The sequence below is a fragment of the Pavona decussata genome, unplaced genomic scaffold, assembly GCF_977016875.1.
Source record: "Pavona decussata unplaced genomic scaffold, jaPavDecu1.1 SCAFFOLD_28, whole genome shotgun sequence".
NCBI classification, from domain to species: Eukaryota; Metazoa; Cnidaria; class Anthozoa; order Scleractinia; family Agariciidae; genus Pavona; species Pavona decussata.
In genome coordinates, this window is record NW_028145451.1 from 3,257,854 (window position 1) to 3,402,032 (window position 144,179).

The window sequence follows — 144,179 nt, forward strand, 5'->3', positions numbered from 1 at the left end:
ATTCGCTTTCACTCAGTCCTGACCAACGCAGCATCACCTGGGGTATTCCCTAAAAGGGACTAATGCCCCTGGGGAGGGGGGGGGGGGAGGGAGCAGTATCACAGTTTCTTTATCAACTTTTAGCCTGTCGTAGCAAAGCGTTTGCGCGCTTTTTCGCTGTTTGAACGCACGAAACCGCGCGGTCAAAAACGGAAACGTTTGCTTTGTAGGCTTTTAGCAACTATCCCCGCCGGTGCGCAGAACAAAAGTTCAAAACACAAAAACTGAGATTTCATGGAAGTATAAAATGACATTATGCCTGATTAATCGTAGAAAGAGGCGCTGGATCGAGACAGAGAAAGAAGTAAAGTTTGTGAATTTGTCAGTGGTAGAGACTCCATAATAGACCTCAAGATCAAATGTTAGAAAAGCTTCTTCACCAGTAAATATCATGAACAAAACCACTCGCATTTGGAATGTCACTGGCCAAAAAATAATAAGAACAACAAAAACAACAACAGTAATCATCATGGTCATCATCATCGTCATCATCGTCGTCGTCGTTGTCGTCATGGACATTCATTCTGGCAGCCTGGGGACTTCTCTCTTTGAAGGCTGCCGGATTTTTAGACAAGGTAGCAAGCAATCAATGGTCTAAACTGTCATTTCACTCAATTTGGATCACAGCGCCATTATGTGTATTTGCAGACAGCCGTAAGGCTTGGTCAACCACCATATGAATAAACGTTTCTGGTAATATATTATGCCAAAGTTCAGAGCAATCAGTGGCCGCTTCAATATCGGCTGCCGCTTATCATTAAACGTCAGGTTCAACTGGTAATGTAAGGTGAAGTGTGTTGAGCTATAAAGTGAGATCAAAACAAAAAACAATCTGAATAGTACTCGGCCAAGTTTACTGAAGATTCACTGTATTGGACTTGTTTCAGTGAGTATAATCTGATTTCCCGAGGAAAAGTTTCAGTTGTCAGATGTGAATATTGGCCATCATTTGAGAACTTCAAAACAACGGAGCTACAACGATGCACAAACATAATGCAAAGACAACACAAGTGTTCGCTATGTAAGGTACGGAACTACAATATTCTGAAAAAAAAAAAAAAAAAAACGACATATCTCTACCAAGGCATCTCGACTGTTTTCCTCCTCAATGCTAGTTGTGGTTGGTATTCCGCGGACTCTTTGCCCCACAGTTGTCACGTAGTAAGTATTTTCAGCGATGATGGATTACTGTGCTTGTCGGAATTTTGAAAGAAACTCATAAAAGGAACTGAGGGGCCCGTTTCTCGAAAGTCCCGGTAACTTACCGGGCCCGATAAGTGTCCTTGGTAATAACTGTTTCATAACAGAAGTCAATTGTTGTTAGCTTTGAAAACTAAATTTTAAAATCTTATAATTCTATAAAAACATTGGCCAAGTGCCATGTCTGTAATCACTGTGTAATTGGCGAAACAAAAAAACATTTCAAAATATACTTATCGGGCCCGATAAGTTCGAGAAACGGGCCCCTGCTGGCAACGACCCGCAACTCGATATGGTTTTACAGGTGTGCTTTCAAGTTATTATTTTCACCTGCCAAGGCTATCTGAAGTAGTTACGTTTTTCCTGCGTATTCACCCAGTTCTTTCGATTTTCAACTCCCATAGCCTACACCGGAACACTTCAAGTGATGGTGGGTGGTCATTTGGGATTTTTCAGTGCCAAACCACAATTGAAATGGTACAAGAAGTACTCAATCAACGGAAGTCAACAAGAAGCTCTTAAAAACCGGATGACAACAACGCTGAACAACAACCCGTTATTTGCATTCCCAAATGCAAATTGCAAAGGAGTCACCCACAGCGGAATTCGAAGTACAGAGGGCAAGATAAAAAAATTCCGACCACACGAATTACACTCCTACACTCGATCCACTAATTCGTTTCTCAATTTAAAAATCTCACAAATAAAGTAGCTTAACTTTTTGCAGACAAGAGGATCAACGCTGGTATAATTCAGTAAATTGATGTTGGTTAGGGGAACACAACAGTTCGATTCATTTCGGTTGAATGAATTATGCTCGTAAAATATTGAGGTGTTCGGAATGCATTGTTCACATAAAAAAATTCTGATCTTAAAAAGTTCTTTTCGGCAAAAATTTCGTAACACTTGAAAGCCAATTCGTTTTGTTTTGGGACGGGCAAATTTAAATACGTCATTAAAATCAGGTAGCATTTTCGCACACGCCCGTAAAGCCAACAACACTAGTTCGTAAAATTCCGTTTCCTTACTTTAATTATTAATTTGGCAATCTAAATTTTCAGCTAAAAAATCCGAAAAGATCAAATTGTGTTTATAGCTCACACAAATTCGCTTTTTTCAGCAAGGTCATATTTGGAGCACAGGAGACACAATTTTAAGTATTTTGCTTAAATGTTTTCGTTGGGTACCGCTTCTATGTTTCCAATATGAATAACTGATCAAAAACGTTCATTAACTTCAAGTCGTATCAGTAAGAAGCCCAGTAGCACGTTCTACCAGAGCCTTCGGTTTATATTTGTAAAGTTCTGATTCCTAAAGCGTACCCTGGAGAACTCCAGAAAAGACACGATTTCACGCTTGGCGTTCGGGTTAAGACGTGTTGTTGTCGTAGTTACGGCATGTCACGTTGGAATTTCGACTTCCGATCGGATTCTACATTTCGCAAATTGGAAGAAACCGAATTCAGTGTCGAAATATGGTTTAAAGTGACCATGAATATGACGTCACTAGTAATGACTTAGTAATTGCGCACAAAATATTTTTCTTATGACGTGATTATCACGTTATCGTGACGTAATTTAGGGATAATTTCACAAAACCAGAAAAAAGAATAATTGACGAATTAAAACTCTGCAGAACAATTCCGAACATTTGTCGAGAATTTGAAATAATTGACAAATACATCTGTTTTAGAGTTTATTCAGTTTCAAGTTCCTTCTATGGTCAAACTCAACAAAATTTTTAATCCAAAATTAGCTCTAATAACAATCCTCCACCTCTCCTAAAATGCCCGAACCGGTATAATATCCATCAACAGAAAAGAACAATAATCGATTCCCAAGCTAAGTGCTCGCGAACAGGTTTCGTACAGGAATACATCCGTAAAGGACTTTCGATGCATGGTGTCACGAAAACAGAACGCTTTGTGTGGCACGAAACCTGTCGACGTCCGGTACAAAGCTAATCTCGTACCCCGATCTCAGTAGTCGGTTCGGGATAATCTCGTTCCCAGATCTCCTACGGTCAGGCGGAGGGGAGATCTGGTAAAGTTCGATTTGAGGCCCGGAATACGGGCCTGCCCATCATCCTTTGTCCACCGTGCTGCTCGTAACTGTGATCATTCCTGGTGAGGTTTTCGCTTTCGAGGGTGCTCTTCGGAACGTTCTTCGGTCGAGAGGACAACAAAACTTGAAACTTAAACCTGACCGTAGGAGATCTGGGAACGAGATTAGTACAAAGCCGGCGAGTTCCGCCGTTAAAAGTCGACCGTCGTTACAGCGCTCCAGCGGAAAAATCGTGCCAAAATGCGCGTTTTGATCGTGACGAAAGGCAACTTCGGCATGGTTGTCGTGCCTTTCAATGAATAAGCCCAGAGTTTTTGTTTGGACTAGTTTTATGGCATCCAAAGATTAAAAGAGATTTTATTGTTGCTGGAGTTTTCAGCTTGTTGTTCGCTTTTGGACCTTTTATCAGTCGTAAAACTAATTACTTTATTCATTCATTCATGTGAATTCTATAGTCCACCCTATAAGTTGCTCAAGGAAATTCCGCTCGATTTCCCTAAAACCGGAATTTGTACGCACTTTTAGCAACATATTCATAACGTTGTTGTTTGAACATTTCTGTAATCACGTGATTGTCGATAGCGTTCCGAGGTGGGACGCAATGATCTCACTGCAAATGTATCCGAGATACGCGGATGATTTTGACTTGAGTTGTATTGGTAGAACTGAACAAGGTCGGTATGGCAAAAATCTTAATGAAATTTGCAGGAGAATGCCGAAAAAATTCCGCATATAAACTTACCCCTCCCCCTTAACCTCAGACGTAAACATCCTTCTTAAGGGCCTCTTCATATGAGCGCGGTAGACCGGGCTGGCTCGGTTTCCGAGATCTCGCCTCGCCACTCTTTTCTCTACAGAAATTTCGATGTGTTCATATGAGAAGGCGGGCTGGTCCGGTTACCGAGATCTCGGTAACCGAGCTGGAAATTTTTCCCATATGAACACTCCAGCCCGGATACCGGGACTGTCCGGGACGAAATATTTTCAACTGCGCATGGCTTGTAAAGTCGCCAACAAGTGTGAACACGGTTCCACGGGTATTTTGGGAGTCATTTGGACATTTTTCATCTCGGTAACCCTAACCCTAACCTCGTCCCGCTTACCGGGCTCATATGAAGAGGCCCTAACATAAGCATTGTACAGCCTCGTGAGGTTGGTCTGAGGCTTGGGCGTCATCCCGATAAAAATGGAAGGAAAAAAGACTCTACCTTTATTTTCCATACCTTTTCCAGGTGTGTAAAACTAGTTTCATGAATTCCAGACTTTGTAAGAATCCTGTATTTATGAGGTGGGGTTGAAAGATTGAATATAGGTAATAGGGGGTTTGTGTTGCTGCCATGTTGGTCTACAAAACAAAAGAAATTTCTTCACGTAGTTTGCATAAAAATGGAAGTTAACTCCCACAGAAGAAAAATCTTGTTCCTGTTCACCAACATGGCCGCCATGATGTCAAGCACAAACCTTCAAAATACATTAATAATTCATAAGCCCATTGACCTATCAAGTGGTCGATAAACATCACGTGCAGTGGTTTTGAAACCCGATAAACCTCCTCCTTATTAGTATGCGGTGTTTAATGTTTTTCTTGTATGCTAACTCCAATGTTCACAAAAGCATCATTGTTATCAACTCACTTGACACAGGCTTTTCCAGGAATGTTTTTGAGGCCGTTCAAAAACTCGCAGCACGTGTTTTATCGGGTCTAAGATCACTCGGCTGCGCCTCGTGGTTTTAAATCCCGATAAAACGCTGTTGCTTGTGTTTTAAACATTACATCAATAGATTTCTTATAACAACAATCTATAAAAATACAAAGGACAAAACAAAGTTCCTCAATCTACCTCTTTATTGCAGGCAATTACCACTTAACTATCAAGTTTTACCGCAATTTAGGAAATTGTTATCTAAAGTGTCAAAACTGTTCAAATTAGCTAAATAGACCATTTCCGAGTTGCTGTGAACCTCACTATGAAAGCGAGGCTAAGTGCAAAACTTTTCATATGAAAATTAGTTTTGTTTGCATTTGAATGAAACTAATTTTCATAACAAAAACTTTGCACTTAGCCTCGCTTTCATAATGAGGTTCAAAGCAACTCGGAAATGGTCTATTATATTGCTAGTCAGAAATCCCATTCAAGCAACCATTGTATTATTTGTTAATTTGGATACCGATCCAAATTAACTATTAATTTGGATATTTGAAATAATATATTCTTGACAAAAACAGCATCATTTTTCACCCTTAAATAATACACAATATAATTAATAGGTAATACGACTACATGCTTGTCCAATTTGGAAATAATTGGATTCAAAAAATTCCTCGGACTGCCAAATCGGACTCGGCCTACGGCCTCGTCCAATTTGGCAGTCCTCGGAATTTTTCTCATCCAATTATTTCCAAATTGGACAGCATGTAGTCCTATTACATATGCAAATTTCGATTTCAAATGTACAATGTATACGCATATTTCACATAATAACTGTACGTCTCGACTCTCGGTTCACTATTTATATATTTGTCATTAATTCATTTATATAAAATATTTATAGCAGGCCAGAGACCTCTGCAGTTAGTGGCCAGTACCTATGATTTAGGCGCTGTACATATAAAAGGACTATGATTACTATAATTTTAAGTAACTTGTTTTAACTATTCTTGTGAAATTTAAAATAGATAAATTCCTACCATACCACGTACCTATCACCGTGCCAACCCGAGGCCTATTGGCTATTAAAACTTTCAATTTAAAAAATATACACCGTATATAAGTTTTATACATTAAATAAGAATGTCGTCGGACACCAAGTATGATGGCTCTGCGGACATTACTATGTGATTAGTAATCAATAAAACTGATTCTCTAATAAAATACCCAAAAAGGCATTTCTTCATCCACTCCCTCTATTGTAACAAATTATATAGTAACATTTTGTAACTTTTCAACTACTCTTTTTTTTTTTTTAAAGCATATATGATAGATGTAGTTTTTTTCAGTCAATGACACAGGCGTACTCGGAAAAAGAAAAAAATCGGAGTTCTACCAACAGGAGTCGAACCTATAACCTTCCAATTACTAGTTCGGATGCTCTACCTCTGAACTACAGGAGACTCGTGGGAGATAAGGCCCCTAATCTAGGTTCATATGACAAACATCATACTGCTAGGATTTGAATATCGATGCCTGGTCTTCGCCATTAACCCCCCGGTTTATTCTAGAAAATTGGGCCCCCATCCGAGGTTTGGCAAGACCTATTTTCCCGAAAAGGAGACCAAGATGTTTCAAGAGAAATAAAGAAAAATAAGAATGAATGACAAATTAGTGGTGTATAATCAATATTTCGAGACATGTCAAGAACTTTTGGTAAGTTGCTCTGAGAGCGGATTTCAGCATGATATAACCATGTTGAAAAAAGGTATTCATCTGCCAAATATCTTTGTAACGAAAACACAGACTTCGCTGGTGCCAGTTGCGCGGTACGTTTGACGCAATCGTGCTTCGAGTTCTGATTGGTTCACTGGGCTACTAAAGTCTGTTGTGATTGGTCAGAGTAATTACTTTAGCTTTGGTTTCAAATGAAAACTACTCTAACCTACAAACCACAACAATCTGAACAGTTCTTTTCCTTAATAGTTAATGCGCAATCAAAACAATCAGAGGGTGGACGGCACAGATTCCTCTCGAAGGAATATCTGTTGTGAAGCCACATCGTTTCTCCTTTTCCTGTCAGAACAAATTAACATGAAAGTCCTGAGTCAGCATGTTGTTGTCACAACAAAACAAAACAACAACAACAAAATGCTAAAAAGCAACTAATGTGCCGATTAATTAAAACCAGAAACTTTGTGTGAGGTGGGGGGTTATGGAAGACACCATCTATCTCATGAATATGACCAACAAAATTATTTCTTTATTGGCTTTGAAATTTGAGTTGACACAGAAATATTCAGTTAGCAAGAGTAAGCATTGCTAGATAAACAACAGAAAAGTGAGGTTTGAATCGCATTGTCATTCCCTACTGCTAGATAGAGGGTTGAGGTTTGACGTAAGGGGGGGGGGGAGGGGGGGGGGGAGAATTGCAGGCATAGACTACCATCTGTTATGGTTTGGTGGGTCCTGCTCAAGCATAGTAGTAACTTACCCACATTTGAGGTAAAGACAAGCAAGTACAACAACCATGACCAAAAAGATGAACGTTAGGGCCGAAGTACCTATGGCAACATACTTCCACATTTTTAATTCTGTATGAAAAAGAAAAAAGAAATTAGGGCCTCAATTTTAACTCCCTACAGGTGTAAACTTTCGATCCTGTCCTCAGCACATGTATGTCTAAATAAAATGTAAAAACTTTTCAGTCACAATGAAAACAAGTCTTGAGTGATAACTAGGGCAGTTCAAAAATCGAGTACCGTAAACCAAAATCACTAGTAATAGACCACACACATTTTCCCGCGCTTGATGGACCGCTTGATGTTGGTTACCGGTTACATGTATTTGTTTTGAATTCTGATTGGTTCATTGGGCAGTTTACGCAATGTACGTCTGTTGTGATTGGCCAGAGCAATAGACACAAACTGCCCAATGAACCAATCAGAATTCTAAAGAAATACATGTAACCGATAACCAACATCAAGCGCGGGAAAATGCCTGTGGGGTAATGCACAGTTGGTTTTAGGTTTACTTCTCATTGGTTGGGAAGTGGCGTGAATAACAGAGCGTAATAAAGCAAAACCAAAGCAAACGCAATTTTTTTTCGGTACTCCATTGAAAAGTGCTTTAATCAGGTCTTGAAAATCTAAGGCATGACCACCGTATTGAAAGAGATCTACAAAATATCATAATTTGCCGTGCTGCTCGGTGTTTGCTACACAGTTTGAATCAGTCAATGAAACCCTAACTTTTGAATGAAATCTATTAGTGTCCCCACTAACGACTGTGCTCACTTGTGAAGTATGTTTCACAAATGCATAACTGAGTGTAAAAGACGGTTCTAACATTTATTTTGTTTCAAGTCTATGGATGCAATCTTAGCTATACCGTACAAAATCATTATTTTAAAAGAAAGCAACTTATAAGTTAGAGTAAATGATTACACTTCTCACAGACAAACTGAGGTAAACAAAAACTTACCTACTGGGCTGCGAACGATTTCAACAATTTGGACCGTGACTTTCATGATATTACATCACTATTAACATTTACAAACAAACTAGGAGTTCTAACTGACTGTAACTTTTTTCACCAATAGCTTAAAAATTTTATAGTTTTTCCTGTTGAGTACACTGGTATGTTTTAGAGCTTCAGTTTCTTTCTTTATTGGTATTATTTCGTTTATTTATTATTTTTTAGCAGGGCCATTCTGTAATCTGTAAAACACAGCTTGTGATGAATTCATTCCGGTAAAATGTTTGCCTACGAAGGAGCTCTCTAATGAGATAGGTAGAAGGGAAAGGGTGAGGAAAGAGTCCCCCACTGGCTTCACCTTAACCGCGGTCAAAGGTGGAAATAATAAAAAAAAAAATAAAAAAAAAAAAGAAGGAAAGAAAATTCCGCTAAACAAAGGTTTGTTTTACTTTGAAAGCTCAAAGCTCATAGGTTTTTTGCAAGCGTGTAAGCCTACTAAATCATTCTACGATCTACTGAAAAAGTTTGAACTGTCTTTCAAAGTGACATATGTGGAGATCGATTGGCACTACACTGTAGCTAATTGACTCTGTGTTTACTCTTTGAATAAGAGACATCCGGAAAAACCTTTTCACTTGATGGTCCCTGAAACTTTTTTAAGTAAATCACAAAATTAATGACTCAGTTAAGTCACAGAATCACAAAAGAACTTATCAGCTATGAGCTGTCAAGTGTAAAAGGCCTAACTTTAACGCACATTTCGTATCATTTTGCTTTACGTTTGGCCGTTGTTAAAGCTTCATCTCACTTCGTTTGCAGCCTTTTCTTTAGCCTTATCAATCTCGTTTCCAGTGTCCTCTCTTTTCCTCCCTCGGGGGAAGAGAGAGGACCCTGGGAACGAGGTTGTTGCCCTACGCCCCGACCGAACAGGTCACTAGTACAGGTCACTGTTGTACTGGTTTATAACCAAGAGGGTTAGTGTGCCGTAGGCCTGAATTAGCTTTTTAGTATGGAGTTACGGCTAAGAGACCCAGTTTAGCTTGTTTATATACAATTATCACAGTGACCTGTAGCTGTGACCTGTGACCTGTAAAAGAAACCTAGTAAAACATTTGCCAATAGCAAAATGTTGGCATATTTGTACAGCTTTATCCAATCATACCCTCATCATTGTTCCCTGTTCGAGCCTGCTTTTCTGGCTGTGATGTGTTGCGGTTGCTACCAACATTTCCACCAGTAATTACTGTTGATGTGGATGTGGGTTGTGCGCAGTCGTCTCCATCAGGACAGTTGGATGGAGGACATGACAGCATGCCAACGTCATCTGACATGCACTTGGGATCTGCAAACGAGACAAAATTGAGGTATTATGAATAAATAATAATAATAATAATAATAATAATAATAATAATAATAATAATAATAATAATAATAATAATAATAATAATAATAATAATAAAAGAAGTTTAATTCCATCATCATCGCAGTTAATCTGATGATCTGGTCTTGTTTTGGAGGGATCTTATCATTACCTTTAGTTACCAGAAAATGGAAGACGCAGAGGGAGAAGGGCCTGGTGGTTAGCTAGGCCGCCCGTCAAGGAGCAGCGAGAATGGGACAACTTGGGTTTTTCCCTCCCTCATCCCAATTCTTCTAGTGGCTCGTTTTCGCCATAGGCCACCAAATCCCAATGAAACCACCAGCTATACAGGCTAGTGGTTAGAGTGCTGGACTTGTACTCCAGTGAGGCTGGGTTCAAGTCCTTCTTTCTGATGATGTGGATTTCATCTACAGCTACCGTCAGTAGTGTTGTGTGGAAATCCGACATTTGTAAAAATGCCACCTCCGGTTTCATTTGTTATGTTTACTTACTTTCTCCCATTTAAAGCGTCCCCAATGCTTACTGATGCAAATTGACGTCGGAATAAAATGATCTATTCTTTGAACATTTAGTATTTATTAGAATGGGGACTCTTTCTAAATGGAAAAAACGAAATCATGAAAAACCTCTAAAAGAAGAACTTCTGGGCCCGCTTGTTCAAAAGCCGATTAACGCTAATCCCCGATTAAAAGTTAACCGAGGTTTCCATTTCGCTTGTTTATAATGCCTTACGAAGTTAATTTTAAGCTTATAATAGGAAAGAAAAGTCTAAGTCAAAACTGTAGGACAAAAGCTTTTTGAAAAATCTTTATTGTCTAGTAATGGAACTAAATCAAAGTTCATGTTAACCCAGGATTAGCTTAATCGGGCTTCGAACAACTGGGCCCTGAAGTATGAAAGTTTCATGGTGTACATGTAATTGACCACTATACAATGCAGCATATTTGTTGCTGCTCATTTCCTTACCTGTACTCTGGCAAACATAGACTTCAAGTTTCATGTATATATTATTGACTGTATCATCGCAGTGACCACCACGAGTACTATTGAGGTTTGATTCTGTCCCATCAGATGTGGCTGTTAAGAAAATGAAAAATGAAAAATAAATATAATAAATAAAAATTAACCCAATAATATTGCTGACATTTTTGCATGTAGTGTAGATTCCATTTGTGATGTGTTTTGGGGGTTGGGGGAAGGGGAGGGGGGGGGAGGGGAGGTGGCTCCCATAGCTGGAATAGTTGATGCTCATTTGAAATTTAAAAGGAGCCCGAGGTCTCCGCATGAATCCCATTGTGCATTTCCAGAAAATATCCATACTCCCCCCACAGAAGGTTTTCTGTTTTGCATCCTCCCTCCCCTCAGGAAATTCTAGTTTAGCTTCATACTTTGCTTCTAAAATTTAGACTCCTAAGACCCCCCTCCCCCTAGGAATTTCCAATGACCTTCCATGGGGTGATGTGGGTATGGATCTTTTCTTAAACTGCACATTGGTGGGCATAGCATGAATCCACTCTCACCAAAACGAGCTACTGATTCTGACAACTATAGTCGCATGCATGGTTTCCTGTGACTTCAATCTGGTTTACATGTACCTTAAAGCGCATATTAAATGAAAAATAATTTATGCCTATTTGACAGGCCTTTCAAAGAGAAGAATGGCATTTTCTTTTTTGAATAGATCTTCTCTCGTTTCAGAGATATTCAAGTTTTAATTTGTTACAAGAAAATGATGTTACAAATCATCTCACAATGAAGATAAATCACAAAACAAGAATATCTCTGTATATATTGGAGTGATCCAATTCAAACTTATAGGCACCAATAATGTACGCTAGGTAATTAAGACACAAAATGACACCCATCTTGATGTTGCCATGGCATTACTCTCAGCCCCAGTCCCTTTCTGCTATTAACCAAATATCTCCATTTTCCACAAGAAAAGGAGAGGCAGACATACAGTCCTACTTGAAATGCACAAAGGGCCCATATTTCCCTACATCTCCTCACCAGCTCATTAGACAAAAAATGAGAACATCAATCGAGCATGAACTAGACCCAAAAGCAAAATTATTGCCATGGCAACAGCATAGTAGGTATCATTTTGTGTTTTACTTGATGTGCATTACTGGTGCCAAGTTTGGGCAGCATCACTCCAATATTTTCTGAGATATTCTTCAGTGTGGAAGAAACCATCTGAATACGCAATTTAAATAAAGATGTCAAATGGGTGTGCAATGCACGTAAAACTGGCTGCATGCAAGTGTAATGACTGTAGGGTACAGAGGAAAAAGGGCGCAACTGATGATTTTGTTTGAAACAAAAAGTGCTCATTAACCTCACCAATTTTTCGCATATCGACTCATTTTTTAATGATTAACCTTGATCCGTTTTACTTTTCAGATAATATAGAAGGAAATTTTTTTTGAGATATTGAAGTCGGCTTATTTTGACAAAAAGATCACAAAAGAGGTGAATCAAATGGCCTTTGTGAAAAACGCAAAGGAAATTTATTCAGCGATGCATTCAATTCATAAACAGCTAGATAAGATTAAAATCAACAGTGTCGCATTCTGAATATAATAATATTATAACAGCAGGGTTCCACTGCATATGCATTATTTTACATGTGATTAACCTCCTCTGCAGGAAAACACAAAATATGCAAAAGATGGGACTTTGAGATTTATATAAATTAGGTGAGGGTGGGAAAAGCCTGAACAGCTAGGAGATAGAATGGGGAGAAAGGGAAACACGAGAGGGACGTGACATACAGATCACTACAAGTCTCTCTGACTTTTTTCAGTCTCAGCCTCTTTTTGACATGCTTGCTGAGAAGGCTAAATTAGTACGTAAATCTAGTTTATTGAGTTCAATTTTCAGCAGTAATATACAACTTTCCTTTGATCAAAAATCAGCCCATTTGGTTGAACTTTTACCCATAGTGTCAGCTCAATTTTTTGACCCCCCAAACACATCACAATGAGCTATGATCGACTTAGCCTCTCTCAAGAGACTATGAGTCTCTTGCCTCTCTATAATCAAAGATCCTGTTTGGCCTACATGTAGGCCCACTTAAACTCCTCATTTACAAAGCTTATTTAAAAGGAAATAAATAAGGTGGACAGGTATAATTTATTTTCTTTTAAATCAACGTTGCATATGTTTCCCCTTCTACCAAATCATGAAAGTACAACTGTAACTCAGATACAACTTTCAAACATAATATTATACTAACTTGTAACTACATGTAGTTGAATAGGAAGCTCAGAATCAAACTTTTTATAACAAAACTGTTTGTAACAAGAAGTAAATGTTGAATTGCATGTAAATGGTTGCTGTAAAATAAAGTTGATTATTATTAAAAAAAACCCTTTTTCTTGTAATTACTTACCAATAAGATAATATGACTGTCCCCCTTTAAACTTCAGCCCATCGGGGTCTGCTGTATGCAGTGCAAACTGGACACTAATGTAGTTTAACAACCCTGGAGTATTGCAGGCTAACAAACGTTTTCTGTTTGGATCCCGTAATGCATCACACTCGTCAAAGGCTGTCTTGTCATACAACAACCAAAGGTTTTCATACATGTCCGCTGGTTGAATCCCTACTGAGCTTTTCTGTAGCACAGTAACAGTGTTTGGACAGATAAAGAAGGCTGTAGATTGCAGTTGGACTTTAAGATGCCTGGGTCCTGTACTGTTACACATTTTCCCATCAGCAGTAAATCTACAAAAATTCAAATTGAAAATAAATAAATAAAGACATTATAGTAATTTTGTTTTTAACTTTAATGAACACTCAGGAGTGTTAAATATACAATGTTCATATGCATGTTTGTAACAACAGTCCAATGCATGTTCATGTTAAGTTTCTCACCTGACTGCGCACAACATGACTGTTGCTTGTTGACTATGTGATGCATTTAAACATTGTAAAAAATGATTGACAGCTTTATGCTGGACTTTTCATGGACTTTAGATATAAAGCATGTGTTGTTATCTTGTCATGGATTGTAGCAAAGTGTTGTGTAATTTACATCTCTTTGTTGAAAGTTAAATCCCTTTAATGTTTTTCTTCCCAACAGTATTAAAACCTGTTAAGCCCAAGTAGTGATCAGAGTCAAATTTCTCCTTGCAATATCAATGCTTACTGGCATTAATACATGAAGGTCATGATAAATGAGGGAATGATCAAAAGAGGAACTGGTTTGCTTGGCTGCGCATACGTTCTATGAAAAAAAGAAGAACTTAGCAACTGCTCTTGGTATTTAAAAAGAAAACTGGGGGACTAACCAATAATATTGCATTTTTCAATAATAAAACTTCAATCTGAGAAAAAATGCTATATACATTTAATGCTTTGTATTTTAGCACTTTTTAGAATTATTGTTCCTTAATTATCTTTCATGGGCAGTAAAAAATGCATGGTTACCCCCAATTTTCTCTTTGGTTTCCAATAGCTCTTAATTGCTAAGATCTGCTTTTCCTGCATAGTCATGAACTGTGTAAAAATACATTCTGTATTAGAAGGCACTGTCCTTAAGCAAGAATAATTCTAGAAGCTAATTATTTAAAATACAAAACAATGTATGGATTTTCTTTTCCAAATAATTGGAAGCAGCTCTTAATTATCTCTGAAAAATGTGTGGTTTCCCCCAATTTTCATTTTGGGTTTCAATACTCCTTGCTATAGTTAAACTAAAGATCCTCTTTCCTTGCATCAAGTAATATTGACCTACTTATGTCCAGAAATGGACCTAACCCTTGTAACGAGTATGGTTACATGAAGTACAAGTCTAGTTCCCGCCTTGCGTGTCACGTGACCGAGCTTGTAGGAAGCCATCTTGAAGTTTTGTTGTCGCTGTGCAACCGGAATAAATAAGTTGTGTTTTGCGGACTCTGTGTCTTTCCGCCTGTCGTTACATGGTGTCAGAAGTTTCCCGGATCCACACGTCACGAAAAGGAATGATTTGTGGCAGAAGCTACCGAATTTATGCCTGAAACCAGTGTTCAAAATAGCGAAAGTCCGGCTTCAAGTTTGATAACCATGGCGAATTTCCAAATACCTCCTCCTGACATACTCGAGCTAAACGAAGGTTCGACAGCGTCCAATTGGCGAACTTGGGTTTCTGCTTGGAATAATTACAGGCTGGCTACGAAGCTAGATAAAGAGGAAGAAGCACGCCAAGTAGCAACACTTTTGGCCGTAATTGGAAAAGAAGCGAACAAGGTGTTTCGTACTTTCACGTGGGCCTCGCCAGACGACGCGAAGAAAATCGCTGCGGTTGTAAGCAAGTTCGAAGAGTATTGCATTCCCAGGGAAAACACTATTTACGAACGTTTTCTTTTCTTTACGCAGGATCAGCGGGAATCTGAAACTGTTGATCAATATTTGACGGAGCTTCGCCAAATTGCAGCAAATTGTGATTTCGAGTCAATCACACCCGATCAGCTTCTCCGGGATCGACTGGTGACAGGTACCAAAACTGCCAAGGTACGTGAAAATTTGCTCAAAGAGAAGAAATTGACTCTTGAGAAAGCTATAGATATCGCTCGTGCCGCCGAGAGTACGGCTGTCCAAATGAAAGTTATGTCTGCTGAGTCTGGATTGAGTGCTGTGAAAGAGAAAGAGAAAGAGCAGTCAGAAAATGTCCCATCTGTCAGCAGTGGCTGGATCAAGGACTGCAGATTCTGTGGTAGGAACCACGATAGACGTAGCTGCCCTGCCTTTGGCCAGATTTGTGCATATTGTAAAAAAAGGAATCATTTTGTTGTCAAGTGCCCAGCAAAAAGCAAGGTGTCTTCTGTCCAAGAGCGATTTTATTTAAGTGCCACAGGTGTTGGAAACGGAGGTCGTGAGATGGTTACCCTCACTGTATCAAAAGAGTCTAACCCCCTTTCAGGTCACGATGTAAGCTTCTTGATGGACACGGGGGCTGAATGCAATCTTTTGCCCTTGGATGTGTACAAGAAGGTGACTGGCGATCTGCACTTGAATTTCCGACACAGAGCCACTGCTGGAAGAGTATGACGATGTATTTGAAGGCCTTGGAAAGTTGGACGGACAGTACCAAATTGTAACAGACGAGTCCATCAGACCTGTAGTGCATCCTCCGAGGCGTTTACCTGTTGCGATGACTGAGCGAGTTCAGCGGAAACTCGAAGAAATGGTAGCTGCTAACATAATCGAACAAGTCGACCATCCCACTGACTGGGTATCCAGTATGCTAGTGGTGACCAAGCCATCCACCGAAGCTGAGGGGGAAACCAAGTTACGCATCTGTTTGGATCCCAGGGATCTGAATCTTGCCATAAAGCGTGAACACTTCCCGATGCCGACAATTGAAGAGATTGCAACTAGGCTGAATGGGGCAAAATTGTTCCGTGTTTTTGATGCCAGTAATGGTTTCTGGCAAGTGGAACTTGACGATGAGTCTAGTAGTTTAACAACGTTTAACCCCCCGTTCGGGTGCTACCGTTGGAAGCGAATGCCATTCGGCATCAATAGTGCACCGGAAGTTTGGCAGCGCAAAATGCGAGAGCACATTGAGGGGCTTAAAGGAGTAGAAGTAATTGCAGATGATTTTGTGATTGTTGGATTTGGCAACACACCTGCTGAGTGGCAGACAGACCATGACCGGAATGTGCGTGCCTTCCTAGACCGTTGCCGTGAGAGAAACCTGAAGTTGAACAAGAAGAAAGCCCGACTGAGACAGCAAGAAGTTCCCTTCATCGGACACATTCTAACCCGTGAGGGACTGAAACCAGATCCACACAAGGTTGAGGCAATTGTGGGGATGCCAGACCCGACTGATGTCCAGTCCTTACGTAGGTTCCTGGGCATGGTGAACTACTTGGCAAAGTTCCTCCCACGTCTATCTGAAGAAACAGAAGTCTTGAGAAAACTCACTGAAAAGGATGCTGAGTGGTGTTGGCTGCAAAGTCATACTGATGCTGTGGCCCATGTCAAGGAAATGATTGTATCTGCACCTGTACTTGCCTACTATGGCGTGAATAAGCCAGTGGTCATTCAATGCGATGCTTCCCAAAGTGGACTTGGTGCAGCTCTGCTACAGGAGGAGCGCCCAGTGGCTTACAGCTCTCGTGTGATGACTCAAACGGAACAAAACTATGCGCAGATTGAAAAAGAGCTACTCGCCATAGTTTATGCTTGTGAGAAATTTGATCAGTACATTTTTGGAAGGAGCAATGTAATTGTGCAGTCAGACCACAAGCCGTTGGAAACCATATTCAAGAAGCCAATCCACAGTTCGCCAAAACGCCTCCAACGCATGCGTCTCCGCTTACAGAACTATGACATCCAAGTGGTATACAAGAAAGGAGAGACCATGTTCTTGGCTGACACATTAAGTCGCGCTTACTTGGAAAAGGAACCATGCAGTGAGTCAGACCCAGGACAGTGACGTCCGTTCTGTCAGAGAACGACTGTTCGCTTTTGAGTTAGAGCAGATTAAAAATGGTGAAGATCTAAGTGTCTCCCCCACTCGCCTGGAAGAGCTGCGCAAGGAGACTGCTCAGGATGAAGAATTACAGACCCTGTCTGATGTTATTCATGAGGGTTGGCCAGAGACCCTGTCAGAAGCTCACAAATATGACCGGCGTCAGAGGCATGTAATTGAGCTGTATTGGAACAGCCGTGATGAGCTGACCATAGAAGATGAATTGGTATACAAGGGTCATCGCCTTGTGATACCATTTAAAGAGCGTTCTGGCGTTGTAAAGAGCCTGCATGAATCACATATTGGAATAGAAGGAACATTGCGTCGTGCCCGCGACATTGTTTACTGGCCTGGAATCACAGCCCAGCTCAAAGATCACTTGTCAAGGTGTGGAATCTGTAACCGTTATCAGCCCGAACAATGTAAAGAGCCTTTAAAGCCTCATGATGTGCCTAATTTGCCATGGCAGAAAGTTGGTGTTGATCTTTTCGTGCTGGACGGGCAATCATTTTTGATAGCCGTTGATTACTACTCTGGCTATTTTGAAGTGCAAGATATGAGTAGCACCACCAGCAACCGTGTTATCACCATTCTAAAGGCGTGGTTTTCCAGGCATGGTATTCCTGTGACTCTCATCAGTGACAATGGGCCCCCCTTCAACAGTGAAGATTTCCAGACCTTCAGTAAGGAATGGGATTTTCACCACGTCACATCAAGCCCTTATCACGCACAAAGTAATGGTCGTGTGGAAAATGCAGTTAAGACTTGCAAGTCATTGCTGACCAAAGCCCGAGCTGATAAGTGTGATCCTCTGCTGGCGTTACTTGAGTGGCGCAACACACCAGCTGAGGGTATGAATGCTTCTCCTGTTCAGCTACTATATGGTAGGCGAACACGCACCCGTCTCCCAGTAGCCAAGCAATTGTTAACTCCACAGGTGATAACTGATGTCCCCGAAAAGATCAAGATTAGAAAGCAGAAGCAGAAATACTACTATGATCGTCACTCACATGAACTGCCAAAATTGCGTGACGGTGATGCCATTAGAATGCGATTGCCACGCGGGAAGGAATGGTCACTGGGGCGCGTCATTGGAGAGGAGGGGACCCGTTCCTACTTGGTTGAAGTGAACGGAAAGCATTATCGTCGGAACCGCAAATGGCTCAGAGCAACACCCGAGGAGTTACCGGAGTCAGTGGAGACAAACCTCGACATGACCGATCCAATGGAACTGGTAGAGTCAAGTCCTGCTGAGCCGCCACAGGCAATGATACCATCATCACCAGTGGTTTCTGGGCCTCATACTGAAGGTCGTCCAGTGCGGGACCGCCGCCCCCCAGTGTGGTTAAAAGATTATGAGTGCTGAAATAAGACACTAATAAGACACTGACTCTGCCTTGTTGCCCCTTTTTTCAATTTGGCTTTATTATGTACTTTTGCAGGGGCGTTTTAATATAGGAGACTTTCTAAGGCAGATTTGAACATAATTATGTTATTGCTTTTTTATTATCATTAACGTTCTGTATGCATAAACTAAACTATTAGACTTAGGAAGGGAGATGTAACGAGTATGGTTACATGAAGTACAAGTCTAGTTCCCGCCTTGCGTGTCACGTGACCGAGCTTGTAGGAAGCCATCTTGAAGTTTTGTTGTCGCTGTGCAACCGGAATAAATAAGTTGTGTTTTGCGGACTCTGTGTCTTTCCGCCTGTCGTTACAACCCTGAATTTGGTTACTTCATATAAGACAGTCAGATCTAATCTTTTCGTCATTTTCATATAACTTCATGCTTGACAGAATTACTTGACCTGTTTTTATAGTAAGAATTAGGTTAGCTATAGGGGACACCTTGTGATGTCTATCGTACTGTTCATGCATTTCATTAGCATGCATTTCTAAGCATATCTCAAGAAATCAGAGATTTTCGGACCATCCTGAGAAACGCAAAACGTATGCTCAGCAACAAAAAGTTGATACCCATCCATAACAATTACTGTCTGACAGTGTACACTGTTCATAAGCTTGTATAAAAAGCATCAAAAACCAAAACCTGACTAAAATCACATTACGTTCTGAGTGATCAGGTACCCATCTTGTCTTGAAAAGGTAAAAACAAAGCATTTTGCACATTGTAAATTCTAATGACTGCAGAGCTGTAGCAGAAGGGCAGTACATGGTCTGCTTGTTTTGGTGACTGCAGAACTACAGCTGTATGGGGCTTGAAGCAGTTCGCTCTGCTGGACATCTGAGTTCTGGAATTTTGATTACTGTGGAACGGACATGTGAGCCAATGTCGCAGTTGAATAAATTGTAATATTTACATAAATTATACTGTGTTAAATACAAATATATTGCAAAATGGCATATTTTGTAAAAGCAGATATCAAACTATAAGTCTTGACTCTTCATTCAAAATTATAGTCTGAGCATTGCTGTGCCTAAGTTCCATCAAATGTTTTCATGCATATTTTGATCAGGCTGCCACTACAATAATTATTTCCTGCTCAAGACTTAAAATAAGCTTTGCACATCCTGTGGGAAAACCCCTCCCTTAACCAACAACTTCAACATACGTTAGAGCTTATCTTTGCTATCAGTTATCCGCACATTTTATTTGAAAAGTACTTATTAGTATTTGCTGGTTACTGTATTGATATTCAAATATGCATCTTCTGTGACATTTGTACTGAAGGGCCGGGGGCAGAAGTTCCTGCCGAAACATGTCTGTTAAATTTATATCTAAAACCTACAGGCATAAGCTTATATATTAATGGTTGTTCTACGTTAACTCCTGTGATTAATGTAATAAACTATTAAAAAGCTGGAGACGAAAATTGGAAAGCTTTCCGAACAGCCCAGGCTGCATTAACTATGTATATATTTTACCACTCGACTCTGTTTACACTCGCTGGTTAGTATCAATGACAATCGTAGGCTGTGTGAAGAACTGAGAGCAACGCATGTGTTAATGTTATCTGTTAGATCCTCACAAGATACGAACTTAAGTCTACTTACAAAGGATTATGAGGACTCCAGTTGATCGACTCATAAATGTAGGTACCAGGTACGCAGCCCAAGTTAACGAAGAAGACAAGAATAAATAAAGTAGTTTTCATGATGATGTATGGAGGAGTTGAATCCTATAGCTAAGCTGGGTGTATTCGTCGCATACCCTCTGGGTTCGTTGCCAACGTACGATTTTTTTCCGCTCAAAATATCAACAGTACCACATCTTTCGATTCAAAAGCTTTCGTGATGATATCAGGTGACCGACTCGTATGAATTCAGAAATAACCAATTTAACTTGCAATAAGACAGTACAGAGGACAGTGCCTGACTCGTTCTGGTGTACCTCAGGAAAAAGAGTGGATTGGACCTGGAATCAGTCGCACGTCACGGAATGACGTCGTTTACACTGCTGGGACCTTGTTTTGCGATTTTTTTTTTTAACTCCTACAGTGTTTCTTATTTCAATATATAATTTCTACCTTTCTACTTGTGGCACCTGACTTTACAAGTGGTTCTGGTTACAGAAGGCATAACGTTGCTATATCAATCGTAAGCTAACTAAGGCACTTGAAAATAAATTTGTTGATATTCAAATCAAATTGAAACAAAAAAATGACTTTTCAAAACTTTGATCTCATACGTACTACGGGGAAGATAACGCTCAAATTCGTAGGGTTGATAAAATTGCTTTTTTCTGCGGTGAAGATAGCTTTTTCAGCGATACAAAACTTACAACGTTTGTAATCTCTAAAGGAGCTTTCATAAAAAAAAAAAAATTAAACGATCTGTACACTGTCCGAGAGCGAGATATACAAAAGTGCCACAAAAGTGTAACTCCCTATAATGCAGTGCATTCTGGGTAATTTATAGAGGATATTACATGGCCACGCGGAGATACGAAATTTCTCTTCGAGTGTTGCAAAATATTTCACGAGTGAGCGCAGCGAATGAGTGAAATATTTTTCAACATGAGAAGAGAAATTTCGTATCTCCAAGTGACCATGTAATTTTCTTTTTATTATATAAAATCCTCACAATACAGCAAAATATGCTCTGTTCTTTATTTCAAAAACTAAGGTTTGAAATTGAGTTCATAAGCTTACAGTCAGTTGTTTATTTGTATGAATCGTAAACCAGGCCGAGTTATGTCAATTCAAAGTAAGACTAAGCGAAAAGGCCACAAATAAAATCTATATAAATAGAAAACCGATAAACAGGTAGGTTCCTGGTATAAACTAATGGCATATTAAATATGCTTAGAAATTTGGCTTACAGTAACAAGTAAATCTGAACATACCGTCCTAGCTTTCATCGCTGCTTTCAACTACCCTCACACAACTCGACGTCATACGCAGTTTTTCTCCTTGTATTCGGATTTTCTTGTTCTTCTACGAATTCGATCAGTTTCTTATCTGTGATCTCGGCAAATCTGCTTGAACTTGTCTCCATTTTAGAATAAATTTAACTTCGACTCGCAAAAAGACCAACTCAGAAAAACTTCCAAAAGACCAAACGACAGCTAAACGGCGGAAACCCTTCGGAAAACATCAAGTGCTTGACAGCGCGCGAAAATACTGCGAGCTGATTGGTCAAAAATGATATCACACATGTGTGGATAAAAATGATGTCGCCACTGGCGGGATAGCGTTTTCATTGATTTGCTACCACTCAGTCTAATAATAATAACCCGCTCTTTCACGTCCAGATTTGCAATAATCATGAAAGTCATTTGACAATGGCCGTGATACCGGTGTATTTTGAGCGGTGCCAGCGATCGTTCGATTGATTCACTCATTTTCTTTCGTCGATCAAATTAACATCCTTTATTAAACATACAACGTTAATTAATATTTAACTAAATCAAAGTCCGGGAGGGCTTGATAAAGCAACAGGGAAGAGCGGGACCGATGAGGTTCCTATACAATATAAACCCCATTGTTCAGGGCTTTGCATATACAAAACCCAGAAACGAAGGATTTATATAAATAAAAACTTTGCGTTTATATATACTGAGCACTTTAAACAATTCATGGCTCTTGAAAGCGTTCTTCCTATCTGTTGTTTGTAGGTATTGCGAGTAACTATAAAAATATGCCCCTTCTATACAAAAATTAAACAGTACTGCTTTGGAATAGCAGCAAAGACCGTGGCACCAGTGCTGATTGGTATTAGTTTTTTGAGTTTTTAAATCCATGTCGAAAAGTCAACCTCGATTTTAAGGAAAAAGCCCTGGTAACGAGGTTGGTCGAAAATACAAGACAAGGATAAAATCCAATCAAAACCGCGGTTCTTTCGATGAATATGACAAAATTAAGTTTATCACTGCTTGATACAATCTTGATTGTTTCTGTTTACAGCCTAAACTTTTTTGGAATAGACAACGCGTTTGTACGGTCTGAAGACCTGATATTAGTAGTAAGACTTCAGATGGAATTCTCTTCCGCCGAGCAATGACGTCGTTGCTGTCTTTCTTTTCCCTCTTCCCAAAATTGTCTTGCAATGTACTTTCGTCAGGTAGGCTATTAGATTAAGTATGGCATTGTACTGAACAGTTTGGCACTGTTGACAACATTGATTGTGCTGAAAAGTCAACAGATAAACCATTCGATTCATAGCCAACAGCACACTTCTCGGCACATAGACTATTCCGCCTACAAAAAGAAATGTTCAAAACAATTTTGTGCTATTCAATAAGAATCGGCAAGCATCCGTGAACATCAATATATCACTGTTTGTTCCGGTTAGAGTCCAAAAACCTGTGATAGTGATACTCGTGTTATTAGGCAGCTTTTGCCATGTTCTAGAAAACGGCTTTATATATGAGGAGTAAACCCATGAAATCAGCCAGATAAATTCCTCGAACGTCAGTGTTAATTTATATACATACCTCGGGCCGCCGTGTATAGGTCTGTATATGGATTTATTTTTAAAATAACTCCGTCCTCGGTATTTATCTATTACTTAATCTTGTGTATTTTTTTGTATAATCGTTTTGACTATTCGTACACTGCCGTCTTTGAATTCTTAATACTTTATACTTTCTCTATGTTCGTCTATTTATTAAGACGCATGCTGTATATGTTTCATTTGATTTATTTAGAATTATGTAAGACAAACATATTGCAATTTACTCTCACTTTCTGTGAGGTTGTCCCAGTTCTTAAAAACTAAAACAAAAAATTGAAAGTTAGGTAATATTTCCTGTTCGTAAAAGTCGGCCAGCTAACGGCGCCACAGAGAACTGTTATACTCTGTTATACTTGAATAATGGCATCCTCGAGTTAAAGATCTTCATCTACATATCTAACAACATATTCTACAATTATTTATCACGTTCTTTGTGACCCGGCCTTTGAGTGGAAGCGAGGCTGGAGTTTGATACTTGCCTCAGTGATTTTCACCGGAAAATGAAAACGAGTTAGCGTATAAGAAAAACATTTTCATTATGAAAAGCAGCGAGTTTTCTATCAAACTAAACCAACTCCAGTCTCGCTTCAGTATCCAAAGGCCAGGTTACTGAGCAAATAACTGTGAAATAGGTAACCAGGCATTGACTTTCAGTCGGAGTGAAAAGATATAACGGGTTTTTCAAGCCAGTTGGAAACCGATTCACTCTAAATTTTGAAAACTAGTTGTTGTCGAGGCCTAAGGCAAGCCAGATCACTCCTCGTTCATTTTTATTTGACAACAACGATTTGGTTTGAGTTAACGATTTCGTATTAAACTGACCGTATCTTTCGTATCATCTAATGAATCGTTAAGAAGCTAAATGTGTGCTGCCGCTAGTCACAAGAAAGACCACATTGGAGAAAATAGGACAGTCACTGCGTCCAGTCTCCAATCGATATGTTGTACAAAATTAAAAAGATAATAAACGTTTTGGGTTTATTTCTTGTGACAGTAAATTGCAATATCAGCTATTTCTGCTATGTTGTAGAGAACTCTGTCTGCGTGGTAGTTGGCGCGACCAAGGGTGATATCCTTCATGAAGATTTGGTCGAAAGCCTGCAAAAAGAGAGAAAAAACGTTACATTTAAGCCTGGGTTTCACTAGGAAATAAGCATAAGCATAATCACAAAGGTCGCTTAAGCAAGTGAGAACACCTGCGACATGGGCATAAACATAAACACAAGAAGAACGAGCACGTTCGTTCGCTCTTCTTGAGCACATGCTTATGCTTATGTCGCAGTTTTCACAGTTTTCACTAATGAGAACGAGCGCGACATAAACTCAAGCGCAAACATTAGGCAGTCATTAACATCGATGGGAGCTGGTATCGAGATTCCGTCAATAAATGTTTTTGTGCTCGTGCGTCTGTCCTTATGATTATTGAGCTAGTGTTTTCACTTGCTTATCTTCATGTCATGGTTGTGTCCTAGTGAAAACAAGGCCTTTATTAATTTACCGGAGTCTCCCAAAGGTATTTTGATTGCCTTTCGACAAACTTATCACGCATATTTCAGACGATCTTAGCCTTAGCCTCAGCCTCAACTTAACTCAACTTTATTCAACATGATGAGTACGCTTAGCTAAAGGTAGTATGGATGCATGTCACGCCTTCGAGCTCCTTTCAGTGGAGTTTTGATAGTTATTTCGAGTTTGCTTTCCTTTGTCTAACTACGCACCGTGATTGTTTAAAAACTCGCGCAACTTTCTCAAACACTCATGTAAAAACCAACAACAATAGCCCACTTTTCAATTGACTACTTATTGACCTGTCCTTTGAGTTAAAGCGAGGCTGAAATTGCCTCTGTTATAATACCTCTCTGATTGTTTCATCAAATCATGCCGTCTTATACTAGCTGGTTTTGATTTACGTATCAAAAACACTGAGGTTTTTATTAAAAACAGAGTCAACTCCACGCTTATTTCCACTCAAAAGGCTAGGTTACTCAGAACACAACTGTAAAAAATTTGTGACTTGTTCCCACAAGGTTGCTGCCGTTGCCGTGACGCCTGTTACACAAAATTTTGTTCGATTCCTGATTGGTTCATTTTGTTGGTGGTGATTCGGTACAAAAATTACTTTTTTTTTAATTTGGATCACGCACACTCTGGAAAATAAATCATTGTATACGTATCAAATAAAAACCGAGGAATAGGAACTTACCGCTTTGATTTGCCTCACTCCTTGCATTACCGTCACGGCTTTCCCAGCTGCCTTTGCGGGGAGTGACGAACTTTCAAACAACCCGTCAAATGCTCTGAAGAGATTTCCCAGGAATCTTTGTACACCTTCTCCGCCCAGAGATGTTATTCTGCTGTCCATTGCTTTGACCCAGGCTTTCACGCTGATTGATTCTTGATGTTTCAATTCATCCTCGCATTTCTTGCTCCACTTCTTTACACCTTTCACGAGAAAACAAGGTTTGAAAGAAGTTGTGGTGGTGTTGCTTTTACTGAATAGACCATATTCGCTTCGTTTTTTTTTTTTTTTGTTCCCCTATTACAGATCACGTGACGTACTCTGGGGTGTTGTCTCTTTTAGAATTGGTCATATTCACGCTGGCATGCATTCTTTACTTCCATTAAGACAAAGGATCGATTTTCCTGAGAATATCATGTGGTTTGTAATGGGCAACTAGCATATAGAGCGAATAAGGTCTATTATAGCCTTCGGTAGATAAACAAATGATTGATTTAAAAATCGATTGATGGATTGGTTAATTGATTGATTGATAGATAGATAGATAGTTAGATAGATTGATTGATTGATTGATTGATTGATTGATTGATTGATTGATTGATTGATTGATTGATTGATTGTAAGTTTCAGGGGAGATATGACAATAGCGCAAAACATTTGGACATGTATGTAGTCTAAGCTATAAGTGGTGCGTATACCTTTTGGATGAGTTTAGTTTGAGATAGTTAAAGGTTTGACTGGGCTGAGAAGAGAAACGTGTTTTTCTTCTGAAAAAGGGGACAGGCTTCCTCGATGTCGGATCTAAAACTACGGGACATGAAAATCATATATCATACTCTGAAATTAGGATTTCGAGTAAGGGCATTCACCCAGATAAAATGTGCCCATAATTTTACGTACCATCACTAACAAAGTTGAGACTTCTCTCGATCCTCTCCATTTGGTCTTCTGTGCCAGATACTTGTTTAGCTATTGGAGAGAAAATCGAACTTGTCTGTTAGGTTGCATAGGAGCATTTTCGCAAATTCTCTATAACTAACATTAGCTCCATCCTATAAGAGGTGGTCTCGTTGTGTCGTATCGAGGCAAATTAGCGTTTTTATTGCTTTTGTATTTACTCTATATTCTGGTAAGGTCATTACACCATCTGTGTTTTTGAACTCCATAATTCTTTTTTAATTGACAGTAGTAAGCAAAAAATCACCTTAGTAATCACGACAGACGTAATTAACCCAACGAACCAATCAGAGCTGGTCAGGAGCTAAATGTGATACATGAAACACAAGCTAAGCGCGCGGGAAAACGCTTATGTCTTATTGGCTGAGAAAGAGGGGAGATTCTTTTAGTCAATCGATAAGCCTAGCAAACTAAAAGAAATTCAACTGAAGTTAAATTTCGACAATCCTTTGAAAATTATCTGAAACTTTGTGTTGCCAGTTTGGGCTTTCATTCGAAAACCAACCCGTACCGCTAATGTTTCTTATTCAAGAATATTGATTACCTGACAATTCCAACTGTTTAGTGACTCGCTTAAGTTTTCTTGTAAAGCGATCCTTCTCCTTCGCAAACAAGTATCTCTCGTACATGTATGTGCCGTACATTTTCTTCACCGTCTTCATCATATCTCTGCAGATATCCAGGAGCTGGTGATAAATCTTGCATCTTCCTGACTTGGAAGCTGTGGAGTTCAGGTTCATTCAATTTTTATGTACCAAAGCTGTGTAATTGATAACACCTCTCTTGCGAACCCTACTGAACCTTTTCATTCATTTCCGAAACGTGAAACGCAAATCTCTGGTATACGATGATTATTTGTCAACAACAACCTGGTACTTACGGTATTAAAGGGGACTTATCACGGGGATTTTGACCTTTTGATCGTGAAAATGGTGTAACAAAAACTTCACTTAGTTACAAAATAAATTTAGAACACCAAGAAAGAGAAATCAACTGAATGCTTTAAAGGAACAACTGATTATCTGATTTTGTACATTTTGGAAACAAAAATGCGAGAACTTGAAAACAGTTAGCCTAACTTTTTTCAAGTCGTAGTCCATTCTAGCCCAGTCCATCTGCGGCCAGAGACACTCATCGATAGTCTTAGTCCACTGGGGTGATAGCTTGCAACAAATTTAAGTAATAGTTTTTACAATGATCATCGCAATGACCAATGACCAAGACAACAAACCTGGTATTCTCCATTTTCTCTTCAAGTTACCCATGGTAGGATGACTCGGCGGCGCCACCTTTTTTACTTCCTTCAGAGGATCATGCTGTTGAATAAGATCCCAGAACGGCTCAATATTCTCTCGTTCATCCGCTGACTCAGCATCTCTCGCCCTCCGTAGCAATCCACGATCTCGCAGAAAAGTCGTTAGCCTTCCATCGGTTGCGTGTCCTTCCGGGAGATAGATCTTTTCCTCGTTGATTAGACTCCTTCTTTGCTTAGGGGTTCCTATATCCGGGAACAAATAGTTGGCAAGGAAACGTGCCATGCGAGGTACCAGCTCTTTGTTGAGACATGCGTGGAACGGAAGCATTTTAACGTCATCCGAACCCATGACGCTGGCATTGACGGTCATGTTGATGCAGCTGGTGGCCAAAGAGTCCACAGGGGCTTGGAAACAGATGCTTTGAATTTTGAGCACATTTTCAAGGCCAATGTGTTTAATGGATTTTGATGCTTCGATTCCTATGGTTGAGTCTCTGTCGATTAGTGAGAGCGCTTTGCCAGCAGCATCCAACACTGCTTTCGTTTTGCCTTTGGAAAATTCGGAGTCGAAAACAGCTTGGGTTACGTTGTCCACTCGTTGTTTCTGGTCTAAGTAGATATCCTGAGAAAGTGAAAAAAGGAATATGGTTAAAGGAACGTGGTCACAGTCCTTCGATTGATAGTGATTGACCGTCTCCTTCAAACATGAATGACGAGTTAACTATGATGTTAATTACTCAGTATAACATCGTAAATCTCCAAAAAATTTACCCCATTTGTTATCACCAAATTATAAGCTCCGTTAATCAGAACAAAATCGCCAGACAGATACAGTAAAGTTATGATCTAGGAGGGTGGCCCAGTTTATCGAGATTTAATGTTTTGGCAAGAGGCTCTAGTAAGTATCCCTACATTGTAAAATAGTAATTAATAACATGATTTTAAAAAAACAGAAAGCTACGTACTCTCGCGTCCTCGAGATTTCCACTGGCCACTTTCCTAATATGTTCACAGCCATGATTCCTAGCAACACATACGGGATCTCCTGACTTATAGCAGCACTTATTCCAAGATGGACACTCCACGCAACTGCCAAAGACATCACGTGAGCAGCATCTGTTCCAATCTGCACATCCAATGCAACCTTAATATTTGAAGGAAAGCACAAACTATTAAGCGAGATTGATGTCTAGTAAACACGAAGACAGAGGATGAAGGAGGAAAGCATAAATGAACAATAAAACAGAATATAAAGAAATTAAAGAAGGAAATGTATGCCAAAGAAAGATTCCCATACGGTGGGGTAATAGTCTGGTATATTTTCCTGGAAAAACAGAAGAAACAGAAAAGATATTGGACTTGTTGAAACCAACTTTTGGTTAATACATGATTTAGATCCTCTACAATACGTTGGCTACTTTAGTATAATACACAGTCACCGCACAGAGAAAACTTAAGCTTAATAAATAAGACTTTGAAGAGCCTGCGAGTCTTCTGAGTTTAGTGCAGTTAAGGCAAATTACACGAGTTAAATTGGAATGCGATTTAGTCTATACGGCTTAACAACCGACACGCACGCCGAAGGGAATGAGTCAAGCGTCCGCATCATGGATAGAGGTGTGCATCCCCCAACTGATACAAGTGAATTTGTATGGACTGAGTTCGGCAACTCTGATCTGTATCTCTGAGTAAACTTTCCGTTAGTTGTTGGTATACATGCACTCCAGCTTCTTTTCTATAAAAACGTTGAGCATTGGCCTAAACGAGTTAATAACATGCCTAGGTCAATTAAGATTTAGTGTGAAGGTCTTTAATTTATTTCGCTGACTAGTTTGGGTGGGACACAGTTTGGTTTGAGTACTTATCAGTGACCAAACGCTAGAATACAAATAGTAACGGGATAGCTGAGTGGTTCAAGTTTAAAACAAGTATCTAAAAATTCTCCATTTAGGTTTCCTTAGTTTCCAATAGCTGCGTTCAGTCTCATATCTTTAAAAAATTAAGCTAGAACGTTCAGTGTCGGCTTATCCTCAGTTTAAAATTAGACTATCGTATGAAAGTATCAAACAGAAGGTTTGATAATCTGTTACCTTTAAAATTGGCCATTACGTAGAGTCACAGAACCGTCCAGCCGTGAACATATTTAATTCTATACGTTTTTGAATTCATATAAATGTATCTAGTAAACAACCTACTTTTTGAGCACTCATCAAGTTGACAGCTGCTATTGTATCGCTGCTCTGCTAACCAAACTTCGCTCTTCCGTTTGTCCAGAATTTCCTCTTCGTCGGCAAGTTTCTGTCGATAGTACTCTTCATTCTTGGTGGCCTTTCGGTAATAGTTCTTGGCTTCCTTAAGGTTCTCTGTCGCTTGGTGAATGAAATTGTCTGCCTCAGTTGCCGCTGCCTTCAGCAGAGTGTCCACTGCTTTGAGGACTTGATCGTGAATTCCAGGAAGGCATCCGTAAGCCTAAGAGGAAGACATTCTTACAATTATTAATACAAACATGCAGGGATTAATTCTTCTCGTAACACCATAAAGCAAATCACACATGTACATGACACACACGTTTTCTCTTGCCGTGCATCATATGCCAATCAAGATGTTAAAAGTCCAACAAGTTGGGATGCTAGTTTTGACATTCAACATGACGTAATTTACTGTTGGATGACCGCAGTTATAACAATTTTGTTATCAAAAAATGTTGATTGAACCCTGTATATTTCTCGTTAAGGCAGTTGAGCATTTTCCCCCGGAAAGGACAATATTGATCTGTTTGACTTTGCCCACCGTGGTGTCAGTGATCGATGATAATTACTTGATTGCTCATTTGTCTGATTGATTGAATACGTGACATTGGGATTGTGTTTTCTTCTTTTTTTTTAACGGGCGCAGGAATAAGATTTTCAACAAATATTTCCGAAGCTTACCACGAAGTTTTTAGCCACGATAGCAGCCTATTGGCGTTGCTATGATAATAATTTTATGTTATGTTATATTGTGATGTTTTGTCCTGTTATACAACATATTTAGGAAGGAATTCGAGTAGATACTGATGTCTACTGACAAATGTTAATTTATCTTTTTTGCGTCAAAAGCAGTTTAGAATATATTTTAACAATAGTCGTACCTGATATGAGGACGCGTCAGATGCTCCCATCATCTCAGGCGATGAAATGTAAAGTCCAGTTGACGTAATATCAAAGAGGTTTCCATGCACTGGAAATTCTGTGCCACCGTCAGAAATCCTGATTTCTGTTGGAGATCCTACACCAAGGACCCTAGCAAAGCCAATGATTTTGACACGAACATCGAAAGGTGCAATTGCCACATCGAGCTTTGGACCACTTTTAGAAATGTCCTCACTCTCTTGTACCACAATGAAGCCGTTGGATAATACAAATGGGGATTTTGTGTTGGAGGAGGTCAGGTGGACGTGATGGGAATCGTTCATCTTAATGGAGCAGTCAAAATGCCGATCAAAGATGTGAAGTTTTCCTCGCAGAGAGAAATTCGTTTTAGCATTTAGAATTGGGTGATATAGAACTTCCATACCGCCAGTGAATGGAGCGTAAGCTAATGGATACGGAAGTGTCGCGTTTGGTATTTCCATTGCTTGCACAATTTTAGTCATGGTCATATCAGGTAGCTTGGATTCAATGCGGCTGAAATCAGGGTCCATTGCATGGTAAAGTATCGAGCAAGGAGCCATTATCTCATTCCCGCTGCCTATTTTCCCCATTGTCAACCTGCCTGTTAGGGAAAGTTTCTGTAATGGAATGGAATTCATGATTTCAGTGTTGAGGGTAAGCTGGTCAAATGTGAGATATCCTCCTTTGTAGGAACGATAAAAGGCATCTTCGCTCCTCATAGCTAGTTCCACACTTCCGTTGTCGAAGTCTATACTTCCAGAAAACGATAGAGGTTCTTTGGGAAATTTCAACTTAGATCCTATAGTCAAAGAAGCCTCGTCGTTAACTATGTTTAATTTGAGGATGTTATCTCTTAGAACCAGACCGTTCCCCAAGACATAGTTTCGGTTGACCATTCCGGCCATAGTAAACCCGTCGCGTTTCACGAGGCCCTGGACTCGATACCACTGTTCACTCTCAAGCATGGTTTTAGCTGATACACACGTTCCGTCGTTTCGACATTCTTCTGGCATTCGAAACAGGCCGACCATAGAGATACCTCTCTCAAATGAAAGCCCGGAGAGAGTCGGGTTTTCGAACAAGGAATCATCGTCGTCCAAGGAAAGAACCAGAGACGTGTTGAAACTGTTCCGCAGTAATTTCTTCAGTTTACCAACGTCTATTCCAGTCAGTGCCTCGATAATGTACGGCATGGGAATCTTCGGAAATATGAAACCAACAGATGTTTTCAGTTGTCCTTTGGATTCATACACCACGGCCTCGGCTTCAGTTGTTTTGTCAACGCCAGGAAAGTTTCCGAGACCCGAGATGTGGATGTATCGATTTTTCTGCTTTTCTGAAGTAGCCGTTTTGATCTTGGGTTGAATGAAATAGAAATCGCTCATTTGACTATTCTGGACAATTGCTTGGCTTTCAGCATCAGGTATGAAGGAAAGGCCATATTGTTGAGCAAGCAATTTAACTGACATCTTCTCCGCAGTTCCCGTTATGAAAACCACTTTTGTCTCATCTTCTGTTTTCAAAGAGATATTTGCTTTTGCCCCTCCTAGCTCAGACACGCCATTTCCTTCAAATGACCAAGTGTTGAAATCATCCCCAACGCGGTGTCGAAAGGTTACGTCGACATCCGACACATTAAGGAGACCAGGAATTACGGAGAATGTTTCAGGCACTTTTGCATGAACAGTGAATGCCTCTTGGTCAATATTATAGCTAAAGTGATTTATGTTTACAGAGGACAGTTTGGGAAACCCATGGGGTATAACTCTTATCCTGGAACTTGGTGACAAAGCTTTTAATGTCTGCGCAACGCTGACTTGCTCGTGGCGAGAGGTTATGAACTTGACCAGGGGAGGATTGACCACCACTGCAACCTTCACTGGTTTTTTGTCCTCGTTTCCCAAGCGAAATGGCAGTAGTAGAGTTAATCCTTTGGAAATATGCGATTGCAGTTCATCTGCCAGAATCCCTTCGCCGAAGGAGCTAAGCGGGAGCTTGTCGACGTCTCCCGTTGAGGCAACAAAGCCAAAATTTGTCCTGGTCTTCCGAAAGACACGGGTTTTGGCGATGAGGTGGTTTATAAATGGAATCTTAAAGAGGTCGTCGCTGACAAGCTTCAAAAGAGCTCGCGAAGGCAGATCGTGCTCGAATTCCAACAAGACCGAGAAGACACTTTTCTTTTTGGGCATTTTGCGTATAAACACTTTGCAATCCGACGAGTGCGTATCGACAAGCAGCGGATCTCCAGAAATCATGAAAACATAGTCATCAAATCCCTTGAACACTGAGTACATCTCGACATTTTCGAGGGTGAGATTTTTCAAAGTATTGACATTCATTCCAGCGTGTTCAACGCTTTTCTTCTCTGAAAGTTCAGATGCCACTTCGTACACATTGAGTCTGTCAGCCGTTGCCACCATTGTGTGGTGATCGCCGATTTTGGATTCTTCGATTTTCACTGTTGCTGTCATATTACCTTGATTCCACTTTCCTTTGAAAAATAAAAAGACAAATACAAGTCAACGAAATAAATCAACAAAATAAATCAGTGTAATTTTTACAATGAGAAAGCGATTTTCTATGAAGTTGAGTGTGATGAGCTTGCAACTTGTTCGTAAAATAATTAAACGATAACTGACAATCATTAAATGTCCGCCGCGGAAACAAAACCAAATTGACTGAAAAACATTTTATTTAAAGAAATTGTTTTAGTCGACCATCAGTAAATCGGGAAGATTTATTTGAATTCAATGCAAATGATTTGCACTGAAGCTGTGTTACGCCTTGTTAAACTATGCTCCTACTTCTCCAATTAAAAAAATGCATACCCTTGTCGTCATATTTATGGTCATGACATGCAAAAATGAGTCTCATGAGTCTGAACATGAGACAGTGTCTAGGGTCATCCAAGGAGAATATGTAAGCAAATATTAAAATGTTGTTTTCTGTATTTTTAGACCGTTTTGTGCTCTAAGACATATTTGTGTATACAAACACATTTTTATCTACTCGGTTGCTTTGGTAGAAAATTGAAGTGAAAGAAAGTTTTAGGGAACAGAATCTCATTCCCCGAATTACCAACTGTTATAGGCTCTACGAAAATACTAGGAGACATTTTTTCACACTCTTAACGACATATTGGCCCTTCGAAAACGAAAGGAATTTGTTTTTTCCCAGTGTTACAAGATTTGAACAGACATTTTACCACTAAATCTGAATTTGTGAGGCCATTAAGGCCTTCACTGAACAGATATCAATCGAAACGATCAACCCGATGAGTACCCCTGACAAACATGAAATTTGATATGACAGAATTAACCCCCGAATTATTACGCGCCCAGTACAGCTCATTGATCGTTTTGATCTCCACAAGTTTGAATTCTCTCTGCAAACAGGAATTAATCCATCTGCGGATCTTTCATCTTACCCTCAGCATCGAACTTCCACTTTCTGCCTGGCTTGTTCTTGTCATACTTGAAGGTCATTTTGACGTCATTTATTGTCATGCCTTGCCCCAGGAGCTGGACTGGATTCTCCAGGTCGGCGATCACTGTCACCTTCCCCTTGTTGATGTTGTAATCAAAATTATCGGTTTTCAGCTCTGATAAGGAAGGGAAGCCATCCGGAATGGAAGGCATCGAACCAAGTGGAACGATTTTTTGAAGAAGCCGCTTGGCTGACGGGAGGTCGTCTGAGAAGTAAAAACAAGATAAATAAATAAAGAAATAAAGAAATAAAGAAATAAAGAAATAAAGAAATAAAGAAATAAGTGATAATACAATCTAACACAAGTACAAACGTAATATAAAAGAAAGCAAAAGCAAGCAACTCTAATTGGATAATTTCGCAATGCTGAAAGTACCCTGGATATAAAGCGGACTTAATCTTCAACCTTTTTTTTTTGTTCGAGCGATTTCAATCACAAAACTACAATCGGGGCGTGTTTTCCGAGCGAAGCTAAGTGGGCAAAAACAAGAAATGTTGATATTAGTGCTTATAGGTTTAATGCATTTCATTGATACTGAGTGGAACCCTTATCCGCATCAAAAAGTTTGCGATACTTGGTAGGAGAAAAGAAAGGTACCGAAGTCCGCTTTTCTTATTAGAGATAAAACGAGAGTAGAAAGAAAAAATCCAGATTTTGAGCATAATTGAAGCCAATTTACATACAATGATTTCTCGGCTTATCGACTAGCAGTGGTACTTTATGCTGGAAAAAGTGTCAAAATATATTAAAGCTATATTAAATACTCACGAACTGTTATTTTATATAACCTTAAAAATGATGACTTCGAAACGTCGGATTTTCTGGCTTATTGACAATATTTTTGTATTTCAAGAATGCGCTGTTATTAGAATTCTCATTTGTATACTCTCTTTATAGCAGATCGGACCAGTGCATCACAAGGTATAAGCCGCCTTTACGTGCTGGAGTTTGATAACAAATGTTTGTCTTTTAATGATATTTCACCGCATCAGAATAACAGAACAGTGAGTGTTTTGCTTTCTTTACACCGTTTACCCGCGTCTTTGTTCCATGTAGATGTAAATCAAGGAAATTAAGACAGGACCTCTGCTCTTTTCATTTTTATTGTTTAGCGTCTTCTAATGCTGCCTCATACAACATTTCAGGGGATTTTGTTCGAACAATTTGTTTGAAACTTCAAATCCACGCAGCTCCCAATTTTGGTGCCAAATGATTAATTGTAACTCGAATTCAAAGATAATTTGGAAAAAAATGTATAAACATACAATTCTTGTTGAAGTAAAATAAGACAGAACAATATTAGAATGCCTGTGCTTCGTCGAAAGCCTTTTCACGAGGTTAGATTTTGTTTTGAGATTACAAACATTTTACAAATATCTCCTATGCAGGTGCCATTCAGTTGTTGCAAGGTGCTTCATTTATAGTACTTGCTGGGGTCATATAAACAGTGCTACAGGAGGTTAGCAAGCCGCTGTTTTCATTTGTTCTGTCGTTTGAGAGCAGTTTTAAGCTTTCGCAAGAAAAAAAGGCACTTTGAATCGCTGTCAATTTCAGCAGTAAAAAGACGTTTTCTTCAACACACCGCGGAAAATCCCCGCAAACGAAACGAAATCAAGCCAGCGTAATATTAGCTCGAGGCAAATATTTTTTGGGGTGTGTTCGGGTTTTTAACATCCCACCGGATGGGCGCTAGACTTAACTTTTAGTTTTAGACAATAAAAAACAGTTGTCGTCCTGCCGTTTTAACACAACTCGAATTTTAATGTATAAATGTGGTACGTCTTAAACTCTCTCGGGAAGACATACTACGAAACATATTTGCGAAGACCAAAGTTTACAAAAGCTGAAATAAACCAACGCTAATGAATAGTTTGGCAACTATATGTATTCTCTCCAGTTTTTCCTACGTTGTAATCGGTAAACTTTGTATCATTCGTCAAACTTACCTTTGTCGAATTCTTCCACCCCTCGGCACACGACAATCAGGAACAAAAAGGCAAGAGAAACGCGCAGAGACAAAAGCATCTTTCAAGCTACCTGTAATGGAAATTAGGCAACAAAGCTTTGAGTTTTCGAGTCAAAAGATCAAGAGTACGATATGATGAACGTTCTTTCGGATCACCCGCTTAAGAATTTAAGTTTCAAGCTGAAATTTAAAACTTAAACCACGTTGCTTAGTGGAATTCAGTGATTTTAGTAACAGAAACAAAAAGACAGTTTAAACGTTATATAAAAGGGTCAAGATAGTATTGAATTTGATTCTGAGTTAAATAGTGTCTGATATTTCAAACTGGCATAGTCCTTAAGAAACTAACTGTTATCAAGCCACAACGGTAGTACGTAACTTTAAAAAAAGGCTCTCTTTGCTTTATGACAAAAACTAAACGCCGCTATATTCAGTCATGAGAGAATGACTTACCAATAGACTTGCTCAAACAACACGGGTATTTCAAATTCTTCAATCCAATTTTCTAGTGGCGTTTCATCGACAGCATCGCCCAAACAACTCTCGAAAAGCCAATCAGTGTAGAATTTTAGAGCTTCAAGCCAAAGGGAAAAAGAAATTTGCTTTTAAAACAGTATCACCGCAGATTGAATAGCCGATCTTCCCTGATCTTCCCGCTCTAGTGGCTTCATGATATATTTATCACGGTGTACCGGTGTTTTCACGGTGTCACTTCCAATGGCAACTCATGCATATTGATACTAAACTCGTCACGTGGTACGATGCTTGAGTTTATAACCATGGCAACTGCTATTTACGGGATCACGGGAGGCAACATTTCAGTTATTTTGGCCGGACAGCTTTTTTAGTCATTTGATTTAAAAGTAAAAATCCATTTAACGTAGCACGGCGTTCGCGGGAATTTGTTTCTGTAACTTTCACAGCTTCAAGTTTTCAAAGCTGTTGTTATATTAATCCTTAGTTAAGCTAAAAGGAATGCCTCTACACCGCCAAGGGGAAAGTATCAAGTGAAATTTCGAAAGGAAAAACTAACGACAAGCAGTTTTTGCTGACTTTTTTCTTGTGTTGCAAGAGAAGATCAAAGCTGAGAAAGACGGCCTGTATTTTGCAAGTTGCTGTCCATTTCCATCCTGGTCAGAGGTGAAACATTCACTACTTTAACTACGGCAACGGTTCAGACTGGTAATTTTCGGACGAACAAACAAAAACAAGAACTTTCGGAGGCGGGGTGCCCTGTGATTAAACCAGTGATTCAAGATCAGAACCACTTTAGTTTGAAAATTTGTAAACCAGACGGCAGTGAGAACGAGCCAGACATTCTCACTTTTGGCAAAAGCCCAAGGACCTAAATTGTACAACTCCTTATGTACCGAAATAGTCAACTCGTCCTCCTCTATCTCCTTTAAGAAAGCACTTAAGGCGTTTTTCTATAATAACTATTAGTAGTTTTCATACAAATGTATTTAAGTATTAACTTTTCTTGTAGCTTTTCTTTTCGTAATATATCCATCCGTTTGACATTGTAATTGTATGAAATTGTAATTGTATTCGTCGTCGTGTTCTTATCTTCTTTTTTGATTTCATCTTGTAAAATAATAACTGAGGAGACCCAATTAATATAAGCTTCATAGTTTCCTTTAGGTTTCCTCGCTATTGTTACATCTATTTTTTTTTTTTCATTTTTTTTTTTTTTACATTGTATTTGTGGTGTGGCAAAATAAATAAATAAATAAATAAATAAATAAATAAATAAATAAATAAATAAAAAAAGCTCGATAGAAATGTTCGTATCAGAGAAGAACTTCTGACGTGCCATAACAAAGTGTTACATTTTCGTCCCCAGAGCCCCCACAAATTTTAAAATTTTTGCGCGATTCAACCGCTGACCAAAAGATCGTAGGCTCTGGGAACGCGGATGAACGTGTTAGGAGTTGAAGGCGCGTCGAGATCAGATAAATAAACGTATAAACCATTTTGCACCAGTCAGTAGTTTCCCCGGAGGATCAGGATTGTCGCTCGAGCAACAAAATTCGTTTAAATTCACTGTTGTGACGCAGACACATCCATTGAATATAGGACCTCAATTATAGACCTTTCTCACTCGGTGGCCATGCTGAGTCTCAAGAAAATAAAAAGCTTTGTTTTTGCACGGCAAGCCTCGCCGCGAAGCGAATTCAGTACGAGGCTTGCCATGCAAAAACAAAGCTTTTTATTCTCTTGAGACTCAGCATGGCCGCCGAGTGATAAAGGTCTATTGCGGTCCGAATGAAGAACCAAAAACATGAAAACAACAACAAGTCGTTAAATGATGATAAATGATCGCTATTATCTCAGTTGTACATGTGCCTTTGAAGGATGCATGAAAGTATGGTGAATGTGACTCATCTTCCAGCAATAAAGTCAAGGGTTTAGAGACGAATTGAGAAATATAAATAAACAATAGCCGCCATTTGGCGCGAAAATATGCTCAGATATTTGTCCGCGGGCATTATCTGTTCCGAGAAGCGTACAGTTTTCCGAAAGCGAAGCTCGAGGAAAACTGTGAGCTTCGAGGGGCAGATAATCTCCAAGGACAAATATCTGAGCATATTTTTAAAGCCAAATGGAGGCTATTGTGGTTATTATCCTTCAAGTATTTTTCGCAACATGTAGCGAAAAGCTTGAGTATTTGAACATTTCGTTCAAAAACAGTCTACCGTCAAAAACGTTTAGAGCGTATGTTGTTTTCGGTCACGTGAGGTGTTTAGACCAATCGCGCGCGAGCTAAAATATTTGATGGGTTATGATTAAGCAATTATTGGATGAGGTTGAGCATGATAGCGAGAATTATCAAGGCCGAGGTTTGTGTTATCTGCCGAAGCCGAAGGCTGAGGCGGATAGCACAAACCGAGGCCTTGATAATTTCGCTATCATGCGAAAACCGAATCCAATAATTGTTTTATTATACAATTATAAATGTACAAGCGTTGAGACATTTCACAGAACAACAACAAAGTAAGCCACGCAATGACACGTTTCAGTGTAAACATCTTTATTAATGACAGCCGTGAATAACGTGTAAAGCGGAATTCAAAAGGTTTACAGAAAGGATTTAAGCTTAAAACATCTGAAAACGTTTCAGGAAAAACTGAATCGAACTAAAACTTTTGAACAAAATTCTAAAGTTAAGTTGTACGGTCTTATGAAAAATGTTCCCGATTTGCGTTTAATGAATGTTGACATTACAGTTGAAGAAATTAAAATTTTTCGTTATCTCTGAATGAGAGTTCTGTACAATAAATTCCTCTTGAGAAAGGCTAATAACAGGAGATAACTGGTGCGGATTAATAGCCACTTCCTCACCTCTCACCTCGCACTCTGTCGTCAGGGTTTCCGACATTTTTCTCTTGGTTGAAATGTCAGTCCTGCTATAGCTCCGAATGCTGGATTCATTTCTGTGCCCGCTCACCGCCATGATATGCCTTGCTTCGAACCCGGACTTGTCCAGGATTGTAACCGCCGTTGCCCTGATCGAGTGATTGGTGTAACACTTTGAAAGTTTGGCTTCTCGAGAGATCCTTTTCATTTTTTCACCGAGCAAACGCTCTCCGACAACCATGTTATCGTACCACACTTGATCAGATATGCCGGCGTTTTTCTTCGGCCGCTGAAACAAAAATTCGTTTGAGGGATTCAGGTGCTGTATGTACCGTTCAAATGAAGCCACAGGACAGTGTGGTCCTGGTTTCTCGAACATCACGCCTCCTTCAAATCCTTCATCATTTTCTCGTCGGTTCTTTGTGAGTTCATCTGTTGTTTTGCACACATATTTTGCACCTTTGCCATCCGTGCTGAATGAAAAATCAGCTTTTTTGAGTTCACGAAGATTTTGCCTTCCTCGGCGACAAAAGTACAACATAACCTCGAAAAAAACTTTGTTTTGAAGCGTTTCCAGGCTGTTTTGGTCAAAAACATCGCTTTCGTACAGCTTTTTAAGATCTTCTTCGCAGATCGGTGGCGTGTGTTCGACTTTGGCGAGCCCTTGTCGTTTTAGTTCAGCGCACTTGGCGCCAAAAACTTTGTTTGCCTCGGCAAATGCTGGATCGTTTATTATATCGAAGCCAAGAGTCGCCTTGAAGTGTCTGCCCAGTCCAAATCTCAGGCTGTTGAGAGTGCTTTTGGAATAAGAAGTTCCATCGACTTTTCTAGCTTCGGCATAAATAGTTTGAGAACGTTACTGATGCCATCTTTGGTTTGCGGTTCGGGAACTTTCTTCTCCTTCAAATACTGCTGTAAAACTCTAAGAGCTGTCTTGGTAGCTCGTTTGGTGTTCTTTGCGTCCTTGTCGTCAACAAGGCGTCCTAAATCCGCTTCTGAGACTGACGCGAATCTTGGAGCGGACTCCGCCATGACAATCTTGCTCAAACCGCCGGCTAGCTTGTCAGGTGACGAAAACCATTGTCTGCAAAAACGCGTCATACCTACATGCATAAACGCCAGTGTCTGTAGATGTGACGCGATGACACACCACCATCTAGAATTAGCGGGGTGCTTTTAGCCAATCAAAATTGAGATAGCATCAGCATTGTATAATAATAACAATTATCCTGCGATATCGCCTGATACTTAGCCGACGAGGCCGTAGGCCGAGTTGGCTAAAATCAGGCGATATTCCGCAAGATTGAGCAGGATAACTGTTTTATTATTCAACACATTGATAACAAAGCACAGGTTTATAGCAAAAAAACTGGAGGCGATCTTTATTTGTCAAAAAAATAAACTTGAAACATTTTCCCGCGCGCAGACCGCCTTGAATGAAAGCGGCAGCTTTGTTCAAGTTTGAATGAAGCGTTTTGCATCAAATTAAAAAATTGAATACTCGTCTAGCGCGCCAATCGCTCCGGCAAAATTTTCCACAAATTTGTAGCCTCAAAAGCTGCGAAGGATTTGTTGGTCAGCCGGGCAGAGCTGAACAGACTGGAAAAGCTTTTCAACGTTTTCTCGGGTGAGTGTTTCTTTGTTTACTACGCAAGCAATTTCACGATCTTTCCTCAGTGTTTTGACAAACGCATCTAGTGCCTTGTTCCTTGCAAGAACTCTGGATCTTTTATGAAACTAAACGGTCTTTCAAGCGGCTCTGATGCTTCTGAGAATAATTACTTTTTACTCCGTCTATCTTTTTGTCTGCCAGAAAGCTGAGAGCTCGGATTTTCTCAGGTGGTTTTCTCCATCTCTTCAAGACGAGTCGAGATTTCTGTTCAACGGTTGCAAGAACCAATCTAAAGAAATACATGTACTATTTGTAATTTCTGAGCCCTAGAATACGGGACAATCCAAAAGTCTAGAGAAAAACATATCAAACGTTTTTGCTAAATTGTTTTTTTCCAGTTCACAAACAGAAAGCTAGGTAAGCAGTAAAAGTTTTTGCACTAACCATTACAATTCTTAACAGCAACCTTGCTTGTCTTTTATGTGTTCAGTATAAAACAGCGTTATTAATAGTTTGGTGATCTTGCGAGGTCGTTTATACTTATTGAAAGCCCTCTGCCATTTTTCTCCCCGACTCACGAAAACTACGTATATCGCAGGATATCTGTTGTGTGCGGACGACATATATTGAGTTCAACATGACCATATTTGGGTAGTGTGACAATGTTTTGAATAATAAAACCGGATATTCCCCAGTTTTAGCTGGGGTATATTCGGTCACGTGAGGCGTTTAGACCAATCGCGCGCGAGCGAAAATATTTGATGGATTATAAGGTTCCATATATGGAATACTCAGCTACGTGTTCGATCATCTTACGGAATGTCACGTGCATGACGCATAATCTGTTTTCGTACATGCCACACTACCACATTGCCGAGGCCGAAGTGGTTAAAAATATCCTTGGAAAATACTACAGTTATGACAACACACCCGTCTGGAAAGCTCTTTGGAACACTGACAGTTACTGTCGATTTGTGGAAGACAGCAGGAAAATTTTGTCCGAACATTCATTAAAAAATCGCCTTGAAATCGAAGCGAAAATTGCTGGTAGTTTACATGGGTGATTTCAAATTGTCGGCGCTAAGAAATCGTATGTACCGCTACAATGTAAACGCCTTTTTATTCGTAACTTATATCTTATTCAGCGCTAGTCATAACTATGAACTTTACCGTCTACAAACATCATGCTGATCTTCAAAATTATCTCGTACAAATTTAAACTTGACAGTAATGTCTCCTCTTCTGAAAGTAATAAACCCAACTAGATGGAAGTTGAAATTACACAAGTTTCAAAGCTGTCATAACACTGATTATAAACGCGGTAAAGAAGTGAAGCGCCATTCTCTAATCATGGAATTAAGAAAGCCGTGAAACCACAACGAAAACAGCCCGAAAATTTAAAGAATAATTTAACAGCTTACCTACAAGCATACAATGGAAAGAAAAAGTTAATTGCTTCAGGAAGCAATTAATTTTCGTAAAGGAAGACTTTGTGGTGAAATGAATCCCAACGAATGAAAAATATTCCCCCTAATGAGGAAGACTCGCGCTGTTTTCGACGCGCGCGCTCAAAGTGACCTCACTAACGTCTCTTAGCAACTAGTAATATAATAAAGAAAAAAGGATTTGCGAATAACAAAGCCATGGGAAAATTCTTTTTCCATTCAGGCCAGTATTATGGGTAAGTAATTATTAACTACGAGCCGATTTAAATGCGGTCAATTGGTTCTGGTTGATTTTTGGTGTCTGCAACTGATTTGTTTCGAATTACTCGTCAATTCCAACAATTTGATAAGCTTGTGTTATAATTGTCGGCGAATTGAAGAACATAATCTCATAAACACAAACGATTCTGGTGCTTTCTTCTGCGGTCGAAGCGAAATAACCACCCGCCATTTACACTGATTTATTTATTAATTCCAAAACAGGTGTGAGGTGAATTATTTAGGTTATTAACTCTCGTTTGAAAGATTCCGATACGCTGATTGGTTCCCGCGGATAAACATACTACGCGCTACAACCTAACATGCACAACAATCAATCATGGTATCAGAGCCTACTTTGACTTACACTCATTAATAACAGAATTGTCTGAATTGTTCAAATCGTGATATATTTTAATTCACTGCAATATTTTCAGTCCTCAAGATGGGTGATTCGACCAGAAAACGCATTAAAGAGGATTCGCCGGCGGTTTCCGAAGTCGAAGAACTGCACAAGAAACTCGTTGAGGAGCGAATCCCGACTGATGTTCCACCTTTTACTCTAAAGGATTTAAAAGATGCTATCCCTGCTCACTGCTTTGAAAGATCTCTTCTTATCTCCAGTTTGTATCTGCTGCTCGACTTGACCGGTGTCATTCTGCTGTATGCTGCTGCCTACTGGGTTTTCAACGCGTCTCTTCCGTTTTACGCACACGCCGTGTTTTGGCCCGTGTACTGGGTATGTCAAGGATGTGTTGGTTTCAGTGTATGGATAATAGCTCACGAGTGTGGACACTACTCGTTCTGTAACAGCAAACGGATCTGTGATACTGTTGGCTTAGTGCTTCATACCGCACTGTTCGTGCCGTATCACTCATGGCGAATCACTCACGCTCAACACCATCGGAACACTAACAGAATGGCCGGAGACCACGCTTTCGTCCCGAACACTCGCAGCCTACTCAAGTGGGAAAACGACTTAGAATTTCCAAATATATTCTTTCGAGTACTACACCTGGTTAAATATCTAACAATCGGCTGGCCGGCGTATCTATTTTTCAACGCTCGAGGCAAGCCTTATGCGGAATACCGCATGCGTCCAAACCACTTCAACCCGTACGCACCAATCTTCACGCCCAAGGATTTCTGGGATGTTGTGATGAGCGACGTCGCATTGTTGGTCTGGATTGGTATCCTGTACCATCTCAGCGCCCATGTGTACTCGCTTGGCTGGTTGGTGTGCCTGTACGTGATTCCTCTTCTCAACGTCAACATGTGGCTGGTGATAGTTACATACCTACAGCACTCAGATATCAAAGTCCCACATTACTCAGACGAGGAGTGGACCTGGCTTAAGGGAGCGCTGTGCACTGTGGACCGGGATTATGGAATACTGAACTACGTCTTCCATCATCTTACGGATTGTCACGTGACGCATCATCTGTTTTCGTACATGCCGCATTACCACATTGCCGAGGCAACTGAAGTGATTAAACCAATCCTTGGAAAGTACCACACTTACGACAAAACGCCCGTCTGGAAAGCTCTCTGGAACACTGACAGTTACTGCCGATTTGTGGAAGACAGCGGGAAAATTTTGTGGTATAAATTTTTGCCCGAGCATTAATTGAAAGTCTGGCGACAAAATAAGTGTTTCTTTATTTGAATCGAGTTTTCAGGTGATTCGGAGACCAGGAGGCTTGAATTAAAATCTATTATTGTAAATATCAACTCTCTTCAAAGGTCGAGATTACGCAATACTTAAGAATAAAACAAACAGCTTTACTTTTCTTGCCTTTCAATGCGAATTAGCATAACGATGATTTCAAACTTTTTAAAACAACTATAATTAATTTATGACGGAAAGCAGTTGATGTAGCTATTTCTGGCTTTCACCTTTCTTTTTAATTGTGCTAAATGTAAATAAATTTTTCAGCTCATTTTAAACCCGAAGAAAAGTTTTAAGTATAATTGCATGGTCAAAGTTTTCAGAATAAATCATTGGTCGGAAGTGCCTAGTCTTGTCTTCGTTAGCTAGTGCTTCGAAACTACCATTATTTTTTGATTCTGATCTTTCATATTACTTTAGGAAATACCACATACAAGTGGTAAACCATATTCGGTAATATAGACGCGCTTTCTCAAAACAAATTAGATTGCCACGCAATCTTCTTTTTTTCATTGTTGATTCAGTGATATTTGATTGAATACAAAGATAAATCGGTTTTCAGTTAGAAGACCTCGCTCAACCGGTGTCCCTTGCAAGCGCTTATTGTTATCATCCGGGATCTTCGAGGGAGATTCGCCTGTCAAAGGGTTACAATACGTGCGCGAGGTGAGATAGTTTTGTTCGCTTAAAAATCACTGCCGCGAAGGAGGTTTGGAAAAGTTATCTTAATTACCGTAAAATTTGGTGAACGTTTGCTTTGAAGTTATCCAAGAATTATTAATAGTTTCAATGTTTCATCTGATTTCCAAACACCTCGAATTTGGGTTAAAAAACTTGGCTCCGCCTTGCTTTTCAAACTTTACTTCTCTGTGATTGGAAATCGATGGAACAATCTTCCTCGTGTTTAATGTATTACTTTACATTGCGGGACGGAAGCCGGTGAGCTGGAAAAAATACTGGTTAATCGCTGTGGATACCCCATAGCCACCTGCGGGGCTTTACAGAAACACTGGCAATGTAGGGGGCAGCTCTGGAGAACCTCATCTTAGCAAACCTTCAAGAGTGGTAAGGTCAGGAAATATATACTTGTCGGCCCCTTCAAATAGTATAAATAGAAACCTTGTAAACTGAACTAATTGTTATCTCGTTGTTGTTATAGACCTGTCAATGCAACAATACTTGTTCTCAGTAAAGTGGCAGATGACCTGTTTGCGTTTGCCGGATTAAGGTGTACTGTAGATTGTTTATGTGGGAGCATCTCAAAGCCATGCAAGCAAACAAACAAAGAAAAAACATAGGCAGCAAATCTACTACATTTACCAGATGTTATTGCATTGTACGGCCTTGTTTTGTCGAGACTAGGGATTCTACGGCTCCCAGTAAAGCAATACCTTGTAGAAGAGCTTCGGCAAATTCGCTCTGTGATTTACTTTTAAAACCTCAAGAGATTTTGCTATCCTTCCATATCTTGAAGATTGACGTTGTCAGCCAAACAATATGGCGATCTTCTAACCCTGGAGGACAACCTCTGTTTGGTAGGATCCTAACACTTTCAGTACAAGAATAACAGGGGATAGCACTGAATAACAAACGTTGGCCAATTGAAGAAAATTTTGAAAACGACAACTGAACTTTACATCTAAATTGCGACGATACAGTTGGATTGTTGCACACTAAAAGAAATCGCGTAAAACTCGTATTGCGGACAATTAATGGGACCGATAAATAGAGAGACCTCGCCGGGAAGAGTCATGGTTGAGCGTGGTCCTTTAACAAAAGTAGTAAAACCAAACCTAAAGCCATCACGTGACTCCCGGTCTGCAATTGTCTGAAAGTAAGAGTACATTCTCTCCGAACTACTCAGAGTTACGGTTCACCACGAGAGAGCTGACATTGCGTATTGTATTCATATTACGTCGTTGACGCCTACTATTCTAGGCTGCACGATCAGCTTATGCTTTTTGGGCCGTAAATAAGTCTGCGCGTAAGGAATCACGAATAAACTGATACAATATGCAACAATCAGAAAACATTTAAACACAAAATAGCCTATGCCATAAAATTTACTTTAATAACTTACTGTGTTACATTTACATTTTTCCTTGGCAAGCCTTTGAACCGTTCTTGGCCTCTTAGGTAGAAGACAGAGCTTAACAATTTCTGTACGCAATTCTTCGCACAACTGAAGTACTTAGTTACGAAAACCTCTGCGTTTCCTATATTTTTGAGACATCTGTTTCTTCTTTCCATAAAATTAAAAGAGCTGATTTTTTCAAAAAACACACACGGCACTCGGCGCCATGCTACAACTCATCCATGTGTAGTTGGATACAGACCTAATCCTTCCTGAGATAACGGCATATGTCAAAATAAAATGTTTCAATAACACTAGTAAATTATATTTTTTATGCAAATCTTGGTTTTCAAAAAGGACGCTCTTATAGAGACTTATTTAACCCTATCTGGACGGAGGTGGGGGGAGGGGGGGAGGGGTATTCTGTCCCCGCCGACTTTGAACGTTAAAAACTTTTTTAATACTTGCGTAAACGACATGAAACTTCTTTCCTTCTTCAGTAATTTTTCTGGGAAATTCATGTGAAAGCAAGATTACGTTCGTCAGATCATCCACCTTGCCTGGCTTTCGAAGCTCAAAAATTGCCAACGACGTCAAGTGAAATCTTAAGGTTAAACACAGACACTACAAAAATTGTTTTTCGCATTTTTAAAGCCTGCCATTCACTTGCTTCTCTAATACCTACACGCTCTCAAAGATGGCCAGGGTACAGATTCACAAAGGCCTTCCAAGTTAAGATGTATTCTCAGTACTGTTTCTGAACAGTGGTCTGTTGTTATTCTGACAATAGGGTTTTGATAATAAACACTTAGACGAGTTTTGTGAATCTGGCCCAGATTAGTTAAACTCATACAAAATCATTTTTCACACAAACGACCATAAACTCTTATTTATGCTTACGACTAGCATAATTTGTTCTGTGTCCAGTCACATACAAATTTAAGCAATTTGTGAAATGACTCGGACAAGGCAGCCAGTCTCACAGACATGGAATTACTGAATTTTATCATCAAAAATATATATACACTGGACTATGATGTACTCTATCTGAATAGCAATCACTAAGATATATTAATTTAACGTAACTTTTGCCATGAACAATCTGATAGTAATAATTTCTCTAGTAAGACAAATGAGTCTTAATTTAGTGAAATTAGATCAAATTGATTTCGGCTTTGGGTCTCGCACACGGAAAAATAAACTACGCACCTAGCTTAATAAATTACATCAACCCCAAAAAGCTTAACCTTCTAGCGCTTTTTGAGTTAGGTAATTGTGAAACGAAGGTCTTGGGGTAATTTTGGTGAATTTTACTTAATCCTGACCCTTTGGGTCGAGGTTTAGGATTTTACTGGCATCTTCGCTTTCGTTTCGCTAAATACAGTCGAACTCTCGTTACCGAGACCTTCTTGACACCATCAGTTTAATGAGTCCATGAGAGTACATGAGAAGATTATCACGGAAATACCCTTATGCGATAAGGGCTTCGCGATTATATACACAGTCCACTTGGTTCGGAAAAAAAAATACCGCAAATAAAACTCGACCGCTACGAGACTTACATTTGACTCTACCCAACGGTGTCCTTACTGAAGGAACTGAATTCGACTGTGTAAAGCTACTAAACTGCCAAGCTTAAGTTAGGTTCTCACGCTGAAATGTCACACCTCCAAATGCTCTCCCACAAAAACCTCGATACGACTTCGCAGCTCGTCGTTTGCTCGAACAGTCAAATCCGACAATTCTTCGTTGGTCATCGGACTTGTTCGCTTCTTTCGGAACCAGCGACGAATAGCTTTGCGCTCGTAATTATAGTTATCAGCTGCGGTGACGGGGTCTTTCATGATCTTGTTTGTGATGGGGCATAGGAATTCAAAAGGTACGTCAACGTCAAACTCTTGCTCCGAAAGTGGCGTGACCAGGCGAACCTGAGAGGTGGCCGATGGAGGTCTGGGGGGAGCTGTGGGTTCTGGCGGAGTACTGACTGTCAGCGGAGGTTTATCGGGAAGAGGGCCTGTGTAAAGTGTTGGCGTTAGTATCAACAATTAAGAACTGCTTTTAGCAAACTTATACTTGAAATGTAAGCGCCAGCATTGATTTTAGTACCACGAGTTGAGCATGAGCATTGAGTTGGATATTTGAGTACAAGGAATTAATGATCTTTGTTTTTATGAACAACTTTTAACTGCTTTGTTTTCCTTAGAGGGAGAGGGTTATAATTAGGGACACAAATAAACTGTATTCTGGGACTAAGCATGAAATAATAAATTCAAGTCGAACTTCACCAGTTGCAATCTTGTCCCCAGAGTTCTCAGGATCTTTGGCCAGTGATTGGTCCCATGGAGAGACTGGGAAAATCGACAAAATTTAAATTTGTGATTGGATGCCCTGTTAACGGCTCTGTCTTTTCACTTGCATTTTTTACCATCGAAGAGTCTCTCCAGGGAACCAACCGCTGGCCAAATGGCCTGAGGACTCTAAGTAGCAGATTGTACTTGTTGAAGAATTACGCGATCTCTTACAATAAGGACAGACTAGAAGAAAAGAGGATACCGATGAACACGAATCCAAGTGGTGTACTCACAAGACAGCTACACTGATTGCTGACGGCAGCGATAACTCACATTTGTTCAAGTCTAAGCAAGGGAAGCATCCCGCAGCTGTCTTGAGAGCATGGAAGCTGATAGTTTTGAATTCTGGAATCTATGGCACTGCGTCCAGTTGCAGAAAGCAACTTACTATCAGTAAGATTTTTTTGCAACAGCTCTCTGTGTTTGGTATACTCCTTAAAACAGCCATTCGGCCGAGGATTAAAGAACAAGAGCAAGAAATCCTCTGGAATGTCGGGAGGTGTTGCAGAAAACTGCCCGGGATAGTTGCGTTACACAACCGGCCCCTGGTCTCCCGCCTAAAAAAAAGGGCGACCCCAACCCCACCCCCCTTCCCAGTTGCTTACAGAGTCAAGATGGATAGAAAGACATACAGCAGAGACGTAAATCTGTTCAGCATCAACAGTGAGCAGCGGCTACTTTCTCCTTACAATTAATATCACTAACATAGAGGTTACGCTCCCCAAAGGAAGATGTCTTAAATATTTAAATAAATTCCTTCAACCAGTACTGTATGGCATACACGGAGATTAGTGAGGAGAATATGCTTGCGATATTAGGGCTTACAGAGTAACACGTGAACTAGTTTGCAATGAAATTACACGCTTGCAAAGAGGTATAAGGAGCAAGAAGAAAACGTGAGACTTTTGCATTAATGCGCCCCTCCCTATAAGCGTCCACCGGCACAAAGCTCATGTTCAGCAGAGCAAATGAAACAGTTTACATCATTATCGTACCAGCTTCATCGTCCTGAAGAGGGTGCTTCTTCTCTGGTTCATCGGCCCCATGGGTACCCCGGAGAGGCGGAAGAACCGTCCGAGCCGGTAACGGAGCAAGCACCATGGCTAAACGGGAAGAATATGAACAAAGAATAAATAAAAATAAATACACCCTCTCAGAGATGTCTAAAAGTTCTTTACAGCAAATCCAATTACAAAATGAAGTTCTAGGTTAGAGTTGGCAAGATCGATTCTTTAAGCTAAGAGGACATTTTTGCGCGCGATTTTTGCGAATTCCTTAGACTGCGAGCAGTCTCTTCAGGCCCTGTTCTGTCACGCACGCGCGCGCGGAAACTCCAATACCTCCTCGTTCACTTTTCTAATTTGCACTATTTTACCGTCTCTTTGCACGCGCGAGCTAAGGAAAAAAGTACGACTGCTCGCAGTCTACGAATTCCTGTAAGATAAGCAAGAAATATTTTGCGCACAAATTTACTCTACGATAGAGATTGGCACGTGAAAGTCACTAATACTAGATTTTTAGGCTACAATTCACACTATTCTCGATCGACTTTTGCGCCGGCAGAACTCGATCATCATCATCATCATCATATCTTTATTTACCCTCGGATTTACAGAGTAGCTTAATGCAGTCAATATCTCCGAGCATTTACCCACCCAACCATGAGAGTATACACATAAAGACCAGACCACAACACCGGACACTACGTCCTCTACTCTTTGCGAACAGTGAGTGGGTTCTTTTAACGTTCCACAGAGCTATTTACAAACAAGAGTTGTGAGACGGGGCCTACGGTTTATCGTCCTTATCCGAGAAGACTAGAAAGTCTAACCATTTGCAGATAACAGAGCAAAGGCAGCACTTTCTCCTCAGTTATTTAAAGACCCTGAGTGTTGGTCCGGCCGGGGTTTGAACCCACGACCTCCCGCGCGGTAGTCCGGTACTCTACCAACTGAGCCAACCGGTCGGCGATCCGGTCCGGTAATCACATGACCAGACATGTGACGTACCACTGTTCGTGCCAGAGCAAACCTCGTAAAGTCTGGTGTGGTGCTCCTCCCTCTTTACACATTACGCTTGGAGCGAAAGGACCAGTAGGAGAGAACAGATCGGAGAAGAAGCTCTTCAACACACAAACCATTCCGTAATCAACGTTTTATGTGACTGACAAACGGCTCTGCTCGGTGAACGGTTCGATTTGCTTTTCGTGCCGCGTAACAGCTGCCGGCCTCTGTGTAGTCTGAACTGTTGACACCACTGAGTCCAGTTCATGTTGTTTACTTCATGAAAACCAGTCATGTTTTTCGATATTACCTTTCTAAGTCGCAAACGTTTGAGTTGTAAACACCCACAACTTATCCCTATCTTTTTTCCTGTGGGCCTTCTGTCCACAAATTTACGAAAGAACAAGATCGACAACGCTCCGAAAGCGCTACCCAATCTACCCAATCCTATTGGACGGTAAAAACGAATGAAAATTCGTCCAGGACTTAAATTGTATTTCTGAAACTTCGCTTTCAAATAAAACCATTGAAAAGAAATATATATGGACGGTACTCTAATTAACCAAGAAACCAAACACTGCAGAAATTAAACGAGCACCATGACACTTTTCTGTTAGGTCGATCCAAGAGTGACGCAATGAAAACGCTGTGTTTCTGAGTTTCCCTTTCTAAAACAACGACACTGCATGTAATTGCGAAAACTAACCTGGTGTAACGGCACCTCTCGGGGCTGCATTTCTGCAAAAGCAAGGACAGATGTTTATACATGGGAAATATATTGAAGCAAAATAAGTAAACAGTGAAACAAACAAATGTTACAGGAATAAACTTTGTCAGATAGAACTGCAGTTGATAAACCTCCCTCTCTCCCTTTTCCTTCCTTCGCTCACTAATTTATTTAAGAATGCTTGTGACTTCACTTCTAAATGGCTGAAAGGGTGTGTGTGTGTGTTTTTAACCCCAGCAAATTCAATGCAAACGACGCAATTGAAAAACAAACCTGTTCTAACACATTTCACCGATGTAGCTTGATTGCGTTTATTTCTCGATAAAAAAATAAAAAACAGATCGTCATTTACCCATCATCCTTGGCAGCTTCCCGTAGACTGGTCACCGACCCAATCCCTGTCGTTGTTGTCCCGGTCCCTGGAGCCCGCGCTGAGGTCTCGTAAGCGGGAGGAGCTGCGTAAAGTGCCGCATACCCTGGGTTGTCGATTCCTACGGGGGCCACTCCTCCTTGAGAGGGAGCAGCGAAAGGTACGAGGTAAACACTTCCGGGAGGTACTTGGCTGTATGGTGGCGGAGCGGCTGTAGAAATAAAATGAAATTGAGAGCGGTCGGCGGTGTTTAGCTACGGCGCATACCTGCGACGAACGAGTAGCGGAAGAGGAGAACGAAGGGGCCTAGGAGAACAATTGCCTGCGCATGCCTTTTGCTTTAAAAATGGAAATTGGGAAACAAGAATAAATAAAGCAGCAGGCAACGTATGAATCAATAGCAATGATGGACTGTTTATTCTCAATTCAAAATGGAAATCATGAATCACAACGGTGCAAGGAAACTAGTTCAAAACGTGCGCGTTAGGTTATCTAAGTATCTACTTGCACGATTTTACATACGACAAAGGTAATCAAGCTGAGAAAGGCGACTAAAAACACGAACGTATATTATATGGCCGAGCTAACAACAAACAAAGAAGCAATGGCAACTATAAAAAAATCATACAAACAAACAAGTAAACCAAGCACGCTACAGAGCGTATCAAGCAGAGCTCCTTTTTTGGTTAGTTGAGGTAAGAGAAAGCTCCACTAACACCTTAAAGAGGAAGTGCCATGGGGTTTTGACCCCTTTTGTTAAAAATATTTCACCTAGCTACAAAATAATTCTAGAACAACGAGTGGAAAGAAATCAACTCAATTCTTGAAAGGAACAACTCGCGATCTGCTGTAGCACATTTTGGAGACAAAAAATGCGAGAACTTGAAAAACGTTGGCCTGACATTTTTCAAGTCAAAATCCATATCGACCTACTCTGACTCTGGCCAGAGGTACTGATCGACAGTTTTATTGCGCTGCGGTGATAATTTATAACAAAAGTACACATTCATTGTGTTTTTTTCTGACAGACAAACATTTTGGGGTTTTGAAATGACGACAATTTCGCGTGACACTTCCATTTCAATTGAGTAGATCAAAGCAATCTTATAGTCACGTGGTTAACGTTGTAAATAACTGTGACAATAAAGTATGTTGGTCCACAGGCTTCATAAAGAGTCGAGTTCATACCTGTTAAGTAAGCGACGGGCTCTTGGCCGGGACGGGGCTGAGCTGGAGGGTGAGTCCCATTGGCGGTTATGGGCTGTGCATAATCTGAAGTGTGTGTGGTCGGTGTCATTCCCATTGCATCCATGTTGTCGTAAGGTTCGTTTACAAAACGGTGACGTACTAAACAAACAGCGAAGAAAACAGAGGACGATAAATAAACTTAAAGTAAGGTAAATTAGGCCACGAGTGAAAAACTGAAAAAAAAAAAAAAAAATAAAATAAAATGAACTATACATTAGACGTTGCACAAAGATTAATAGGCAATTTCCGAGTCTTTTTGAACCTCGCTACGAAAGCGAGGCTACGTGCAAAGCTTTTCATGTGAAAATTAACAAATCGACGGCAGTTTTCTATGGTCTATACTCTTTTAGCATACCTCAGTGACCAACTATCGCGTAATGCGCAATCTGATTGGCTACACAGGTGCTGTCTATCGATCGATAGACGGCAGTTTGTCGGAGCGCGCGCGATTTAGCATGCATCATTGCACAAATGTATCAAAATTTATGAAATATAGAGATTTTTTTGCTTCATAGATCGATCACTGAGGTATGCTAAAACAATGAGACGGCTCGCTCTCGGATTCTATCGCCTTTGATAGTTGGCTTGGGGCTTCGCCCCTCGCCAACTATCAGCCGATAGAAACCTCGAGCTCGCCGTCTAATTGTTAAATAGACCAAAAAATGACGTCATAAAATGTTCAAAACTCAAGTGCCAAGTTTTGGACATTTTATGGTGTCATTTTATGGTCTATAAGAGTATAATCCATAGTAAACTGCGGTCGATTTGTTTTTTACAATACCATAGAAAAAGTACGAGCGGCGATTTCCCGTTGAGAAAGCGCGGGCGTTACGTCTGAAGCCATTTTTATTGTCTGTAGTCTAATAGAACACAGCTACGAGCCAATCAGAAAGCGAGAATTTCGACAGTTATTGTTAGGTTTGCTTGCATATGAATGAATACCAGTTTTCATAATAAATTCTACGCCAAAGTCTCGCTTTCGTAATGGGGTTCAAGGCAACTCGGATATGTCCTATTCAGTCAAGGACTGAACTCAATAGAAACACAAATGCTGTGCCGCACGCCAAGAATGACACAAAAGATGGATCAGAAAGGTCACTCTAAAGTGTATAATATAATATAATGCTAAACCGAATCCATAAATTTCCAACTGAGCGTTATAAGCCCTAGTAAGGAAATGAGAAATCGCACGAGGCAAACAAAAAATATTCGACCTTGGTGGAAATCGAACCCACAAACTACGAGGCCTCGTAGTTCAGTCGGTAGAGCAACGGTTTATGAAATCCGACGGAGGTCGTGGGTTCGATTCCGACGAAGATTGTTTTCTTTGTCTCGTTAGGTCTCTCAAACAAACAAACAATACAAACAGTACAAACACAATTTACGAAGGATCGTCAGGAATCCTTACCTCCTCGATTCATCCTTTTCTTCTTCTTGACCACGTAAAGAGATACAAGGACAATGAGCACGAGGATTATAATCAGTATGGGTACCACGATGGAGGCAACCTGGCCGCCACTCATACCACTGTCGTCTGCTTTATCTGATAAAACAAAAATAGCAGCCACATGCAAAAAGGTTTTCTTATGATGAATTTGTGAAAGGAAAGGTATGATATGATTAGAAATGTTAACTGTTGTTGAAGGTTTCAAGAGGGTATGAGATCATCGCAGTGATTGTAACAACTTTCAGGTCAGTGAAAAGCTTTTTCATTTTTTTGCAATTTTTATCGCAGGGATTGTAACAACCTTTAATTGACAGAGAAATTCGAAGAATAAAGACGGGCCTAGAAAGCTACGGCCTTAGGACCAGGACTAGAGACGCAGTGTTTTGCCGGTTTTGTTATTTCATGGGTTCGAGTCCCACTTTAAAATTTTTCAGGCTTTTTTTTTTAACTGTAATTGGCTAGCAAGTCGGACATACGAACTCATGATCACTTATTCATGATCGGTAAATCGAAAGGTGATGTTTTGAGGCCAGGATGGTCTTCGCATTGAATGGAAGTCGTTGCAGTCTCTGCAAGAAACTTTACTCGTCGTTGTCTCTCTCTACACAAACGTGTAAATGGATACAAGCGACAAGATACTGGGTTAACTTTGCGATGGACTAACATCCACCAGTTGCTTCATGCCACAGCAACCTGGTTAAGCTCTGGCCGAATGTGCCACCTAGGCTACAAGTGCAACTTCAGGCTTCTTTATTTTTTTGAAGGACTGCAAAACAGTCGTTTTTTCCACTTGAAATTCTCGGTGGGAGACGCGAATCGCAGAAAGCGCGAATTTGCGACGCAAGAAAGCGTGGATTCCCACGCGCGAGCCTCACACGCGTGTAGGATGTGTGAAGGTCTCTCTCCAATTGCGTTTTCCATTGCCTCGCTCGCTCCAGATTTTTGCTTCAAAGACCGGCGTTGTAGGGAAAAATGATGCAGACGGCTGAAGTTTTTATAATTACTGCTAGGGATCTCTTCCACTCTGTTAGGGTGACAAAAAAGATAGGCTGCCACAATACAGGTTCTCTATTGAGACACGCGGCCACGGTAATTGAAAACAAAATAGGCCCCTTGTTGCAGCACATAACAGAAAATGACAAAATTATGAGAACTGAGACTCACTTTGTGCTACGGTGTTTTCTACAGCTGAAAAAAAGAAAAACGTTCAAAAAGGTTAATGGAAGATATATCAACAAAAAGCAACAACAACTAAAATCTGCTACAGAGGGATGATTTGCCGTTCCGCAAAACAATGAAATAAACAAAAATAATAAAAAAAAAAAAACAACATCAACAAGAACAACAACAACCAAAAAAAACAGCCTCTCAAAGATAGGACCAGAATATTTAGTGTTTCAGTTCTCGCCACAGGCACACTATCTTCTGTTTTTGTGGAGCATGTCCTTTTAATAAGAATGTCTGTACCTCTTATCAAAATATTTTTGGCTTACTTAATACCCGTATAACAACTGCTTTGACCAGTATCAGTAGGCAGTTGTCATGACATTGTTAATATTAATGGAGAAACAGGGTTTCCGGGTCGATAGATTTAGCATGCTAAATTTAGCAAATAAAAGTTATTCTTTGCTAAATCTGATCTGATTGAAAACTTGAAGATAAAATAATTAAAGAAACAAGAAAGAAAATGACTTTTTTTACAATAGGCACCCAGGCCTTTAATTTCTCTGCAAACTCGTGAATTAGAAATGTCTACATTTTGCTCGATCTTAAACCTGATCTCTGCTAAACTTCATATGATAATATTGCGTCATGGGGCTATTCACGTAGCTTGATAATAAGATTTCGTGACACCTACCAGGCGTTGTCTCCACAAAAGACGAAGAGACTGAAAAAACGAAAAATAACAGCAACACGTCAGCAAAAAAACACAAGATAATCTTCAGCTAAGCATTGCTCTGAATACCACAAAATAAACGGTAGTCCCAGGTCACATGAAGGCGTAAAGAGAGTAAATAGCAGTGCAAGAGGGTAAACTTCATATCACCGTCGAATACGCACCCACCCACGATCAAAAACAGACAGAAAAGTTCACAGAAAAAAGCAGTTGAAGTGTGCCTAGTCCGCCATCTTAGAAAACCGCTCCAAATGCGCATGCGTGTATGAAACTCCTTTCGCTAGACACAGCGGCAAAATGAGTGCGCATGCTCCGCAGATTTGTGATTCAAGCGAGAATCGATTTCGAATGCTCCACTTCAATCGCCAAATTCACACCTGTTACCACAATATATTTTTTGGTTGAATAAGATATGTGATGGAGGAAGTTCGAAGGAACGTTTCCTGAAAGCGGCAACCTTATCTAATTTGATTTGGGCTTATCCCCGCGAAACGAAAACAAACCGATGGGAATTTTAAAAATGCCGCCATTTCGCCGTGTAAGATTGCTCACGCGTGACGAGCATGCGCACTCATTTTGCCGCTGTGTCCTTTCGCTAGCGTTTGCATTTGCGACGTGCGAGCATCAATTGCTATTGTATTTTCTGTGGGACTTGCGTCACACGAGTGAACAAGCTCTTAAAGACCAAAGACGTTTATTTTTAATTAAACACATATTTATTGCGATGTTTATATTTTACATTTTAATTTTTTTTTAGTTAATTCAAGACCAAGAGGCAAATGATAAATTTACCAGAGTGCACGTTATGTCGAGTTTGCGTTACAAATTACTCACAGACCATTATTCGTGCTTGGGGAGCCTGTGCAGGTGAGGTGCTTCCGTACCACCCTTAACGTTTGCTATAGGGAGTTTGTACCCCACCAAACGTAGTTGTTGGTACAAGGATGGCAATGAAGTCGTTTTCTCAATTTTGTCTCTATGGTTGAAATTGACATCGAAATGACCGTTGATGACGTCAAAATGGTCGTCGCTGATGACGTCACTATTGTCAAGGAATATACATTCATTGCAGCTGGGGAGGAGGTCTCGCAAGTTGTTGTTGTAGTTCGGTAACAAATTCGTCGAGTGTCAAGGGAAAAACTGTATTTTAACTTAAAGGTGCATCAATAATTAATGGGGCGTTTGATTTTAGTTTTAATTTAGCTCTTCAATTTTCGTCCCTTTTATTAGTGGCAGCTTCGTCTCGTTCTCTCAAAGTTGAAAATTAACTAATCCATGTCTATTCTTTACAGCCGAGCAATTTATACAAGAATTATTGTGAGTCAAACGTTTTTTACTTCCTACTAACTCGGACCAAGTCCTTCCCTCGGACGTGAAAGAGGTCAGTTTTGGCAGTGTTGTTTATTTTCTGACCATTCCATCAACCATTACATCTACGAATCTACACAGGGTTTGAAACTGGCAAAAAAATTCACTGTTTTCTCTCAAGGTCCTTCTTTATGGAATTCTTTGCCTATTTACATTGCTAATTCAGAAACCCAATCTTGTTTTAAGAAAAGGCTTTTACATGTAAACTATTTGTTGTTTGTTTGTTAACATTTGTAAAATTTATTATATCATTGCCGTTCTTAACCTAATTGTGTTTACGCAGAGCTACTATGAGGAGGCTTATTTTCATCCTTATTCCTTTCCATCTCCTTCTAATTCCCAAAGTTTTAAGCAAATTATTCACACCATTTACCAATAACTTTTCTTTACGTATATTTGAATAATTTATTATCTCATTGTAAAAACGCTTTGGTGGCAAAGAATAATAAATAAAATAAAGTAGACGCCTCTTAGCTTGGGCGATCAACACAAGCAAAACCGGTTATGGAAGGTTCGACTCAATGCTCAACCACTGGACGGAATAAAATGCAATTACCCGAGAGCAAGAGAGGAAAAATGCAATATTTGTATTTCTTTTGAAAACGCAAGCCTTCCAAATAAGGAAGTGACCGAGGTATACTGCGTCATACACCATAAGTAGTAATGTCACGCGGTACAATGCAATCGTATAGTAAACAGTGACGTAAACAGTGGATAGAAAATACATTAATAGATAACAATAAATAGAGAGCAGTTAATAAAGTCATGTTAATGTTATGTAGTGTTATGTTACGTTATGATAAGCCATTTCAGCTATGTTATGTTATTCGTACAAGTTTGGTTGTTTCTAAGCCCCCTACCTCGGTGAGAGCTGGTCGCTTGGATGGCTGAAATTGACAAAGACTCTGTACGTGTAGGCGTCTGGGTTAATTGAACTGATCGTAAATAAAGCTGTTAGTAATTAGGCCATATAAGCGACAGTGTTAGGAGAGTCATGGATGTCTTGAAAACAGACGGATACAGTTAGTTGTGACATGCACTTTCGTTTTCGAAAGGTGATAGAGAGGGATTCTACCTCACGTTGATCAATCACTTGTCAGCAATTCGACTTCACTACAACAATAAGTAGAATACTATATTAAGGTGGTCCTGCTCACTGCTTCCCTCGAGCGCTGAAACCGAAGGACAATCAACCCAAGGAGTCTATGAATGATCCTGAAACAGGAAGCTCTCTCAGGGGAAGAGACCATGAAGGCAAACGCTTGAAGTTTAAAAGAGTTCCGCAACATCTATTCCAGCTGTTGCGGGAACACCCCGTGGAGGACTACTGAGCTTAATGGGCCGAGAGGGGGCTCAGTTGATGATTGCGGATGAAGAACACTGCGTCGCTTTTGTTACTAGCCGATTAATTGTGTTAGCTCTACTGGTCGTTCTAAGTTATTATTCTAAGAAGTCGCATGCCTTCGTAGTGAGAGCGATTATACCTTGTTTAGAAGAACTCGTCGCTTGGATTACCGAAACCGACAGTGCACTTGAAGGCGTCTGGGTTAATTGAACTGAGCGCAAATTAAAATTGGTTAGTTATTAGAACGGCTTTTAAACGTTCTATCCTTGTTGGTGAAAGCAATGATACCTTGGTTAGAAGAGCTCGTGGCTTGAATTGCCGAAACCGACACAGAGAGAGCACTTGGAGGCATCTGGGTTAATTGAACTGAGCGTGAATTAAAAAAAAATGTTAGTAATTAGGGTGGTTTTTAATTGCGTCAGTCTCGAACACCCAAAGTAATCTCTCTAGTCAATGACACAATCAGAACTCAAAGCAAGTGTACGTGCGTGCGGCCAAGAGCGAGTAAACGCATGTATGCGATCAAGTGACAATTGGTTTTAACTCTAATTCGGTTGACAAAGCGTTGAAAGCGTTTTTAGCCAACCACAGAACGCACTGTAGTAGTAGAGCACAACTTACTGGAAACCACCCTAAGGCGGTAAGCTCTATAAGCGACAGCCGCGTCAAGAGAAAATCAATTACCAGTTGGTTAGCGATTGCAAGGTTAGAAGGGAGGAATATTAGAAATAGAATACTTCAACATGAATATGAAGACATAGGCAACAGCTAGGCTAGTTTTCAGCCTAAAACTGTCACTTACAAGTTTCAAAATCTTTCGAAAATTCACTATCTTACAGCACGTGTCTACTTGGTTAAGAAGAAAACAAAAGCAAAAGTTCTACTAAAACTGTCTTCCTCGGAGTGCAAAATAAAGAGTTGTTATTGTTTCATGTGCAAACTCCACTAGACTTAACATGCACCATGCACGGAAGGCAATATGCACCATGCAAATAAAAGTCGATACTTTTACCTGCGGACGTCATCTGACTGGAAGCAGTAATGGACGGTGTATTTGTCGAAGAAGACTCTTCCTCGGTAACATTGACTAAACATGAATAGATAAGCTAGTTAATTAGATAATTTTGATAATTAAGAGATAAGGCCTTTTGTCCAACATGCGAGTTGGTGTTGCATACGTATTATAACAAACTTTTTCTCCCCTCTCTATATCCCACAACACTCCGCGGGCCAAAATGTTATCAACCGCAACATCTCAGGGACGACGATCAGCTACGTTTGACGAAGACATGCGACTTTTTGATATATTTGGGACGACGTATTCTAAAATTAACAGATTTTCAAATTTTCAAAACTTGTGACTTGCGTAAAAAATTATAACCTACTTGCAGGTCAATAGCAAGCCCGATGCTTGACAAAAAACAACAACAACAACACAAACACACCCACAGAAAACCCACTTCGTTGGTTTGCTTTGTTTCTAAAAAACCCACAAATTGAACCCTATTAACCCCAAGGAGCATTATAATGAACGTGTTATGTTAAAGCTTCTTCTGTCCCTCTTACAACTGTGTTTGAAAGATGAGCCGGCAACCATTTCGGTGGTGATTTTCTGACGCCATAATCCAACATGGGTGATCCAATATGGCCGATTTAAAACATTATGACGTGATCGTCATGCCATGCGCAGTCCTATGTTTCACTTTCACGGCTTAAATTCTCTTGGAGTAAAACGCTACGGAGTCTGAGAAAGACAACTTGAAAATTGCCCAGTCTTCCTCAGTAAAAAAAGTGAACATTTAAATTAGGAAGAAGTTTATTTCAGAAGAAACATTCTTTGCAATAACGATTTTTAAATAAGAAAAAAAAGAAAAAGAATTAAAGAGTTTTAGGTGTTACGTTTTAGGCTTCTTTTACCTATACTGAAGAATATAAATTCTCTTTTAGTAGTAAAAAATATTAAATTTACAACAAAACTTAAACAAAAACATTTAAGACGTTTTATTTTAGGTTTCTTTTACTTTAACCTCAGAGGAACGAAACGAACGAAATTTACTGGTACAGAGCTCTACGAACGTAGTAGAAATTAATATCAATGTTTATCTTTCAAGTAGTCTTTTACGTGTTGTTAAGTTAACAGGTCAGCGTAATTTCGAAAGCAATTTGCCAATGACATTTAAGGACGGTGCCTACTAATACTGAAGCATTTTTGCGCGGTTTATGACTATGCGGAAAAAGCAGATCTTAGCAAGGGCTATTGAAATCCAAAAAGAAAAATGGGGGTAACCACGCTTTTTTTTAGAGATTAATAAGCAACAATTATTCTAAAAAGCAGTAAAATACAAGGAAATGTATGGCATTGTTTTCCAAGTTGAAGCTTTATTATCTCTGAAAAATGCATGGTTACCCTCAGTTTTCTTTTTGGATACCGAAAGCACTTGCTAATTTCTGCTTTCTCCACATAGTTTTAAACCGCGCAAAAATACCCCTGTATTAGTAAGCACCACCCATAGGAAACCCGAGTATCTCACGATGCGCAGAACGTATGCGCATTAACAAAAGTAGGCAACGTCCTTAAGTTTGTCACACGTTCGTTATTATATTGTAAACTCACAAGTCACGGTCAGAGGTTGTTAACGTAAAAGTAAAGATACGTCATGTAAGGTCCAGGCAGCTGGATGACACAACAATAATTCTACGTTAACAATAAGGCAACGAAACACAACTCATGTAAGGCAAACTCAACATAACCTAAGTCAACGGTACTTAGCCTGGGGTGGGCGCACAAAGTTCCCGCACCGACTATGAGCATTCATAACTTTTCTACAATTGTAGCAAACACCATCAAACCATGTGAATTTTCCGCAAATTTATCTGGAAACAATTTGGTAATCGTATTTGTTGGCAAAAAGATTTAAACCACATTGCTTTTGGTTGGAGTTTCTTCTTTTTGTGATAAATTTTAAGTTTATTCTCGTACTTTTTACATCCTTATGCCATTTTTGCATTTCTCAATGGCTTTTGATTTGTGTTATGTCAATTTGGATACTTTTTTTTTCAGTTTTAAAGTGATCAAGAAATGTAAAATGGCGGATCCAAGATGGCAGCTATGCGGAACAAATGACGTAATCATCCAATTTCACGGAACCATTATATGTCCCCCAAGATTTATAGTCATAGCCTTAATGCTATAGAGCGTTTTCATTCACGTGACTACCGGCCATATTGGTTTACTGAAACAAAAGAAAGTATTTGCATAAAAATAGAGTTCAATTCCCAGAGGTTTAGTTTGGGACACCAACATGGCCACCATTTCTTTGTTTTGGGACACCAACACGGCCGCCGTGACGTCATGTGAAAACACTCTATTAAAGTTATCAGAGAAGGTACTTCGTTTTCTGACTGCTTTTACTTAAAATTCGGTACAATACGTATGCGTGTTCTCTTGTCAAAATATGGTAAAACACGTAACAGCGGAATAATGAAGTTCGTTATTTAGCTTTAATTAAGGAGAAAAAATATTCACAGCTTATAACAACATAAATACCTCTTTCGTACTGCAGATAAAATCCTTCATCAGAGTTCGCTGCATCCGTAATGAACAGGACACGTACTAGATTCTTCACCGATAAAAACTCCCAAGGCACCGATTCTTTATAGGAAATTTTGTGGGTTTTCCCATCGTCCACCTGCAAACTGTCGCCCAGTCCACCCGATTGAGCACTATGCACGATGTTCGCTCGCGTCACTGTGACGTGTATTCGGTAACCTGGAGCTACCCGAATAGACCACCTACATATTAGGTTGTTGGGGTAGTTTGAGGGGTAGCCGGGACTGTGAATATAGCCAGTGTTGTGAAACCGGTCGGAGTAGTTAAACGTTTTCACTGAGTGTGAATAACCGTTACACCCTTAGGAGAAACAAAAAGAGGCCAATTTTAAGAAGAAAACATCGTACAGCTAAATTACGCGGAATGACCGAGAGTGTTTATTGACACACTAGAATCTGATATTACACGCTGTCACACCGTCATAAGACCATCATGTCATTACTCCCGTTTTTGCCCCTGCAATCTGAAGCCATCGTGCAGTCACTTAGCAGATCACACCATTAAAAGGCCAATGAAATTTTGAATTTGGTAATTACACGTCGTCTTGTACAAGACGCCAAAGAAATACACTATTGTTAACACACATACAGAACCATTGTTTTGCCTTTTGTTTTTGTGCCGTCACCGCCGTGTTTTCGTAAGTTCCCTAAAAGAGGAGTTTAAGCAGCCACTACGGCGACACAACGAGAACGCCACAAAACAATAGGATTTGCAAAACAAAGGCCTACACGTATGTTCTAAAGTTTGGTACATTTCGTCACCGTCCTCGACAAAACAGCAACGTAAAATAAACAAATTCAAGGTTTTGTGGAGAACGTGAGCACATGACGATAATCTTTTTCGTTCTCAGCCTTAAATTGAACGCCGTTCGCACCAATTCCGTTTCTGGATAGTTCGCCAAGCTTGTATAAATTGAAAGAGTTGGAATGACCTCGAAGTAGCTCAAATAATGTAAATCGTTGTAGATGTTTAAACTCACTAATATATTTGAAGACAACGGCATGTTAATCAGGAAGCACCTTACTTGCATTTCCAACATATTGCTTTACATACACTTATTTCAATCAGTGTGTTAATAGTAAATACAAACGAGTTTTTTCCCTGATTAAGATGATGTTTGGTTTCGACAAGCAAAACTTTCATCAATACAAAGGAAACACGAAAAAAAAAAAAAATAGACACCCTAGTTCACGTTCTCTTCGAAACCCACAATTGAAGCCTACCTCCTTCTACCATCTGAATGTTTGGCAGGCTGGAGGGTGGAAAAGTCGTGCTTGACAACGAAGGTCTGACTGTGGGAGCACCTGGAAGCAAAGAAAAGTTAACGCGGTAAGAATTTTTGTAGTTTTAGTTTCTTTGCTTTGATCATTTTTTACCAATTTAAAGTTTTTAACCCCAATGCTGATATCTTTGTAGTTTCAGGTGCTAGCTTGAATAACTGTTTCTATCAGTTTGTAATTTTGTCTTATATATTGTATTTTTTAACCTTTTGTATATTTAATCTTTATAGGACCTTTCTGAACACCACATTGCGTGATGGAAGCTTCCTAATTAAAGATTATTATTATTATTATTATTATTATTATTATTTATTATTATTATTATTATTATTATTATTATTATTATCATTATTATTAACTCACTCATTCATTGTTGCAGTTGGGTAATGGGGTGCGTTCGACCTCCATAATCAGAAGTAATTCTAAACGTCGTCACCCCTTTACAAACCGAAGGCACCAAACGAGAATATTTGGGAGAAATACTAACTTCAAACGTCTTTTACCGATTCCAAAGATCGGTTACGGACCTTTCAAACAGATATTTGGGTACGCTGACATAGCTTGATCTATTCGGATTCTTTAGCTGAATTTTGAAGACGCGGAAAATTTTGGGGAACACATCTTATCTCCGCCAATTTTCGAGCTGTTGTTGGCTTTACGAAAGTCCTACCTAACACTTGTTTGCTCTCTTTACAACATATTCTATCTGTTTGAAAAACAAAGGGACTGATTGTCTCATGTTACCACAGTTTTAGGTGACAAAAGACAGAAAAAAACGTTAGTGTTTCCTAGGCGTTCCGAACAGATTTTCAACCAAACGAACCATTGGGTACACCACACAATTTAAAATGGTTAAATAAATCTTCGATAAGCTGAAATGATCCCATGAAGGCAGCTTTCGATTAAGCCTTTCAAAATAACATTTAAAGCGGTGCATTTCTGTGGACGAAATAAGAAAGTGACATAAATTTACTCCCTATTGCAATTAGAGTGGTCATCGAGTTATTGCGCTGAACATTTCCGTAGATTCCGTTTAGTTATAATTAGATTTTGCCTGCTAGTTGTTTGTTGATTTGTTAGGATTTCTACGACAGAAGCAAAAATCGCGTACCAATGTCAGCATAACAGCAGCTCTAAGGGACTCCGAAATGAACTTTCCCATGTTTTGTTAACTCGTTTTTGGCTTCCTTAGCCGCACAACGCAGCCAATATCACCATCATTTTAAAGAAGCACTGCCACGGCGATTTTGCTGTATTTTTATCAAACCAGCTCATATATTTTGACAAAGAACCTGTTTTCTAACATGAAATTGTGGTTAGAGCACTGGGGAGAAAAATACCAATAGATTCCTCCGAGAAAGAACAAACTATACACAGTTTTTAGCGACTTCTCTATAACGCCCAGAAAGAACTCGAAAAAATTGGTCAGTTTTTTTTAAGTTGCAATCCATTCCATCCTAGCCATCCGCAGCCAAAGATAATTAATACTAATTTCTGTGCACTAGTAGGGTTATGCTAACACAACTGAATCATTATTTGGACCATTCCATCAATTCAAATATGTTTTTTTGGATATTCAAAGTGACACAAAAATGAGGTGACACTGCCCCTTGAAGAAGAACACTTCAAGGGACCACACTCCCTGTCGTACTCAGAATCACAACAAAAATTACCCGCAGGTGTAAACGGCCCTTTACTGGAGAATGGTCTTACCTAGTGCTTCATAAGTCAAGTTGAAGCCTTGTCTATTGACCGATGAGTCTGAATAGAATTTTATCCACATCACATTGGACGACGCTTTGAGACTGAAAGAATTTCGATTACCAGTCAATCCTCCAGAAGGTGTAATAACAGTCGAATAATCCTTCTCGCCATCTCTTATCTGTACGTAGTCATAATGTTGCTCTGGCAGAAGAGAAACACAAAGTACTTCAATAAAAACGTGACACCGTTAGCTAGAGTCAGGCTGATCAGCTAAACAAATGGTTAGATATTTTGAATATGTAAACTAAGGATAATTAGGTTATTTACATATAAACTATAGCTAATTGAAAAACTAATGCTGAATAGCTTGTTGTGACAATTTCTTGTTTAATACAATCAGTCTCGCACGTTGGCAACAAACCACTAGCGATCGCCGCAATTTATTTTCGATTGACCCAAATACTGTTTTTGATTGTATTCAGAGCGTTCGCTACTAAAACAACACCTTGTTCCGTCAACCAAGATTAGTCTTACATATTTCAGAAGATTGTTGTACAGGTAGCATCATTCGATTTCCTAGGTCTTCCCACCTAAGATACTTAATTTGAAGAACAGAACATGAGTAAAGGAATTAAGATTTGAATACAACGACAAGGATCCCCTGCAGATGGGCTACATAATGAACACTGGCCACTCGGAAACCCCTTTGCTTTTTTGTGTCGATGGGACGCAAGAAACTCCCCTCCATCCCTCTGGAAGACAGAGAACCTCCTCCAGACTTCGCAAACTCTATTACACCCCCACCTCCAATGCTTTCTATTGAAGGGTGGAAAAACAAATACACCGTACCATGAAACCGTATAGATGTTCTGAATAAAAAAATGGGAATTTCAGTGACACATCCACAGAGTGGCTCTTCGTCCTGTGTTTCCTGGACGAATCAGTGGAAATGTACCTCGGAGCAGGTACGAGATAAAACAACAAACTCTGCTCACATCTGGCCCCACCTCCGGGAATCACACCCAGGCCACATTGGTGGGAGGCGAGTGCTCTCACCACTGTGCCATCTCTGCTCCTCGCGGTACAATTGACAATGTCCTCCTTGAAACCTCTTAACAGTAATTAAAAATTTCATAACAAAATGTATCTAGCCATCCAATCAAGAGATTGGATGGCTAGCACTACTTATACGCAACAAAACCCACCTGTATTGAGGGATTTGAAGGTGACTTTGACTTGAGTACCGGGCAGGAGGGTGAGTACCCAGATACAAACGGTGTCATCTTGATAATTATTAGGAAACCGGGGAGATGATATCCAGCCTGATCGGTGATCTCCTCTGTAATATCGGCTGTTTAGTCGGTATTCCCAGGTTAATATATTAAAATATACTCGTCTGGTGCAGCCTGCAAGATGGAAATTGCGAGACGATCAAACGTCATATTGATTGCGGTCACACGTACGCCTCAGGCCTTAGGGCGTTTTCCATTTTTCAGAACTGGCCAGCCAGACCGGCCAATCTGTAAATTAAATGCGTTATTTTGAAGGGATGGTGCTGCAAAATCTTGAAAAATAATCACTCCGAAAATGGTACGCGCTATTTTGAAGAAATTCGAAGGACGAGGCTAAAACTTATCCTTCAAATTGGTGCACTCCGTTTATGAACTGACTGGAGTGGCCGGCCAGTTTTGACAGATGGTAAGCTCCCTTAGTCTTTAGTTAGGCTTGTTCCACTTCAGCGAGTTTTCCTTGGCAAGTTTGCTAGTATGTATGAAAGGCTTTGTCAAGCGTTTCCCTGACAAGTCTCCTTGTTCAAAACCTAAGAGACAACAGTTACTCAACCAGGAAAACTTGCCACATGTTGACACGGGCAAATAGAAGTTATTAATGGTTGATCGTCAGGAAGAAATTGCCAGTCGTTCTTTACAGACAAACAGAAAATTGTCCAAACCACATGTCAAGGAAACTTGCTCACGTGGAAGGAGTCTTACATGACGTCAGGTTCAACGTTGGTAAGTAAAAGTGAATTAATCGGTTATTCGTAAAAGACAATCACGGCGGATAAAAGAAGTCAATGTCCAGATTATCATCCATTTATGATATCGTGCAGTAACTTGAATGTAAAGTTTCTATATGCATTCTGATTGGGCCTAACTAAAGTTTCTGACGTATCAGTTTTTTAAATTGCCTTCTTTGGTTGCGATCGTGTCGTTAACAAGTCCGGAGGTTGACAATTTAATTCAGGAAATTGCGTAAAAACTAAGAAATAGATACCGTTGGTCACTCAAGCAATGCTTAGCTCACTAATAGCCCTGTGTTTGCACCCATTGTCTAGGAATTCAACTTCGGAAAAAAGTACTGAAAACAAACGGCAGTGATTGCGATTTGCGCAAACTCAAAACTGAGCGGGACTAGAACTGCCATGCCCAATTAATTACTGGACAAAAGTCTTAATTGTACTCCGCAACAAAAGTCCATTTTTAACTCGTGAATGCGCGCATGCGCAATGAACGAGTTATAGCGATAGCTGACTCTCGACTTGGTCGGTCGATCAGTCGGTTTTGTCGTTAACTTTCGGGCGTGCGCAGTGAATGAGTTTTAAATTCAATTAGTGGAAAAAAACACGCGAACATTTGTTGTTCATGGCGCATCAGGAAATTCTTATTCAATATGTAGAGAATAATTTGACGATCATTTAGTGCAAGAATGGCGATTTTTCGTTCAATCTGAGCAAAGTTTCAAGTTTTTTCAGTTTTTCAGAAAGTCCGGGGTCGTAAACTCAATTAGTGAAAAAAAAAAAAAAAACGTGAAAATTTGTTTCACGACGCGTTAGAATTCTCTCATTCATTCTGTAGAGAATAATTTGACAATCATTTTAGTGTAAGAATGGGGATTTTTCGTTGAATCTGAGCAAAGTTATAGGATTTTTTCGTTTTTTTCTACGAAGTGCGGTTTCTTTCAAGAATTAAAAATAATTTAATTTAAAAATAATTTAATTAAAAAATAATTTAATTTGTCAGTTTTCACGCGAAAGCGGAACGTGCCATGTCACGCATCATTGACGTCGTAAACAAAATTATGGGAAAAAATGTTTCATTTTCGAAATTTACAACTGGTAATTTATGGGAAAGCAAAAGGACGCGGTCGATAAATAATTCTTATTTAGCAAGAGCTTGTCATAGTTCATTATTTTTACTTGAGGATTGCGTGGACTGAACTCCAAAGGAAAAATTTCACGCATTTATGTCGGGCATGAATCGTAATGCGATACTTTGTTGAACATATTTCCCTTTGTGAGATCGGCTTGCCCTACAGTAATTTTGTAATTTTAATTCCCAAAAAAACTTCACTTGCCCATCGGGCAAGTGATGGTTAGAATCCACTAGCCCGATCGCGAAATCCAGTAGCCGCGGACTATCACACGAATTTGCATGACGTAGCTGCACATGGCGTGCTCCTATAAACTTTGAATAAAAAAAACACGTGATATTTTTTAATCGGCGCATCAGAATAATCGGCTTATTCAATCTGTACAGAATAATTTGACAATCATTTTAATAGTACAAGAATGGTCATTTTTCGTTACATAATCGGGCAAAGATATAATTTCTTTTAGCTTTTGAGGAAGTTTCCGTAGCCGTCTAAATTGCAATTACTATGTGTCATCTGCATTCACGAGTTGGCTCACAGGAGCCTTTGATATTGTTATGCTCTGAGTGACCTTGCTTTTAATGAAGTAGAGTGTACAGTTGACTCTGTCATGATACAAACCTTATGTTTTCATGTTAAATCCCTATTCTAATGCCAACTAGGTTCTGATCATCACTGTTAACATTTCAAACGAATTCGAAGTAAGATTTGAATCTTCCAAATTCATTCCCAAGACCATTCATAGTCATCCTCAAGACCCTAGCAAAGGCCAAATCACTAAGAACATAACTGGAAAATGGATTAGTATATACCACACAAGTGAATAGTACTATTCACCTCCGAGCAGCCGATCAGAAACAAGATGGCCTCTTGCCACGGTCACCAAAGAGGAAATTATTTCGATAAACGAGGCGCTTGTTACAAAAAATCCAAAAATAGCAACACAGTTTGGTTTCACGACATTAAACGGTAAGTTATTTAATCTTTCCAACCTCATATTCTAAGGTGAAAAATCAAAGTTACCGTAAACTGTCGAGCACTATAAAAGTAAAAGATGAGGCATCTAATGTTTTGTAGCATTGTTTCAAGATGAGAAAAAAACACCAATTGAAGAAATGACACCCGGCGTACAGTTAAACAAGTGCCTCCAGAAGTTCTACTTTTCCGCTTGAAAGCGACACGTGAATCAGATTTATAATATAAGCATCGCACGGCGACATTTTCACCAGTTTAATTTCCGACCATATGTCAGTATAATTATTGTCAAAAATAAAGTAATCTTTTAGTCGGCTTGTTATTCAGCTTGTGTGGTATATACTAAAACAGTTACTCACCTCAGTGTCGGTGAAAGTGGTGGATATTTACCTCACCGCAATACCATCACTATTCACCTCCACTTCGGTGAATGATTGTTAACTATTACCTTTACTTATTGAAATACAACAATTATCGACAAATAGACTGACACTTACTCTGTGTTACTGGAGAGTGTCCAGGGATTGCAGTTGGTATGATGGCCGGATCTAAATAAAAATAAATAAATAAATAAATAAATAAATAAATAAATAAATAAATAAATAATAAATACAACAACAAAAAGAAAAAAAAGGTAATGAGTGGACAAACCCTTCTATCGTCTAGTATAACCGCACATGCTAGACGTTCGCAAGGTCCCCCTCCCGAAAAAAGTTGAAAGATTCCCGGATACACAACTGAGCGGAGAAAGACAAAATAAAAAAGTGTATACCCGACGCGATTTACACAAGCGATTTGAAATGGCCGCTAGAATCACGTGCGCATAAAAATTCACCTTTGCAAACGGCTCACAAGGCTCGAGGAAAAATCTGCAAAAATTAAGAGATACTCACCTGTGCTGTAAACAGAAAGTGCCCACGGTCCTCCGCAAATTTTACTTGCGTCTCCAATACAAGGCAGATTACATGTAGTTGCGTTACCGTATCGATCATACTGCAAGAAATAGGGTGGAGTGTTGTAATTAAACAGGCGTTGGAAGCCCCTTCCACGATACCTTATCATCTTTATGGGTCCCCTTCTATGAAAGTTTAGGTAGGTTAAATTTGAGCCAGGTCCATTTCCACAGTTTTACACGTGGGGTCCCTCAGGAAACTTCAGGGAAACTGCTTTCTCTGCCATTGCTAGCTTGCTCGCATTTCACTCGCTATTCCTTTGAGTTCTTTTCGCACCCTGCCCTCCCTCCTTTGTGGGGTAAGTGTAACTTGGTAGTAAGTAAGGTAGGTTTTCCACTGTGTCTCTCAGTGTGACAGGCGTATGGATGTGGGGGGGGGGGGGGTGGGGGGAGGGCTTGGACTGAGTTGTCATGGTTACCTCCAAGCATCTGGCGGGATGCCACATCGATGAGTTAAATAGCGGAATATTAAGTGATTTTTGAAAAAGCTCGACTGCTAGGGCTTCTAACGTCATCATCATAAAGAAGGAGATGAATGACTAGAAAACAATAGTAGGGAAAACTGTTTCTCTTAAGGTGGCTACACTGGAAAACATTTCGGTCCGCAGCAACGTTGCCACATCCTGGCGTTCCTAGTTTAGAAAAGGCACTAAGGAAACCGGTTTCGCCACAGTAAGGAATATTTGATTTATCAACAGAGTTCATAAATAAAGGTCAATTGATTCGTGATCCGAATGCTGACGTTTCGAGCGTCAGCCCTTCGTCAAAGCGAATATTTTAAACAATTGTAGAAACAGAGAGAGCGAATATTCGCTCTGACGAAGGGCTGAAGCTCGAAACGTCAGCACTCGAATCTCTTTACGGAGGCCAGTTTATCTTGAGTTATCAACTCTGTTGATAAACCAGACATTCGTTTCTACTCCCCCCCGACGCAGCACCACAGTTTATTTTGAAACTAACCCCCTTTTGCCACAGAAAGAACGCAAAACTTGTAATCCAGAGGTCCCGGGTTCATGGCCTGCTCAACACGTACACAAACTCAAAGTCTGATTTGTTTGCAGTACAAAGAACGAGCCGCAATTAAGGTCGGAGTGTTTTCCTACACCAATAACAACTACTCACGTGATCTCCACAATAGCATTCCTTGGCCCATTCCAAGCCTGCGTATTTGTATCCCTTGCTCTGACAACGGCGGATACACCTCACGGGGGTCATACCTAATGATTTTGGGCGAAAGGGATATTAATACGAAACATGTGTACGTACTGCAGATGAAAGATTATATAGACGAAAGACTCTCGCAGTTATCTACGCAACCAGACTGTTGCGAATAAATTCTGAAAAAATTCAGAATATGTATGAAACATGTATACGCGCTGCAGAACAGTCTGGGTGGGTAGATAACTGCGAGAATCTTCAAATTTGAGCCCATGGAAACGTACCTCCATCTGACTCGGTTTGCCCAGTGTTTAACAGTTAGAATCTGGGGGGAAGGGGGGGGGGGGGGCAGTAGGGGAGAAGTAATCCTCCACTTGTCAGAGGAATCCCCGAGCGATGCTCTTAAAACTCACACCAAATATATAAAAGAATCTGATACCGAATTTTTATGTCGTAACGACTCAATACCAAACCCTTGGGGTGGCACGAACGCATAGTGCTTAAATATAGCGGGGACCTGCACCGTTTGCAACGTCTTACATGGTTGGTCGAGAGGATAAAAGAACGAACAACAGAACAATGCAGCTGCAGGTTTTAAGCGTCCAGTGAAAATGGTTCTTTTGAAGGTACAGGTCTACTGTATATATATAGGTCAGCCGCTTCAGGTAACAGAGTAGGGGAGTGTGGCGCATTTAAAATAGGCGGTGAACAAGTTTAATTGGAGTCAAACCTTACGGTTTGGGGAAAACAACAACAAATAAATAAATATGTCATATGTCTCACTCGGCGCGAAAAACGGCGGTAACGTAACGAAGGAGACATGTTTTCTTACTTGGTGCAATGAGTTCTTGCTTCATGACATGGACGTTAGTATCTCTGAAACAGCCAACATAGGCGTCGTCTGCGAACACAACGGAAGCAAAGCAAAAGTTTTTAGTAGTGGATAAGGTAGCTATCGCAAATTTTACCAGGAATTTCTCATTTGCCACTATATGAATCATTCTGTAAAGCACGCTGCTTGTTTCTCTAAAGTAGCGACCCAACGAGAGAGCAGTAGAAAAAGGTGGCTAAATCGAAAAGTAAAGTAAATCTATCTATGTATCGTGTCGAGTTGGTTTCTGATCGAACGCTCCCCAGACGCCCTTCCATTGCTGTCTATCTTGCATCACTGAGGCCCTTGAGCTCCTGATCGGTATTCAATGAATAACGTAAACTGCCGCTTATAAGCCCTTGTTTTATACAACTTCGTAAGGGGTTTTAGACGGGCTTATAAACGGAGGGGTTTATATTCCGGCGAAGGGGATTATAACCGGAATAAAAGGAAACCGTTTCGAAACGAGCTATAGCAGTGTTGATAGAAATACGTTTTTCATTTACTGAAGAAAACGTCAATATTGGAACAAAATTAAAACTAAAAACACGAACGAAACAAAAAGGGGGGGGAGGGGGGCGCTGATATCCGGGAGGACTTATAATCGGATGTACTTTTTTTTTTTTTTGGTTTACAGGTAGATGAGCGTTTAATCAGGAGGGCTTATAAGCGGCAGTTTACGGTATTACTGTAATTGATGATGAAGAAAATTACAATAATTTACCCGAGCAAATCACACCAACATCTTCCTGGTGTGTACAGGATGCCACTGCCCAGCCGGAATTACGGCAATCGACCAGAGCGGTTTCGTTACCATGGCAATTCACTCGATCTAGCCACACACGGCCGATTCCTGGCCCAAAACTCTGGAGAGACTTCCTGACACTTGTGAAACCAAGTTCGTGGCAGACAACCAGGGCGTTTTTATCTGTCCAGCGGTCGTCGCAAACTGTGCCCCATTCTCCTCGGTGAAAGATCTCGACGCGGCCCTCCTTTTGTGAGCTGCCGCCAGTTAGTCGAATGTTACCCTCAGCAGTTCCTTGCGCTATGGATTAATTATTAAATGCGTTTGTAAGGTGAAGACAATGCTTCAACAAAGTGTTATAGTAAGAAAGTTTCGAAGAATTTGTGACATGATATCGCGATTTTATTGGTTAAACGCATCGAAATCAACGCAAAACCGACAATAAGATTCGTTGGGGCGAATAGTAATACCCCTATGCTTTTTATTTTGGAGGGTTTTGCGATAGCGAAAAATTATACGAAATTGGATTGGGACATTAAAAGTATTAAGGTAACCGGCAAGTTGTGCCTATCACGCCCCAGGTACGTCGAACACGAAATGGTCTGCAATAAACTTCTAATCGAATAGTGCGTAGTACATCTTACTTGCACGAATCCAGAGGCATCACACAGTTTGGACAGTAACATGAAGAAAGTATGGCCGAGACTTGAAATCATCGGAAAAGTTTTGGTTTGTTACTGATGACGAAACTACAATACGTCGGCTCTAAAATAATCAGCGATTTCATGACAACAGGACCAGCCTGGCTAGCCAGGATCCCAGTATAGCCACCTCGCGATCTCGCGATCCTTGTTAGTCGGGCTAAGATTTTTCCATGCATGTAATTGCATTCACCGGGCTAGCTAACGTTTCGAGAGAAAATTTCGCACTACAGTAAAATGTCTGGTCAAAAAGTTGATATTTCTCATTAAATGTTATACATGTGAAGGGATAGTAAAACATAAAGGTGCTTGAATATTTTGTTATAATCTTTAGCATTAAGGACGACTACTGTTGCTCTGTAGCCCCTGTATCAGGTATCAGTAGTCATGAGTAAACAAGATGGCTATTCCTGATTCAGGTCTGCATGGAATTAAACGGACAGTGTCAAATTGAATGGCTGAAACACATACTTATATCGATGCGAACGTTAAAATAATGGTTCAGTTTTGTTACCAATAATCCTACTAGGGCACAGAGACTAGAATTAATTATGTTTGGCCGCAGATGGCTCGGATAAAAATGGATTGCAACTTGAAAAAATTGGCCAATTTTTTCAAGCTCTTCCACTTCCTGTGTATTTTAGAGAAATCGCTTTAAAATGGTTATAGTTTGTTCTTCCTTGGAGAAATCCCTTGAAATGTTATTTCTGTTGTTTCTAGGAGAAGTTTCATGTTACAAAACAGGTTGTTTGTCAAATATTGAATCAGTTGTGACCAAAATGCAACAAAATCACCGTGAGAGTGCCTCTTTAAGGACGGTGCCTACTAATAAAGAAGTATTTTTGTGTGGTTTATGACTATGCGGGGAAAGCGGATATTAGCAAAGGGGTATTGAAATCCACAAAGAAAATTGGGGGTAACCACGCATTTCTCCGCATAGTTTTAAACCGCACAAAAATATTCTTGTATTAGTAGGAACAACCCATAGGAAACCCGAGTATCTCGAGATGCGCAGAAAGCATGCGTAGTAACAAAGGTAGGCACCGTCCTTAGGTGTGAAAATATTCTGTTATCGAACAAAAGGAAAGTCTAAAAGGAGGGATCAATGACAAGTGAATGATGCACATACCAGAACAGGTGACTCCAGCGTACCCATTGTTACAATTTCCTACACTCCAATCGTGAATACAATCCCCCAAAGTATCTTCACTGCCGTCGCAGTGCACGTTTTTCAAGGAGTTCACATTGTTTGGCGGTGTCTCACGCGTGATTCTGTCAGCACCGGGATACCCAAGCTGCCGACACACCACAAATGCATCATGGATATCCCAGTTGTCAAAACAGATGGCCTCCCATGAGCCACTGTGGTATATCTCCACTTGTCCACTGCGAGTATGGTTCTTGATGAGAAGCCTGACTGCTTTGGTTACGCTGCCGCCATCTTGTTAGTAGAAACAAAAATGTTCTCAAAGGTAAGAGAGTCACATAAATGTTACATCACGAATAAGATTTTTATACAATAAAAAAGCACGCAATAACTAAGCACACCTAGATTTTTCCCACTCAAGAAGGCCCCATTTTTACATAGGCTTTTCCTTCTGTTTATAGTGCAGGGGACTTTGAGCAACTGTCTTTATTGATTTCATTTGCTTGACATTGTTTTCATCAGGTGGGAAGGCTATTCTTCCACGAAAGGACCTCAATCCCCGCACGCATCCGGGCCTTCATTTAAATACAGATTTAAAAAAAAAGCCTTAGCGACAGACCGTGAAAAACCAGTCACGTCTTGCCTGTAGAAAGGAGACTGCTAACAGTCTTGCCCTACTTATGTAAAATAATCGCTACCTATTTTACAAACGACTCCAGCATCTTTCTTGTGAGTGCAATCATGGCTGCCCCATCCATTATGCAAACAACGGCCAAGATCTGTCTCATTTCCGTAACAGGCGAGGTCATCCAGCCAGATTTGCCCTCTTCCTTCGCCAAAATACGACTTCACATGGACGCTCTCAACACCCGCGTAACCAAGCTGTTTGCAAACAACTTTGGCATCGTTATTGTCCCAGCCGTCATCACAAATCGTGCCCCAGGCGCCTACACGATATATCTCTACGCGACCCTCAAATGAGCCCCTTTTGCCATCCGCTAAACGTACGTCATAGTTGTTGAATATATGGACAGCTAAGCAAGAAAAGAAAATTATCAAAAATGCTACAGGAATATTCATGATAAAACAGACTGATTGGACACTGGCTAAAAATACGTTTATAAGTGAACTTTTAAAATTGCTTTACGTTTCGATTGAAAATCTTCGATCTACACTAGTTTCATATAGTTCAACATAGTTAGCTACCTAGCTAGTTGACAAAAGGGATGTGTAAACATTAGAAATGTCAATGTGATCAGTTAGGTCCATTTTGATATTTCTAGCACCACAATTTAAAGGGGCAGTGTGTCACTTTGAGTGCTCAAAAAACATAATTATTGGAATCGATGGAATCGTTAAAATAATGGTTCAGCTTTGTTAACAATAACGCTACTGATACACAGAAACTAGTATTAGTTAAGATTTGCTGCGGATTGCTAGGATGGAAATAGATTGCAACTTGAAAAAATTGGCCAATTTTTTCAAGTTCTTCCTGGGTATTTTACAGAAGTCGCTAAAAACTGATTATAGTTAGATCTTCCTTGCAGAAATCCCTTAATATTTTCCTCGCGGTGTTCTAAGAGCAATTTCATATCAGCAAAACGTTTTTTCCGTCAAATACTAGAGCAGTTTTGACCAAAATACAGCAAAATCACCGTGACAGTGCACCACGCTAATTGAGATCGAAAGTATTATTATTATCGCATTACGAAGAAGAAAGCAATGTGAATTTCAACTATACGAAAATAGCGAGTTTAAGCAACAGGACGGCTGATGTGGAGGGACGGCAAATTGTGCTTGTGTGACCAGCGTCACGGCCAAGTATTCATGACTCTGGATTGTAACATTCCTACCGCTCGTGGTTTTCAGGTTGTCACAGGTGAGAGAAAACCAGTTTTAATCGAAAATCGCCTAAAAATGTGAAGGTACTAAGATGTCATGTTGGTCACACAACGATATTTCACCGTCCTCTTCCCTCAGCCATTCTGATGCGTAAGCTCACCAATACAGTCACTTACCTGGGGATGGGTAGCACTCTGGCGAGAAGGACACGTCATCGATGGCGATGTCACTGTGGTATGTTAACCCTCTCTCAGCTTCAAAAATAACCTGAGGGGAAGTGGAGTTAGTGATAAGAAAATCGAATCATGGGTCACCAAGGAATACTATTTTTGCTATGTCAAGGAAATCTAACTTGAAATTTAGCTAAACTTTTTCTGGGCTGTGGTTTCTAGTTTTTAGTTTTAGTTTAATATACGTATCTTTGATGAGACATATTTACATTTTTCTATTTTTTCTTTTATTTTTGTAATAAGGTTTAATTTTTAATATTTGTAACATTTTTCAACATGGAATAAAATGAATTAAAAATAGTTTTACGAATTCAATCACCAGGATAACTTTAACACGCACTGTGTATTTTAGTGTGCATTCGTTTGGGAATAGGGTGTTTTCACATGACGTCACGGCGGCCATGTTGGTGTCCCAAAACAAAGAAATGGCGGCCATGTTGGTGTCCCAAACTAAACCTCTGGGAATTGAACTCTATTTCTATGCAAATACTTTCTTTTGTTTCAGTAAAACAATATGGCCGGTAGTCACGTGAATGAAAACACTCTATACGCGGTGACAGTATTCACGTTCTTTTGGAAGCTATTCTCATCCCGGAATGGAATGAACAGAACAACATTAGCATAGTAATCTGCTCATTGAAAGAAAGGGTAGTATGTTCATTCTGTCCCCGATAGCAGAATGAATAGTATACAATTAATTCAGACTAAGAGATATTACATTCTTTTGGGAAGGTTTTGAAGTTAATGGGAATAGGTGGAATTGCGTTCTTCTGGGCACTAATATTCTGCGAATAACTTTTTTTAAAAGTCAGTTTAAAAACTGTCATTTGTGAATCGGAATAAGAAAATCCAGAAATTGTTCATAAATAATGAACCCGTAGTATAGATCTGCAAACTTGAAGAAATATGGAAGTTTGAATGCTTCGACTTTTTGTGAAGAAGGCATGGACAGCGAGCTACTACGAGTCGCATTTTCAATTAAAGGTAGAGAAAGCTAAGTTACACCCTCCTCTTTATGCGATATTATATTTATAAGAGAAACTCCTGACTGATTCATTGTTGGTTTTGTGACTTTATTAATCAGGTTAATTATAAGTATAGACTAGAAGGATTGTTATAGAGCCGCCATCTCTGTAAACACAATACCATTGTAAATATCACTCTAGTCTTGTAAGAATCTCTCTTTTATCCTTTATCTTCTCAGCTTCTTTGTTTGTTTGCATGTAATTCATTCGTTTTCAGTTAGGGATAACTGCACTTGTATATCTGCTTCTTTTCTTTTTCTTTGTCCTTGTGTAACTACTTTGTAACATTAGCCTGTGTTATTTACAATAAATTTATTATACACTTAAAAAAAATAAAAAATAAATAAAAAAATTAAAAAAAAAATATGGCAGCGGTTTGTGGAACTTTCTGGATACAAAAAGATGGTACAGTCAACTCCCTTTAATGCGGACACCCTCGGGGCCGCAAGACAGTGTCCTTAATAGCGAGAGTCCGTAATAGCGGGAGTTTATTTCAGTCAAACGTCTGTAATTTATTTTTTTCCGGGGATTTAGCTGCTGTCCGTATTATCGGGGTGTCCGTAATAGCGAGGTGTCCGCAAGGCGAGAGTTGACTGTGTTCACGGTAGTTAGCCGTTATGAGCTTTGGTTTGTCAAAACCAATCGGTCAAACTGGTCATTTCGTGAATCGAACGCACCAATTAATTGGAAAGACCGGTGATATGTCAGCTCATCAAATTTCTTCAAAGTGGCCCTTTGGAAGATTTGTAGACGCCGCCCTTCAAAATGGTACATTACATTCACAAACGGGCACCCTCTGAGATGAGGAAAGTGCCCCTGCATTACTGACTAAACTTTACTGCCTGTGTCAGCAAGCCCCACCTTTTGATGCGGCAAAAATGCACAAAAAACATCAGCCCTTTCCCTCTCGTCCCACGCAACAATAAACACACCTGAGTCACGGGCCATGTCGTATTGATAGGAACATTAGCTCGGATCCACAGGTTTCCTTGGTGACCAGATCGTTGCCATATGGGAAGAGAGACGTTCCCAGTGATGGTGTTCTTCAGTATTATTCGTAGTGATCCCATCGTGTTGGGAAACCACGAGCCTTTCATGTGATAATAAAATCGAAGCTGAAACGAAGGTAATATATAATCAGCATTAAGCCTCCTACAAGGAATTACGGTACAAATACTCACAACGTATACACGTATTTGATCTGAAATAAAAAAAGGCTTTTTAACAACTGAAGGTTCAGTGCAAAATCAACGAATTGTGCGTGATGGAAGTAATGAATAACAGTATTGTAGTCCAAATACATACGTGTACGCTTTTAGATTTTATACACGCCAAAACAAAAAAAAAAGAAAGAAAAAAATAGGTACAGCTAACTTGCTTCCCATAATAAACAGTACCACTGGTAACCTGTACTCAGTAGCTTTCATTTCAATGTCACATGTTAGGATTCCATCCAGGATAAAGATAATTTGCGGGGAAGAAAAGTACGCCTGTCGCCTTAGTTTTTTCCGTTGTTTGTTCCAGCAAGTTTACTCCCAAAACCAACGAAACTTCATTTGATGTTAGGGATAATTTCAAACATAGATAAAGCAAGTTAATCTCACCGTGCAGTTGGCTACGTTCTTCCACATAAACTGCGTACTGATGAGGCGAGCGATATCACCATACCTTCTTGGGGTTGATGCTTCAATGTACAAGTAATGTCCTGCACAGCGAAAATAAACACGATTAAGGTCCTGTTATCGGGAGCATCTCAGCTTTTCGTACATTTTAAGACGATACATTTATAACAGAAGCTGAATAGATCTCTCGCTGCAAATGATCACAAGTACCATAACAGACAAGAATTACTGGGTGTGCTGGCAGCAATGGTATCCCAGTATTTCACTTGCTTGTGAGAACAGAAGGTCGCCAGACTTACCAGGAGTACCAGGGTTAGCTAGGTCGGCCAGGATGATCTGGTCTACGCTAAATTCTGGTTTTACCAGGCTTCAATAAGTTCCATGTTTACCAGTCAAGCGTTCCTAACTGACTTTGCAAATTTTCAGGGGATTATTTGCCACTTAGAATAACAATGACGATGATGATGATGATCCGTAATGTTCAACGCGAAGAAACACTCTTTCAAGTGTTTGATATAGCTTCTCGAACCATTAATAATTCTTGGAGAAAAGTCAAAGCAAAAGTTCACTAAATTTTATGACAATAGACCGATTTCGTTATATTTAAGGACGGTGCCTACTTTTGTTACTGCGCGTACGTTCTGCGCATCTCAAGATACTCGGGTTTCCTATGGGTGGTGCGTACTAATACAGGGATATTTTTGCTCGGTTTAAAACTATGTGGAGAAAGCAGAACTAAGCAAGTGCTTTAAGTATCGAAAAAGAAAACTGAGGGTAACCATGCATTTTTCAGAGATAATAAAGCTTCAATTTGGAAAACAAGGCCATACATTTCCTTGTATTTTACTGCTTTTTAGAATAATTGTTGCTTATAAATCTCTAAAAAAAGCGTGGTTACCCCCAATTTTCTTTTTGGATTTCAATAGCCCTTGCTAAGATCTGCTTTTCCCGCATAGTCATAAACCGCGTAAAAATACTTCGGTATTAGCAGGTACCGTACTTAAAGTTCTAACTTGAGTCCGAGGCTAAGGGGAATAAAACAAAAGAAATTAATCATATCTTCATTAATTTTAATAAATCGAAATTGGCCTATTAAGAAGACATTTCTAAACCTCTTCACTGTAGTGATTTCCTTTGTTTTCTCTTCATGAATTTTGCGATGTCAATGTAGTAAAACGTCTAAATAGCAATAGTCACACGTACCCCGACCACCAAACCCTCTGGTGTGATCATACATGGGCCCGGTAGATGCGCTTGGCGTGTTCCCAGAATTCCGCCGCCAGTCGAACTTGTCATCCGTCATATTTTGCCAGTGACAGAAATCCGTTTCAAAATCACAGCGTCCAGGAGTCTGGAGACCTGGAAATTGAAACAATTGTCTTAGTTTCATCGATGGGCCATAAAACGATCGATTCGAAAAACACTCACCGCAGTTAAGTTCGTCGGTGCCATCAAAACAGTCGTCGTTGAAGTCACACTGAAGGTTCAATGCGACACATTCACCACTGCCACACTGAAGGGTGTTTTCTTTACAAGTGACGTTTTCTAAAATACAACATGAAGGACATCAGCTGAGACAGAAAACTGAAACAATCTTATATCAGGGTGTTTCGCATAATGGTCAAACGGAATACCTCAGGAACTGTTAAGGTGAGTGGCTTTAATTGTTTTAGGTTGTAAAATAATTAACAAAAACAAAAAACCCTGCTGTTATACTGTTGTAATTGCAAAGCACAATCCACTTTGAAACTCAGAAAATCCCCTTCCCTGCTCGCTGCCACTACCTCCACCATCCTTGTACCCCAACCGAAATAAGTCCCAGGGCATATACTTGAAATATCGTGATACATAGGATATTACAGGTTATACAAGTTATTACGTAACCAAAAGCGAGGATCGTCCTCAGCTTACCATGAGGCGCAGGTCTGCATTCAGGTGTAAAGGACACGTCATCAATTGATATATCTCCATGTGGACTGTATCCAGAACTGTGCTCCCCTTCAAACGTCACCTAATTTTAAAAAGAGAAATGGAGGATAAGACAAGGATGCAAGACAGATCTAAGGGAGACGCCCCCCCCCCCCCCCCCTTCCCCTACTCCGACAGTTTTCCAAATACTTCTGACTATTTGTTGAAGGTTTTCCTAACATTCTCCGAGGGGCACACAAACATTTCCGAACATTTCCAAATTTTACCAATGATTCCAAGATCCAATACGATGTGATGCAATGACTTAGATTCCCATTACAAAAATCAAATCCTACACAGCGTTTGTGCCGCACATGTAGAAGATCCCCCTGGTTCTTTCATATGAAACAAACGACAGGAGTGGATTGGGACAAAATTCAATCAAAACTTAAAATACTCGTTGGTAATTGTCGGAACAGCTCGGGTCATCTTCGGAAATCTTTGGCAGAATGCTTTTGGCGTTCGGAAATCTTCGAAATACTTCGGAAGAGCTTCTTAAATTTGGAAATTATTGAATCGTGTTCATTATGGCTTAGGATACCTCGTGTGACCTTAAGTTTCGTAGGATGACTGGGCGGGAACTTCGATATGCAAACCTTCAAGTAAGATCTCATTCAATCCGACCGATCGTGTTTTGAACTTACGATAAAAGATGTGGACATGTTCGCTAGCTGTACTTCAGCTCTTGTCCAATTAACGCTTTGTTGAGAAGACTTGGTCCACAAAGTGCGCTGAGTGTACCGATCAGCGGCTAACACACGGAGGGTTCCAATCCCATATCCTTGCATATGGTAGAAGAATCGCACTTTGCAAAGACCATTGTTATTGCCTGTGGAAGAGAGAAAGAAACAAAAAGTTGGAAATTATTCAAACATTTTTAGTCGTTTAGCGATAAGTGAACTTGCACACAAATACCATATTTATTCGATCAACCGCCCACCTTTGAATAAGCTTCCACCTCGAATAAGCACCCACCCTGAAAACCCAAAAAGTTTGTAAGCGCCCACCCTCGAATAAGCGCCACCCCACCCCCTCCCTACAAAAAAAAAACATTTATGTACTAGCCCAGCGCAAAGTAAGAGGAGCGTCAATTGTGCTCCAAAGTTGGTTTTAGATACAGTAGTCAACGAACTCAGTTTTACATTGTTTATGACCTTTTATGATAGCATTTGCATTTTATTTTGTCTTTTGAACCGAAATAAACTTGTTTTGCGTTGTTTTACTATTCTCTAAAAATGTCCTCGCTTGCTGCAAATGTTGGGAATCAATCTATGCATGGGTTCTCAATGTAGCCTGTTAAGAAATCTGTGGGCGGCCGCTATGGCTGTCGAGGTTGATGGTGGAAAATAGTATTTTGATGGATAGGAGGCGACTAAATCCTCGATCCTTGCCCAAGCGTACACGGTTTCACAGCTAAAATTTCCCTAATTTGACTGCTGGCGGCATAAGTTTCTTAATTTGACACTTGACACTGTTCAGGGTCAAAAATCCTAACCATCGGTTTAAGACGAAGTAACTCCATTAAAATCCTCATAAACCGTACACTGTTGTCAGAGCTTAATATCATCTCATATCATGTCCATCATATCATGTCATATCCAGTCATATCCATATGCCATATCCATCCGAGCACTGTCACCTCCCCAAACCCTATCTCCAAGAACCCTTAACTAAAAACAAGAATGATGATCAACCTTGGAATCGTGGAGTAACGAGTATCCGAGCTTTTTCGCCTCCCTGACGATTGGACACTTCCATGTACAAATAGTACGCATTCGGATTGCCAGTATGATCGGCTGGTGGACCTAGGAATATGGAAAGATAGTAAGATCACGTCTGGAGCCACTCCTTTCACAGAAGGCCATCCTTGAGTCATGTAATGTGGCTCTAACAAAGTCTGTTGAAAGTCAGTCACACAGTCAGTCAGTCAGCCAGTCAGTCACACAGTCAGTCAGTCAGTCAGTCAGTCGGTCAGTCAGTCAGTCAATCAGTCACTCAATAAGTAAGTAAGTAACAAACTTTGTTAACTTCAAGAATGAATTATTGCGTAATTTGCACTAACTAACATTAAACGAGAAAACTACCACTACTAACACAAAATCATAGGAGATAAACTTACAAGATGCTTTCTAAACATAACGGTTACTCATTTCTTATGAGTTAAGATTGCCCTTGGGAGTGTTTTGTCTAAAAAAAGGTAACGATGCTACATTCCTTACATCGTTTGACCTCGATTGAACGTTATTGCACAGTATTTTCCTTTGGACCTAAACAAGGTGGTTCTAACTTCAACGTCTGTGGATTAAATCCCATTCAATTTTATTCAATGTGATACGGCAATAGCGGTACTTCCCTGTACTACAGTTATTACGCTGTACAAGAACGTTCTTACGTTTAAGTCTGTGAATAAAGCCCTAAAGTGTGGCCATTGAAATGAAAGCAGTATTGACCCAAGTACTCTCCTGTGCTATTTTTTATTTATTTATTTATTTATTTATTTATTTTTAATTAATTAATTTATTTATTTATTTTCCAGACTAATATTACAAAAAGATACGTTAAAACTAATAACAAGAAAAATATGAGGAAAGTGGCGACGAAGCCTCATAGAAGCTAAAAGCTTATAAGCCTTGGGCTTCCTCATACGATACATTAGATGGAAAAGATATAGCAAATCAGAGGATGGGCGAGTTTAACTTAGTGCTCGGTCGATGAGAAATGTTTTTTTAGCGAAATCTTAAACCTAGAACAGCTGGGGGATGAAATGAAGTCACAAGGTAGGGAATTCTAAACCTTAGGTCCTTGGTGGAAGATTGTAAAATTTTTAATGTTGGTTCTACAGTGATGTGTACGATAATTTATGGCATTACGCGTATAATACGTGTGCGTTCGGTGATTCGTAGGAAGAGATTGTCTTCACAACAGTTTGACTTGACGTCTGAGGATGAAATCCTAAATTTTGACCATTCAGCTTGTTTACCATTTGTTATACTGTGCAAGGCAGTTCTTAGATGGAATCCTAAAATGTCACCAGCCGAATGAAAGCTGCACGTTGAGCAAACTTTTCTTGTGTCACTGCTTACTATGCTATACGAGCAGGTTTCAACTTGTGAGTCAGACTGTGGATCAAACTTTGAAATGAGAGCGACTGCCCAGCACTACTGTGCAAATGTAAATCCAACCTTTGGGATTCTCGATCAAAATTCAACAAGCTTGTAGCCATTCTAAGTTGACAATAAACCCTAAGTGTTCTCAACAACTACGGTAAAAAAATCAAATTCGGGAAGAGTAACATCAAAAGAGGTGACATTAGCCAATACAAAAGAATTACAAGTACGCGCTCTTGCAATTTTTCCTTTGTCGTTTGGATTCGCTTGCTTTGATGAAGCTCTACACCTCACGATATCGAACAGAAATACTGAAATAAAGCAATGAACAATTAACGGGTTTATATTTAACCTGTAAAGATTGATGGCGTGTGTCCTTTGTGACGTGTCCAGTCCATCTGATCATTTTTAGCCTGCAGCCATCCACAGAGGCGTGTGTCATTGAAATCACAGCGAGTGTAATTTTCGCAGTTGAGTTCATCCGAGCCATCCCAGCAGTCCCTGCGAAAGTCACAAAGTTGCGCATGCGAGATGCATTGTTTGTTGCCGCCGCTATCCGCGGGACAATAGAAATGAGTTCGAAGAGGACAAACAGGGAGAATGCCTGAAAAGAAAGAACAGAGAGCACGGTAAGATACAGTCAAGTCTTTGAACATACAGTCTACTTCTGCAGAAGGACATTTCGTATGGGTGAAGGTTATAACGTTTGTAATGGTTTCAGTTTTTTCTTCAAAAAATGATAAACTACTAGACGTTTGCTTGCGTCGTTGAATCTTGTTGATCGGGAAAAAAAATACTTTGTTGCAATACAAGAGTCCAAATTTTTCCTTTTTTTTTCGTTCAACAGTGCGATAACAACTTGTGGAATCGTCTTTCAGGACATTGCCTTAGTTTTCACTTTTGGCAGAAATGAACTACAACAGGTTTCAGTTCTTACAGAAAGTTCTATATGAATACAACAACACAGAAATAGATTTATCAACTTTTGTCAAGGCTGCTCGATTTTAACTAAAAGTGTCAGGTGGTTTTCCGCTGGCTGAGGAACGAAAGAAGCGGAAAACGTTTTTCCCACACACGGCTGGGAGTATGGGTTCGAGTGTGCGGGGGTCTTCAGGTCACATGGCGTTTTAGGGTTCAGTTGTTTTTGTTGCCTTCCGCCATTGCCTGACCTGCCCCGCCCACCCGCCCTGCATGTTTTTTTTTTTTTTTTTTTTGTGGGGGGGGGGGGGGGGGGTTGTATTTTTCCAGAGTTATTCTTGTACTTGTCTAGGCTAAATTTCATATGAGCCGTGTATTCACTCTTTTTTGTGCTGTGATGGTATTGATTTGCGGTGTTGATGTAATAAAGGTCAGGTTGCATGGTCGGCTTGGCATGGCTCTCAGTTGTGTGTGAGAAGCTAATCTTAACAGCAGTTGCCATATTGATTAGATAAACAAATGTGTAATGGAGTAATGTGTCAGTTGGTTTATGTGACATAAAATAGAGCGGTTTCCAATCGAGTGTCGAAAGTAATTTCGCCTTTACCTTGGTTCTGCTTTGTCGCGCTCTGTGATTGCTTGGCAAAACTAGCCCCACTTTCTTAACCAATAGTGCTTTGCCTTAAGCGTTTCCCGCTCTTAGCACCGGTTAAATGTGATTGGTTCTCATTCTGATTTGTTCACTGTTGTTGGGTTAGAACTCTTTTCCATATCTCAAACTGACCCTGGACATTCAGTTAAAATAACACTCCGGTTGGCCAAAGTGGCTCTCCTTTTAGCTTAATTAAGCTTAAGTAGCTTGCCTTTAGCATTGATATTGGAGGTTAGGATATCTAGCCAGAAAATTACAGTATCTGGCGGCGGGTAGTCGGTGGTCTAGTTGTAGGGTTCCCTCGTGGTACTCCAGCGACCCGGGTTCGACTCTTCTTGAGGTCACTTAGTCGTTTTCTAACTCAAAAAAGTAGCTTAGTGTGATTTATACTTCGTGTATGAAAATTTAGAAGAAAAAAGGTTAGTTTGAGATATGGAAACAAGTCTTTACAATTGTGTTGTTTACGTCTGTTGTGAATGGTCAAAGTAATTTCTTCCGTTTTGGTTTTACGACAGTCCGTTAAAAACCATTCTTAACAAAGGAACAACTAACAAAAAAAGGAGGTAACTTTTTCCGTACCTGAGCATTGAACGGTGGCCGTGTAGTTACTCGGGCACGAGGTTGTATTTGACCACGCCCCTGATGGGCAATCCTTGATTGACGTCTCGTTTCCTAAACAACTGACGTTATATGTTCCAGAAAACGAGCCATTCACCGGAAAGCCTGTGGAAAGCAAACACAAAGTATCAGCAAATTGTAGAACCTAATTAACTAAACATTGTCATCGTTGAATGCAGTCGTTCGAGCCATTCAATTGCAATGAACGGAGATGAGCGGCCCTAACAACCTTGCAGTAATTTGCGACCTTCGCTGTACTATTTGAAAAATTAAAGAAGAGAAAGAGAAAAGCCGCAGATAGCCTGTAATAAGCCATGATCAAAAGGAAAATTCCCTGGACAGAAGTCAAAGTGTTTCACTTGTTCTTGGTGACCAAACAGATATGATTTAAAAATAGTACTTTAATATTTCAATTACAGAGAAAAGGGGTTCAAATGACTATTCAGTAAGATGGGTAACAGTGAGGTCAAAAATGGGCAGATAGCGCTCCCTGGTGCACCTTCTAAATGTATTTTTTGGCTTATGCTAGACACATACATACTGCATAGTAAATAAACGTTGACGCTTTGTTTATCAGATATCTGCTGGATCAAAAATTATGACAAAACAATAAATACATTGTATGGAGCAACAACACAAACGCACTGATATCTCACTACCTCCATTTTTTCCTGAGACTGCTTTGGTAAAACCCAGCTCCCTGCAAGCCACTGAAGAATCTGTTTGGTTCCAGCCCTCACGGCAAACTGGTCCCCATGTTCCTTGCCGATAAATCTCCACGCGGCCATCGTTAAAGGAAGAACCGTCGACAAGACGCACATAAGAAGCGGCTTCACAAAAAAATGATAAACTAAACATCACAATCATGCAATCAGATAATTGGTAAAGTGTGACACAGATTAGCAGAACGGAAGAAGTTTCGCTTTTGTTTTGTTTTTTTGTTGCAGTAATTTTGTTGTTTCTTTGTTTGTTTGTTTTTGAGGGGAGGGGGGCAGTTTTGTCTACGTAAAAAAAAAAAACAACAACAACAAAAACCGACCGCCTCCACTACTCGATTTTGATTCCTTAACACGACTTTTTCTTTCCCGCAAAATTGAATCGTGTAACCTTCGTGATTGATAACGGCCTCGGTGGCTGCCGAATTTTCATTTCATGTCTTAGAACCACAAGTTCGTTACCGGGTAAATAGGCCATTTTCGTGATGGTGTCATTTTACTGCAAATGCAATGTACCAGGTTTTATTTTATCTTACAAATTCAAATTTTGCAATCCCAGTAGGAAGTAAATAACAGCTGCTCTAATCAGTATGGAGAAAACCAAAAAAACTGAAGGGTTCTGGCAGTTGTAGTCACATGACGGCACGTTATCAGAAAGATCCGTGAACAGAACTTATAAGAAAGTTGCTCCCTGCCACGCTTGTTCCCAGGTCCCCTCTTCTCTCGTCCTCTAAGTAAGAGAGTCCCTAGGAACTAGATTGGTTATAATAATAATAATAATAATAATAATAATAATAATAATAATAATAATAATAATAATAATAATAATAATAATAATAATAATAATGGTTTATTGCAGAGTATTCAACAAAAAGAGGTTCTTCATCTATAATATCAACACTATAAATCAACTCCAAGAACATATACGTATGTACAACTGTATTTACTGCGTAAAGTTCCTTGTAACATGAAAGAAGTCTCTTAAATTCAAACTACGACAAAAGGAATTATACTCAGTTATGTTTCTTCAGGACTAATCTGAACTGTCGGGGGTGAGAAGATCTTAGATGCAAGCATCACATAACTTATATGATTTGCACAAACAGAGTGAGAGCCGCTTTAAAGAGAATCGCCTGAACTGCGATATACATTTCATCCGTAAGAGACTGAAGTTCAAGGCCACAATTCATGTCTTACCCAATCTTTTGCAGCCCGATGTAAACGATACATCGTCGATGGCGATGTCTCCTCGGTAACCGTAGCCGCGAACACCTTCAATTATCACCTAGAAATTAAAGTGACGATAATTAATAAAAATTCAAAAACTCATTTACAATTCATTAGCCCATTGACCTATCAAATGGTCGATAAAACATCACGTGCAGTGGTTTTAAAACCCGATAAAACCTCCTCCTTTTTAATGTTTTTCTCGTATGCTAACTTCCAACGTTCACAAAAGCATCATTGTTATGAACTCTCTTGACACACGCTTTTCCAGGAATGTTTTTGAAGCCGTTCAAAAATCTCGCAGCACGTGTTTTATCGGGTCTAAAACCACGAGGCGCATAATCTTCGCTAAATCCACAGAACACACATCTTGATATACTAACCTGAAATTCTCTGTTGCTGTCGAACTGTATCTGTTTTTTCACCCAGTTTTGACCCTGAGCTGTTGTCAGAGATAATTTCTTGACTGCAAAACCAACCACTGGTGCCTGGTAGATGTTCAGTGCACCAATGCTACTGCCTTGCATGTGGATGTACAAATCCATCTGAAATGGCATTAAAACAACAATTAGAAATTAGACGATTATACGGTTACACTATTAAGGAAATCTGACGTCTAAAGGGATACGGGATTGTGTAAAAGTCCATCTAAAAAGTAAATTGTGGGCTGGTGGTTACTGCGGTGAGATCCAGAAAGAAACTACCACGATGATGTGCCCTCTTTGGCAGGTGAGAGGGGGATCTATGAATTTTAAGGGAGAGATACGAGATGGCAATAGCATGGCGAGAACGGGACAGGCTCTCTTCTTATGCAGGTGGGATGCGGAATATTACGAATTTTAGAGACAGGATGTCGAAAGCAAATGCCATGGCAGGAAACCGAATGTGTTCTGCTCTGTAGGCAGGATTCGGAATGCTATAAATTCAACGCGGGATACGGGATGAAAATAACATGGTACGATGCGGGATATACGACGGGATATATATACTTCGTAGCTGGTGTTCCATGCGAATGGAATGCAGGTAAAATCTATATAAGGAGATGGGACCTAACCCAGCAAATATCGTGACCCCAGTAAACTCACCCGCTTACGCTAAAATTCAAGGCCAAGTGAGAGCGACGGTAACGAGGGATGAGGGGTGAGAGTTGGGGGTGGGGGGAAGTTTCTTCAATTCTCAGGCTCTGCAACAAACATCATCGGGCTGGCCAAACTAGCTCTTGTCGACTCTAGGTCTCTAGGACACTGGCCTAAATTTTATACGATAGAATGCTAGTCCATCGGGGTGCTAAACTAAGTTTTAACAATCCCTATTTTTTATATCCGATCGTAAGCTTCCATTCAAGGTCGCCATTCAGGGTAGGCGCAACCTGAAAGAGGGACCTCCACACAAACGAAAAACCAACTGGAAGGCTAGAGTGAATCAAAAATCAAAACATTATATTAGCCATTATAACAAAACTTACTTGGCAAGTACTGTTGGGCTCCACAGGAGCCAGTGTTGGGCTGACTATCCTTGCCTTGTGATGTGGAACCCGAGGCAACGATGCCTCAATGTAAATGTAATATCCATCGACTGCGTGACAAACAGAGATAACAAGTACACCATAGTTAGCTCACTTAAACTTACAATCCTGTTTTCTTATCTGATGAACCAGAAAGGAATCGCACGACAGTTGTGACTATAAGTTGTACCGTCCAAGAGTGCGGTTAGTTACGCTAGCCGCTTTATTTGAAGTACTGTATTTTTTTTCCAGATTGGAATACGCACTGATGCCGGTCACTTGCTCTTGTCGAATGTGTTAAGTTGTTTTTTAGTGTCGGAAAGGTAGCTATGTTACTCTACTAATCCTGTAGTATGTTCTTCTTTTCTACGGAGCACTAGGCAAACTACGTTCAGTTGCTAACTTGTTCCCGAAGAATTTATTTTTTCTTGAGTGGTATAACCAACTATGTCATTTTCTTGTTCCACACTGTAGTATTAAATGTATCTTCACGAGTAGCTAAACTATCTGATAACTCGGGTGAGTGTAGTCCTGAGAAAGACTGTTTGAGGTGACATTGACGGACGTTTCTACAACATGAGCGGAAGTCATCATCATAGTCAAAATTCGTTCCTTGTTCACTTTTCCCTGGAGTGAGATTATTTTTTTCACGGGGTGAGGTAAGTAGCTTTATTATATGGCTGGCGCCGCGAGCGGACAAGATTAGCCAAATCCTGCGCTGTGATTGGCTATCCGAGCGGGCAAGATGGAGCTATCTTGCCCGCTCGGGATTACCCGTTCCCCGTTTGTCCGTCCGCTTGGCAACGAAAGTTTAATCCCGAGCAACAATGCAATCTTTTCTTCGATTTTCTCGTTTTTCTGGGGGAAAACGCTCACTAAAATGTTCGGTAAACTCTCAACATTTACCTAAAGGAAAGGAAAGAGAATGGAATCGTCCTGGTGTCAGGGTGAAAATTTTGTTTCAGCTACAATGAATGTGAGTTGAATCGGTGAGTTGCTTTGTGTGTAGTATTTTAGATAGATACGCATATATGTAACACACCTGTGCCTGTGGTGTGATCTACAGTAGGTCCAGTGTTTAAGGAACCTGTTTGTCCTTTGTTCCTCGCCCAATGAAATTCATCATCTATTAATTGAAACCACTGGCAAAATCCATCTTGAAAATTACAAGGCAACATTGGTGCACCTGAAAAGTAAACGATAAAATGAACCGTGCGCCATACGGCGATCAAAGTGTTTCAATTATATTATCAGTAGATCTAACGATTTAATAGCTCCTAATAAGGGTCACCAGCTCATTGTGCAGTTGTTTGCTTAGTGACCCGGCTTTGTGTGGAAGCGAGGCTGGTGTTGACTTTGTTTTGATACAAACCTCACTGCTTTTCGTACGTAGATCATGTTCTTATGCTAATAATATTTGGTCAAAGCGAATCAAGGAATTGTGGGTTGTATGATTGTGTTTATATACCGAGCAGTGGAGCTACGCTTTTGGTGGGAACTTAGTTCCACTGCTCACTTGGTGGGAACGTAGCGTAGTTTCACTGGTTACTATATCAACACAGACGACCCACAATTTCTTGATTCGCTCAGACGAACGGCTAACCTGGCGTGTAAGTTCTGTTTCCACTTGACTCCGTTTCGTTTTGGCCTTCATCAACTGAAACAAAACAAAATTCAATGGATACTGAATAACGCATGGCAATAATCGCTGTTAGAAATCGAAATTAGTTACCAGTTACCCCGAGGAGTACAGACGAGATATTGACAGGCTCGAATTTTCAGTTCGCAGAAATGATGAATGTTTCCAGCTGGGCGGGGTGCATTTTAGTGAGCGACACCGGGGAATTACCGTAAATAAAACTATATCGGCGCGTTAAGTCCATCCATGTACAATAATAGACATTTACGGTTGGTGTTTCGTACGTCATTAGCGATTTATGGTCGGTATGTGGCCAACTCGAACAACAAATGTTTGACTATGTCTCGTTCTTCGTCTGTTCGTTCACGTGGTGTTTCATAGATTTTCTCAAACTCATTAATATAATTCACCATGCCAAACCAAAGAAAATCACTACCCGTGAAGGAGGTTTAGAAATGTGATCTTAATTATCATAAAATTTTGTGAACTTTTGCTTCCAATTTCTCCAAGAATTATCAATAGTTTGAGAAGCTATATTAAACACTCGAAAGAGGGTTCCTCCTATTTCCAAACACCTCGAAGTTGGTTAAAAAAAACTCAGCTGCGCCTCGTTTTTCCAACCTACTTCTCGGTGTTTGGAAATCGGAGGAAACACTCTTCCACGTGTTTGATAAATTACTTCAAATCCAAAACTCGTAAGGCGTCCTTTTAACTACGCGGCAAAAGTGAATAAGTTTGAAAGTTTTATAAACTCGAGTGAACAATTGAAACTGCCCCAAACGCGACCTAGTTCGCTTCTAAATCCAAGCTTACTGTTGCTAGTCTTCCTAACCTTTTGACTGGCGCTTTTCTCCTCCGACAAAAAAGGTCAGAAGAGCAAACAAGACTCGTAGGTAACCAAATGTGAACAACTTCGATAAACCGGAAAAGTCATCCATGTTCTCCTTTATTGGATGTCATTGTGCGCAGCGGTAAAAAAAAGTAAGGTTTAGAATTGTGATTGCCAAACTGGTTTGGAAAAACCAACCGGGATTTCAACAGCAAAACAAGGCACAAAGGAAAAGTTTGAAATTCACGATTGCAAATCCACTGTAAAAATTCAAGGAACGTTTGTGACTGGATCACCGTTTTTTGAACAGTAGACCTGCTCCCTTTAAAAGCTCTACTTTCACTGGACCCTGATAACCTACGGCTGCATTGTTTTTAGGGTTGGGAGCATTGTTCTGTTGTTCGTTCTTTTGTCCTCTCGACCAACCATGTAAGACGTTACGTTGCAAACGGTGTGGGTCGCTCCTTTTTTGAACATTGATGACATAATGCCCTTACTTACCAGCACGTCTTTTTCGTAGAAGTACCTCATTCCGTGAATCTGAAACTGCAACAAAAAACACAGCATTACATTAACCATTTTATATTAAGTAATGCTGATTCTTTTTAAAAAAAACAAAATTGGGACTGTAATAAAAAGTGATTTCTTCACTTTTCACAACTGATGCTCTAAAGCCCAAACGGTGTATGATAGTCAATTTAAGAATTAGTTCATGCTTAGCGTGTGTATATCAAGTTATGGATGCATGCAGGAAGTTTGGAGAGCACGAGAGAAGCGTAAGAGTTGCTCGAGGCATGATGACTATCATGGTGTAAAAAAATGGTGTAAAAAATAAAGGGGGATGGGGGTGGAGACGGGCCCCTCCCCTCGTTCCGCCACTGTAAATGATTGTATGTGATATAGTTAAGCCCCGCTATTTTGACACCGTTGGGACCGGAAAAAGTGTCCTCATTTTGGAATCTCCTTATTAAGCAGTTGGGATAGGACTTAGAAAACAGTCCATAATAACGAGGTGTCTGTATTAAGCGGGTGTCCGTAAAGCGAGGTTACACTGTATTTAAGAGTGACATAGTGTACGTCCACACCATTTGCTGCATAACTCGAAAGCGTCTAGAGTAGTGACTAATTTGTTTGAAAATTTTAGTTATTCAGCATCAAGGAGATGTTACACTGGTTTGCTCCGTAGAAAGAGATGCTCACCCCTACAACAAATTCCACTTACCACAAGGGATTTCTTCAGGGGACAGATCACCAATAGACCTGCCTTTAAGGTTTCCTGGGGAAAAACAGATTCCTTGTAAAGTCAGCTCTCTCCACCGCTGCACAGTTTCTTTCCACTCTATAAGCCTTTTCAGGGCGCAGTCACACGCCAAAGTGTCCGAGGTAAAAATGCTGTAAAGAATATCAGAGAAACGAAAATCAATAAAAGATGGCATACATATGCGAACTTTACAGAGTTGCCTACTCTGCAATAAGGCTCCCTGTTTGGGATGTTTAACACAGCAATAAGCTACCTGAAAAGAATGTTTCTTCTTCCTTCTTATCCAAAGCGACGATCAAAATGTAATTTCTCCTCACATTATCTATACATTGTCAACCAGACAGGTAATGAGAATATAAAAAAAAATCGACTAGATGATATTGTTTGGTGTAACCCCAAATTCTGTGAACTAACTTTTAAAAAAAATGTATGGCAGTCAGTTTGGAGAATTAACATTCTCATCATGGGAGTGAAAGGGTTAAGAACATACTAAGAACATTACCCAGGCTAAGAGTCTGTTAAGAACATTTATATTTTGAACAAAAATAAAGAGTGTAATTGATCTGGTCTTGATTTACTTGAAAGATACGTTTACGTTTTGCTCCGTTAACTACAGCTTAGGTGGTAATCATATTATGTCCCTTCGCAAACCCCAAAATACGACTTATTAAAGAGAAACTAGACTTTATATGGCCGAACTCCATTTTTCCATGGTAAAGTGAATACGCGCGCGCAGGCACCCGAACACGGAAAAGGAAGCGTCACCCGAGCGTTGCAGAATATAATATTTCTTCTAAAAATTCTTCGCCGCCGAATCGGTCGCCGTTTGTTATAAGTTAAAATTAGTAGAATGCCCGCGGCTTGCATACAAATGAGATGGAAAAGTTCATTAAGAATAATGCAGTGGAAATTCGCCAATATTGTGTTCATCAGATGACTCAGCATCGAAAACGTGACATAAAAAAATAAAAAAAATAAATAAGCTGTTGTTTTGAAACAAAGGGAATAAATTATGGTGCCTTTGTAGAGGGTACTGCAACCAAATGAAAACATCTAAAGATAAGGAATTTGTCATCCCCTGAAATACGGTACTGTCGTCATGTTTTAAGTGCCAGAGCGATTTTAATATCCCCTCTGTTCGACCTGCACTACGAAAACAAAAACAAAAATAATAATAATACAAAAAATTTGCAGTATGAGGTAAATAATGGAATGGTTATTGATCAGGAATAATGAAAACAGTTGAAAAACAAAAATTTAAAAGTCAAAACGCACATGACAGCTTTGAGACAAAAATGAATCCGGCATAATGAGGAAGTAAAGGTATATTTAAATAAAATATCTTAGCAACAGAAGCGCGTGGTGTTTACACCAAAACATGCCAGTTCGCCCCTCTGAGACGAGGTCGATAGACTTCCTACATGGCATGGAGCTTATTTTTCTTGCGCGCAATAATGTCCGAAAAAAGTTCTAGGTCTTCAGAATATAACAGAACATTTATATTCCTTATTTTCGTCTGGAAAAATTTGATGAATTCTCACAAACAAAAGAGCCTTGTCACATTACAGACGGTAGACGTGACGTACTCCAGCCTGAGTTTGTCTTCAGCAAACAAGGAAGTTTAAATACTAGATCACAGGATTAAAAACTGTATTCGCAAGACTTTATTTTTGGAAGTTTCAAACCAAGGTTAAAAAAGCTATAATGCTGCTCCCTCGTATTTAAGCTTGAAACCGAAAGTTGTTGCAGCGCTTTCCGAGTTGATTTAATTTATTCAACCCGGATAGCGTGTCCAAAGTTAAAGGAGCGAAAAATCGATTTGATATAACTTACAATCAAACAAATAATACGAAATTATAAAAACGATTCGTAACGGCGTTCACACATTATTCAGTTCTCTTTAAATCATAGACAGCCATTAAAAGTCTCTCGAGAGCATGCGGTTAGTTATTCTGTGTGTAGATCGTTACGCAACATGGAAAATTTCGAACTGACAGAGATAAAGCTCGGCGGTACTACATGACCACACACGTTATTGGAATCCTGATCGGATGTTCGTGAAAATTGCAATCCCAAAATAAGAAATATTTGCGATTTGGTGCCGTAAACATACAAGAACACTCTTCACGAAGCATATTGAAGGCTCCATGTTTCGCTTGGAAGTTACACATTTGTTTAGGCCAGCTGTCAAAATTACATCGCCCAAAGCCTAAGCATTGATCGACATAAAAATACGACTCTTCTTTTCCTGTATAAAAATCTGTGACTATAAAACATTGAACAACTACTTTTGCTAGGAGAAAGGGCAAACGAACACGCTATATTCTGAGTAATCGGCACGCAAACATTATTTGACTTCAAATGGATGCTATATTTTGATCGACTGAGTACTGTATACTACCTGGCTACTTTTAATTAAAACACTCTTCATTGCCTGTCTGTATTTCTAAAAAGTCGATGCTGGGATTGATTCCAATTTAAACAAATAAACTGGCGCCCTTAAAACAAGTAGAAACTATAAATTACTAAACTGCGTAATATCGTGCGAACGCGAGGTTTTCATATTTGCCTACTGCGAAAAGGCAGAACGAAATCTAAACAACTCTTTCATATCAATTACAATGGCTAAACGACAAGCGAATTCACTTATGCTTTTATTCTAACAGCCACGTACTTCTCCTTCTTCTAGTACTTACATGAGCTTTGTAGTTTCTTTAATTTCCTGGGCGAATGAAGGTTCGAAGATGTCAACACAAACAATTTCCGTTCCTTCCGAATGATATTTGCAAGTATGTCGTCCATTTGTATCCGCGTTGTCAGTCGCACAAGCAAGGTTGGTGAACACCAAAATCACAACCACAAAAATCTTCCGCATCGTAACGAAACTTCTCTGTTTGATCGTCAAGGAACAGCGTCTGGTCTGATCCAAGATCTAGATAGACGAAGAAAAGAAATCATCCTAAATTAGAAGGGACGAAATTGGATCGCAGTGAGTCTGAATACATTGTCCCGATGTCCTTTCCATGATTCAGTTTCAGAACATTCAATTCCTATTTCCATATTACGATTTTTGGGATCGCTGCAATGGGATAATATCAAACTCCGTGTCGCTTCCATCTTACCTTCAGAGAACCAACCAAGGAAATGGCAAATTTAGACTACTGCGAAATGAACGGTATGCAAATTACAACCATGATGTCACGTATTGTTTTTTTTTTTGTTTTTTTTGTCACGCAAATCCAGAAGTCGGGTCTGTCAAAATACTGGCAACCGGAGTGATCCTAATCCGACGGAAGTGGCGAACTTGATAGAAATAAACAACAAAAGCTAGAATAATCGAAACATATTTTTTTGCCCGATATTTTGTCTGGCAATACAAACCTTCGTCGGGGGCTGAACGAAAAAGAAAAGTGAGAAACAAAAGGAACGTTACAAATAAAGATTTTTAAAATTTAAAATGCGTGACAAAATGCGCCAGTATTTTGGATTTGAAATAATTTGCTGATCCAGCTCTACAAAGCCGGCACCAGTCATCGGTTTATTGTGTTTATTGTGTTTATTTAAATTCACAAATTATCGCTTAAAAAATGAATTACAATGAATTTACAAATGAAGACGAAAATAAGAAAAGTTTACAGATTGAGAATAAAACAGTATGCCAGGGACCGGGTTACAAAGTTTATGAAGGCAAAGTTTACAAAAGGTAATTAATTATATAAGTATTACTAACAATACATAATATTATCAAACTATTAACATTAAAGGTGAGCTTCACTATTAGACCTTATAATGCAGTGGTACTGGGGAAAAAAAAACTACTCTTAAAACGCTCCGTTCCACACTCATACAGACTCCTGCTGTTTGAGTTTGTCGCTGTGGTCTTGTTCTTCATATTGTATTTGTTTATACTGGTCTGTCCTTTGGGTCTCCCAGAATGTACCAAAACAACCTTGACAACCTTCTACTGTATTCTGTTTTTCACTAGCGACGTAAGCACAAGCGCAAGCATAAGAATTTTTTATTTCATTCATTCGTCCATAATATTACATTTTACAAAAACTGACATATATCTGCTCTGAAAATTAACATATAATGACTGGAGATGTTAGCAAGCTCTACCATCTTTTCTAAAAAAGATCCCCATTTTTGAGTTGTAACTTTAATATATAAAGCAGACGGATATAATTTTGAACGTAAATATACTAACATGGGTCGAGCTTGCTGTCTTTGTGTCTAGTGAAAACGAACGTCACTCAAATGTCAAGACAGTCACTAGTTCCAAGTCACTTCCTTCACTGATGACGCCGCGGCGAATATGGCAGCCAGCACACTAAAATGTTGGGTGTTATTGCTACTTCCGCCCTTGCGACGCAGAAGGCGACGCATGCAATCAAAACACAAGCTAAGAAAACGACAAGTTTCTGAGTAAGAGACCGTTTTCAAGGAAAGGAAGAGTCAAAGCCGGGACTTCACAACCTCGTTAAAGAACTAAAGCTTTCAGATCGTGAATTCGGCTACAGGTGGCTTCAGGTGTGTTGGGAGCTGACCATTCAGTCCGTATTACAGAGAGAAATGAATCATTATATTTTCATCCTTAAACTTCTTAGTACATTATTTTTTATACAGCACCCGATGGTTGCGTGTTACCTCGGTACATAGTTCAAGGCGCTTCTTTGTTTCCCGCCAAAAGGACGCTCTTGCACGAGTGAAAGCCGGAACTTGCGCTTTGATTGGCCAGACAGACAGACTTTACACAGCACAACAAGACCGCAAGCAAAAGAAAAGGAAATTTTTTATTCTTGTGCTGCGCTTGTGCTTATGCTTGCGTCGAGGCCCTTTTTCACATGGTGAGATACCCCAGCACTCCTCACCATGATGCTTGCGCTTCTTCTTGCGTCCGGCTAGTGAAACTGCCAGGCTTTATCGTTCATGGAATCCTGTTTCAACTAACTGACCTTTTTGACCTTCCTTGGTTTTTCTACTGCGGTTATTTATACTTGGTAAATCCGATCAGCACATGAAAGATCAGAGAAGAATTAGAAAAATGATCGATTAATCCTTTTAGCTGTTGGCCGAGTTTCCGGGAACTGAAACAGCCACGTCACCAACGAAAACGTCACAGTCACCAACTAACTAAATTCAAATTACATTGCTATTTTGCCGACTCGTTTCAAACTGCACAGTACGGCCAAGCTACAAACTACACAGGGCGTGAAATGGTACGGGAAAGAAGAAGGAGAATAAAATTCGCCGTCTGCCGGGTGCTCACGCTCTCCACAAAGCTTTGAATTTGGTCATCTCCGGCGTCGGTGTTATGGAAACGAATCAAAATTTATGGCGCAGACCTGGGCCACCTTGCAGTTCACTCCCTTGCGCATGCCATCCCAGACAGAAATCCTCTTAGCTTCGGCGTCTTGTTTCGTATACCCTCGCAAACTGACCACCCTTTCCTCGTAGTTCGGTCGGTATCAAATCCGGAGATCGGGGTTCGATTTCCGCCGAGGTCGAAGATTTGTCAAGTCCTTTGCCTCGTGCGGTCGCCCATTTCCTTACTAGGGTAACTCTCAATAGAACCGTTCATGAGAATTCTCTGGTCCATCGCTTGGTTTTTAGCGCGCTAGAAATTTTAATCAAGTATTGTTATATACCTAGACTTGCACTCAACAAAACGAGCATTTTGTGATTTGTTGATTCTTGGTCACTTGCCCCTGATCAAATACAATGTATCCCGACCGGGATACAATTCCGCAGTTGTTGCCCCCTCAGTTGTTTGTTTGTTTGTTTCGCTGTGATTGTTAAAATTTAAATTAAAAATTTTAATACTGTTGAAGGGTAAGTCTAAATATATAACAAAGCACTTAATGTATGGTCCCTCGGGAAACTAGACAAGTTCGTTTTGTTTTCCTTCGAGTCCTGATGCTTCCTTTCTCGAATCAGGACTCTCGGAAAAACAAAACTAACTGATTCCCTTAGGACCATACATTAAGTGTTTATTGTATTTCTATTTGAAATTGCTATATGTGAAATCTCTGAAATCTGCCAGCAGTTCAGTGAAAGCCGCCCACTAAAGACGGAAATAGACCACTGGTCTCTATTCATCTCCACGTCTCCAAATAATACATAAAAAAACGGCATAAATATAACGGAAAAGGGTAGACAATAGTTTAACTTAGGACAGAATAGGAAAGATGGTAACATCCACTACAACAGGTTCAACGATATAAATACTCACATCAGCCTGCTGAGTCATGCAGTGAATGAATGAACTGAATTGATTTGCATAGCATTTGCTAGGAGTGCATTAATATTTTAAAGTCCATCCCAACTGAAGTTACACCAAGATCAACAAAACTAGCTAGGAAAATTTGTTCAACCCTTTCAACATGGTTTACTTTCAGTCATTTGAATACGATTCGCTAATGCCAATTATCCAAAGCAGCGACGGGCAATGCTTAAGCTGTTAAATCCAGCCGACATCTTAACCGACACTATTTATATAGTTTTCACACTCAAGAGTAAAAACAAACTAGAATATTCAAAGCCGGATAATAAATGCCAACTGTCCCAAGATTTGGTCAGTCGATCTAAAGCTGCTTTGCTTTTAATAACCAAGTCGTGCGTAGTTCAGTATTGTGCGGCGATTAAGGCTTATTTCCAAATGTCGACGGAAAGGTCTCAGAAAAACTATCTGATTCAACACTGGTTTCCTCGACTTACCTGTGTTCGAACCCGCGTCTTCACTGGGCAGTATGGACTGATAAAAGAAATATTTTCTTCTGTTGTTTAAAAATATCAACTTTGTTTCCTAAAACGCTGTGGAGCCGAATATCAAATCTGCAAAAGTCATGTGACATTTGTCATTTGCAATTATATGCCTAAAACGAGATTCAGGAGTTGAGTGGTTTACTCCTGGCTGCGTTTTTATTGGTAGCTGTTTTATCACCTGCTGCTAAACTACAGTAGTCATGTGACGTTTTCCATTTGCAGTTAAGTCGATTGAATTAAAAATGTCTAATTAAGATAAGAACTAAATTTCAATGCTTTGAGGGGTAGGTGCTTAGTCGTGTCAATTCTGAAACTCACTTATTTTTATTTTATTATTTTTATTTTTTATATTGTTCAGTTTTGGAAATTTTAAACTCGAAGTTCAATTTTCAAATTAGCTGCTACGCGACATACAGATATATTGAAAAACTTAGAACTTTCATTTGAATGAGATTTTATCCACGGACTCAATTTTTACCCAATTTTAAAAGCACATCCAATTGTAGATGCTTTAAAGAGCCCTGGCTTGAATCTTTGACTGACACAAGGCGATCAAATTGTTACTGAGACGATAAGTAAAAGCATACATAAGAAAAGATGCTTTAAAACAATACAGCAGATTAATCCCTTGCAGCTGAGAAAAGACAAAGCAGGAAAAAAACAAAACAAACAAACAAAGATTTCAAAAACTTCTATAAGATGGCTACAACGGGACGGTTTAAAGCACTTATAATTTGATGGATAATTCCTACCACTATAGATCAGTTGATACTACAGTATTGGCATCAAACAAATGCCTAAACATTGGTAAATAACTTATGGTTATTTTGCTTATTTAATATGCTACCATAGTAACCTGTTAAAAACAGCCCTAATTATAACTCAAAATCGAGCTCGGTAAACCTCATCTTTTGCTATCGAGGGAGGCGTTCATAGACACCTTAAATTTTCTCCATGAAGCTCGTTGTTCTTTCAACTTTGACAGAAAACCGCCTTGTTTGAAACGTTTTCCAAATACATTTAAAACGTTTTCGCTTTAAACTTTCACCGTTGTAGCGAAACAGCTACACCAATCGCTTCGCTTGTGCCGGCTTCCCAGTATGCTCCATGCGACTAGCTGTCGCAAACTATAAACAAGTTGAGTATTGACTGTTAGAAATTTTGGTTGCCACATTAACTCAATTTTGAAAGACAAGAAGCTTAAAATGAAAACTTTCAGTGATTATATTTTATCGTCAAAGTCATGTTCTTTCCCAAGTGATCCATAAATTCGGTTTTGTCGCAGTTCCGTTTGTTTGCGTGATATTGCTTCGCCACTAGTCTATTGTTTGTTGTTTTTTGATTTTTTCATTACCTTTCCTATTTGTTTATGTCTCCGGTGTCGTGGCATACCATTGAATTCCACATATTCCGTTAAGTTTCAAAACGGAAAGAACATTGTTGGAAATATTGGCCGCTTTCACCAGACTAGAATTGCATAACAACGGAAAATGTTTTTGTACTATGGAGTGGTCTCAAAACTGTGCACAAGTCGTCGTCTTTAGTTGTCAGTGAGAAAATAACCTTCACAGAAATTACTAGCAAGCGTTTCCGTTTCTGCGTTTTTCGCTGTCTTACCGTACGGAATTTGGGACGAGGAAAAAAAAGGAACGGGGTGTCAACTGCTGCGTCGACGTCGCTTTTTACCACGGGCGCACGCTCGAAACCCAATCTCTTTACTGTGACTAACTGAAAGTTACCTTATAAATTCAGGTGATAAAACCAAACGCCGAGACCATTTAGCTGTCTGAGGCGATAACTTGTACAAGTGTTGTTCGTAGGCCCTGTTTTAATACGCAAAACGGCTTTTTCCCAAAACGATATTCCTTGCTATTCAGATGCAAAATAAGTAAAAATACTAACTGATTGATTAATTGATTGATCTATTCATTTGTTCAAGGATGATTCTTGACAACACAACTCTTCTATCTTTCGTCCCATTGGGAAACATTTCAGGAAAAAGAAAAATAGGAACATTTCAGCTTAGTCCTCGGCGATGGAAGAAAGTAGTCGACAATATGCGCGCAAGAATGGAGGTATATTTAGAGACAATTAAATTCTTCAGTGCTTTCGTAACATTGTTTACAAAGTTTTGTTTGGGAGCCTTGAGTGTTTCTTATTTTAAACTTGATGACGTCAATACAGATCTAGGACATGGTAATCGATCACGCGCCAAATTTGCGCTCCTTCAGTGAAAACTTGCAACACATTTAAGTTACCGAGCCATCTGGTAGTTACTGGTTCTCAGATTGACTCGCTAACCATCCCTCATTGCTCATTAGTACACCCGCAAAGTTTCAAGGTTTCAGTTTATTCAAACGAAAAGGGTCGACTTTTTAAAAACCCTTTATTAATGATTAATGGTCAGCACTGCTGACGCACTTGATCGGCCGTTACCGGTGAAAACTTCTCCGGCCACAAATATGTTGATACGCATACATACGCATGGCTGTCATTGATGGATAAACTTTAGTATTCTCTTTCCCCGTATAAACATGGTATGGTCAAAAAACAAAGCCGTAGTCAGAGGTTACAAAGTTTAGGATTGCACGGGACCACACCACGTATTTCTACTGAAAGGATCATGAGCTATGGCTAGGGACTGGGTAAGTGTCCTTTTTAGACATGACGGGCAGGTGATGAATTCGTATGCCCAGAATAAGCGATCAGACATTCTCTTTCAACATCGTGGTCATCATGTTAGTGTCAACTCAGATTAGAACAGTCGACGATCAAATAAGTGATATTTGTCGTGCATAATATCGAGTCGTTTAAAATGGAATAGAGCCCTTTTCAAGTAAAACATATCCGGCGGGTCTCCAAAAAGTATCCGGGGGAGGGGGGAGGGGGTTTTCATACAGTGGGTTACACGCAGGAAGGCTCGGCCAAATAAAGATCCCTTTTTAGTTTCACCCTTGTGGTATGTGAAGGGGTTGAAACGGTTTTAAAATTTTCGTGTTTTTAAAGGTTCGCAAACGTAGACTGTAACTGGAATGCCGGGTAACAATTAAATCCAGGAAATGGTAGCCATGAAAAAATGAGCAGAAGTTCCTGGCAGATATTACCTTGCTGTGCCATGCCAAGAACGTGGGGTATATTCTCTTGGCTTTGGCCTTAGGAATATAAGAAAGCGCACACTTTTTTGTTTCATTCATTCATTCATTCATTCATTCATTCATTCATTCATTCATTCCTTCCTTCCTTCCTTCCTTCCTTCCTTCCTTCCTTCCTTCCTTCCTTCCTTCCTTCCTTCCTTCCTTCCTTCCTTCCTTCCTTCCTTCCTTCCTTCCTTCCTTCATTCATTCATTTTCTCTATCATATTCATTAAACTACAGCTGTTAAAATCGCAAAACTGGAGAAATCAAGAACAGGTGGACACGGATAGAAATTGATCTTACCAGCAAGTCGAAACTGCGGCCAACGTTTCAAAGTTCATGACAAAAAAATTGGCCGACAATTTCTATTTTCGGTCCCAGGCCCCCAAATTTTCGGTCCAAAATAAATTAAAAAAAAAAAAAAAAAAGACACAAAGTCTCACAAACAAACCAAACCACTCTTGTGAAAAAGAAAAAATTCTCTGAACTGGTTAATGCAAAATAAGAGCAAGGCTGATTTCACGGTCAGGGAAATATCTTTTTCACAATATATCGAGGTGCATAGCCTTTCTTCTTCAGGGAGCCGGTATTTTTATGATGTTACGGTGGTACTTCTAATTAATTAAACACAGTTACTGTCTTTTGTTTTCGGTTTTGTTTGTCTAGTTAAAAATTAAAGGAAAAAAAAACACAAAAAATAAAAACCACGAGCTTTCTACAACTGCTCTGTTGTCTTCGACGGAAAAAATGTTGCCATCCACACAACTGTAGGTCCCTGGAAGATCAAGTTGCCGAGGGTCTCTGGCGTAAAAATCCCTCAGGAATGTTCCGGGAAAACAAAAGTTGGACCTCGACCTTGATGCAAAAGTCTGGGTACCATAGCGCCTCGATCCCTCTTTCATCCAGCGTCCTTACAATTTAAAGTAAGTTAGACCACCGGTGTCGCAGGCCTTTAATTGATATGGAGCCAAGTTGAGGCAAAATAAGTGGTTACTGTGTATTTCCCACGAATCTAAACGTCAGTTGAACTTGGAACTAAGCCCTATTGTTTCCGCTTGCAATGTAGTTTGCTAACATGCTGTGAGCTGATCCTTTTAAATTCAACAGCGATCTTTGAAAAGTCTACCACTGATCCATGAAATGAAATGAAACGCACTCAGCAATAACGAAAAAAAAAAAAAAGTGTATGTATATCCGAAGGTCTGGACTGCTATCAACGATCGCCAGTCAATAAATTTGCGTAGTCACGGTACAGGAAAAGAAAGAGGGAGAGAGAGAGAAAAATATTTTTGCAAATGACGCGTAACTTTTGAAGACACCGAATGATCATTTTCCGATTCTGCTGAAGGTTAGAATTGCAGGAAGAAAACTGAAAATGTCAACTTTCGGCTCAGTTAGATCGCGTGCTTTAATTGGAGAGGTCTTAAACCGTGTTGATTTAATTACGTCAAGATTACACGAAATTTGATAAACAGAATGTTTGGAAAACAAAACATGATTGGGTTTTGTTTAACCACCATTGCCTTATATGAAGAAGTAATTGAAGCACGTGACTTGGCGGCCATGTTTGATCGGTTGAAGCCGCGTAAAAAGGTAAATAAAAGGAAGTGAGCGAAGCTGGCGCCTTGTGTGTACGGATTATCATTGCCATTTTGTTGTCAAAGCAAATAGCATTCTGCTCTGATGAACGACGTTTGAAAAAGCCGGGAAATGGTGAGTATTTTCTCAACAGTTCGGCAAAGTAGCGGTCAAACTTTGGCCAACACGTCCCAAGGGCATTGTATAGCTTGTATTTTGAGCGTATCACTAGATTTCTAATATCCGTTACAAGAATTTTCAGGCCAAGACAAGATCTAACTGTTGTACCAGGATTATTTATCCTTAATGCTGAAGTGACAAATCCAGTGTTCGCGGCGAAAACTTTGCAATTTCCCTGCGGTTTCAAAGCGTGAAACGTAGACAGCAGTGTTGAAATTCGATATATTTTTAATGCCACAGGTATAATGAACCCTACTCGAAAAACATTATACGAGTTTGTTGTTTCTTGGAACTGCTGCTTAAAGATGATTTGGCCTGAAAATACTTGTTGTGTGCGTTAATGAGTCTGTTTATATTCACGGCAATTATTCAACCATAAAATGGTTATAGGGTGTATTTGTTCCAATGTGCGTTCTTGTTGTTCTGCCGTCGTGTAAAGCTTTGATCTAATTTCCGCTCCTAAACATGTCAAGCTTACGGTACAGTGCACATACAGCAAGCTTAAAAGATGTCGGCATTTACAAATTCCATTTCTCAAAGGGCATGTCGTTTTTTATGTATGAAGCTCCTTTTTTTTCAAAGAGCATATCGTTGTCATGCATTTTAGTCCATTTCAATTCTGTTGTGAAGTTATCCTAAAAAATCAGAATAAATGAGTCTAACAACCTGACGTTTTGTATAGACATGCTAATACTGCATGTGACTACCCGAAAAGTGTGCCTAGCACAAATATCAAACCGTGTTCAAAGTCTGCTTATGAAAAAGAGTAAATTGTAATTTAATTAACAACATGTGGTGTGAAAAAAATTGTAAGTTTATTGCTCCTTGTTGTTGTTTAACTTGTAATTCAAACCAATATAACTTAACTTCAAGAACCACTCATTCTTTTTACCAGCCAGGTATCTTTTATGTAAATAACTGTTTGGTTTGATATTGATAAGATGTAAGTGCATTTAATTCCTTTGTATTAATTAACGTGTGTACACAATATATTTTAGAGTCTTAATATAGTAACTGGCGACGGGATAGAGCCTTCGAAATATCCTTCTTCAAAGGGCACTAGATAAATGCCCAAATAAAATGATTTATAGTTGATAAAGTTCTTTTCTTATATTAATAAGGCCATAACTTGAGAAAGATGTAATATTTAGAATATGTTTATGTCATGCATGAACAGTGTGACAAAGAAAGGCACTGAGTCTCTTAAAGGAATCAAAGCCATGTCCTTCCTCCGTACACCGGTTGAGTGATTTAACCACTGAGCTTAGCTGTTTGCCAGGCTATGACTTATTCTAGTCATGGCAACAAAATACCTCCACACAATACCGGTACAATATTAAGTACATAAAGTGCATCTATATTCATTCAAGAATGTGGTTGCTTGAGTTTAGTTGAAACGAAATGTTACATGGTCATATAGAGGTTTTGTGTTAATTGCTTTGCAAAATTTGATATGAACTGATTCACAAATATGAAGTTGCCGGCACATGTAAGTTTTATCATAATATGAATCATTAGTCTCTGTTCTGTTGACTTACTGATGATCATATAATTATATCAAACTGGGTCATATTAGATGACTTATTAATGTTTACATTATAGTATATGCCAACATACTTAGACACTATTTCTTGGCAGAAAGCAACGTTCTAAAATCAATTTTGTCCATTATTAAGCTTTGAGGAACTGCTATTATGCCAGTGATGATCCCTAGTGATATAATTGTGACATTATGGCATTATTTAGCACAAGCACTGTGCACCAACCTTTGTTCACATACTATGAACCATGAGTCTGGCATTACAGTATAATTAACAAAAACTCTCCAGACTGTTAAATTTTTACTTCTGATGATCAATTTAAGCCCAGAGGTTTCAATAAGTTTTTAAGCAGACGGCAAAAACTGCAAAGTACATGTAGGCGGCTAATGGAAGTTCAATTTTACTCTAATTTTATTTATTTTGGAGAAAGTAGGAGGCGAATTTAGGTCAATTTGCTTGATATAGATGGCGAATTTCGCCGGTTGCCTGCTCTTATAGAAACCCCTGTAAGCCATGTGTAGATATTAGCTTTGTCCCAAATTTAGAAACTTAGAAATTAATAGAGAAGTCTTCAAGGAAGTTGCAAAGGGGCGTAGATGACATTCTTTCTGTATGTTACTTTCTGTACGTGAGGACTTGTATTGTATTCATGGTTTAATTGAGGGAAAATGTGTTAATTGTGATTATAGTAATGTTACATTGCAAGCAGTCCCACTTTTTTCCCTCAGATCACGCACGTAAAGCGAATGTAAAATTATGCAAATCAGAAAAGTGAGCAAGGAGAAAAATCGTGTACGCGTGACAGAATTTAGAAGAAGAAGGACACTGCTTACAGTCTAGATTACAGTCTTTTTGGTAGCTTTAAAAGATATATATTTTTTATTCATACATGTATAATTTATTGTAGGGGAAAGAGAACAGTGCTGGAAGCAAACCAGCACCTAACAGAAACTCAAGATCACTTAGGATGGACAGAGGACACCATGTTGCTGAAAGCACCCCACCAAGGGCTCAATCAGTTGGAGCTGCGGCATCGTCTCGAGTCAGACCCCCCACGGGTCTCCAAAGCCCTGCTGATCTGGAGAGAAAGCATTCTCAATTAATCCGAAGGCCTTCTGGTATTTTTGGTGCCAAGCCAGCCTTCAAAGTTCCAAGAATAGATCAAACCACCTGCTTATTTAGCAAACTTCAGTCGGCGCTCAGGTAAGTTAATTATAAACAAAGTCATGTACTTGTTACAAAGTCCTAAGTTAAAGTAATATTATTTGCACTGGGTATATTATTGCCATGATGGATGGTGAGCACTCATCAAACAGGAAGACAAGCAACAAGTTTGAAACCAAAAGGAGCAGAGCTGGACAGGAGAAATGTAGGTGTCGGAAAGAAAGGCCTTCTGTACAAACATCACTCATGGCAACTTTCATCTGTCTGCTGTGCCAAACAATTTGCGCTTCATGCATTGAACTTCACAGCCACCAACAAGTGCTGCATGCAATATATTTTTGATCATCCCTTCCCTTGATCCTTGGAACCAGCCATTGAATCATATCTTTCATCATTCATCATTGGCAGTGACAGAAACAGTAGCAGTCAGCTTTCTTTGCAAATAGCAATTCACTGTGAGTGCTACCTTGCTGGTGTAATGGGGGTCTCTATTGTTACTCTTAATAGGAATAAAGAAATAATTGCATTTTTTGGTGTTATAGGTATTGGATTTTTTTGTCTTAAAAATCAATTCAAAACTGACTTGTATGCACACAACGAAAATCTACAGTATGGATGGTTGCTGAAGGAGTGAAAAAGGAGTAGCATTTCGTTGGCTTAAGTCACATGCTCAGTTATAATCTGTTGCTCAAGACACTTCATTGAGATCACAGATAAAACACATCTTGCCCATGCAATGCAATACAATTACAATACAACTTATTTTGCTAAATACACAGATGCATGTAGATGCGTCAACAATTAAACTGAGATAATAATTAAGAATAAATTTATACATTTACAATATTATATTGTCAAATCTTAGAGCCTAGAGGGTAAATTAGCTGTGGTGAGTTTTTGAGTTAGCCCCTAGCCATATTAAATTGTATATTCTGGTTATGTACATGTACTAGCATACACTCTTCCTGTACCCTCCTTCAATGTTGCGTTCACAGCATTTGTTTTACTCTTGCTTGCTAAAACAAACAAACTTAACATTGAAGGGGAGAAGGTGAAAGAAAGAAAGAAGGGGACCGTTGAAGAATTAATGACTGAGTATGCAGGTTTTCTTTTACCAGGAAAATCCCAGACATTCAGGGATTTGGCTGTTTCCTGACAGTCCTAGATTTTTATTAGTTATGGAAGTATGCAATCCTACAGCTGTAGAATCTGTCCTTGATCAATGTGGCATTACGAAATCGCGCCCATTGAAACACATCGCCCGATAAAAGTGGGGTACCATGACGCTTTGCGAGCGTTACAAAGCCCGCTGCTGGCGGTATCTTTTGTCTCGCAGGGTGAATCCTCAACAGTGTTCGGTTATTTGTTACACAAGAAGAAGGAGTTTACGTAAGGAAACGGTAGCAGCGCCCTTTTAAAGGAACGTATTAAAGTTCTAACATCGAATGTGGTTGATTTAGGATCATTTCATTCAAAATTTTTGCTTGGAATCACAGTATATTGCTGTAAAAACACGCTTTGTTGATTGAAAATTACGTTTGCTTGATTCCGCCGTGCCACTCGATTATGCAAATTACTTTCAATTCACTGGAGACTGTGATTTTCTGTTTTCCTCCTTTTTTATCGCAATGATAGCGTACACTATGCCCATTCTTATTGGGAACTGTTGTTTGTCATCGTATAACGTAAATATCATCTCTTCTTTGATAGCGAACGGCAACTTTTTATTTATTTTAGTTTAGTCACGCAACTTCTGCTGATAAACTTCGCCTTTCGTTCTTTTGTGTTGCGTTATTTTTCTATTATGTTTCAATGAATAGATGCGTTCCGCGAATTGTCACCTTAACAATACCATACACAAAAGACTGCTGTGATTGACATCCAAATTGAAGCTCATTTGCATTTACGAGCGACGTGTTTCAATGGGCGCGATTTCGTAATGGGATGGTCTGCTCAGACATATTGGGAAAATCAGAGCTTAATTCTATTGTACCCACCCCTCCCAGATTCCTACAATGGTCGGTAATCATTCCTGACTTTAAATGACTGTGAGAACATAAATTTTGATGTTGGAGATGTTGGTGGTATAATTAGCTTGGTTAGAAAGTGTCACACTTGCAGACTTTTCGCAGGTCTTTACATACCTGTATGTGTTTTTGTCATGGATACTTTTATCCAGTAATGGCGGCATCTGGATTGGGTGGCAAGCAATGAAATTACAGATCATCTGGATTTTTCTGACACCTGAAAACCAGAGTAAAAACGCACCCAATAGCAACCATGCTATGAGCCTTAAGAGAAGAATAACAAGTGCGTTGCAAAAATGAGCAAGGTGAACTCTTAAGATTACTAGACTTTTAAACGTATGTGATCAAGTCCCAGATTACATTCACTTCATTTGTTTTTTAATTCCTTTTTTCAGTGACTATGGCAAGCTCCTTGAGGATGCTCTGAATACCGTAGAAGCCAAGGTAGGTAAAAGAGATTGCTTTCATTGGTATCTTTATAAATTTACGTCAATTGAAATTGTTACACTGTAAATTAAATTGGGTGCTTAGTACATGTACAAGTAACATGATTTCATTTACAAGTGGGCATTGGGCAGTGATCCCCAGTTGTTGTTTTGGTGTATTGCTACTGAGCAATAATTTGTCAGGTTAACATTGCCGTTATCACAAAATGCCCATTCAAACAAAGCAAATAAATGAGGAATATTTAAAATGTTAACCAGTTTGCTGGTAAAGATGCGTAGATCTTAAGTTTCAGATTATGTACCTTTCATTTCATTTTCTTTTTCAGCGAAAGAGAATGGTCGAGCAAAGAATAAAGTAAGCATTTATTTAGCAATAATTTTAATTATAGTACTGACTAAGTATTTAAATTGCTCCAGCTAGTGATAGCAAAAATGATACATGTACAGCTGTAGGCCTGACTGCTCACTGGAGCCATTATTTGTCCTTCCCTAGTAGACGTGTTAATAAGTTAAAATGTGCTTTATCATTGGATGAAAGGTCTTTAGCATGAAATTCAATTGGTTTTCTGTAAAATTTTCACATTTCGAACTTGATTGCAATGCTAAATTTTGTAGTGTCTTGATTATCTCAAAAGATTTGTGGATGGTAGCATAGAAGCATTGTCTGTTGAAAGAGAACAGTCCAACATTGTGCGTAACATTGTTGCAATTATTGTGTTTCCACCCGTGATTCTATCTCATCAATTTCCTTTAGTGTCGTTAACAGTGTGGTTGGAAAGTTATATTTTTGTGGGTCTTTCAATTGATTTGGAATTGCACGGAATAATTTTTCATATTGTTTTACTGTATCTAGCTACACTGTAGGCCTTTAGTAAAATTGCATTTTAGATTGATTTTTGCTCATAAGCAAATTGTGCCATGGAGTTGTTGTTGTTGTTAACTTACAGTATTTATCTTTAGGTTGATTGAGTCAAGATTACAGCAGGTAAGGTATTTCTTACAGTTGAGGAAAATATACAAAAAGTATAATTATGGAAAATAAGGTTGACTTTACACCATCTGTAGTCTAGAAAATATTTCATCAGAGGTTTTCCGCAAGTTTTTAAATAAGGTTCAGTGCATCTTTGCTGGAATATTATGTCAACATGACAGTACTTTAACTAATTTTAACTAATTAATTTATCATTATTACATACATGTATTTTAAAAATAAAAAACATGCATGAAAAATGGTATTTTGTAAACTGGAATACAACTGTTTTAAATGTATATTTCGTTTTAAGTGCTGAGGGCAAAAAATGCAGTCTTTGTTAAAAGCCTTTATTGTACCACGTAGTATCGTTTTTGCCTTGTAGATTGATGAAATTTTTCAGCTCTACCTTTATGAGCAAAAGATGAGAGAAGGTAATTGTCAATCATTTATTAATGAGAATTAACTAGTAGTTTATTGGATAAACACTGTCAAAGCATTGCCTCATTTGATAATCAAATGATCATGAAATGACATGACTTTATCAAGCTTTCTTTGTTTATGGGCTGTACTATGGTCCATCCTTCCACCAGTAAGGTGTACATGTAAATATGAATGTGCTGACAGATACGGAATAGGAGCAGGAATAGGAATAGCAGCATTACACATGAATATCATGAGTGTAGATCTACCATGCTGTATGAAAAACAATTACACACTAGTGTACATGTGTGTAAATAATTACACTGGTTACCAAGAACAGAGCTTAGCTGAAAGAAACCTGTGGAATGTTTATGCTGTTTAAGATGGAGGATTCAATGGTGGAAGTGTGATCTCTTTAGTCGGAAGGTTTGCAAGAGCTGTGAAGGAAGCTGTAGCAAATGTTTTGAAAACATTTGACGTTGTTGAAAAGTTAGCTGGCCAAAGAGCAAGCTGATGGAATATTCAACCTTAATTGCTGCAAGGATGTATTTGCAATACTGCCATCACTACATGTAAATGTTGCTACTTGACATGTCCTTTTAATAATTATTGAAACCCCAGTTCTGTCTTGTATCCACATGCCAATTGATGACAATCACACTATAAGACATGGATTTATTGTGACTGGTTTTAATTAAATACAGGAAAAAAAAAGTTCAAATTTTTTAAAACAAGAATGGTACAATGTAAATGATATAGCTCTGCACCAGAGGTTTTTTCTTGTTGCTGTGCACTTGTGGTGTCAGCCTTCCTCCCACAACAATCGGCCTCTGTTGGATCCTGAGTCCTTGTGGCATATGAGAAAACAACCTATGGTACCCAGGGTAATCCATTGGATTGTACTACTGCATAATCTTTTGAGATGGATGTGCTAATATTGCTGATTAATTTCTGTTACTAGGCGCACGTAATTTACTAAATGCATTGACATCTCAAGGATCAAAATCTGGTCAGGAGGAGTGTCGATCAAGTATTGGTTCATGTACAGAGGTATGGTAGACTCAGTACTGTAGTTAGTGGGAAGGAGGGTGTAGTGTAGGGTGGCTAGGATGGGAGACAGGGGGAGAGATGGGGTAAGGTGGGAGACCAGGGGAAAAGGTGAGAGATAGGGGGAGACTTCTTCCCTTCTCTCGAGACATATGTAGGGGAGAGGTGGGGTAGGGTGGGAGACGGGGCGTGGGTGGGGTATGGTGGGAGACAGGGGTAGAGTTGGATAGGGTGGGAGACAGGGGGCAGGGGTGGTATAGGGTGGAACACAAGGGGGAGAGTTGGATAGAGTGGGAGACAGGGCGAGAGTTGGGGTAGGGTGGGAGACAGGGTGTGGGTGTGGGGTAGGGTGGGAGACAAGGAGGAGAGTTGGATAGGTTGGGAGACGGGGAGAGTTGGGGTAGGGTGGGAGACGGGGCAGGGTGGGGTAGTGTGGGAAAGGGGGGAGAGCTGGATAGGGTAAAGGTAAAAGGTAAAGGAAAAATCTTTATTTAGATACGGTGTTTCCCTCAGGACTATACAATATTTAATTTAAGATCTAACTACCTAACTAAATTAATGTTGTAAATAGCTACTACAATAAGAGAAATGATAAAAACCTGCTTTACAAGGAAGCCGTGTATAAAAAAAAATAAAATTTATATAAGTGTCAAAATCATAATTCTTCAACTTAGATTTAAATTCATTAAGAGACAGCGACTGTCGAATATTCAAGGGCAGACTATTCCACAGACTGAGTACAATATGCTGTAAGACAGACTTCTTTTACAATTAGTGTGGGGCTGTGGGATAGCAAGCGTACCATCACTATCTCTTAGGTTATAAGTTAAAGTATCAGAACGGAAGACAAAGCATGAACTAAGATATTCAGGAACCATAGGGTGGGAGACATGGGGAGAGTTAGGCTAGGGTGGGAGACAGGGGGGAGAGTTGCTTTTTTTGCCCTTCACGTCTAGTGTCCATCCTTTTGTGGCCACTCTTGATCTTTTCTCTTAGACTTTGTGTTATGGCTAATTTCATGCCCAAGGTTCTTACCCAGAATTTGACAATGTCTGTGTGTGTGTCAGAGGTATTTCTTATCAAGTTAAATTTTTCTTAACTTTTCAAAAAGTCAGCATCCTCAGGGACACCTCAATGCCCAACCTCCTAATACCTTGTTGCCGTCTCATATTTTTAACCAAGTGCATGTACTAAAAGCTACCTTTGGCTACAAATATTCACTTAGGTTCAATTTCTTTAAAGAGTGTGCAAACGTTTTCCACTTTCAACAAATTCTTGGCATCTAACTTGGTACATGTACTTGACTATAAATTTCTGTTATGTTTTTTTTTTTTATTTCAAAGAAAATGTGTGCAATCGAGGAAGAGCTGGAAAGCAAACTAGGAGTTTTCAGATTTCAGTTGAATGGCAAGTATCACATTAGAGAACATTTTTATCCACTGGTTTTAAAAGCTCATTGGTCTTTTGTGAACTCCAGCAGTCACTGTGAGTGGGGTTCTGCTGTACTGTTAAACTAAATCCTTACAAAATGCTGATCAGCGTGTAACAAGTGCTGTGATGGACTAACATTCCACCTATTAACTGTTGCACTGGTTTTCATTTGATTTTGATTTGAAAGTTTGTACTTTCCTGTGCATCAGTTTTATTAGGGACTTTAAGAAACCACAACGGCAATGCCAACGAAAATGTCACTTGAAAATTATACAAGTTCATGTTACTTGCACTATTTCACGATTATTTCAATTTGTTCAACTTGTACATGTGGCTGAACTGTCCAGTAACAACAGGTGGGAACGGCATTCACGTTGTGACAGAGAATGAAAAATTCACCATTGTGTGCTCATGTTCTCAACAAAACCTTGAATTTGGTCATTTCACATTGTTGTTTGGCTGAGTACTGTGAAGAAATGTACCAAAATTCATAACGCACGTGCAGGGCCTTTTTTTTTTTCTCATTAAACTCATCGTTAGTGGATGAGCTTGGGGGTTGGTGCCTGAAAGACCGGTGGTGCCACAGGTGAAGTGAGCTAAGCGAGGTGCGAAACCATGGCAACCCTGTGAGCGGCAACCACCCGGCACCGTCACACTGAAAGATCAGTGGAGATAAAACAGAAAGAATACAAATAAAAATACTTACCACACCCGCCACAAACAATACTTACCAAAGGGTGGGAGGGACTGGGAGCAACAAACTTAAACAGCACAAGCTCCGGCAAGCGAACAGATGCGAAATGAATTGGCACAAACATGTGAGCTGTAAGAACCCAGGGGCCCCTGCAAAGTAGGGTGGCCGCCCCGCATGTCCCAGCCATGCGGGCACCGCTGACCAGCACTTGCCTCGATTTTAACTTTGCCTAAATTACATTTAGCCACATTTAAACTCATCATTAGTGGATGAGCTTGGGGGTTGGTGCCTGAAAGACCGGTGGTGCCACAGGTGAAGTGAGCTAAGTGAGGTGCGAAACCATGGCAACCCTGTGAGCGGCAACCACCCAGACCTCGCACTCCAAGTGCTTGGAGGGCGAAGGACCCGTGAACAGGGAGAGGGGGGACCTGAACCCACCAATTCTTCCAAGCACCTGACCCCCCAAGCCATACAAGCGTAACAGGCAGAGACAATAAGCCATACATACCCCTCCAGGAAAACGGAAACGCAACTGTTGACTACTGACAGAACCCGCCAGGACAACCAGGACAAGCACCAAACGGTAGAGGAAAGGGATTTTCAGAAAACGACAACCTGTCACCAATAGGCCATGTGCCGCAGGTCCAGTTGATGGCAGCACTGAGCCACAGACCCCCCAAAGCAGGGCTGCTGAGAGCAGAAACGGCAGCTACAAGGAACGAAGGGTAAGCGCAAGCGGGCCCGTCGAACCCCCACCACACGCCCTTGCTGGCAGAAGGGGGGTGGGGGCGTGGGGCGTAAAGAACCTGACCCGATGGCCAGGGGAACAACACCGGTGAAGCTTAACTTGCGAGCTGCTTAGACAGCGTAGCTAACGACTCTGTTGGAGTTCTGATGTACAATTGATAGGCATTGCTTGACCAGCGGCCCAGAGCCTGAATGAGATGATCCGGGACCCCATTTCGTGCTGCGACCGTGACAGCGCCGATGCGGAAACTGTGGCTGGAAAAGTTGCCTTGGACTCCCGAGGATGACAATATGTGGCGAAGCCAGTCGGTCAAAAGGACCCGTGACAAGGGACGACCATCGCAAAGTAAAAATAGAGGGCCCTGTGCACTTCCCCGGATAGCTAGGTACGCCACCAATGCTCGGATGGCACACAAAGGATAGGAGCCTCGACCAATGTGTAGAAAGCACCCCTTGCGGAATGGGTCGGTCTTGGACGCTTTTATCCTAACCCTCAGGCAGGTGGGAGCAACCACCGAGTCAAACGCGATATCGGGCACCCCCAGATGGGTGTCGAGGGAAAAACTGGAAAGGTTCGGAACTGTGAACTCTGCAGAACGGAGAAAGCCAAAATAGGCCAAATTGCAAGCGGCCCAAAACATGCAGTGGTCTGGAATGCTCAGGTCCAACGACTTAAAGATGACCAGCATGATGTGATCTGTGATCGGTAACCGAGAAGTGGAGGGGCCACCTTGGGATCGCTTGATTCCCCGCAAAACCCGTTGGAGTCGCAAACAGTTGAGGAGAGGATCTGCAAAGCCTTGTTCGATGTGCAAGGACCGCACTGCAGATAGGTAAACCTTAATGGTGGTGTGCTGTACTGACCTGGCCAGGAACGTGGCAAACAAGCACAGGGTCCACTCATCAGCTGGGCATGGAGAGCCAGACGAGTGAATCTTGCCCAACTGATGGCAGAAGTCGTAAAACTTTCTCTGTCCTGAAGCGTAGGAGTTTCGGGTAGATGAAGCCAGGCCCTTAATCAGGAACTCACGGCACTGGTCTTCTAGGCTGGAAGGGTCAATTCGTCCAGTAGGCTTTGCGGGATTGGAACTGGAGACGGCGAGGCCTGTGGAGCTAACCGTCTGAACTCCTGCCAACGAAAGCGAGAAAGGGCGTCAGCAATGTGGTTATGAATGCCGGGAACATGTTGGTATCGTTCCAATTTTAGTATATGTGCTGCCGTTAAGCAAGCACATCCTATTCTTTTGTGACGTTCTTGTTGCTGTTGCCGTAGTAGCTTCTTAAACACCCTACTATCACTCTCTTGGACTTGTAACAGGAAATAACAAATTGATCTGGGTTAAAAAATTTAAAACCAAAGACAAACTTAAAACGCAACATAGCCATATTGCTCGTGCTCATCAAGGTGATGACAGGGCTGTACAAACCACAATTCCACTTTAAGCCTTCAATCAAGTACATGTAGATAGGATGTACTTAACTACACTTACCCTTTCATGTACTGTAAGTGCTATGTAATTATGTTCAATTTTCATGAGAACAAGTTCTTACCCAAATACTATAAGTCAGTAAGAAACAGTTGTCTTGTTCAGTGAAAGAAAAGCAATCACTGATGTGCTATTTGCCTCTTTCAGCTCTTCTGGCCTTTGGAAGACTTTGCAGTGGCGATGTTTATGATGTGAGTATTGACTGCAGGCTCATTCGTTTACTGTTCTTGACCTCAGTGTCACATTTAGGGGAGGGGCCTGGCCCCTACCTTAATTGTAAAGAAAATGAAGAGTTTTTTTATTCTAGCTGAATCCTTTTCATTCCTGGCTCCCACACTCCTGTCTGCCCCCAGAGTTGTCAAAAGATGCCAACAGTTGGCGAAAATCACATGACCTTGGCCTGCTACTCTGCTGGGCTATTTGTCTGATTCTTTAAAAAAAAAAAAAGATTGCAAAATCACCCACCTACATGTACTTAATAATTTAATAAGTCTGTCATCTGCAGGACTATACATCTTAATTTATCAATTTTTCTAATAAATTTAATTATACAAAAATAATCAAGATTAGAATAAAAACTGAGACTAACTGAGATTAAAGAAATAAATAAGAACTTTAAAAAAATTAAGTTTGTATGGTTGCCAATGGAAGAAAAACTGATTTTAAACAGCTAAATAAGAACAAGCTTAAATAAAAACAAAATGTTCTGAAACTGGCTGTTTTTGTGTACTCCTGTGTTTTCTAGTTCAAGTTTAAGTTGATCATTTTTTATTCTTTTTTTCAGGTACATATTAAACATGGAAGTACCTTCAAGTGGAAATCTAGGTGCAAAGTAGAAAGAGATGGACAAAAGTGGACAGATAGGGAGGTCAGTGTTGTTCTGGTGCATGAGAATTTTACATTGTACTGCCTAAAAACAAGCTGATGAGTTAAACCAGACATCAAAAATTGGGTATCTTCAAAAGAGGCTTGAGACTCCCATAAAACGTATTTATATTCTTACATGTTGTAAGTTACCTGTCGTGGGAACTACATTGTAGTCTGGTTACTTTTCGTGTATTGTTGCATGAAGTCTTTCAGATTCAAAACAAACATGGCTACCAACTGACAAGGTCTTTCAATGAAACTACAGTGGTACAGTGGGAACACATTGGTGCGAGGCGAGTGCTCTCACCACTGTGCCATCCCTGCTCCCATTTTAAAATGTTAAGTCAGACGTTTAAGAGATTTGGTTAGACTTTTGAGAGGTTATCAATAATTATTAAATTGTTTTAGTGTCAGTTCCGTTGGAATTTAAACTATTCCCTCTGAGAAGTCTAAAAGTTAACTAGTATATATAGATATACTGTACTTGGAGATGAATTGAATATGGAATTTGCAGAAATGTTATTACCATAATAATTTTAATGGACACTACATAGGTGCATGAAATGCCCCCTCCCCCTCCCCCCTGTCAGGTTCCCCTAGTGCTCCCCCGACATCAGCTGAGGGTTTTTTGATTTGAACTCTGGTCTGGAAATTCCAGTTAGCCTTGTACTTTCCTTTAGAAAGTTTTGGCATTACAGTACCCCTTCCCTTAAGAATTTCCAATAACTCTCCTTGGGATGGTAAGGATATTATTTTTGTGGAATCAGCAAATCTAAAAGATTAAAATATCTGTGCTTATTTTTTTCAACAGTTTACGTTGAGACCTTCAATAGCTGATGAGTTTGCTATCAGGGTAAGTTAAACTGGTTATTCTGTCTGGCAAACATTTGTTTAAGCTTGAAATGTGCATGAATTTTTCGCAACAATCCTGATAAAAAGGCATTTAATCAGGGCAGGGAAACGAAAATGCGAGAACTTGAAAAACGTTAACTATGCTACAGTCCATCTATGGCCAAAGACAATCAGGACAGTTTGAGAGCGCTGGGGTGGTAACTTATAGAAAAACTGGGGGTTTTGAAATGACACCAAGTCTCCTTGACACTGCTTCAGTAGTGGCGATCGATTTAATCTCCATTTGAGGTATATTCATGTACTTGTTGATTGGTGCTTCAGTTCTGGAAAAGTTGCTATCATTTTCTGAGAGTGTTTCATTCATCCATTTCCGGCAAAACATGAAAACATGATTGTCTTTGCTTCATTCCGTTGCTATTTCCTATAATTGTTTATGACAGGTGGTGGAAATGAAAAAAATCCAATCCAATGTACAGATTGGCAATATTCTGCTGAGGTCCAGGAATTACATCAAAGCAAGACCACAGGTATTCAGTTCATACATCAATATCAAATTCTCCTAACTTGTCCCCATACTTTTCTTGTAAAAGTACTGTGGCTCAGAAGTTATTAAAATATCAAGAAAATTCATCTTGGGTGACCTCAGGAGTTGAATAAACATTGATTTTACAAGGAGAAATAATTTGATGCTGATCACTGTTAGAGCTAAAGGGTTAAAACATTTTTGGAAATTCCGGTTGAGCCGTAAATGAAACATGACTTTTGGGTCGTCCTAGTGTAAAATTTCTAGGAGAAACTGCGTAGCAGTTGTTCCCTCTCCAAGCGAGTGTGTTGAGAAGCTACATTTGTAATGAAATCTTCCGGGAAGAAGGAGCCGTAAAAACAAACAAAAAACGAAACAAAACAAAAAGATGGAGTGGGAGACAACTGGTACGCATGCTACCATTCTACCCATCTGTCCTTTGTTTGCCATTGTATGCTTTGCGATAATGTTGCTTCATAGTTTTCTTGCTGTTCTTTGTTTTCAGGTTGTTTCTGTACCTCTAAACAGTACAGGATCAATTAAACTGAAGATAACAGTGGAGTGGAGGTGAGTGGTAAATCTGTACAGTGATTGAAGCCTTCTTTGTAAGCCAATTTTGGATGTGATTTTACTGAGGGCTCGTCAACTTGAGAGTTTTCTTCTCCGATAGTCTAGACGTTCGTCCCCTATTGATCGAGTTCAACAACAATAACGTCTCTTGCCACAGAGTCAGTCTCTGAAGAAGAAAGGCGGTGCCTTTCGAAATATTGGGAAAATATACTTCCCTTCAGTCTTGCTCTATTTTAGATTATTTGTTGAACAACAACAAGCTTTAATAATAATAAAATTGTTTCCCCCATTCGGTCACATTACAATTATTACGCTTAATTAATAATTAATAGGTTGGCTACCTGGAATAACTATAGAGTTAAAGGAGGCAGGCAGCCAGTTTTACAAAAGTGATAATACTAGTTTAGGTAGGCACACACACACACAAATAAACACATATCTCACAGTGAGCACTAAATAAATACTGTACTAGAGAAATAATACTATAGAATAAATAGGAAGAATGTAGAGAAATGTAGAGCTATCTGGTCATTTCCTTGTTTCTGTCAGTGTGCATTGTTTAGTCCCAGGAAGAGTTCATCCAAGGATGATTATTTCATACCTCTGCTAAACACCGGGATGAAACGTGACAAGAAATTCCATGTAATTAAACAGTCTTTTCCGAGATGTAAAAATTGTTTGGTTTCCAGTCACACTGTAGCTTTCTAAGCGGTCGTTTTTAGGGGACTCGTATTACCTCCTCTTCACAGTCGAATGACGCCATCTTAAAATTGGTCTATTAAGATGCTGTTCCCAGGGCGAAACTCTTCTCTGCTATCCTGAATATGGGCTCGCAATCATGAATTTAATACCTGCATTATTTATTTATTTGCAGGCCATTTTCTGGGAAAGAGGAAAACACATTGCGTTCTAAGAGACAGAGCCTGTTATCAGAAGTGATTTTCATTCAGCCGACCACAGCGACATCCACTGACTTGCCTGCCAGCTCTACAGACGAAAGCAGGTCTCGACTGGCAACTAATGTTATTTTAAACATGTATTTTGCTTTGATTTGATTTTGCAAATGTTTCCGCCATCAATGGCTGTGCAGAATTCCGTTTTTTGATGTTGTGATTGGTATTCTTATTAGGTCGGATGTGGTTGAAAACAGCTTTGTTGAAAATCACGCCAATGGGGACCATCCTCCGCATGTAGATGAGGTACGTACTGTCGGGATGGAAGGAGGAAAACCGAGACTTGTTACTTAAAGCGTTAAGGTCGTAAAGAGAATCGTTCTGCTTTGAAGGTTCTTGAGTCTTTTCTTGCCTGGATTAGTTGTTCAAACACAGTTAAGTCCTTTCCTGTCACTGCAGGGGTTTCAAGTGATTTCACCACAGGGGTTTCAAAATCAAACAGGAGGAAGTGTTTCCCTGCCCCCTCCTCTCCCTCCCTCTCAGTGGAGGTACACCCCTGCCCCCTCCCCCCTCTCTCCGTGGAGGTACACCCCTGTATAAGCCATATAGGTATGTGCAGACCCAAAGGGTATGGTTTTTGAGCCGTTTAGGGCTGAAAATTGGTATAGATTTTTAATGATTTTGGTCTGAAAGTCTGAGAATTGGTATGGATTCGAGAAACCTTGTCTGAAAATGGGCTTGGATTGTACAGAAACGGGTATGGAATCTTAAGACCATGTCTGGAAATGGCTACTCGGCTACTTGGATGCTTACATCCTATCACAGCCAACTCGGTACGCGTAATTAACTCCAGTTAATTAGAAATGAAGGTATAATTGTGCAAAGCGAGCAAAACGTAGCCTAGCCTGCTTAACAGGCGTTTGTCTAGCCAAGCGCATATAAAGTGCGAGTGCTTCCGAAGGGCGATCGCCCTTGGCCAAATAAACGCTTGTTATGCAGGCTACAGGTAGCGAGGCAAACAGCTTTACCTGTTATGCTTTTCACTGCGTAGGGTGATTAGATGTAACGGTAATTTGCTGAACTCAGCAGGCAGCTGTTGAAGATGTGTCAGACGCACCAGAGGTGATGGTTGGTGCTCTTGTTGTGGACATGGATGGTGTCATCCCTGAAGAGCCTCAAGAGTTTCGTCATGCGACATCCCTCGACAGAGCTCTGCAACATCTCATTCCTACTCTGCAGAGCAACAAAGGTAATCTGAGCTGTCGGTGAATTACTGTTGGTATACATTTACACCAGGGCCCAGTTGTTCAAAGCCCGATTAAGTTAATCCTCGGTTAACGTGAACTTTGATTCGAGTTTATTTACTAACCCATACGAATTCTTCGGTTCCAAAAGTTTTTTGTCCCCGGGCTCAGTTTTGCCTTAAACGTTTTTTTATCATTAGCTTAAAATTAGCCTTAAAAGCATTCTTATTCCTTAAGGAGCGAGAAGAAAACCTCAGTCAACTTTTAATCGTGGATTAACGTTAATCGGCTTTCGAACAACTGGGCCCGGGTCGGAAGGTCGGTAGGGTTCTGCAATAATTAAGCTTCAATTTGCCAGTAAAAAACAAACAAACAACCTCCCCCCCCCCCCCCCCCCGATAATGTGAAGTATTTTAAAGCTTTTTAGAACGATTTAAAATTGGTGAGTGTAAATTATCCTTTAATTTTGCGGTTCGACAGCCAATATTTTGCGACACGAAGTTTTCGCTAATTTGAAAATTTTTATAATGTTTGTTCAAATAATTCAAGAAAGTGAAGTGATACTTCTTTTTCGCGACGTCAACTGATTTTTGTGACCACTGGATTGAAAGGGTTTCGTCACGTTTTTATTTTGAAGTTAAAACTGCGCGTCTCGAGAACCTTTTCGTTACTCAGTATCTGTGTCACAGAATAGATAGTGAGTACCGTGGCCAATCAGATTTCGTGCATCCGTGATAGAATACAATAAGATGTATTCTAACGATTTTATAGCAACAGGGACAAACTGTTCTCTGTTGCTCTCTTTTTCAACCAGTCCGGGTAGGTCTTACCTGTTGGTAAAGAACTTATTTACTAATAGATATTTTTTTAGATGCACCTGCGCTACACATGATCATGAAATAGCTCACTTACACTGTATGACCTTTACTGCTTTCATAATTTTTACAGATCAATTTCCTGAACTTGACGGCCTTATTGTATTGCTGGAGAAGCTAGAGGAACTTGTCAAGGTATAACGTTTCCTTGAAACCACACATACGGCTGATAACATGCACGCTTCAGACCAACGGCAGAAACAACAACAACGACAACAATGACAACAACACCGACAACGGCAACAACAACAACAACAACAACAACGACGACGACGACGACAACCACAATCTCTTTATTTAGCCCGACTTACCCTTGCACAATATACAACCAAGTACGATTCACAGTAAATAATTATACACATTTGCCATACAAAGTACATTTGATCATTCGTAAGACTTTCAGGCCTTTTTTGAGTGGAATTTTTCTGTACATGATTTCATCAGAATTATTAAAGAATTTCCCGCCTCCAGGAAGGTGTAGGCCTTCTTCCTTCACTAGAGGTCCCAGCCTCGGATGTTTCATCCAGTAGTAATCGAAAGAAGCCAAGAAAGTCGAAAGGTTCAATGAGAATCAGAGGTCCTACCTGGAGGGCAAGTTTAAGATCACCCAGGCTACCTGTACATGATGTCTTCATCAGAAGTATTAATGAATTTAGACCCAATTCGTAAGTCGTATTTCAGTCACGTGAAATGTGAGTCAATCTCTAGAGAGAAACTGGCAAAAACAAAAAAAAAAAGAAGAAGAAGAAGTGTAGATTGGATTCTTATCTGTAACTTGCATGGGATTATAAAATAAAATTGCTAATGCCTTAGCTTGGTAAAAGTAAAGAAAGCAATCTTGATTGTGAAACGTCGTAATTCACAAGCGTTGAATGTACACATTCGGTTTTTTTAGGGGAGTAGTGTTACCCACCCACCCCACCCTTCCGAAAAACGACTGCGTAGGCAGCTTTACTGAGTACATGAAGTTTTGACTAATCAGTATTTGCCTTTGTCTCTTTACCAGAAATGCTCCTTATCGAGATCATCCATGTCCCTGTCAGTGGAGAGTGCGTTAGAAAGTTTTGACTTCCTAGAACAAGACGCAGCGGATGAGGCCGAAAGCACTCCCCGCAGTATTGCTAGTGGGGGCAGCGAGTGTCACGATACAGGCTATAACAGTACTGATGACTATACTAAAGACCTTGTGGGGGAGGGTGTGTCTGATGCTAGCTACATTGTAGACTTTTTGGTATGTGACAAGACTATGGAAGATTTTTCGGATTCGAGTGGTAAAGACAAATTGAGTAAAATCGAGGAAGATGCATCCTGTGATGAACAATCTGAAGGCGAAATTAACCAGTGTGAAGAAACAAATCACGAGAATGCGGACATAAACTCTTGTAACGATGCCCCGAACTGCATCACCGACATATTTTCTTCATCATCGTCATCGCCAAATTTAGGACAGAGATCAGCAAGTTTTGATGCGATGGAATCTAAGGAAGAAGCAACTAACGGTATACCATCTAACACCAGTTCACCTAGGAAAAGAATTGAAGCTGTTGATTTATTGTCGGAGGAAAGTCCTCAACATAGCAGTTACAAGACTCGATCTTCTCGGGCTACCAGCCCTAATCTCTCATCTTCATATGGACCAGAAGCTACAGTTGGAAATAAAGTCTTGGATAAGGTAAAGTGGAACGCGAATTTCGTTTCTGAACGCTGTTCGTGCTTAAAGCTGTTGCATGAGTCATTGCCTTGCGGCGTCTAGCTGGATAATTATCCGGCGGTAAACGGTCCCTTATTTAGGCTATACACAGTCGGTACACAAAGTTGTTTACGGAAAATATCAGGACGTGCATAGACCATATGCAAAAATGGCTGCCTTTGAAATATTCTTTTGTACATATTCAAAATAGCCTCACTAACCTCGCTCGGGATAATAAATTCTTTGGAGTTTTGATATATTCTTAAGAATTTTGATATGTCTTTCTTTGTTTTCTTTTGATTTTATGTATACATTTTAGTCGTAATCTTTGAGGTCCTTTTCGAAAACCACATTTTGTGAAAAAGTTTCCTCAATTATTATTATTATTATTATTATTATTATTATTATTATCTCAAAAACGAGGTTAGTGAGGCTATTTTGAATACGGACAAAAGAATAATTTCAAGACCGCCATTTTTGCGTAGCGTCTATGACGTATGCGGTCCGTATAATGCTCAGTATACGTAAGGGTGTGCGAAGAAAATCAGATACGGATCTTCTTCACTTGTACCAGGATTCCGTATACATAAGTATAAGGAATCAAACGTATACTAGCCGATTATACAGTTCTTATACACCGGAGTCCCTATACGTCAATATATGTCTCCGCACACGTGATGTAGGCGGGCTCATTATACCACGTTATTTCATGAAGTATTTGCTGCTCAGCAGCACTTATGTGAGGAACATCAGATGTTGCACTGTATGTTGTACGATGTCCCGTTTGTTGAACGTTGAACGGATTAAAAAGGTGTTGTTGTAAAGGGTACAACATGCTGAATTGCTTCGTTCATTGCGACAATCTTTTCAAACAAATGGTATTTTAGAAAGTAGTTACCAGTAGCGACGTTATCAAAGACATACAGAAAACTAAGGAAGAGCCACGTTGCACGAATTTTGAACGAAAGAGGAAAACGTTTCTAATCCTAGACAGCGAGAAGTCTCTCTTTTGCTCGAAAATCTGCGGGGAAGAATGCAGAAGTGAGCGAGCACGATATCGGAGGGGCGACTAACGAAGCCGCAAGTAGCTCAGGCGCCGGAAGGCCACTCGCGTGCGCGAATCGCAGCTCGCCCCTCGAATATCGTTCTCGCTCAGTTTTTTGCGTTCTTCCCCGCAGATTGTCAAGCAAAAGAGAGACTTCTCGCTGCCTATTCTAAACAATAGCCTTGAGAAATATAAGATTTATCCTATGTTATGACGCTAATAACAGTGACTCAAGGACAAAAATAAACAAACAGACGAACGAACGAACAACATCAACAACAACAACTTTATTAAATATTCATATCTTTTACAGGAATACACACAGCCCGCATATAGCAGAGCTAATCGAGGCGGGCTGTGTGAGTTAATAATTATTACAAACAGAAAATTACAAACATGCTAGCAAACGGAAAACTTAACTTTACATAATGTAACGAACGAACGAACGAACGAGCGAGCAAACGAACAAACAACTTCTACTCCAAATGTGTTACTTCTGCGAGCATACAATTTGTTGAGGGTGCTCATCTGTTTTATGATTTTGCGTTTCAGGTCATTCTTTGTCATTTACAATTTTGCGAAGAAGTATCTGGGGTAGGTAGAACGATTGCTTCAAAGGTTGTATGGAAAAAAAATACCCATGAAATTTATTTTGACTTCTTCCAGTGCCTTTCGTCTACACTATCAAACCATAAGTTGTCACTGTAGTATTAAATCATTTACCTGTTTTCTCGCCCGTTTTCTGTGAACTGCTTTCTTCCCTAGAGGCGATGGTAGACTGTGCTATATTGTTGTGAATTTTCGTCTAACGACTTCAGACAGTTTGCGCAAACGTCTACTTTTGGGAACGTCCTCCATAAGGGACAATGATTTGTGTTTCTTCACTGACATGATACAACGATTCCAACCTTTAGTACACTGTATCAGGAATCCGCACTAAAAGGGCAAGTGTTATGGTTTTTTTTTTAACCGTACTTGTTAAAAATGGTGAAATAAGACCTTCCGACTCAGCTACAAAATAATTCTAGAAGAACGAGAGGAAATAAATTAACTCAATTCTTGAAAGGAACAACTCGTGATCAGTTCTAGCGCATTTTGGAAGCAAAACATGCGAGAACCTGAAAAAAAAAGTTAGCCTAACATTTTTTAATTCATTATGACCTACTCTGTCTCTGTCCAGAGGCACTAATCGACAGTTTTGTTGCGCCGGGGAGATAATTTATAACAAAACTAGACAATTCTTTTTTTGTTTCTGTTGACAGGCAAATATTTTGGGGTTTTGATTCGCGTGATACTTACCCTTTTAAGACCACATGCAGGTTCATAAAACAGACATTAGTACTATTATGATACCCTTTGTCAGGTGTTCAACTGTAGGTACCATTTGTAACAATGCGTTTTATTTTCTCGTAGCACCTTGGATCCTTTGGACCAATGAAGTTCAAGGTTTGTGCGAAGTTGTGTTTAACTATCACCATCACTGTTTTTATTTCTCTCTCTCTTTTTTTTTTTTTACCTCTATGCTTACCGTAAATTTATTGAACTCACCCCTTTAGGAAATGTCAGCTCTTTCTCAATTCCGGCAGCAGCGAGACGTTCTAGAGAGGCTCATTCACTTCGTTTTATCAGTGGAACAAATCTACGACTTAACTCTTCCACAAAGTAAGTTTTGGTTAAAATCAGTGCGAGTGAAAACTGACCTCATTCTTAGCAGCTTCTTGCTGTCGGTTTTGGCTGTTTTGTATCGCTGGAACGCGTACCGCATAAAAAACGAGCTTCACTGTTTGTGTCTTTGTTTGTTGTTGCTGTTGTTGTTGTTGTTGTTGTTGTTGTTGTTGTTGTTTTACTTCGATTATAATTTTTACAGACTGCCAGTGCTTGTCCACTGGTATACTCTATGAAAGGTTGGTAGGGGGCGGATCCACTCTCAGGGGCTAAAAATACCAGATTTTTCTTATTTTTACACCTACTTTTTCAAATATGTCTGGCGTATCACCCTCCCTTGACGCCCCATGAAAGCGCACGCCAACTGATAACACCCTCTTTCAAAACCTCCTCCTGCCTCTGCTTGGTGGGACGGAAAGCCAAGTTGCATTGGATAGGAGGTGAAGGGGTAGCCAATATCTGACTGACTGGTGGTCGCTACTGTCGGGCTTTTTGAGCAAAAAACAAACAAAAAACAAAAAAAAACACAAACTATTTTTCAGGATGTCGTCATTTTAGGACCTTTCCGATGTATCTTCTCAGTGGAAGTTTGCCGTGGATGATCGCAAGAGCTAACACTTTTCGCTTGTTTGTTGTTTTGTTTTTGTTTGTCACAGTCGATCGACGTCTGGCGGCAAGCCCTGCGCTGTGCTCCTTTTGGGAGAAGACTTGCCAGGGTCAGAGCTCGGTAAGAGTTATTAGCATGCGTCTATGTCGAGAGGTTGCAGTTGATTGTTGGTTTGTTGTTGTTGTTGCTTGTTTGTTTGTTTTTAACTAAATCTGTTCTCGTTTTATCTTAGTTAATGTACACCACAGCTGGTCAGCTTGTCAGCGCGTTTGAAGACAGTTTCAAGAAGCAGATAACCCAAAGCTACAACAGAGTTGTGGACATCGGTACGTGCTAAGTTCTTCATTAGTCTTCCGGGTACACGATTTCTTTTTCGCAGACATAACCGGTTAAAAATGATCCGTTTGCCAGTAAAGACGGTCGTAAACGGATTGGTGTGGATGGACATCAAGAAACACGGCTTTCACAGCTGTGGAGATGCTATGGTGTCGTGTTTAGCGAGTGGGACGTCAGATCGGACGTTTGGTATTTCTTGGCCTAGATTCTGCTGTCGTGGCCTTACCTTGGAGAAGAAACTGTGCAATTAACCCATGTTGTTTCTTTTCACCTATGTACGTAGATGGATGCGGGTAACGTATTTCTGGAGGTGACCCTGCGGTAGAGTAGCACCCCCATCCAGGGCGGGGGGGGGGGGGCGGGGTACCAGTACCCCTACTTGTTTTATACTACAGAAACCGGGTTGAGCTCCCGGTATGCAGGCCACGCATGTCCACCAGGCGCAAGGGGTTATCATAGTTTGCTAATGGGTTGTGTTATTTTACAGTGTTCCCTTTGATCGTGGCTCGTGTAATCAATCAGGATCCTGATCTTACTGATGTTCAGCCCGAGGAGGAGGATGTTGTCACGGTTTTCCAGTTTGAACACTACTTCATGGACTGTTGTAGGTCAGTATGGGGCTCAATAAGCTTTAAGTGTCCTAAAGTTAATACTGAATAGGATGTCGGACACACTGCGGTCAACGACGTTGCCCCTTAGGTTTTAGGGTTCCGAGTTCAGATTTTTTTACAGCTTTTTATATTGTTATATTGTTTTTCCGTTGTTACATAGGATTAAGATATTTTCTTTTTTTTTTTTTTTTTTTACTTTTTTTTGTTTTTGCTCGAAATACTCGGACTCTTAGCATAATATTTATTGCTAGAGGCCTAATCAGCCTCACGCACTCGAGGGTAAATAAAGTCATCATTATTGCTAGTGATCACTTTAAAAACTGGAAGCGGCATTGGTTTTAAAGTACACCCAAAGGTAATGTTTCCGTCTAAACTATAAATTCTCTTTGGAAATTTCATGTCGATTTTCGTAACTTTCAATCTGTTTCACGGTTAAAACGGAAATCCCTCTGCGTTAGGGGATGGGCTTCCCAATAGTACGGTGTAGCTTTAGTATCTTGTGTTGAACACTGTAACATTTATATCCTGCAGACCCAACTTGTCCAAGTACATCAATGATGTCGCTTACGAACGTGAGTACTAAAAGTTTCTGTTAATAGGCGACCGATTTGTTACTTTAAGAGAGGTCAGTCATCAACAAGGCCCCAGTTGTTCAAAGAGCGGATAACTTTATCCATCGGGTAAATCGCTATCCAGTGGATAAAATACATTAGTTGGAGTACATTTTATCCATTGGATAGCGATTTTAAGTTATCCACTCTTTGAACAACCGGGGCCAGATAGATTGCATGTCCACATCTTTGATGAGGGTTATTTATTTACCGGGTAGGTCCCAGTACTGAGCATTTTAGACCGCTCTAAAAAATAAATAAATAATAATAAATAATAATAATAATAATAATAATAATAATAATAATAATAATAATAATAATAATAATAATAATATTAACATGGTTCGTGTGGGAGCATGAGGCCTGCCATGTCACACGATAAGAAAAGGTAGTACGTGATAAAGTTACGCCCCTTTCTCTATGCCCCTCCCTTCAGCCCTTTTCCTCGTACATGCTGTATACGGTATATGATGCCTCTCTCTGTCACCTTACTCTTAGGCCTTCCCTCATACACTCGATTGAACAAACGTTGTCTCATGTAAAGTGGGAATCGGAAACTATCCGACCTGATGGAATTATGGAGTGATCTAGTTAGCATGCACATATTGCACGTTTTTTTTTTCCTTATCCTTCGCAAATGTATAAATTTTAAGACTTAAAACCGCACTTGCTTTATTTTCTAACAAGAAAAATGCAAGTAAGCTCATATGTCGAACGTTTCCCAGAAGACCATTGGGTCTTATCGTTCATGCTTTATACCTTCTACCTTACAACGTTTTTCCATTCGAGTGTATATCTATGTCTAACTCCAAAGGATTTGTGCAACATATGCTTGTTACGCATTGTTTTCTTTCTGCCAAGTTGTTGCTGATTGATTGATTGATTTTACCGCAGTCGTGATCACCAAGCGTCTCCGCTCACCCGAAAAAGATGCTGTTGTTGCACAGGTACACCAGGCATTTTTATTTTTTGTTATATCATTTTTCGAACCTCCTTTTTTTTTTACTTGTTTTTAGCTGTTAGCTCCTTGCTTTTGTGTGATAAGTTATATTCATAATGCCCTTTTGTTTTCTTTTGTGTTTTTGTCATTCTTAGCTGAAGCAGTACACTGAGATTCCACTGACAAAAACCTGCTTTTGTCCTGTCCTTTGTCTTTTGCTTGATGGTGATTACTTCGTCGCCCAGGCTGTAGGTATGACAACATTCTACTCTTCCCACCCCTCCCCCACTTTTCTCCCTTCTTTCCAGTTTTCAGGGAATTGGTCATAACATGTTTGTTCAAAGAGGAGTCACCTTGTGTAGGGTGGGGGGGAGGGGGGGGGGTTATTGAAGACACCACCTGTCTCATGAAAATTACCGACAAAATTTTATTGGCTTAAGAATTTGAGTTAAGACAGAATTGTTTAGCTATCAAGAGTCAAGCATTGCCAGATAAACAGGAAAAGTGTGGTTTGAATCTCATTGTCATTTTTTACTGCTGGATAGAGGGGTGGCTATGCATTAAAGACACCATCTTTTGGGGTTGAGGAAGGGGGGTGCAGGCAGAGACAACCATCTATTCTGGGGTTTGGTGGGGGGTCCTTCTCGAGTATTCAAGTTTTGCCCACTTCCCTAATAAGATAAAACTGGAAGCAGCATAAAATCCAGGACGATGTGCATCACTAGCCACCCCTGTCCTTTAGCCCGTGTGATCTCCTTCTTTCAGTTTCATGAATTAAATAAAATAGTAAAAAGCTGTATCTCCACTGTGCGACAAAGACGCTAAGTAAAAGGTGGGTCGAAATCGATACCAAGTACTCGATATCATCGATATTGAGATTACCTTGAAAAAGATGGATACTAACGAGAAATATCGGCTATTTCGATCCCTTTCGATACTGTTCACGTGACCTCTCACTTGAATATTTGAAGGCTGTTTTGGTGCCGAGAACCAATATTTTTACGTTTGTTTATGAGTTGTTGCATTGAGCTGAAAGGAAGTATCAGAAAATTAAGTTGAAACACTGTTGCTAGGGCTGTGTTTTTGTTTATTGTTTACGGACCATAAGGAGTGTTTTCAGAGTGCAGGTGATATTAACTATCACATAAAGGTCTTGGATGATGACATCACAATATCGGTATCGTTTTCGATATCAAAAATAATACCAAATATCGTACTGGTATCGGATCGATTAGAATCGAAAACCGCTGGTATCGGCCGACCCTTAAAGGACACCATTTTCGGGTATTAGAACTTCAATACACAGAATAGAGAGGTTGCTTTCGTGTTATAACACTAGTGGTTTTACAAATGATTAGCTGGGTATTAGGCGCAGTAACTGGTTTTAACAAGAGATTCTAGCTGACGATGGTTTGTCTTGTGTTTACTCAGAGGCCTATTTGTTGCATTTGCAAAAGAATGGAGAGTTAAGAAAGAAGGTGGGTTGACATTTATACTTGAGTTGTTTTCCCTGACTTCACAGGCGTGTTGTTTTCCTGTTGTTTTCGCCTTGGCATATATCATCAATTTTGTTTGTTGCTCCTAAATGAACGCCTTTTCCCTTTTAGTTGTGCCGTCATTTCCTCTTATCTCTATCTGTATTGTTTTTACAGGCCATTGGGTTGAGCATTGAAGCCCTTGAAGAATCCGAGGAGAAATTACGTGAAGGCGCATGCGTGGCACTCACTGTTCTACAAGTAAGTCTAAGTAACTTCACGTCACTTGAAATCAGTTAACTTGAGTAAGGCGCATCTCGAAGATAAAACGCTGGCACCTCCAGCTTCCTTATTTACGTTTTGATGATCATGTTACGTTATCCGCAGCTTAAGCCTGTCTCTTACTCTCATTGATTGCAATCAAAAGAAAAAATTCCTTAGCAATTTGTGATAACGGGGAGCAGGGATGGCGCAGAGGTAAGAGCGATATTTCAAGAGATAGCAGCAACGGGGTAAGAAAACAAATCATTCTCATACGAATCTTGAATCTTCATCAGGGGGAGCAGGGATGGTGCAGTGGTGAGAGCACTCGTCTCCCTCCAATGTGGCTCGGGTTCGATTCCCGGAGTCGACGTCATATGTGAGTTTGTTGTTGGTTCTCCTCCTTGCTCCGAGGGTTTTTCTCCGGGTACTCCGGTTTTCCTCCCTCCTCAAATTCCAATTCGACCTGGAGACAGCGGATGAAAGAACCACTGGGTGGAAGTCACTGAAATTCCCATATATTTATGTTTTTGTTTTATTTAAGGACGTTGCCTACTAATAACGAAGTATGTCTGCGCGGTTTATGACTATGTGGGAAAAGAAGATCTTAGCCAGAGCTATTGGAATCCCCCCAAAAAATTGGGGGTAACCACGCATTTTTAGAGATAATTAAGCAACAATTATTCTAAAAAGCAGTAAAATACAAAGCAATGTGTGGTGTTTTTTTTCCAAATTGAAACTTTGGTTACCCCCAATTTTCTTTTTGAATACCAAAAGCACTTGCTAAGTTCGGCTTTCTCTGCATAGTTTTAAACCGCGCAAAAATATCCCTGTATTAGTAGGCACCACCCATAGGAAACCTGAATATCTCGAGATACGCAGAACTTGTGCGCAGTAACAAAAGTAGGTAAGGTACTTAATTTGGTAATTTAGAAGCTATGTCTCTTGTGATAATGACGCAATTCGCTAAAATGGCTCCTTCACACTAACTGCGTGGGGGACGTTTTTGTTGTTGTTGGTTTTTTCAGGCAAGAGACTCGGTACCCCTGTTGCTTTACCTGAGTAGATGCGATGTACAGTCTGTAAAGTTTGCAGCTAGAAAAGCACTGTCGTCTTTGGGTAAGTAAGACCAATAGTATCTGTTGTTTTTACAGTTTCACTTGGGAATGTCTCCTTTTTTCGCCCGTACCTTTTCAGTTTTATAAGCGCTAACACAGGACATGCATCAGTCCGACCCACATGTGTACTGTGGGTATAAAAGTTTTGTGCTTGTAGATGAGACCTTAAAGGAGCAATGTGGCCCATTTTTAGTGTCATTTTGAATAGCCATAATTTTTTTTATCAGTAATCGTTAAAATATAGGCCCAAATTTGTTAACAATTGCTGTACTACTGCGAAAAAAAAAACTATGTTAAATATCTTTGGATGCGGTTGTCTGAAAAGACAATGGATTGCAACTTTGAAAGAAACTGTCCAATGTTTTTCTAGTTAATAAATGAAATAATCGTTTGTCCCACGATGCAGGCATTTGAGTTGTAGATCGCGACAATTCGACTGCTTGCTGCTAGTCTTCATTAGACTATGAGATCGACTGATCAAACTTCAGTATTTTTGCCCGATGAAGACTAGTAGTAAGCGGTCGAAACGTCGCGAGCTACGACTTAAGAGACTGCATCGTGAGACAAACGATTATTTTATTTAGTATTATATTCTACCACGAGGACCAATAATCCCTTTCTACCGATGTGTTTCGGGAAAAATGCTGAAAATCGAAAATGGTTTGTTATTTCTTTGTCAAGCCATGTAATATTTCGTTATCGGTGCTCTAAGAGCAATTTCATGTTTGAGCGGAAGTACTTAAGTAAACATTTTTGACCAAAACGCTGCAAAATTCCCATGACAATGTCCCTGTAAACTGACACTAGATTCAAGTGAAAGCTGTCCCCGATTACTGCCATGACGTGCTGTTTGCTGATCCGCTTTTTCGCTTTTTGCAGGCGAGGAAGGCGAAGATGCGTTAAGAAAGTCAACAATGTCTTCAAGTGAAATAGCGGGACTTATGTTTTGAATCACGTCGTCGCTCAGTACTCAGGCAACGCACTTTGCTGAAAGAAATGATGAGCGGCCACTTGGGAACCAGCTGCTAAAGAAGGCTGAGATAGACAGGCAAAAATTTGCAGGGAAAAAACGGTTATATTGACATTGATGTCATTATTTTTACGATATCGATGTTGACATCGGTATTTACTCCTTTCCTTCTCCTTTCCTTTCCTTCTGGACGGAAATGAGAAGATCAGTGAAACACGCGGTACCATTAACAATGCTACCATCCAGATGAAAGCTATCGAGGATTACTTTCTGCGATGCTGTTCACCTTTTATTCTGCCCTCCAATATACGAGTTTCGGAAAATTTGCCAAACTGGCGTTTTGGCAGACGAGGTATATTAGTAATTTAACTAGTTATATGAAGTTCAGTTTATTGTGGAGTGATTGCAGTGTGGAAGAACCTTTGGTGCTTGTAAGGACGAGCGAGGATTTCGATTTCAGGAGCAGATTTGAACTATTAACGTCACTCGAACCTTTTTCTGCTGTGTGACCATCTAGCTTGAACACGAAGCATGTGTTGTTCCTCCGAATGTAAGCAGGTTGTTGCAGTGTTTCTAGTTTTCCCTAACACGTAGTTTTTCCTTGGTTGATCCTGATGCTTTTCTTTCTGGAGTGCGACATCTGGGGAGCTCCGCTGGGTATTTCATTGTATGAGGCTGAAGGGTTGTCTTTTCCCTTACGGCCCTACAACCGCCCCTTTTCCCCAGTACAGTGCAAGATGTGGTCAGTACCGGCACAGTCTTCCCAGAAAGAAAACCGGTTATCTTAGAGAGAATGAATTTGATTTGTACAAGTAGTGTATCGTCTGGACCATCAAACATGGAAAACCAGGCGTAGTTCATATCGATCGGGCTTAGTTATAGCCTGCTAATTTCGTTCAGCCGCCTCCAGCGCCAAGGAGTAGTGAGGGGCGGCTAAATAAACAAGTTAACGAGCCGACTATAAAGAATAGGCCATTTCTGAGTTGCTTTGAACCTCTTTATGAAGGCGAGGCCAAGTGCAAAATAAAATTGGTTTTGTTTGCGTATGAATGAAAACAAATTTTCATAAGAAAAACTTTGCACTTAGCCTCGCTTTCATAACAAGGTTCAAAGTAACTCGGAAATGGCCTATTTAACTGTTGCTAAAGTTATCCAGATTTAATGCAGGAAGTCAGGCTAGGCTGACAAAATTAATGTAATGGGATCTCCAATAACACAGTATATCCAAATGTTATTTGCTTGGACAAGGAAGCTCCAAGCCAAATGCTTTATGAGGCTTGAAAATATATAGTATTTAAATTTATATTGTCTAATATTGTTTTTCATAGAAATTGAAATTTTGTAAATCGTAAAGTTTGGTCGGGGCTGTGTAAGGTTGAGAAAAATTGCAAGCGGCGAAATTAAGGCTAGCAGTAGGAAAAGGTTTCTTAATTCCATTGAAACAGTTTTGTAGAGTGGGATAAAATACTCTGCTTTAAAGTGAATGTGGCTCGACAGTGGCGCGCTGTCGAAATTTACCCATTGACTCACATCAGTAGATATATGCAGTCGCTGACTGGTGTGGTGATTAACTTTGAATTCTGTGAGTAAACTCATGCGGTGTGACTATTCAAACGAAAGTACTTTTTGTCATGATGCAAGGTGACTGTAAATTTTTATTCTGCCTTTGAAATCCCAAACTGTGACCATTCAAATGAAAACTACCGAACGGTACATTCATGTGATGCTTTTTGTTTCTTAGTTTTGTTTTTTTATCCAAGTGATTTTTTTTCTCGTTACAGCATTCGCGTGAGTGAACTTTGTTCCACTGTTGTGCCACACTCGAAGCTTATTTTCTAATCGAGTCCCAGAAGATCAACATTGAAATTCTCTCAAATAATTTTCAGATATATCCTTTATTTCTCCTTAGGAGAATTTTTTCTGGGCAAGAAGTCTTCGTGAGACGGCCAGCGTATTTGAATTTGTTATTCAAAGATGAATAGATGGCATAATACAGTATTAGAGGGGAATGGGTAATTTGCAGAACGTAGAATCCTTGCAAGGGATATAAAAGATAATTGTTGAAGTATGTAGCGCAAAAAATTACCCGTCTGTAGATGAAGTGCCTAACACACAATACCTTTAGTTCTGAATACTATATTCTACATTCTCCAATTTGCGTTATGCAAAGTACCGTTTTCCGATAATTAAGGCACATATTTTGTAACTATCAGACATGATTTAAGAAGAATATTAAACGCCTAATGTTGATAGAGAAACGGCGGTTTTTACTTTGGCTTTAGTTTTTTTCTTCTTATCTTGTCCGGCAGTGCGTAAAACGTAAGGGGAGCGTAAAATGACAGTTGATCTCCGATCATAAACTGCTCTAGCAAATGCGTATGCGTTTGCGTTTAAATGTGTGTATACGAACTGATGCGCAATCGGTACACCAAACAGCAAATAACTTAAGTACAACGGAAACGAAAACAAACGGTACACTGGTGTCATCCAGTTTACAAGAAAAAAAGAGAGATGAGATTGTTAACCCTAAGCCCTAACAGTGATCAGCATCAAATTTCTCCTTGTAATATCAAGTCTTATGCAACCCCTGAGGTCATGAGCATTAAGGATATGATCTTCCGGCCAAAGTGAATTTTCTTTCCAGAACTATTATAAGAAAAGTTTGGGGACAAGATAGGAAAATTTTGGTTTTTCACAAAGGGGTTAAAATTACAACCAAAACATTTGGATGAACTCTACGGGTATATACTTTTGAATTTTGTACTTTCTGATTAGGTTCTTCGCAACGTAAAAAAAAAAGAATAACAACAACAACAACAACAAAAGCTGACATTCGCGCCCACTTTATAAAGACATAATGTTGTGAAACACACTTGGAATAACATTAATAAAGAAGCACAGTAAAACAGGACACAAAAGCAAGTAAACCGTAATACAAAGCAAACAGTTACGTCGCTGAAAAACTAGTACTACAGTGCGAAAATGGGAAACAGAGAGAAGAGAACACGTGGGAACCTGTTTAAAAGAGCCCTAAAATGCCGCTCTTTCTTGATACTGCAAAATCCCCAAAATTAACGACGCTTTCCATTTGTCATCTTCAAGAAATGGTTGGCCAGGTCATTCCGCATAATTTTTAAGAACTGGCTCTGGTGCTAGTTCTTCAAGCTCCAATTCTAGAATGTGCATTTTAAAGAATCTTTAGAGCTAACCTTTCAAAACGTGGCATTCCAGTTTCAAACTGATTGGCCACTGGCTGGCCGTCCGGTTATGACAAATGGAATGCGCCCTAAATGTCATGCAAAAATTACAGTGCTCTAGCAATCCTAATTATTTTCTTCACATTAAGGTGCTTTCCTCATCGGTACCACTTTTCGCATTTTTGTTTTCATCTTTTTCTTTCGTTTCATCGTGAGACAAATTTTCCGCTGTTGGTTGGTTGTAAGTCTCTGGTAAGGTCATGCATACGACCGCAGCGGCCACAGCGAGGCCGGCCATTAACCCAAATGGCAGAAAACGATGAACGGTTAGCTGAAAATTGAGAAGCGGAAAAGAAGTATGAACAGTGAAATGACATACATTGTAGGACACACTTGGCAGTAGTTTTAATTTACAAATGACAACAATGCTCGCGGCAAGAAAACAAGTCAAGATGTTTTGTTTTACGACAGAGAGCAACGTGCTGGAATTTTGGAAGCAAATTTATGCTTGGGCCTGCTTGATCACGCCATTATCTTGTAAGGTGTCTTGTTTAATGCATGCTTTATGATTGTGTCACCATTGCACATTACAAGGCAAATGGAAGGATTCCCGCACCAAGGGCGGTGCAAAGAATCACGCGGGACAAAAATTCAAAAGTAAACAGTTGTTTAAGCTTAAACTCTGTTGGAACAGGACATGGTCAGTCCATAATGTGACAAAATCAGACAATCGCGCAGTCTAATATAGAGTGTTTTCACATGACGTCACGGCGGCCATGTTGGTGTCCCAGAACAAAGAAATGGCGGCCATGTTGGTGTCCCAAACTAAACCTCTGGGAATTGAACTCTATTTTTATGCAAATACTTTCTTTTGTTTCAGTAAACCAATATGGCCGGTAGTCACGTGAATGAAAACGCTCTATTTTGCCCTGTGCAAAAGCAAATATATTACGTAGAAGAAACCTTACGGGCGGAATCCTTCGACACTCAATTAACAACTATTCTAATCGATAAGCGATCAATAGATCCAAAACAGTCTTTACTCACCAAGAGAGGTGCATAAGCCGAGGCAAATGCGCTCACACGCGCAGACGCGGTTGATGTTCCCATACCAACATTCCTAGGCAAAACAGGAAATTGTATAATTAATGGTTCGGTTGGACTTTTCAGAAAGCACAAATTAAACACCACCGGTGATATTAAAAATCAATATTTTACCTTAAGGTTGTTGGGAACATCTCCGCCGAATAAACGTATGCCATAATGAATGAAATCTCAATACTGAACCTAGCCATGCACAGGTACAAGAAGATCTTCCCGGCCATATAACCTAAAAAAAAAAAACAACAACAACGGCACATCCTCCAATTAATAACGACCAAAAACCGTTTCCAGTATATTTTACGGTAAAAATATCTTTCTCCAAATTTGAACGAAAAGCAATCAAAATCAATAAAGGAACTGCACTAATGTACGCTAAAAACAAATGTAAGAGTTACAGTAAGAAAAGTAATTTTTCTTCATTTAAAAAGGGATTTTCTTTTAATTTTTCTGAAAACACTGCCTGTCAAAAATCGGTTGCTACGGTAACTAAACATCAAAGATACTGAACACCAGTCGACCAATCAATCAATCAAATTGCTGCCAGGTAAATTTCTGAAAAAGTCACGAATTTTCATGACGTTGCTATGAAAGCGTTATTAGATTCATTGAAGTCACTAGCGGCAAAATCCGCCCCTCGATCCCCGGGCAATTCATTTTTACCCCACTACAAGATGACGGATGCTATAAATCACAGTTATAAATCACACTCACACCCTTTTCCTAATTTTTTAAGTTAAAAAAAGAGATGGCCCCAAGAAAAGTCGAGTCCAGTGCGTGTGATTCCTAAGCAGAACCTCACCACTTGACTTCCGATGAGTGGCTGCCAGAATTTGCAATTTTTTTGCTAGATATCCTAACCCCAAATCAGTAAAGGCTAACCGCAAGCCACCTTAGCTAAACTAGGCTAACCAGAGTGCTATTTAGCCTAATGACAGTGATATGTAGGCTAACCGGAGTGTTATTTTGTTGGTTTCTAGCCGGTGTCACGGAAAGTATCCGCCATTTTGGAGTGACCGTAAAGAAAAGTTGCCCTCCCCAGGCCCGCCGGACTAGATAGGTTTATATGCGTCCAATCTTGCTCCAGCACGATGGTCCCTTGTCAATTGTTTTATGTTTGAAAGTGTCGCGTAAGATGTAATCGTGACGCGTATTGTACCACAAATGCTAAATTTCTTAGTGTAATATATTACTTATCGTGTTGGCTGAACTGTCACAAGCAATTCTAAACCCGCTTTTGGCTTTACGAAGTTGTCACCTTTGTCGTGTTCAGCCTTGTCTGACAGTAGAAGTGCACCGATCGCACCCAATGCAGCAACAAGAAACGATACCAAGAGGATTTTTCGGCGACTAAACCTGTTGGGATATAAAAGATAGCAGGTAATAGTGTGCAAATGGAAGCGGATAGAGAGATTCTTGGTAGCCTACGAATGTAGCCGAGGCGGCAGTATTCGCAGGGTAGATTTTGCGGAACACGGTACTCTGAGAAGAAAGGTGCGAAAAAAAAAATTCAGCTCAATAGGAAAAAATGGCATTAAATCAATGACGGAAAAAAGGATAAAAATAAATAAAAGTGAGTAAAAGTGACAAGTGTCTACAAGCCGAGGTTGTTAAGGCGAGCTTTGCAGGCCACATCTTTGGGAGCGCGAGAAAACATTTTATACACGACGCCATGCTCTTGAATCTCTTCCTTTGCAAGTCTTGTTTCATGGACCCTGAATTCAAAGTAGTTAGCTTCTTCTTCAAGGTCCTAGCCTGCGAACAAACTCTCTGTAGGTCAGCCGTAGGATAGCGCAGTGGCGAGCAAAGCAAGCCGCAAGAGGACTGGGGAGGGGACTCGGACTCCGTCCCAATCCTCTCGCGCTATCCTTTTGCGGCTGACCTAAAGAGAGCTTGCTCGCAGGCTTCCAAGACCCCTCCTTTAAATCAGGAACATAAAGGTAGTTTATTGAATACTGACAGCTACACCATTTTATAGCCTACCTCAATGTCAAAAAAGCCGTTACAGGATACGACGGCAAAGTCGCAGCACCACTTATCAACACATTCACGTAGATATTTCCACCCAGAAAAGGCGCACTAAAGTTTATGCCCCAGCTGACAAAGGAAGCGCTAAACCTGTTAAGCCGGAACAAGAGGAGAAAATAATGCACAATTGAGTTTCGAAAGTAGTTTCGCGTTTGCTTTACGTTTGCATTACTACGCTCTGTGATTGGTTAACAAAACTCGCGCCACTTTCTCAACCAATCCAAACCAAAACCAATCGTGTTTTGGCCGCACGCGTTTTCCCGCGCTTGGCGCCAGTTACATGTATTTGCTTCAAACTCTGACTGGCTCGTTGTGTTGTTTACATCTGTTGCGATTGGCTAGAGCAATAACTTTAGTTTTGGTTTTACGACACTCAATTGGAAACCGCTCTAATTGAACAAAAAAAAAAATACTGAGTAAATTCTTCACCTAGCGGTTAAGGCGGCGCTGGTCTTGTAATCTGGAGGTCCCTGGTTCAATTTCCGCTTTGCTCATTTGGATTTGTTTCACGATAGCCCCGTTTTCAAAACCAGGGCCACGCTATGTACCAATAGAGCTGCCTTCCACCAGATGTCATGTTCAGTTTGTATATTTATTCACTGATTTATAGTGTACATAATTAGAACTACACAGTGCTTGATACTTCGGTACTTACACAGTTTGTTGTTGTTATTATTATTATTATTATTATTATTATTATTATTAGTATTATTATTATTAGTATTATTATTATCATTATTATTATTATTATTATTATTATTATTATTATTATTATTTATAAAATTAATAACTACATTCTTAAATTCCATAACGTCAGGGATGTGTGATGCTTTTTAACTTGTCTTAAACGACAATCTTTTGCGGACTTACCATAGCAACCAGGAACCAAGAGTCATGTGGGCCATTTTTCGAGTGGAAAACAAGTCACGAAAGTCACCAAGCTTTTCTTGTTTGGGCAGAAGAAGCTCTGCATCAGGCATTTCTTTTCCATTCAGCCTGGCCACTTCACTTAGAATTTTTCTCGCCTCAGACCTTCGACCTTTCTTTAGAAGCCAGCGGGCGGACTCTGGGGTAAAACTGTAGTGTAATAACAGCGTATGATTAGGTTTTTGGCAGCACTCTCTATTATCGTAACTTTCAAGAAGATCTATACAACTTTGTTAATGAAATTTCCAGTTTTTCTAATTCAAAGGTTGCCTTTTGTATTGTGAACTGTACATTTTATGTGTGCTGCACTGTACTTTTAATGTGTCGTTAATTGTATTTTACATAAAAATAATGGTGGATTGTTTTTTTTGTTGTTGTTTTCTTTCCTTGTTTTGTTTTGTTGCTTTTTTATATTATTTTCCCATCATTTGCGTCAGTTAAAAAAGTGAAAAGATTGATTAAGCTACTTGTAGGTTTAACGTACACCGGTAATCCATAATAAGTATTTGAATTAAAGATTATTCAAACAAGGAAGAGGGACTGAACAGACTCTTTACTTGAAGTAATATATCGCCATCTTCTCATTCTTTTAGCGGCGAATCTGTTCTAAACATACGCGTATGGGTGGCTTGAATTAGTCAAAAAAGATTAAAAACACATAACAACATCAACAATATCGGCGCGTTTGACAACAACATTCGTACGCTATAAAAATCCACCCAAATTAGGTTTATAGGGTAGCAAAGGGAATAAATAGACCTACACCTTTCAAAAGCTCTATTTTTACTTGACCCTGATAACCAAAAGCTGCATTATTTTTTTAGGGATGGGAGCATTGTTCTGTTGTTCGTTCTTTTGTCCTCTCGACCAACCGCGGGGGGGAGGGGGGTGGGAGAGGTGGGAAGAGTCACGTGCATGACCCCAATCCGCTCACTAATTTTACCAGTCCACGTGTCATACACATGTCTGCTTTTGTTACTTACAACCAACCAGCCACGAGCAGAAACCCAGGGGCTCCAGTAACCATGGTGAGTGTCCGCCAGTCCCTGATGGCGTATGCAAATCCTGGCAAAACCATGATGAAAATAACATATCCAACCCACACCAGAGTTCCCGCGGTGCTTCGGTGTCGTATGCCGGAAAACTCCGTGGCCAACACGAACATGGGGATACTGTAAGCACCTAGAAAAAAGCGACGAGTATGATTTTTTTAAAATATATTGAGAATTATAATCCATCAAATATTTTCGCTTGCGCGCGATTGGTCTAAACGC

At 39.9% G+C, this 144,179-nt stretch overlaps 7 protein-coding genes across 13 annotated transcripts in view; 2 read left to right on the plus strand and 5 right to left on the minus strand.

Moving 5' to 3' along the window:
• Positions 1-5,071: 5,071 nt before the first annotated feature.
• Positions 5,072-20,571, minus strand: LOC146485141 (uncharacterized). The gene is made up of 6 exons (XM_085104114.1): positions 20,287-20,571; positions 13,204-13,538; positions 10,776-10,886; positions 9,591-9,770; positions 7,446-7,545; positions 5,072-7,027 (listed from the first exon to the last, which is right to left on the minus strand). Exons 1-6 carry the CDS (start codon positions 20,385-20,387, stop codon positions 6,958-6,960), a joined length of 897 nt encoding a protein of 298 aa, XP_084960240.1. The 5' UTR covers positions 20,388-20,571; the 3' UTR covers positions 5,072-6,957.
• A 2,786-nt stretch (positions 20,572-23,357) lies between these two features.
• Positions 23,358-36,917, minus strand: LOC146485142 (uncharacterized). The gene is made up of 11 exons (XM_085104118.1): positions 36,697-36,917; positions 36,224-36,314; positions 34,218-34,481; positions 30,769-33,281; positions 29,834-30,107; positions 28,604-28,782; positions 27,615-28,260; positions 26,928-27,104; positions 26,327-26,395; positions 25,391-25,629; positions 23,358-24,285 (listed from the first exon to the last, which is right to left on the minus strand). Exons 2-11 carry the CDS (start codon positions 36,300-36,302, stop codon positions 24,166-24,168), a joined length of 4,560 nt encoding a protein of 1,519 aa, XP_084960244.1. The 5' UTR covers positions 36,303-36,314; positions 36,697-36,917; the 3' UTR covers positions 23,358-24,165.
• Positions 36,918-42,788: 5,871 nt separating this feature from the next.
• LOC146485143 (uncharacterized) lies at positions 42,789-46,866 on the plus strand. The gene is made up of 2 exons (XM_085104124.1): positions 42,789-42,893; positions 43,353-46,866. The coding sequence occupies exons 1-2, from the start codon at positions 42,890-42,892 to the stop codon at positions 44,540-44,542; spliced, it is 1,194 nt and encodes a 397-aa protein (XP_084960250.1). The 5' UTR covers positions 42,789-42,889; the 3' UTR covers positions 44,543-46,866.
• LOC146485144 (scavenger receptor cysteine-rich domain-containing protein DMBT1-like) lies at positions 46,630-98,078 on the minus strand. 5 transcript variants are annotated; one of them, XM_085104119.1, is made up of 43 exons: positions 97,988-98,078; positions 97,562-97,797; positions 94,827-94,996; positions 94,106-94,150; positions 92,740-92,793; positions 92,179-92,322; positions 91,098-91,207; positions 90,016-90,177; positions 89,603-89,690; positions 88,349-88,519; positions 87,651-87,794; positions 85,854-86,105; positions 84,089-84,199; positions 83,039-83,223; positions 82,338-82,437; positions 81,855-81,971; positions 81,630-81,785; positions 80,409-80,509; positions 79,737-79,919; positions 77,726-77,816; positions 76,406-76,741; positions 75,690-76,001; positions 73,839-74,159; positions 73,076-73,144; positions 72,208-72,302; positions 71,027-71,126; positions 70,631-70,681; positions 67,214-67,414; positions 66,018-66,209; positions 64,248-64,328; positions 62,962-63,324; positions 60,427-60,501; positions 59,703-59,780; positions 59,554-59,625; positions 58,930-59,004; positions 56,663-56,692; positions 55,969-55,992; positions 54,766-54,900; positions 53,298-53,456; positions 52,092-52,320; positions 51,719-51,750; positions 50,005-50,112; positions 46,630-48,672 (listed from the first exon to the last, which is right to left on the minus strand). In XM_085104119.1, exons 2-43 carry the CDS (start codon positions 97,738-97,740, stop codon positions 48,320-48,322), a joined length of 6,054 nt encoding a protein of 2,017 aa, XP_084960245.1. In that variant the 5' UTR covers positions 97,741-97,797; positions 97,988-98,078; the 3' UTR covers positions 46,630-48,319. The 5 variants fall into 5 exon arrangements, with proteins under 5 accessions (XP_084960245.1, XP_084960246.1, XP_084960247.1 ...); XM_085104120.1 differs by lacking the exon at positions 59,554-59,625; XM_085104121.1 differs by lacking the exons at positions 59,554-59,625; positions 59,703-59,780.
• An 8,233-nt stretch (positions 98,079-106,311) lies between these two features.
• LOC146485145 (rho family-interacting cell polarization regulator 2-like) lies at positions 106,312-137,910 on the plus strand. Of its 3 annotated transcripts, none has more exons than XM_085104127.1 (31): positions 106,312-106,477; positions 108,971-109,266; positions 111,650-111,698; positions 112,027-112,055; positions 112,661-112,685; positions 113,056-113,104; positions 114,055-114,143; positions 115,484-115,547; positions 118,647-118,690; positions 119,284-119,367; positions 120,178-120,219; positions 120,659-120,745; positions 121,247-121,308; positions 122,186-122,314; positions 122,441-122,510; positions 123,291-123,453; positions 124,397-124,458; positions 125,330-125,995; positions 127,611-127,652; positions 128,472-128,504; positions 128,615-128,720; positions 129,380-129,450; positions 129,563-129,656; positions 130,154-130,274; positions 130,809-130,849; positions 131,783-131,835; positions 131,984-132,080; positions 133,260-133,306; positions 133,481-133,564; positions 134,593-134,683; positions 135,562-137,910. In XM_085104127.1, exons 1-31 carry the CDS (start codon positions 106,475-106,477, stop codon positions 135,630-135,632), a joined length of 2,964 nt encoding a protein of 987 aa, XP_084960253.1. In that variant the 5' UTR covers positions 106,312-106,474; the 3' UTR covers positions 135,633-137,910. The 3 variants fall into 3 exon arrangements, with proteins under 3 accessions (XP_084960253.1, XP_084960251.1, XP_084960252.1); XM_085104125.1 differs by lacking the exon at positions 106,312-106,477 and adding an exon at positions 107,890-108,011; XM_085104126.1 differs by lacking the exon at positions 106,312-106,477 and adding an exon at positions 107,890-108,011 and having other exon boundaries at positions 123,294-123,453.
• On the minus strand, positions 116,089-117,828 carry LOC146485146 (uncharacterized). The gene has a single exon (XM_085103768.1). It carries the CDS (start codon positions 117,699-117,701, stop codon positions 117,108-117,110), a length of 594 nt encoding a protein of 197 aa, XP_084959894.1. The 5' UTR covers positions 117,702-117,828; the 3' UTR covers positions 116,089-117,107.
• A 569-nt stretch (positions 137,911-138,479) lies between the features above and the next one.
• The window catches only part of LOC146485147 (organic cation/carnitine transporter 2-like), a 14,376-nt gene continuing 8,676 nt past the window's right edge, over positions 138,480-144,179 (minus strand). Inside the window, exons 4-10 of the mRNA XM_085104132.1 lie at positions 143,889-144,087; positions 142,849-143,055; positions 141,934-142,068; positions 141,209-141,306; positions 140,068-140,179; positions 139,897-139,969; positions 138,480-139,180 (exon numbers count right to left, since the gene is read on the minus strand). Coding sequence (XP_084960258.1) covers positions 138,989-139,180; positions 139,897-139,969; positions 140,068-140,179; positions 141,209-141,306; positions 141,934-142,068; positions 142,849-143,055; positions 143,889-144,087 — 1,016 coding nt within the window. The 3' untranslated portion in view covers positions 138,480-138,988. The remainder of the gene's footprint in view (positions 139,181-139,896; positions 139,970-140,067; positions 140,180-141,208; positions 141,307-141,933; positions 142,069-142,848; positions 143,056-143,888; positions 144,088-144,179) is intronic.

Bases quoted from the DNA above. Each gene is read 5' to 3' on its own strand.
- LOC146485141 (XM_085104114.1), bottom strand. From the start codon at position 20,387: ATGAAAACTACTTTATTTATTCTTGTCTTCTTCGTTAACTTGGGCTGC. The intron at 10,887-13,203 runs GTAAGTAATTAC...TTTTCTTAACAG, and splicing joins ACAGTCATATTATCTTATTG to CCACATCTGATGGGACAGAA. The intron at 9,771-10,775 runs GTAAGGAAATGA...TCTCGTTTGCAG, and splicing joins CTATGTTTGCCAGAGTACAG to ATCCCAAGTGCATGTCAGAT.
- LOC146485142 (XM_085104118.1), bottom strand. From the start codon at position 36,302: ATGCTTTTGTCTCTGCGCGTTTCTCTTGCCTTTTTGTTCCTGATTGTC. The intron at 33,282-34,217 runs GTAAGATGAAAG...TATTTTTCAAAG, and splicing joins GTGGAAGTTCGATGCTGAGG to GAAAGTGGAATCAAGGTAAT. The intron at 25,630-26,326 runs GTACGTAAAATT...TTCTCGTGAAAG, and splicing joins TCTCAACTTTGTTAGTGATG to GTGTAAAGAAGTGGAGCAAG.
- LOC146485144 (XM_085104119.1), bottom strand. From the start codon at position 97,740: ATGCGGAAGATTTTTGTGGTTGTGATTTTGGTGTTCACCAACCTTGCT. The intron at 84,200-85,853 runs GTTAAATATAAA...CCATATTCCTAG, and splicing joins CACGCCATCAATCTTTACAG to GTCCACCAGCCGATCATACT. The intron at 59,626-59,702 runs GTATCATTGCTT...ATTTGCGCTCAG, and splicing joins CACGAGCTCTTCTAACCAAG to TTCAATTAACCCAGACGCCT.
- LOC146485145 (XM_085104125.1), top strand. The intron at 114,144-115,483 runs GTATGGTAGACT...TTTATTTCAAAG, and splicing joins GTATTGGTTCATGTACAGAG to AAAATGTGTGCAATCGAGGA. The intron at 122,511-123,290 runs GTACGTACTGTC...TGCTGAACTCAG, and splicing joins ATCCTCCGCATGTAGATGAG to CAGGCAGCTGTTGAAGATGT.
- LOC146485146 (XM_085103768.1), bottom strand. From the start codon at position 117,701: ATGCTGGTCATCTTTAAGTCGTTGGACCTGAGCATTCCAGACCACTGC.